The sequence below is a fragment of the Momordica charantia genome (assembly GCF_013281855.1).
Source record: "Momordica charantia cultivar OHB3-1 chromosome 2 unlocalized genomic scaffold, Mcharantia_2.0 BLBB01000002.1, whole genome shotgun sequence".
NCBI lineage: Eukaryota > Viridiplantae > Streptophyta > Magnoliopsida > Cucurbitales > Cucurbitaceae > Momordica > Momordica charantia.
In genome coordinates, this window is record NW_028275160.1 from 10533591 (window position 1) to 10654588 (window position 120998).

The 120998-nt window shown below is 36.2% G+C and overlaps 10 protein-coding genes, 1 long non-coding RNA gene, 1 other non-coding gene and 1 pseudogene across 23 annotated transcripts; 11 read left to right on the top strand and 2 right to left on the bottom strand.

Annotated features, from left to right (window-relative positions):
- Nucleotides 1-17574: 17574 nt before the first annotated feature.
- On the top strand, nt 17575-20872 carry LOC111022615 (Ribosomal protein L25/Gln-tRNA synthetase, anti-codon-binding domain-containing protein). 2 transcript variants are annotated; one of them, XM_022299793.2, is made up of 3 exons: nt 17575-18023; nt 18120-18249; nt 20277-20872. In XM_022299793.2, exons 1-3 carry the CDS (start codon nt 17628-17630, stop codon nt 20510-20512), a joined length of 762 nt encoding a protein of 253 aa, XP_022155485.1. In that variant the 5' UTR covers nt 17575-17627; the 3' UTR covers nt 20513-20872. The 2 variants fall into 2 exon arrangements, with proteins under 2 accessions (XP_022155485.1, XP_022155486.1); XM_022299794.2 differs by having other exon boundaries at nt 17579-18023; nt 20292-20872.
- A 1840-nt stretch (nt 20873-22712) lies between these two features.
- Nucleotides 22713-26890, bottom strand: LOC111022614 (patatin-like protein 2). Of its 2 annotated transcripts, none has more exons than XM_022299792.2 (6): nt 26724-26890; nt 26449-26630; nt 25455-25641; nt 24436-24597; nt 23429-23734; nt 22713-23075 (listed from the first exon to the last, which is right to left on the bottom strand). In XM_022299792.2, exons 1-6 carry the CDS (start codon nt 26835-26837, stop codon nt 22851-22853), a joined length of 1176 nt encoding a protein of 391 aa, XP_022155484.1. In that variant the 5' UTR covers nt 26838-26890; the 3' UTR covers nt 22713-22850. The 2 variants fall into 2 exon arrangements, with proteins under 2 accessions (XP_022155484.1, XP_022155483.1); XM_022299791.2 differs by having other exon boundaries at nt 25455-25662.
- Nucleotides 26891-43570: 16680 nt separating this feature from the next.
- Nucleotides 43571-53446, top strand: LOC111022598 (uncharacterized). Of its 5 annotated transcripts, none has more exons than XM_088120464.1 (6): nt 43571-43710; nt 47720-47850; nt 47925-47989; nt 49164-51819; nt 51926-51994; nt 52660-53446. In XM_088120464.1, the coding sequence occupies exon 4, from the start codon at nt 49187-49189 to the stop codon at nt 51764-51766; it is 2580 nt and encodes an 859-aa protein (XP_087976590.1). In that variant the 5' UTR covers nt 43571-43710; nt 47720-47850; nt 47925-47989; nt 49164-49186; the 3' UTR covers nt 51767-51819; nt 51926-51994; nt 52660-53446. The 5 variants fall into 5 exon arrangements, with proteins under 5 accessions (XP_087976590.1, XP_022155460.2, XP_022155461.2 ...); XM_022299768.2 differs by having other exon boundaries at nt 47720-47832; XM_022299769.2 differs by having other exon boundaries at nt 43577-43710; nt 47695-47850.
- LOC148212792 (Tetratricopeptide repeat (TPR)-like superfamily protein) lies at nt 43573-46895 on the top strand. Of its 2 annotated transcripts, none has more exons than XM_088120465.1 (2): nt 43573-43710; nt 43991-46895. In XM_088120465.1, the coding sequence occupies exon 2, from the start codon at nt 44298-44300 to the stop codon at nt 46830-46832; it is 2535 nt and encodes an 844-aa protein (XP_087976591.1). In that variant the 5' UTR covers nt 43573-43710; nt 43991-44297; the 3' UTR covers nt 46833-46895. The 2 variants fall into 2 exon arrangements, with proteins under 2 accessions (XP_087976591.1, XP_087976592.1); XM_088120466.1 differs by having other exon boundaries at nt 43582-43710; nt 43859-46895.
- Nucleotides 53447-54555: 1109 nt separating the features above from the next.
- On the top strand, nt 54556-56252 carry LOC148212793 (uncharacterized). Of its 2 annotated transcripts, none has more exons than XM_088120467.1 (4): nt 54556-55393; nt 55472-55618; nt 55692-56009; nt 56085-56252. In XM_088120467.1, the coding sequence occupies exons 1-4, from the start codon at nt 54689-54691 to the stop codon at nt 56250-56252; spliced, it is 1338 nt and encodes a 445-aa protein (XP_087976593.1). In that variant the 5' UTR covers nt 54556-54688. The 2 variants fall into 2 exon arrangements, with proteins under 2 accessions (XP_087976593.1, XP_087976594.1); XM_088120468.1 differs by having other exon boundaries at nt 55692-55977; nt 56085-56221.
- On the top strand, nt 56244-57927 carry LOC111022607 (uncharacterized). Its single transcript, XM_022299784.2, has 6 exons — nt 56244-56384; nt 56454-56534; nt 56611-56718; nt 56785-57084; nt 57167-57262; nt 57346-57927. The coding sequence occupies exons 1-6, from the start codon at nt 56268-56270 to the stop codon at nt 57535-57537; spliced, it is 894 nt and encodes a 297-aa protein (XP_022155476.2). The 5' UTR covers nt 56244-56267; the 3' UTR covers nt 57538-57927.
- Nucleotides 57928-60942: 3015 nt separating this feature from the next.
- On the top strand, nt 60943-62701 carry LOC111022595 (geranylgeranyl pyrophosphate synthase, chloroplastic). The gene has a single exon (XM_022299764.2). It carries the CDS (start codon nt 61296-61298, stop codon nt 62391-62393), a length of 1098 nt encoding a protein of 365 aa, XP_022155456.2. The 5' UTR covers nt 60943-61295; the 3' UTR covers nt 62394-62701.
- A 7603-nt stretch (nt 62702-70304) lies between these two features.
- LOC148212794 (uncharacterized) lies at nt 70305-74710 on the top strand. The gene is made up of 2 exons (XR_015789181.1): nt 70305-72481; nt 72657-74710. It is a non-coding gene; the product is annotated as an uncharacterized LOC148212794 (long non-coding RNA).
- Nucleotides 74711-77744: 3034 nt separating this feature from the next.
- Nucleotides 77745-79327, top strand: LOC111022601 (geranylgeranyl pyrophosphate synthase, chloroplastic). Its single transcript, XM_022299775.2, has one exon. It carries the CDS (start codon nt 78148-78150, stop codon nt 79243-79245), a length of 1098 nt encoding a protein of 365 aa, XP_022155467.2. The 5' UTR covers nt 77745-78147; the 3' UTR covers nt 79246-79327.
- Nucleotides 79328-80277: 950 nt separating this feature from the next.
- On the top strand, nt 80278-88805 carry LOC111022606 (pentatricopeptide repeat-containing protein At3g54980, mitochondrial-like; annotated as a pseudogene).
- A 13731-nt stretch (nt 88806-102536) lies between these two features.
- On the top strand, nt 102537-102617 carry TRNAL-AAG (transfer RNA leucine (anticodon AAG)). Its single transcript has one exon. It is a non-coding gene; the product is annotated as a tRNA-Leu (tRNA).
- An 81-nt stretch (nt 102618-102698) lies between these two features.
- On the top strand, nt 102699-106483 carry LOC111021464 (uncharacterized). Of its 3 annotated transcripts, none has more exons than XM_022298444.2 (11): nt 102699-102970; nt 103146-103241; nt 103421-103495; nt 103925-103993; nt 104351-104427; nt 104501-104589; nt 104680-104809; nt 105393-105483; nt 105571-105636; nt 105785-105907; nt 106131-106483. In XM_022298444.2, exons 1-10 carry the CDS (start codon nt 102803-102805, stop codon nt 105902-105904), a joined length of 981 nt encoding a protein of 326 aa, XP_022154136.1. In that variant the 5' UTR covers nt 102699-102802; the 3' UTR covers nt 105905-105907; nt 106131-106483. The 3 variants fall into 3 exon arrangements, with proteins under 3 accessions (XP_022154136.1, XP_087976492.1, XP_022154135.1); XM_022298443.2 differs by having other exon boundaries at nt 102700-102970; nt 106136-106483; XM_088120366.1 differs by lacking the exon at nt 103421-103495 and having other exon boundaries at nt 106136-106483.
- Nucleotides 106484-107307: 824 nt separating this feature from the next.
- Nucleotides 107308-118750, bottom strand: DPE1 (disproportionating enzyme). 2 transcript variants are annotated; one of them, XM_022298472.2, is made up of 16 exons: nt 118271-118750; nt 117768-117830; nt 115926-116014; nt 115754-115814; nt 114312-114390; nt 113916-114052; nt 113667-113825; nt 113497-113573; nt 111141-111280; nt 111022-111053; nt 110864-110938; nt 110356-110428; nt 110183-110271; nt 109956-110048; nt 108337-108489; nt 107308-107599 (listed from the first exon to the last, which is right to left on the bottom strand). In XM_022298472.2, the coding sequence occupies exons 1-16, from the start codon at nt 118640-118642 to the stop codon at nt 107495-107497; spliced, it is 1797 nt and encodes a 598-aa protein (XP_022154164.1). In that variant the 5' UTR covers nt 118643-118750; the 3' UTR covers nt 107308-107494. The 2 variants fall into 2 exon arrangements, with proteins under 2 accessions (XP_022154164.1, XP_022154165.1); XM_022298473.2 differs by having other exon boundaries at nt 110004-110048; nt 118271-118749.
- Nucleotides 118751-120998: the final 2248 nt, after the last annotated feature.

Here is a 120998-nt window from a genome sequence, read left to right on the forward strand (position 1 = left end):
TGCTAACCGTAATGGACACGTACTCTTTTTTTAGATCGGTGATCCGATTTCCCATGTTCCCAACCTACTTAAAAGTGTGTGTATATAGGCAATTGAAGTGTTTACCTCAAAAATAATAATAGTAATAAAGGCTGGATCAGATTAAAGACTATTAGTCTTGCTAACTTTGTTGTTGGCTTTTTGGTAACTTTGTTCATTATTAAATAATAAAAATGCGTATATTATGCATAGTGAGCAAATTATATGTATACATATTTGTTTTTATTTGCAAAATATAATCTCGTGGAAGTAGAGATTATTGACTTATTTGCATTTCAGTTTCAAATGACTCGTGAATCATGATCTTCTAGCAATACAAGTGTGAATGATATTAAATTTTTATTGATATGTAGATATTACTATTGACATTTTCATATGTATTCATGAGTGTGATATTGATGAGTCGATATTTCTAATATTGTATAGTAAAAAAGTTGACCAAGAACTAGATAATTTCAACAAAAAGAGTCATTAATATATACACAACATTAATATGACAAAAATTTTTAATTTGTTTAAAAGGTAAAATTCTTATGTGTTAATTTAAATATTATTTTACTTTTTTATTTTTATATTCTTTTAGAAATATCGATACAACATCTTCAATACTTCTATAAAATTAAAAATATCGACATTTAAAAACCTTCCACGGGTGTGAATTTTTATTCACGATTGTGATGTAATATTTTTTTTAAAATTTTGATTAAATCTTATTTTAGTGTACTTATAATTATAATCCTTCTATGAACTTTTAAATTTAAGTTGGGTAAAATAGTTAAATTTGGTTCTGGATTTCATCCTTTATTTCATTTTTTATTTTATTTTTTTGTTAAATCTATTTGGCAATGGTAGCTAAATGGGGTTTTTTTTTTTTTTTTGTGATTCTTATAACTGATAGAATTTTTTTTCCTGATATATATCATTTAAAAGGAAAAAATTTTAGGCAACAAGACACTATATTCTCTTCCTACAGAACAGTTTAAATTTTAGTTAAATCTTATTTTGATTATTAGTATTTTTTTAATATAAAAGATTTCGAACCATGACTTTTGGACACAAATATATGCATTAACCATCCATACCCTATAATATTATATAAAATCAAGAAAGATTTAAAAAATATGTGGTAAAGTATTTTTCTTTATATACTCTCCGATTATTTTATTTGTTTTTATCATTTTTTCCGTAATTACATTGATTTTATAGTGTATAGAATTTAGTATTTAAAGTATTAAGTATTTTTTTTTCATATGTGTGTGTTTAAAATCTATTAGATTTTATAGGATTTAAGGTTTATGATTATTTATGGGTTTTTTTTATGACACGAAATCGATGTCATGCGACTTACACCATACGTTCACTATAATCGAGAGTGTCGACGGCCACCCACTACTGTAACCGACGTTACAAGACTCGTTTCTGAATGTGGGAAAAAATTTCGACTATACATCCTGTTGGCTCGAACCAGAGGCAACGGAGAGAGATATCGGCATACGGCCACAAGCCCACTATGCCACTGACCACCCACCGATAGCATTTATGACTTTCCTTTTCATATTTGTATTTTAAAATCTATTAAAATTTTATAAAGTGGTATCTTATCCGGAAGGGAAAAAAATATAAAGTGTTATACCTTTCTCACACTTTTTCAATAAAGTGGTATCTTATCTAAAAAAAGAAATAATATATCAGATTGTATAGGGTTTGTGTTTTAGGGGCCTTTTCCTTCATTTTTTTTATTTATTTAAAATCTGGTTTAGAATTTAGGATTTTCTTTGCCATATTTGTATTTAGCAATCTATCAGATTTTATATATGGTTTAGGATTTTAGATGGTTGCTTCGGATTTTAGTTTTTCTTTTCCATATTTATATTTCAAATTTATTATATTTTATAGGCAAGTTGTTTTATTGGTCAAATGGGTCATTTGTGATCGTTTCTCTATCCTTTGGAACAATTATTTTCGTTCGTGGATTGTGATAGTAATGCATTACCACTCTTCTGATGTAACCTTAGTAGTCCTACTTTTATTTTCAATGCAGTGTTTCTTTGTTGGGAAAAAAAAAAGAGTTTGTAAACCAGATTCCACACCAAGGGTACATGTCTAATAAATCTATATGGCAATAAAATTTTTAAAAGTTAACTAATCTATTCGACATTAAATTGAATTTTGTGTCTATAGATATGTGAATTTTACAAAATTTTGAATAAGTCAAGAACGTATTAGACATAAATTAAATTGAAAGTTCATGGACATATACCAAAATTGGAATTTTAGTCAAGAATACCAACAGAAAAAAAAAAAAAAAAGTCCAAAATTACTCGAGAAATTTCTTATATTTGAGGGTGAAAATTGTCTTTCTCGATTAGCTAGTCAATGATTTTTGTCTTTGTTGTTTTCTTAGCTTCCACGGACCCACGTGTTTTCCAAACCAACCATAACTCTCATTATTTTCTCTCATACATTGCCTTTCCATAGTCAATAGAGGCTATTAATTTTTGTCGGTGCGTGACTTCCTTCGTAAATAAATATGCTTCTCGTTAATCAACATAATTTCAAATGTGACTAAAACCGTTCAATTTCTTTTAACACAAATGTAACTTATTTTTCATGTCACAGGTACTGTTATATTTATTTGAATAGAAAAACTAATGGAATAGTTGCCTTCAAACCATTTTAAAAATTAAGGATTAAAAAAGAAACGACTCCAACAAACACCATAAATGTCAGCGTTATCCAATGTCTCCCGATGAAACGAGAGATATAGAATCTGCTTCGTCCATTCAATGAAAACGGGCGGCATCGTCGTATGCTTGACATTTGTTGCCCTGGTTTATATCCCGGTAGTTCAAAACTAGAATTGGCACAATATCGCGAAGTGGCCGCCTTTGCTCAATTTGGGTCAGACCTTGATGCTGCCCAAGCGAAGATCGGCACTCGAAGGCTTGAGGAGCAACCTGCAAAAGGGAAAGCCCCCCGGCTGGGAGGAAGTGAGTTGTGGCTTATAAATAGGAAGATGAGGAGATAACGAGCGAAGGCTTTACCTGTCCCCGACGTGGACGCGGGCTTCTATAAGAGAATGAGAAGCTCTCAATACAAGAAAACGCGAACCGCGCGGAGCCTACCCGAGTTCGTGAAGTGGTTGGATTTTGCGAGCTATTCCAACCACGGTTGGATGTGATTCCAAGAGCCGAATGAGAATGGGTTGGTCCAACCAAGAAAGGCATGAGAGTCTTTGGGCATTGCATGGGTCGAGTTAAGTAAAGATTGGTCATCCTGCCTTCGCCCTTTTGTTAGCTACTCTTCGGATTGGGAAAGAGCGGGCACCGATCCTCTCTTTTAACCCTTGAAAGAGCGATTGCTGGGAATAGCAGGACAAAAACTCTCTTTTTCATATGTTGTGAAAATCGGACTCTGGCACGACCAAACATCATCCCAAAAGCGAATCAGCTTACGCAAACACCGAGGAATCCGCTCCCTACGAGGGATAGAAGTGCATAATTATTACTTATTTTTAACAAGTACCAACCATATGTAACCTCTATTTTTATAACTCAATTGTCACGCACTATATTTTCACCTTCACTTTAATAAAGATGTTAATAAAATGTTGTTTTGAGACACTTTTAGAAATTAAAAGGTTACACAAAAATTCTTGAAATAATAAGCACATAATAGAAGTTTATGGAATATTGTTTTATTTCATCTAGATTTTTTTAATGTTTTTTTAGCAATTTAACTAGCAAATTTTTAATTGTATGAACCAAATAGTATCTCACCCAAAGACCAAAAATATAATTTATCCTAAATCTTATAAATTAGCACTGTTGAAAATTTTTGCCCAAAATATTATTTTAATTATAACTATCTGTGGTTTAACTATAGGAGGATCGAGATCATTCCAACTTCTAATTTTTTTTATCAAAATATATGCTTTAACTAGATGGGTCATGATTAGATTGTATATGTAGTTTAATTATTGAGTTAGTGAAACTACTTTAAACATTTAATTTTAACAAGCATGTTTAGTTTAATTATTGAATTAGCAAAAATTGCTATAAATTAGTTAAAATGGTCGCTTTATGTGATGGAACTTTTTTTAAAAAAAGGTGATTTATGGTTTCTAAAACAGGGAATATTCTACCATTCATATTAAAAATAGAAAAAAAAAATTTAATCATATTTTTAGTCCATAAATTTTTAGGTTCATTTGATGAATATATTTTTTCAAAATATCTATTATAATCTTAAATTTCTTTCTAAAAAATATCCTTTTGGTCGTCAAACTTTGAGATATCTATTTCTAATAAAAAAAATAAAAAAAATTAACATTTAGATTCATATTATTATTTTAACTGACTCTAAAATACAGTCAAATCAACAACGTTTGAAACCAGGTTTCATGTATTAAATAATTAACGGTAATGACAACATTAAGAATCAAAAGGACAATTTTTTTTCTTAAAGTCCAAAGATTAAAATATAATGTCAATTTGTGAGTTCGAATCGAGGAAAAAAAAATTCAAAATGAAACAATTTCAAATATATAGAGATCAAAATATCTCTTTTTTTATTAAAAAAAATCAAATCTTCACTACACAAACGTCTTTTTTCAAAATATAAATCCCAGGTTACTTTGACTTTTTTTGACTTTTTTTTTTTAATATTATCCTGGCGTACAGCCTTTTTTACTGGTGTGGATTAAAAAGCAAATTCCAGAGATTCAATAAATGCCAAAAGGACGTTTCCGTCATTTCGCGACAAGGAAAAAAAAAACCAGCCCCTGGAAGGAGTCTCTCGGTTGCGCGCCAAATGGTCCGAATTATTTGACAGTTGTCCGAAGGGGCATTTTGGTAAAACCACCTCACTACAGCACATCGTTTCTCGATTCGCTCATTAATACTCTCTTCAACCTTCCTCGATTCAGCGCGCACGATTCACGAGATACAGCCAGAGAGAGAAATTTGATATTAGAATAACAAACAAATTTTTTTAAAAATAATAATAATAAAATTGAGGGAAATTTTATTAATTTCAGGGACTCCACAATTAATTTCATTCAATTAAATTTGAGTGAAATGATGAAATCAATGCCTCCTTATGTATTAAATAAAGACACTCCCAGACGTCGATCAACTAAAATCACACTGTTGGGAGTAAGAACCAGCCACGCCACGTGGCCATCTTGCTAAAACACGTGTTCAAGTCTTAGTTTGGAGACGTCAAGGACGATAAGAGGTTGGTCTAAATTTCTCTACTTGCAAAGTGGGAGCGTTGCTCGATCTGATCTGGGACGTGGATATACCATCTAGAAGATGTATGCTGACTATCGACAAAAAATTCAAGAAAGGTACGTAACGTTGAAGTGGCAGGACAACACTTCTCAACATTTCTTGTAAAAGGTGGAGTTCGTTCTTCACAAAGGTGCATAATTTTATGCAACCTTACTAAGCTCGACTCGGCATCAGTTTAGATTAAGTGACAAGTATTAATTTAAGTTTCGGAGTGTACGTGATTGAAAACACCATTAGCTCATCACGAATCTAGAGCACACACTTCAATTCGCACGATGACAGGTCATTATTTCGTCTAGAATAATGCATCACACCATAAGATAACTTACCTAAAAATACTCAAAATCATACGCATCATAAAGTAGTGGGTTCAAATTCTACTTTACAATTATATATACAAATTGTTAAAATTATATTCAACCCAATTCAAAAAACAGGTATTTACAAAAATCTAGTCTAAGCATATCTCAAGTTATATATTTTCAATTAAAAAATTTGTAGATTCAAATCTATACCCAACATATTGTTGTATTAAAAAAAAAAACTTAACAAGAATATTCTTGAAATAACACAAATCTTTAATATATATATATATATATATATATATATATATATATATCATTTTAGTGGTAATTTAAGTTCATGGATCAATTTAATAGTATTAAGATTTTTGAAGTCAAATTTGACGCAGCCAACTAAATTCAAAAATTGCTTTATTTAATTTTTAAGAATTAGTATTTAATTTAAGCCGTATGTAACTATGTAAGTACTTGTTTCAATATTAAAAGTTAAAAGTTAAAATCAAATTTATATTTAAATCATATTTTCATAACTTTCAGTTCTAATTGTACTTTTGGTTCTTAGTTTTAAAATATTGTATTTTATTCTCAAATGGCATAAAAATTTATTTTGTTTTATTGTCATTAAATTTATGAGGACCAGATCTCCGCAAGTACCACAATAAAACTAGAGATTTTCCGACCCCATCGAAATGGGTACTCGGGTACGAGGTCAAATTGGAGATTTTAAATTGGTCTCCGATAGGGACCGGGGAGTGTATCTCCACCCTATGTCCATCCCTGACCCCACCCTATTTAATATTTTAATAATTAATAATTATTATATATATACAGTAATATTAATAATATGTTTAATATTAATAATATATTAATTTTAATAAAATATTTTTATCAAACTTCTTTCCTTTTCCCTCCTAACCTTGATTGTAATTTTTATAACTTTTTTAACAATTAAAGATTTATTTGGTTGAAAAAACCAACATAAAATTATATTTAATTATACTCATTTATCTTATATTCTAAAAAAATTATTTTGTAACACATTAAAATATTTTTAATGAAAAAAAAATATATTTTAAAAAAATATTGCAAATCCCAAATATACCTGGACTGGTCCCTGCAAGCAACTCACCCCTATCATCGCCTCAAAATTTTGGGGATAGAGGCGAGGATGGGAAAAGTCTCGAGCGGGATCCACCTTCGGTCCCACCCTGTCCCGTTGCCATCCTTAACTGAAATCACTTGAAACCTATATGCTTAGGTGAGTTTAATATTTTTTACGTGAGTGAAAGTATTGCTTTTATAGGTATTTTTGGGAGGAAAAAATACTTTTAAATTTTTAATTAACCAAATATTATAAAATTTTTGAAAAGTACTTTTACAGGCTTAAAAACATTTATTACCTTTTTAAAAGTCATCTCAAGTTGATCTAAGTCACATAAGTTCAATCATTTATCACATTTAAAAGATAGATAGTATTTAAGCTAAATTAAAATTTACAAAAAAAAAAACTAAATTCAAAATGAGAAGTTAAAAGAAAATGAATTTATTTGGTAACAAAATTGCTTATATATAGAGATTTTAGATGAGCACTGTTGTTTAACTAATTGGTATTAAAAAAACCAAAATTCAAATAAAATTATTAGACGGATTTCATCATTAAATTAAGATTTAACCCAAACACTTAAACTTAAAAAATAAGAAAAAATTAATAGAAAAATTGGTTTTCTTAGAATATAACCTCACAAATTTAAAAATGAAGGTTTCAACCATAAAATTACAATAACTTATACTTACAAATTACTTAAACCAATTGAATTATTTCTTAAAGAAAAAGGTTGTAAATTATTGTGGAATACAAAACAAAATCTATATGCCAATTCAACACAAGTTCAACGAACAATTTATGAAACTTTTCCTATACGTCTACCAATAGATAATATATCAAAAGCATTGAGACAATCTCTTAGCCCCTATGAAGTGGAGACGACGGAGTCAATCCATGGATATATTTCTTCCTTTTGCCGCATCTCATTCAAAAGGATTGAAGAGCTAATCATGAAGTTGTTCTTAAGGACCAACTTGATCGTGATCTTCTCCAACGATCCTAGATAAGAGAATCCTAAAAACGAGTCAGTGACTCCAACTACTATCCATATACGATCTATAATAAATCAACTATCTATCCATTTTATATACTTCCCCTGCGACAATCAATCTTTGTCTCAGTAAGATCTTTCAGTTTCAATGACATGTTTGGATCCTCCGAGCCACCAATTTAAGTGTAAAATATTAATTGATAGTGGGTAGATAATTAGAGATATACTTGAGAGAAGGGAGGCCACGTGGAAATGAGGTGGCATACAGGGTGGGAGAAGCCGTACGCACACACAAAGTGGAACAACAGTGCACACAGTCGTTTTGATTGACCACATAAAAAACGTACGGTTTTTGTTGGTATATATAAATAAATTAAATTCTAATTTTATTATTTCAAAATTTTCATTTCATTTTGGAAGTGACAAATCCTTAAGTTTCCGTCTCATGACTGACGGGTTCGATTCTTCTCAGCCTCTGCCCACTGCCCCCACTCTCCAATCTCGCTCCAATCGATACAATTTTTCAAACCCCCCGGTCAACGCTCAATTACTTTTTTTTCTTTTATTTTACTTTTTTTTTTGTCCGGAGTGTTCGGATCAACTTACGTATACCTCGATTAATTTTAAAGTAGGTGGCCATCATGAAATTTGAACTCATTCCGTTTCATTTTATTCCCTTAGGGAGTGCTGCTCAAGCGCTGACTCCGTTCCTAACTTCTTTGGACTAATGAACTATCTATGATGGTTAACGCTCAATTACCCGTCTACTTTTTTCAAGAGTATGGTACTCCGTAGTTCTATAATTTGTCACAAACGATACATAGTAAATGAAAAAATATCTTCTTTTTTGCATTTCTCTCGTTTATTTGTCTAAAATTTAATAGTAGTCAGCAAGAGATAAATGTTGATCGATTCAAATATTTATATGTTAGGTTTACTTAAACATTTTGATGGAATATATTAGTCTATATCTTTTATAAAGATTATAAAATATTCTCTCATTTTCAACTTTTTGCCTAATAGGATCGTTAACGTACATTTCGTTAGTTTAATGCTTACACCACTAAAAATTTATATTTGCTCAAATAAACCTACTATATAATACTTGAATAATAGAATTAACATGTCTATATGTTAAACTGACGTTATTTTTTCAAAAAAAAAAAAAAAAAAAAAACTGATGCAGTTAAGAGTATGACCTATTTGAACATAGTTCAGTGGATAAAATATATTAACATCCCAAAGATCGTGGGTTTAATTCCTCACTTTTATAATGATTGAACTGAAAAATATAGTTAAGAGTTAAAGAGTATGATACCCATTAAATATAATATTGAATGTTTATGAACTTATTATTAGAAGTTTTTTAATATATTGACACAACATTCAAAGTTTAGAGATCTATTTATATACTTTAAAATAATAAAATGGACTAAATAAAATCTTACATTTCATCAAACTTATTATTTAACTCAAATATTAATATTTGTTGTAATAGTATATTAATATTTTTCATTACCTAGGGTAGAATCTTCATTCTCTCAGGTGTAATTATATATATAACTCAAATTCAGCATTTTATTATATGCTAAAGTATAGCTTTCTTTCTAATCTAAATGCTCAATTGTCAATTTTATCTTAAAATATTTTAAATATTTTTAACATAATAATTTTTATATAAATTGCTTTCGAATTGTTACTTTTAGTAAAATGTTACAGATTGACGTGAGAATTTTAAAATAAGATACATATTTTAAGGAAGTGGAAATTTTGTTGATATGATAAACCTAGCTTGATAATTAAGATATCCTCATTTTTTTTTAAAGAAAAGTTCAAATCTCGATTCCAATATTTATAGTGTGATATTCTAAAGAAAATTGGCAATTGGTTCAGCAAAATTAATGTTTTTAAAGGTTGGGCAAATTATTATGTGTGATGTGAGTCAATAGAGTTATTGAATTAAACATAGAGCAATTTTCATTTTAATATCTCATTGTTATTATTCTTTTATCAACTACAAGATGAAATTAAAGTTTTTAAAATATTATGAACGAAATTTAATAATATTAACGTTGGGACTAAATTATAGAGTTGGAATTTTATTCTATTAATTTATTTTTACTAATTTTTTAAAAGTTGAAAATAACAAATATATATTCACTCCATTACCATTTGAGCAATTCACCTCCCACAAAGCAATTAAACTCTACCATTGTGACTTTATTAGTGGTTAGAGTTTAAAAATTAAAAATTACCACTGTGAATTTTGTTCAAATAACGCCAACTTTTAAAAGTAGTGATTTAGTTGTAACGATTTAGTGTTTTTTAAATTTTAATAATGTTCGGTATTTATTTATAATAGGTCTTATGTTTTAGAGGTCGTTTGCACATTTTTGAAGTATACCACATAAATCATAAGGAACAATACTTAATTGACCCACATAAGGAACAATAAAACAATATTTAGCAACTAGAGTGGACAAAAATCTTGATGGTGACTATCATTAAAAAAGTTTGATAGTTATTTATTTTTTGAAAAATAAAATAAATTATCTATCTTCTCTCTTACTTTTTCATGAATCCCTTTTTTCTCATTGTCCAGAACTATATTTTTGATTTTCAGTTGACACATTGACATTTCTATATGTTCATGGATTTGAAATCGACATGATAGGTGAATCGAAATTTTCATAATATCATAAAACTATCATAGAGGTCAACGATAGACAATAACTCCCCCCAACACCGCTTGCAACATTCGACAAAATATAAACAAAATATCATAGTATTAATAATTTTTAACTTATTTAAAATGGTGAATTATTTATTTATTAATTTAAACATTTGTTATGAATTTTTATTTTTACATTTTTTTAGAAATATCTATTGACATCAACATTTGCGTCGACATCGACATTTAAAATCGTGTCTATAACTTAACAGTCATAAATAATAAATTCTTATGCATGAATCAGTAAAATTAAGACTTTGTTTGATAACCATTTTGTTTTTAGAAATTAAGCTTACAACTACTCACCCTATCACCATATATTTTATCTAACCTTTTTAAAAACATTTTCAAAATCGATGTCTTTTAAAAATTCAAACATGTTATGGAGAAAGGAGAAAAAAATAAACATAATTTTTTAAAATAAAAAAAAAAAATCTTTATCAAATTGGTTACAAGTATTTTAACAAGGAAAAAGTAGAAAAGAAAATTGGAATGAAAAGTAAAAAAGAAAATTGGAATGAAGAGGATGATGAGGGGTAATTTGGGAATAAAAAGAGAAGTGGGCAGCGGGAAGGGAAGAAAAGGCCGCGGTGGGAGGGAGTTTCTGAATCGCTTTCCATGGGGGCTTTGGCTTTTGGTATGTAGTGAGAGAATGAAAGAAAGAGAGAGAGAGGTGGGACCCACACAATGGGACGATAGCGAAAGAAAAGTGAATTTTGAAATTTATTCACATATACGTGGTCGTGAATGTTATGTTATCAAGTCTTTATTTCATCGGTGTCAAAATGAGTGTAGCTAAACGATAATTGACATATATTTTCAATCGAGAAATTGTGAATTTAATCCTCCATCCCATATATATTCTAAAAAAAAAAATCTCCATCACACGTGTTGTACTAAAAAAATCTTTATTTTATTGGTCGTTTTTGTGATAAAGTTATACATTTGTAAGAACAAATATATGTTTAAGTTATTTTAAATAGGGAATTTTTTTGCTTAAAAGTTGAAGTTAATTCGTGGGAGGAGTTTCATGTGTGTACAATTAATTATATACGGTTGTTGCTTTCTTCGTTATTGACATTTGAGTTTCTCCTCCTCTTACAAGAATTATTTTTTCTTTTATCTTATTTCCGTCACAACCTATCTCGTTCTAATCATCATTGAATGTATGATTGACAATCCAAATTATGTTTTTTGTTTTCAAATTGACTAAATCAAATTAATAATATGTGTTTGATAAAGTTTCACACATTTATTTTTTAAAACTATTTTCAAATTCCGAAATTCTAAAAACAAAATTTTTATGTTTTCAATATTTCTAGATTTTGAAACTTTAAAAGGCATAATTACCTTAAAAAGAAGATAAAAATTTAAACTCGTTTGATTTTTGTTAAAATTAAAACATGTATAATATAATATATTATAAATTATACAACATTGTAAAATAACAAATATACAAAATTTATAACAAACATGATAATAAAGGGTAACTATTATTAGTTTATATATTGCTAAATTCAATTTTTCAAATATGCTGGAAAACACATATTTGAAAATATCGAAAAAAAACAACTCTATTTTTCCTAGAATCCCTTGTTTTCAGATTTATGTTTTTTTATCACCAAACAAACCCATCCTAAATTCTTTTAAAATCATAATTAACTATCAAAGAGTTAATAAAGAGTTAAAATATTTTTGACTGTGAGAGAGAGGGTGGGAATAAAGTAGTGAACAGAACAACACTTTTTATTCTGAATCTGAGCAAAGTGTGTGTGGGAAATGCAGACTTCACAAAAAAATAAAATAAAATAATAATAATAATAAATAAAAATGGTGACAGTGTGTTGGTGAGCAATTGCGTGCAGAGTTATTCATTCCATTTATTGTGTAATATCCTTCTCCTCTTTCTCTCTCTCTCTCCCTTTATTTTCTTCAATTATTATTATTCTTTTTGCCCCTTTCCCATTTTCTGATTTTTTTCTTTTTCTATTTTTTCTTTTGTCTCTTTCTTTTCCTTTTTCCTCCCATCATTTTCCAAACTAATGTTTCAAATTTTCAACAAACTTCTTTTTTCTGCATTTATTTCTATTTATTAAATCTCTTCTCTTTCATTGCATTTTTCAAAATAATAATAATAATAACCAACAAAATTAGTGCCACTTCAAATTTTTTTTTTTATAATTTCTCTTTCCAATTAAATTGTAAATTTTTTCTCATATTCTTACTTCTGTTTTTAGTTATCAGTTTCCTTGTAAACTTTAAAACACTGTATAGCAAGTTTTCAAGGGTGCGTTTGAGGGTACGTTCTTGTTTTTTGTTTTTTGTTTTTCAATTAAGATAAAGTTTATAATTGTTTCTTATTTATTGCTCTTTTTTATTATTACAAAAATAAAATAAAAAAAGCATAGACATGTTTGATTTTGAAATCTTTTCTGGTTTCTTGTTTTTTAAAATTTTAAATTAACGAAAAGGTAAAATTTTTCTATAAATATTAAAAAATTTTATGATATATTTATTTTTAATATTTATTATACCTTTTATAAGTAAAAAGATTGATAGAATAAGGCTTTTATCTATGTTTCGAAAAAAAAAAAAACTAAAAACACTTTTTTTTTTTTTAATTTTGTTGTTTTCATTTGAGAATTTGTTGGGATTTATACCCCAACCTTATGATATGATATTGGATAAATTCTTTAGATATATATAGTATAAACTCAAAACTTAATGTTTATATTGATGTGGAAATTAACTACAATGCTTAAACTACCATGATTCGTTCTTAAACTAAAGTATATATGTAATGGACATATGAAATGATCTAACTTAAGAGAGAGTGGCTTAAATAGTCTGCATTAATGGATAGGATTGGACTCTTTTTATCTTGGTAATATTTTATTGACATAGTCTATTTTGTAACTGTTGCAAATGGTCTGATTTGAATTTGTTTCTCTCATAACATGTGAGTGGAAATATTGTCTGCAATGAGATTTGCATAAGACTAGACTGCGATGTGTCATGAAGCTGTTTGTTGGAAAACTGTTAAAAAAAATGCAAGCACATCGTAAGGATCATAAACCCATTCGATTTTAATCTTAAGTGTGTTATAAACTCCTACCTGTACAATGTATGTTTTTGATTCATATGAGTGACGAATGTGATATGATCATATGAATATTTGCGCAATAAACCTTTTGTCTTGGGAACGCATTCAAGTAGGAAGTTGAAAACATTTCTACACAAGATGAAATTTATAGCCTCTCTATGGTAAGAAGTATAAAATGTGCATTCTCTTTAATTATTGGTTTGAGTCTTGGATAACAAGTTACTGGCCTTCTTGATACTCCAAGAAGAATTTTGTTATGATGTGATCATGGAAGAATATCTATTATAGAATTAGTAGAATTTAACGAGTACACAGGATGAGACCAGGGTCAAAACGGTAATTTCGTCCAACTTGGACCATGAATCATTTTATGAGAGATTAGATGAGTGGTTGTAGTTATATCTACGGACATAATTCAACTACAGTGCATGAGAGTACTACAATTATTGGTTTACGATGAAATCCCCTTGAGTTAATGGGAAAAATTGATTAATTAAATAATTTAATTGATCAATTGTTGATCAATTCTTGACCATTAGAACTCAAAAGTTGTAGGTCCATAACCCACTAGCTTGTTGACCTCTATAGTAAACGCTTGGTTTGGAAGAAAATTAAATAACGTTGGTTATTTAATTTATAATAAATTGTTAATTTTTTACTCTTAATGATAAATTATATTTAATATTAATTTAATACAAAACGGGTCAATTGAACTTTGAAAGCCCGATTTAATATTTGGGTCAACTTTAGGCCCAATTAAATAGAAAATGGCCCATTGAATTTTGGAAGGTCCAATGTGGGCATGACTTGGTGCTATGGTTCATGGAGGAGACCATAATCCAAAATTGGGGTTTCCACTAAGCAATTATTGGAAAGTAAGAGAATCTTTTCCATAATTAATTGAGTGAACGAACGCATTAAAGTTTTTGACCCAAAATATATATATAAAGGGACTTCTAGGTCAAATCTTAAATAATCGTGAGAACATATTTTTTAGAAATTACAAAGACTCTCTGACTCTCCTCCTTAGTAACCCTTGGCTCAAAGAGTTATTTCTTTACTTTTTTCAAGATGTCAACTATTGATGCGTGAATTATGCTCTTTCGGTTCCCTTCGAGATTCGCACCAAACCTGATAAGAAGGAGATAGAGAATCTGCAAAACCAATCAAACCTAAACTGGTGTGACTCCGGTCACACGGGCTCCGATGCCTAAGTTAGCAAGGAGATTGGAAGGATCTAGAATTTGAGTCTCAAGAGTCAGATCCCTTACCTCTAGGGTTCCGTCCATCTTATAGCAGTCCCCTGTGAATCCTCGTCGATTTTAGACCCGTTGCGGGTGTAATTGCAAAACGGGAGGTATCACGAAACGGTCGGGTGAGTCGTTACAATTCTAGATCGGGGGCCGAGAACTGCTCGATGTCGAGGCGCCTGGTTGACTGAGGTCGACCCGAATTGGCCCGAGTCGACATTTTTTGACGCTCACTTGGCCCGTGCGCTTCTTTCCCGGTCTGATCATTGCTTTTATTCCCTATAACACCACACACCAATTCATTGTAGATCGAGAATAGGAAGAAAGGTCTTGTGAACTCCATTCAATCTAAGGTAAGGATCTTTGATCCTAGTCTTTTTTAGGATGATAAAAAAGAAAGGTCTCCCTTCCTTCATAGATGAATTCGTTTGATTTGTTATACTCTCCTAGCTTCTACAGGCTCATATTTTCCACAATTTTTTTTCATAAGCTTATACTTTTATGGTGAAACTTTCAACTTTTTTAGTAAGGATGAATGAAATTGTATATTTTTACAAATTATCTCCACATCATATTTTCGTCTTCGGTTTATCGAGAAAGCAAATAGAACTACTGTTTGATACAATTGTTAAGATAAGGGTTAAAATATATTTTTTTAAACAATAAGGACCGACATAATTAAAATCTACTCCACAATCTTATACTTTAAAAAATCTCAACTAACTTCTTCAATTAAAAACTTGTCAAAGTTTATTTTCAAAAAATTATGTCATTAAATTATTATTTTATTAACATATTTGGACACGTGAATATAATACTTAAATATTACTTGACATATGAGACAGAGTCTCCTCAATTTGTAAAATTCGACCTCATCCATCAATAAGATATATTCTTTCTAAGTGGCAGTTGTCCATATAATCAAATGTGTTAATAAAACAACTAACAACACACCACGAACAAGAGTTAACCAATTTTATTGAAAATTTTAAAAGATTACATATCAAAGTTACCTAAAAGATTAGGAACATTACTAAATTTTTTATTTCTTTTTTAAAGAAAAGAAAAAAAAAAGAAGAAAAGGGAAAAAGTTGGGGTTGATTTGATTGGTGTATTGTGGATGTCAAATCCATGCACGTGACAGAAGAATAAAGGTGTTCCATCCTTTTTAACCATGAAAACTCATTCTTATTTATTTATTATTATTATTTTTTTTAGGAGTATGAAAAGTCAAACAGCAAAAACGGCACGAAAGAAAGAATTTATTTTATTTTTTTGTAATTAAAATTCGAAAATTTATGGCCAACCAAAAGCATGCATGCACGCACTGCGCCATCTCGTCCTTTCCTGCCACACTTCCAAAATGTTCTCCAAAATTATTATCTTTTAATTAAAAACAATAAATGAATAAAGGAAAAAGAAAAAAGAATAAAAAAGAAAAGAAATCAATTTATAACCTTAGAGTTTATAGCATGAGTTAATTAAAATTCCAAACCTAAAATTTTCGTGTTAAATTCTATTAAATTTTTTTTAGTTAAACTGGAAATGCATGTAGAAAGACTGTCATTTTATATTTTGTATTAAAAAAGGGAATACTCACACTTTGTATGTTGTTTTCAATCAATATAGAAAATTATCATAAGAAATTTAAGAAATCGAATCTCATAAGTGAAACGGTCGTATATGATGTAACTCTTGTAGTGACTCCATGAACGGAGCTAGATGAAGCCTCGCCGGCAAGGACATGAAATTGTCGTCGCTGCAAAATTGTTTGTTTCGCATCCTTGTATCTCTTGGTGCTAATAACAATTGAGGTTTCGTTATTGACATGACAATGAAGATCTCTTTAGGTTGCAGGGCGTTTAGAATAGATGTGGTGGTTGGGACGATAGTGAGATTGTTCTTGTTGATGACATATATGTGCTAGGGGAGTTTGCTCGAGCAACGAGCATGTCGTATATATAGTTTGTAAGCATTTGTTGCATTTTAAGATTTTGATAGATGATGTGACAAGTGGATTTTTTTGTTCTTGCTAGAAGTAAAAGGCTTTGGTTGTTGCTTTATATGCAGTAACACGATATGAGGGATCGAACCTCTGATCTTGAAGGAAGAAGCACATACTAATTACCGCTGAGCTATATGTTGGCAAATTAATGGGTTTTTAAACTTTCAAAGTCACGTCTTTGTATTTTCACAAGTTTCTAAATGTAGGTTTTTTTTTAAAAAAAGATTTTATTTTAACAAGTTTCTAAATAGATGTTGCGACTTTCATATTTGTGTTCAATAGATCTTCATTCGGTTTCAACTTTCATATTTGTGTCTAATTGTTAAAAGTATATTGATATATACACACATGCACGACCTTTTCAAATGTTTTATGGAAAGACTATACTTTTTTTCGAGTTCAACGACATGTGGACATAAAGATTTAAATATTCGACGACGAAGATATATGTCTTAACCAATTAAATTATGTTATTAAATTCAAGTCAAAATAATATATATAGTTACAACACCAACATAGGTCGCCAACATGAGTATAGTTGAACGGTTAAGATATCTTGTTCATTTTTCTAGACGCTGAACATTCAATCTGTATACCCATATTTGTTGCCGAACTTTTTTTTTCCCGAAAATTTCAAAACCTTTTATAAATATTTTGGGAAGTGGCCCAAAAAGTTGTCCAAAACACAAATGGGCCAAACTGTAGGCCGAAAGGCCCAGACTCTAAACCCCATTGTGAGTGCATAAACCCTCATACAACTTGGAGCTGCCATTCCGGCTGTCCCATTGCTGAGACCTCCCTCCGATCATGGCCAAGTGGTGGCGCTCCGCCGGAATAAACCCTAGGCTGGCGGCGCTTTCAAGAGCTACATCAGAGCCGTTTTCGTCTCCATCATTTCGAGCTGCTCTGTACCATACGATCCAAGCAATCCCCAGAGAGTGCAGCGGCAGCAGAATTTCGAACAGGGATAGAGCTCAGGGAAGAATCCCCGCCGTCGTTTTCAGCCAACAACTCCTTGAGAAAAACTCCGTTCACGGATCATCGTCGCGGAAGCATCTGCTTACTACGGAGCGGAAGCAAATCCACTCCATTCTCAAATCTGTTGAGCTGCCTTTCTTCTGCTCGACTAGGTTACAGCTCCAGATCCGCGCTGGTTCCGGATCTTCTGTCCTACTTGAATCCGGATCCATTCTTCCAATCAAAGTAAGCTATTAGATTGTTTCTACCGGTTCGTTCATGTTTTAATTCAAATTGAAATTCTTTTTCCTGTTCGTATAATAATTGCTTGGTATTCTTCAGATTCACAGGGACGAAGAGACCGGAAAGATCTTGAATATGGTGTTTGTGTGGGCTGATGAAGGCTCGGAGTTGAAGGTTGATGTGCCAATTGTTTTTAAGGGAGAAGAGGCTTGCCCTGGTCTTCTGAAAGGTAACCGACGTAGAAATTTTTCTTCATTTCCCAAGCTGAAATATTCGTATTCATGGTTTTTGCAAATGTGGGATTTGAGCGATTGCAAGACATTGGGGGTATAAGTTTATTGAACTTCATTCATGTCTGGGATTCAAATTGGTAATTTCTACTTATGCTTCTTGAAAAAGGGGGGAGAACCAGGAAATACATGTAGCCCCTTTTGCACTTCTCACTGTTGCCAAGATGATACCAAACTTTTATCTTCATGTCCTCAAAGGGGATCGATACATATCCATTTTTATCAAGAGAAACAAAACTGTTGTTGTAATAGGTTTACAATTCTCTCCTATAACTCCGAATTTCTGATTTTCCCTTACTATACATGTAAAGCACACCCCACCCACCATACAGCATTACAAGAAACTTTAAGACAAGATATCTTAACCCAAAATTGTTTAGGATGAATAAACTACCACTCAACTCAAAAGTTTAAGCTAGTGGGTTGGGCAAATTTAATTCATATATTGGATATCTAACTTGCGGCTTGGATAATTGGACAAGGCCTAACAAGTGGAAATCATTATAAATGGGGAGGAAACAACAATGCAGGGGTTTGAACATAGGACCTCCTGCTCTTATACCATGTTAAGGATGAATAAACCACTACTCAACCCAAAAACTTAAGCTAATGAGTTGGGTAAATTTAATTCATATATTGAATATCTAATAAAAATTAGTTTAAGAAAGCTTTCCAACAAAAGTTAATACAAGAAGATGAATAATTCTTAAATTCGCTAGGTATAGCACACCAAGAAGCCGCACAATAGTTGATTGTGTCAAATCTTTCTTCCGACAAGGATTGCTTTTCATCAAAGATTCTCTGATTTCGTTGGGGACAAAGACTCCATGAAACAGCTTTAGCCATGTTGATCCTAAGAACTTAGCTTTCCTTTTCATTCCATTGCTGCAAAGCAACATAAAAATGTTGTTTTTAGATAATAAATCAAATATTCAAGCCAAGCAATCCTGAAGCCTTGAAATAAAGACCCCCGCATTTTCCTGTTATAAGAAGAATGTAAAGCAGATGATTAATGCTTTTCTTTTCTTTTCCTTGGAAACAAAGAGTTCACCAACTTGGGCTGAATAGTATCATGGCCCCGTTTTTGTAGCCTTTAGCAGAATTTAACCCTTTCATAAAGTCTATAACCAAACCAATATATTTACTTTTCTAGGACATTTTACTTTTCATATGACTGATACAGAACAGTTTCCATGGAGAACCGTTTGCTTCTTCCTTGAATATATAATTAACGAAAAATATAGCCCCCTATCCAAAAAAAGTGATATGTGATGGATACACATTTGCAAGGTTGCAATTTGTTAGCATCAGAGAATGCTGTGAACGTAGCATAGGCATGAAATATGGTAGTTCCTACATCCTGGGTGATTGTAGAGTTCATTAAAGATTTGCAATTTGGATAAACCGCATTCTTTAGTTTTTACCATAATCTTTTTTGTATGACTTTGTGAGCTATGTTTAATACTTGTTAGTTATTACTGATAAGCAATGACCTTGAGATGTATTGGCTGAAGTTGTATCATGAAGCATTGATGTCTTTTTTGAAATATATGGCATTTCCTTCAGTTCAAAGTATGAGCTATGGTCTCTGTCTGTCGAACTTAGATAGTCGATATGCCATTAGCTTGAAATCTGAGGTTTATTTATTTAGTTGGATTCCTTTTTCAACTTTTGTTGTATAAGTAATGGTACCCTCTGGTGTCTTGAGGTTTTTGCATCAATGGTGTTTGTCAAATTCGATAGTCATGGTTTGGTTCATCATTTGTGAGTATGCTGTTAAAACTTGGTAAATGACAGAGTAAAAGGTTATGGTTGCTATTTGATCACGGTTAGGATGATAAAGGATTGGAAATGGATACTCTATACTCATGCAAAACTTATATTGTACTACATTTTCCATTAGTAATTTTGCTAGCTGAATCTTTCGTGTGCTTGTCAATCGTTCTTCTGAAATTTGATATCATAGTTTTGTGGAAGACAGGAGGTCAACTGAACAGGATAAGAACTAGCCTCAGATATCTTTGCCCAGCCGAGCATATTCCTTCCAAAATTGAAGTGGATGTAAGTAAACTGGATATCGGGGAGAGAATTTTCATTCGCGACGTAGACGTCCATCCTTCTCTGAAGCTTCTTAGCAAGAACGAAGTCATGCCTATTTGTAAGATAGTTGCAACTAATACAGAAAGTGCAGAACCTTCATAACTATGGATTCGTTGAAGCACATTCGCATTCGGGACTTATGGTCAAAGCAGCCGAAGAATAACAACTGATCAGCAACAAGTTAATGTGCAATTTGGAAGATGGTATGTGTTTGATGATCCAAATTTGTCATGTTCATTGTATAAATTCGGAATGTTTTCTCTGTTTCAATTCGTCTCTTTACCGACTTTTAATGTGGTAGCTGAGAATTTTGATGAAAAGCTCAGGTCCATTTTAGCTGCTGAGGATAAATTCCTTGCTGGATAAAAAATGTATCAGCTAAGATGAATGGTTGTTAAAGACATTATTGGCTCAATCATTGTTGTAGGAAGGAAGAGGAATATGGATATGAAATTCCGTTTTGCAGCGTTTTTTATTATTATTATTTTTTTAATAAAAAGTAGGGGTGTAATCGGTTCGGGTCAGAACCGACCGACCCGACTGTTTTCAGGGCAAAACCAACCCGCAACTTCAAGGTATCCGATTCCTGTAGTGTATCGTCGTCGGTAGAAAGTGTTGCTTGTCGTCGGGGTTCGTTCAGAGAGATAGGGAGGGAGTGAGAGGAAGGGAGGGAGGTGGCGTGGGTTGTGAAGTGAGGGAGGGAGAGAGAAGAGGTTATAAATATGACTTAATTTGGTTAAAATCGAATAACTTCGGTTATGTTCATATTTTGTTCAAATCGAACCGGCCCGAATTGGTTCGATTTTTCGGGTTAGTTCGGTTTCTTTCACCCCTAATAAAAAGAATAGAATGGCTAAATATTTTTTTTTGTTCTTTTACTTTCTTTTTATTGAAAAGGAAAGACAACACTCTAGGACAAAGTTTTAAAATAATGTAGTTTTAAAAATAAATTACAAAAATAAAGTTAGTTTAAAAACAACTACAAAATAAATGTAATTTAAATAAATAAAATCAAATATAGGTTAAGTTTTCAAAACTATTGACAAAAATAGGTTAGGTCAAAATAAAAGTCAAAACTCGCGTACAATATCTGCGATTTCTGTGCAAACGTGTATATTTGACATGGTAAGTGACTAGGCGGGAGTTGCGTACAATGTACGCGACTTCCCCTTATTTATTTATTTAATTTTATTTATATTTTAATTTATATATTGTTATTTTATTAATATTACGAAATTTAATTAAGATGTGATTAAATTTTTTATTTTTTTTGTTAATATATTTTAAATTTTGATTAAAATGTTAAAGTCTGAAAGTTTAAAATTAGATCAAAATCAATTCGATGATTAAAATGTCATTTAGCTTCTTGTGTTTCATCTTCGTTATGTTCTATAATATCATTTAAATTTAATATAAATTAAATCGATAAAAAAATATTAAATTAATAAAAACATAAAAGTCAAGGTAGACATGAATTTGGGGTATGGATAATTAGGGTTTTGTTTGTTTTAAATTATTGCATAAGATGTCCATCATGTTATAGCTAATTCATAATCTATTTTTCGAATATGGAGAAAATTCATATTATACAATTTAGTCTTCTTAAATTGTGATTTTTTAAATAAAATTTAAAATAAATAAATAAATAAAAAGAACAAGAGGATATTGATGGGAAGTGGGGCTGCCACTTCTAAATTAAAAAAAATATATATTAAAAAAAAAAAGAAGAACAAAGGAAGTGCCTGACTTCAAAATTCAATATAATAAAAGATAATAAAAGAGGGAAAACAAATAAAGGGAACTTCCAAATAAAAAAAAAAATTCCAAACGGAGTGGCTGCACTTCCAAATTCCGGAAAAACAAAAGGAAACTCAAAATAAAAAAAAAGAACAAAAGACCCGTCAGCAAAGCCGTGGTTCCAGTTAGGGAGAAGTCGCAGCCAGTGAAATCGCGGTCAATGACCGCGATTTCGCCAGGCTGCGACTTTAGTCAAATCGCAGGCCACCCTTGCAATTTATGTACCCTATTTATGTAATTACTTTGAAACCTACCATAGTTTTGTCATTTATTTTTAAAAAATAATTATTTAAGAAAAAATTCCCAACACTTTCTTTCTTTTGTTAAATACAAAAAGTAAGAATTTTTATAAAAATTTAATTTTTTAAAATTAAATATGCAATTTTAATATAGCCGAATTATTTATTATTTTGTTTTACAACCTGTAGTCGGTTTTTTTTAAATGTATTTTAATATACCATATAATAATATTAAAAAAATTAACACATTCCAAATAAAAATATGTTTATATAAAAGATTGCATTACCACACCAGACACAAAAAGAAAAGAAACATTTGGGATTTTTTTTTTTAAATTTAAATTAATAGAAAGCAAGTGAAGCTATCAAAGTCAAAAGTGGTGCAATATAAAGTGAGAATTTTTCTAAGTGCTTAGCCTTAGCTTTCTCTCTTCGGAGAGCATCTTGGCAAATTCTGCAACAGCTTCTTCATTGCTACCTTCTCCTTCAACTGGTTCGAATTTTCCCGTCTCTAAATTCACTCTCGAAACTGGTTTCTTCAATAGGGCCTCTCCGGTCTCTATCAGCCTTTGTAAATTCTCTTGCGTCGCAACATCAACGGAGGCTACATCCCCAGTCAATGTGTCATCCTGCTCAAAATTAAATTTTAAAATTACCCACAGAGTCAATATTTTTCGAAAGAATATTAATTATATATATGACTTAATTACACGACTTATCTAAAAGTATAGAACCAAACATCAAATAGACTTCTATATAATCAAATTACTTTTGCTTGGCCGAGTGCTTAAAAGTACTTTTTGGAGGTATGGGTACAGACATTAAAATTTTACGAATGTTTGACAATTAAATTAAATGAAGTAGGGTCCAGTGGGTTGATGGTTCTATAAAATTAATTTAGGTAAACGTAGATATTACTCATAATATAACAAAAAAAGATATAAACATTATACGTTTAATTAGGAGGTATGAACAAACATACCTGAATTCGAAGGTAATTTTCTTTACTATTCAAGGATTGAAAGAGCGTAGAAACATGATAGTCGACCATATCGGCACTGGCATCGCCGAAGAAGTCGATGATGGGAGTGGCACCATCATCAAACATCCAATTGAAGAGGCCCCATTTGGAGGCTTGGGGTGCGCTGTACTTCTCATCATTTTTGGGTGAACCTGTCCCTAAGGATAGAACCAGCATCCTCCTTGTGTCCATTGGCTTTATCTTTATGTATTCTGAATTCCCCATCACACTAATCTCTTTTGTAATGTGAGATATGGCTGTGAGTGTCTGCAATTTTGTAGGTTTTTGTTACAAAATGAAAAATAAACATCCGCTTAAAACATATATATTTTCGATCTCTCATTTCAGAGTTTTCATGTTCGTTGGTCTCTGAACCTTCAAATGGCCCCAAGGCTTGGACACGAGAGACATCAAAGAATTTTTAACATTAATTAGTTCACCTGAAGGTTCGAGCACAAGACCTCATGATTGGTGATACCACAAGACTCCAAGCTCTTACCAACGAAGTCGTCCCTTCGGGAGTAAATTGATATTTTAATTACAATAACTACACCTGTTTGGAAACTCAACACTTAATCTATTCTCTGGAGACATCTATTATGCTAGTCATTTCAATAAATAAAAGCTAAGATGAGCTTATGTCAAATAATTTATTTAAAAAAATTAATTGAGAGGACTAAAGTGACTATTTATGCAAATTTGAAGGACTAAAATAAAATATTTGAATAAGGTTGGGAACTATGGTAAAATAGGCATGAAAGTTTTAGGGACTAGAATAATATTTAAACTTAGAAAGAGCTGCCATCTATTTTTCACGGTACAAGTTGATACTAAGTTATTTTTCTGACTAACAAATTTGCAAATATAACAACCAATTTTGCTATCGTACGAGCCCAGTAATCAAAACGAGCAGTGTTTAGTATTAATAGAAGCCAAGTTTGTGGAAAAGAAAAATTAGTGTTACTTACAGGATTGTTTGCTGCAACCCCACCATCAACTAGATGAAACGCACGAGTGGTACCATTCGAATCCTTTGTCTCGAAATAGTGTGCGGGTAGATATGTTGGAGCTGCAGAAGTGCTTATGCAAACATCTGCCAGCCTTGGATTCTTCGACTCATTCAACTTTGCCTACAAATTCATACATATATCATCCCAACCACAACTTTGGAACTTTTTTTTTTGTTAGTACTTTTAAATGAAAAGTACTTTTTCTGTAAGTACTTGTGGAAGAAGTATTAGTGTGTGTATGTTATACCTTTTAAAAGTATTTATGGAGGAGGTGTGTTTTTTTGAAAATTTGTAGTATTTGTATTTAATCAGTTAAAAGTGCACTGTTTAAAATATTTTATAATCAAAATTTGTTTGAGAAGTTCTAAAAACAAATAAAAAGTACTTAAAAAATTATTCTAAATAAAAAAATTCTCTTTAAAGTGCTTATGGAAGCCTAGGTTTTTTGTTTTTTTCAAATTGATAGTGTTTTTGGTTAAAATTTTAAAGAAAGTTTTTGATATGAAAAATCAACTTGAGAAATTCTAAAAACAAATAAAAAAAACATTTAAAGAACTTTTAGAGCATGTGATTAGTTTGATTTCTAAGTGATTACACAATAAATGTTCGAATATATTTTTAACTATTTTTCTAAAATATTTCACCGACAATCCAAACATAACTTAATTAATTAAGACATATATTATTAACCAAAAGTTTGAGGTTCAAATTCTTAGAACTCAAAAATAAATAAATAAATAAATATTTCACTTAAAAATAACATTTTCTTAAAATAACAATTTTAATGAACATTTTCTATTATCTTACCAATTACAATAAATAATTTGCTTTAAGTACTTCTAGAGATTAAAAATATTTTTCACCATTTCAAACTTCAAAATAAAGAGATACTTTTAGAGATTAAAAGTATTTTTCACCATTTTAAAAGTCTAACTCAAGCTTCAAAATAAAGAGAGACAAGAGTTAAGAGTTCATACATCGTTGGTAGTAAAAATGACTGGTTGGAGAAGTTTGATATCAAAAGCAGGAATCACTACGTAAGCCAAAGTTTGACTGAGAGTGAGATCTCCGAGCAGGTCGTTGGTGAGTGACCTTAAATATTTTCCATCGTATTTTGGTCCCATAACTTGGCCAAACAAATTGGTCACCTGGCTAAATAAGTGGCTGATTCCAGAACATTTATCCCTTTTAGAAAATATATTTCCACATTAAAATCAAATTAGCTCATGCCAACATTTTATGTTTCTTAGTTTTATCCTTTTTTTTCTCTAATGATTTTATTTGTTTAGTTTTTCACTTTTTAAAATGTGTTTTTCTTAAATATTAGTTAAAAGGCATAAACCAAAAAATAAATAGATCGCAAAATAAAATTGATAATTGATAATTGTTTTCTTTTTTTCCTTTTCAAGTTCTTGATAATATTTTCTACGTCGAATTTGATTTGTTATCTAATTTATTTTCATTCATAAATATGTATAAAAATTATGTACATGTGAATTTTTTTTCTTTTTTTGCAACTTTTCTTTTTATTTTTTTTAAACCAACTGCAACAACAAAAGAATAAGAATGATTTTGGTTTTCCATTTCTCAAAATTTGAGCTTATTTACTAACCATCTGTATGATTTTTTTAAATGAAAATATCTTTAAAATCTTAGACAAAAAAAAGGAAAATAGGTAGTAAATTGAAATAACTTTCTTTTTTTTTAAGAAAGAAAAAGAGAAAAAAAAAAGAAAATTAAGTTAAGTTATGATTCTAGTCTTTATAATTTTTAAAGTTGATTATAGTCCTTGTGATGTTGGTTAAATTTCTTGACCATCCTCGCTTATTTCTCAAAACTTAATATAATCATCTCAGAGTCGTTACTTCTTTATAATTATCTATATCTAACAGAAAATGTGACATCTATAATGTTATACTGAACTCAAATCTTATAAAGTAAAATGGTAATTAATTAATTAAGAGTGCGAACTTTTTTTGAGGGAAGATGTGAGGAGTGTGATCCAAGTAGAACTTGACGATATCTTTGGCTGCATACAAAGGCCTATTGTCTTTATTCGGAGCCGTGATCATGGTGGTGACCAAACCGCCGGTGCTCGTTCCGGCCATCACATCAAAATAATCCGCCACTCTAGCATCTGGACCGTCCAATTCCTGATTAAGACACAAGAAAATTACTTGAGAACTAAAAAAAGTTAAAAAATTAAATTCCCGAAATACCCCCGCCGGCTGGGTTCTCTAATTTACCTGAAGCTTGGCCTCTAAAAAGGTGAGCATGGTGGCCGGAATAATCCCTCTGATTCCGCCGCCGTCGATGCTCAGCACCGTTATCATCTTCCCCTTCGCAAAGTTTGCTTCCATCGTCGTTTCTCTTATTCCGATGCTCTCCCTCTCCCGATCTCGATATGTCGTTTTGGTGTAATAATTGGGTCCTAAAACTGATATATATATATATATTATATTAATAATTTATTGCATCATATCCTAAACAAGCAGGATATTAGGATATTGAGAGAGAATAATAAGAAAACCAGTATGCTTTGGAATAGGTCAGGATATTGAGTTAAATAATTTGGTTGGAATGTTACTTTCTTCTCTAAATTTTATTTTTTGTGTTTATTTTCTTGGGGTTGTTAACAGGGTGAAATGTACTTGTTAAGTTCATCTAAAGTGAGGCTAAATAAGTAGGGTGAAATTTTATTTTTTGTTAGATTGACGAGCCGATTTGTAAAAAAGAATGATTTTCTTTCTGTTATAGTAATATATATATAGAATTAATCTTACATAGATATTATGGATTAGAATGATATAATTTGTCTGATAACGAAAATGATCAAGCTTGGTTGTGAAGCTCGGACTTCAGATACCGACGTACGAAGGACCTACAAAACAGAGTTAGCACTCCCGTGCTCAAGTTAGTACATAATCCGATCTATACTCGAGAGAGAATATAGTTTCATGTACCTTGTGTGAGAGACGGAGATCTCTATTTATAGAGGTGGGCTCCCGACGAGGCTTCCAACAATGTTCTAACGGCTCTTCGATCACCTGAGAATCACAACGTCTTCTTGGAGAATATGTCTGTTGTCTTTGTGCCGGCACGTGCTCGACTCATCCTTGATGAAGGTTGATCGGAATGTGAAACATAGCTTGGCTTTGCTTGTACTGTCGAGCTACTTAAAGTTGTCCAAATGAAAAGATTCATTTAATTCTAATGATCATCATGGTGATTGATGATTATCTCTGATGTCGACACGTGGCAAGTGATAATTTGTCTCCAACATAATTTAAGCAAGTAGTCCTTTCTGCAACTTAAAATGTCGGTACGCTTTTCACCTCATAATTGTTAAGAAACATAACAAAGATTTATAATAATAGGTGGGTGCTACTCCTCTCATCTCATTGTAAATTAATTTTGAGATGGAACTCCGTGAATATTGATATGGTATCAAAGTCTAAAAGCTTAAACTAGTATCCGATCGAAAAATGGGATTCGGCCAGGATTTGTAAACTCAAAGGAGGCAACATCTTGAGAGAGCATGTTAAAGATCTCACATTGAAAAAATATAGGAAATTTGGCAAGATTTTATAATCTATGTGAGTTACTTCTCTCGTTATCAATTATATTGATAGGAACGACCAAATCAAATAGGTAGAGACTCTCTATTTACTTGTAAAGTTGGTTGTTTGCCTTTCCTTAAAAATATAGAAGTAAGTGCACCATTTCTCCACACTAAAGAGATCTATTATATACCACCATACTTTTTGGTACTAACCATTTATTTGACCTAGGTATCCGAGCGTAGTTGGAGTTTAACACCACATTAGTGTGCAGATGTTCATCGAAACTTCTTAGTATTCTATTTCTAATCCAAATCTTGCATCAACAAAGGTGAGTGCAAATTTAACATAGTTAAAGAAATAATGGTAAATATAACAAAATTAATTAGAATAACACACTTAGATTATGATTAGATTAATCAAATATGTAGATTGATTAATCACTATTAAAAGTACAAATATAGTCTCAAATTCCTAGTATATAAATAAGAATAATATTCTCAACATCAGCATAGAAAGAATACTTTTGAAATTATTTGTAAAACTAAGGTAGTTTTTGTCCATACATGAAATCAATCTTTTAAATACAATTTGAAACTTATTTTTACGACATAGACACTTTCGAGTGAAAAATTAACAAAAGAAAAAAAAAAAACTATCATTTTCTACTAAGTACTTAAAAAATATACTTTCTCTTTTTGGAATTATTTTAAAAAATAAAAAATATTTTTTTAATAAAATACTATTTTTTGCTCTCTATACTTTCACCTTTTGTTCATTTTAATTCGATTACTTTCGAAACGTCTATTTTAGTTGTTGTACTTTTAAAAGTGACAATTTTAGTTCATTCATTTTAATTTTCATCTCATTTTGACACAAAATAATTTTAGTATGACATTTCACCCACCTAATATATCATATACTAATTTCGAGACAGTTTAATTAAAAAAAAGTGTAATAAAACCCAAAAAGAAACTATATGATAATATTAAATATGACAATTTGCAATTGCAAGAACATAGGAAATGTACTTTACAATCTTGTCTTATTTGAACAATTTTTTTTTCTTTTTAAATTGGCTTGGCGTATAGTGATGGTGAGTTGACTTGAGCCAACAGCTTAAGTTGCTTAATTAAATTAATTAGATGGCAGCTAATTTGTTGAAATGTTCTTATTATCTTTCATTAATCATATTAATTAGGTGAAGCATAAGCTTCTCTTCTGTAATTATAGGGATGCACGATAGATTAGATTATGAAGTCAAACCAAATCTGCCAACCAAAATCCAACAAATTAATTAATGATGCAATCCATATACTTTATTAATGATATAATAAGAAATTATAGCAAATACTAAAATTTGGTGTTATCGCACCTCAAGATATTTTATTTTTATTTTTTTCATTAAATAAATTATAAATTTAGTTCTCAAGATAGATGACTTTGATATCTCATCTCTACCATTGTTGAGATAAAAAAAACAATTATAAATTTAGTCCGAAAATTTAGTCCATTTTTTTCTCATCGGAGTTATTTCACAGAAAACTTACTATGGTAAGGAACAAGAACACTCGAATAGATGTCGGTCACTTGACCGTCATTGTGCCTATCATGAAAAATCAAATTTGTTGTAGTATTTGAACAGCGTAGTACAACAGAGAGCTATATGCTGTGTTCAGGAATGATGAATCGCTCCTGAACAGGAATCTATTGATTCCCTCCCAATTGATACGGGATTGACCTCTACTATCGCACGAGGAAAAAGACCCCATTTTCCCTTCCCTCAATATATGGCACGCTTGACTAATAATTTCAAAAGTTGACGACTTCTACTCGTTGTCTAGAGCTGTCGACTTGAGCACAAACTTGTGTTTATTTTTTGTTTTTTGCTTTTTAAAAATTAAATTACAGAATATTACTTCCACCTATCCATTTCTTTCTTTGTTTTGTTATCTAGTTTTTTAAAACGTTTTCAAAATCTAACTCAAAATTTGGAAACTAAAATGAATATTTTAGCTATGTCGTGTCATTGATTAAAAAATAGAAAATAAAATGATTATCAAATGAATTTTTATTATTTTAATTTTAATAATATAGAAAAATCGAGCAATATCTAAATATTTTGATTGGTCAATGGGTATGGAAAGTGAGGGTTAAGTAACATATCAAGTTGAATTTCTCAAAATTGCAACAAATTGGATTCAGAAATAATTTTTTGACATTGAAAAAGATAAATATTATCCCTTAATCTTGAATGACAAGTCAAGCAAGCATTAAAAAAAAAATAGAACACAAATTTCATTTTTTTTTCTTATTTTTTCACATTAAAGACAACTCATAATTAGATAGTATCTTACGGCTAAATCTATGTTCTTTTTAAGAATAAAAGAGAGATTTTATTGAGAATAAATCACCACATGGATTATATATGATGGCTGAAACTTTAAGAACCTAATTGTCAATAGCTTTGCATGCAGAGAGATATAGCCAACATCATAAAAAATAGCCATAGCATAAGGAATGGATTGTTTATCCTTGAGAATTATGATTCCAATTCTAGCATGATACGAGGAGAAGAAAAATGTTAGGGTGAATCACAATTGAGAGTTACCCACTTAAGATGCTTCCCCTAACTCTGGTTTAGAAATCCCCCATTGACGTTTCTTTCGATCGAAGTTCACCCTGCATTTGCTCGTTTATAGTGTTGAGTTTTGGCAAAATATATTAGAAGTGCAAATTGTCGCACATTGGAAAAGTATAAGGAGGGAATGGGCCCCAAGTGTTATAAAAGAAGCCCATGACTTTTTGGTTTTATTCATTCTAGTTAGCTGAGTGGTATTTGCTTTGACAGAATGTTTTAGAGATAATATCTTCGGAGGGCTGTATTAGAAACTTATTTACATAAATGTCTAAATTTTTAAAAATTTACACTTTTAGATTTATGCAGTTAGGATTTTAATTTAATTCCATATTTACCCCTATTGATTGCATTTTCATTTATTAATGAATTTGGATTTTTTGAAATATAAAATTGTTATTTCCATAAATTAATATCACAATCATTTAATAAATGTGGGCCCCATAGATATTATCTCAATTCAAATTCCTTAATTCTCTCCGAATCCCTCAAAAAGATTTATTTCATCTTTCCTCAATTGTTTCCGATTTTCTTCTTCGTTCACTTCAAAGTTTTCTCGTTTTTTCTTCCGTTTTTTCTTCTTCGTTCACTGCCCAGCACGTCCTTGTATAAAGTATAACATTTTGAATATATAATATACCCGATATAATATAGACTAAACCTTATGAGATATAAAATTTATCTGATGTAAATCCTTAACGGTATATATCCAATAGATTTTTAATTTTGAATCACCATCAGTATATATCGACATACATAAATCTTGAGATATAATATATATCCTTATCTAAACACTATATATGACCACACATACGTTACTCATAACAAACGAATAAAGAAAAATATACTCGTATATACCAATGTAATACCAAAAGTCCTATGTAAACTTGAGATATATTATATATCCAAATACATTTTCCATGGAAATTGTTTCACCGTTATATATGGAAATATTTTAATCTAGATATATATTATATATCCTAATCAGTATGACTATATTATATATATTGAAATATACACTGTTATAAAGGATAATAGCAGATAGAAAGAGATAATGGGAACCAAAGAGTAGTAGATTCTGTCAAAAAAAGAAACCTAAATTGAGCATATACAATAAGAAATATATACCTCGATTCTGTACAAAATTGAAACGATGTTGCCCTATAAATGCGACGGAGGCCGCCGGAGATGAGAAACTTGGGTACGTAACTGGTGACAAAGAAGTAGCCGGTGACAATAAAAAAGGAAGATGTTGCCCTATAAATGCGACGGAGACGTAGCCGGTTCCGATGTTGCCATATAAATGCGATGGAGGACGCCGAAGTAATCTTCTGAAAGAATGGAGATTGGAAGCTTGAAGATGAGAAGTTTTCTGAAGCAACCGCCGGAGATGCGAACCTTGGGTTTTAGTCGAAGCGGTGAGGAGGGAGATGAAGTGGTTACGAAAAATGGGTTTCTAAAAATAGTGGGTTACCAAATTCGTGGGTTGTAAAAATCTCAATTAGCTTAATTTTAGGGATTTTGGTATATTTTAATAAATATTAACCAATTTCATATTTTATTAATGATTTAATATTGAGATTGATATATTAGTAATTTCTATTATGGGTACCATCTATTTTGGAAATTATGTTAGACAAAAGTGTAAATTCTTTAACTTTCAATCATTTTATGTAATTAGGTCTCTTAAATAGACCATGTATGTACTAATCCCAATGTTTTATGTAATTGGGGGTCCGGGAGAGAAATTTGTGTGATTGTAATTATTTTTCACATAGTAGATTTTTCCTTGTGGGTCATAGTTTTTTCTCCGATTTGGAGTTTTCTTCGGTAATTCTTGTGTTTCTTTATTTTCTTGTTTCCTTTAAATTTCTCAATTGTTTTATGATTATTCATGCGATAGAAATATGAGTATTTTTTTCCCATTAGGTGTCGTCACAGCATTGGGTTTGTAGTTTCTTGAATTTTTTAGTATGCTCTTGTAGTATTGTCTAAACTTTCACATCAGAAAATATTTCTTGAAACGAGCTACGGTTATGTGAATAGTGTGTGTTGTTCACTATTTGCATATTCACTAGGAGCAGATATGTCATTCTTTATGTATGTCATTCTTTATGAGTCTAGTGAAGATTGACGTGGAGAAATTTGACGGAATGATCAACTTCGGCTTGTGCAAGTGTAAGTCAAGGATGTACTGATACAATCTGGGTTATATAAGGCGTTGAAGGGAAGACCAGGCGATGATGTTTCTGAAAAACTAAGCAGTGATGGTGGTCCAATGGAGTCCAGCGATGATTCCGCTAGAGGTTCTAAGAAGTCCAATATGAGTGATGAAGATTGAGATGAAATGGATTTGAGGGTTGCAAGCGCGATACAAACTGGTTTGACTAAAAATATTCTTGCGAAAATGGAACTTTGACAGCCAAAGAACTTTGGGAGAAACTCAAAGCGTTATATTAGACAAAAGACATCTCAAATCCACTGTACATGAAGGACAACCTTTACATGTTGCAAATGGAGGAAGGTAGGAAAATTTCAAATCATCTAAGTAATCTCAATAGCATCATCTTTGTGCTAGAGGCAATCGAAGTGAAGATAGATGACAAAGATAAGGCACTCAGTGAGCTCATATTGTCACTTCCACCTTCTTATTAACACATGAAGCTGATCTTGATGTACGGAAGGATACTTTGAATTTTGCCGAGGTTACTAGTAAACTGATGTTAGAAAAAAGGTTAAATAGTGAAGGGCGTACTTCACATGAAGATTCAACACTTGTAGCTAACTAGAAGAAGAAGAAAGACTTTGTGCAAAATAAATGTCGTTGCTGGGGATGCGAACATTCTAGGGCACATGAAGAAATATTGTCCTAACAGAGTAGCTTTCATCAAAGGGCTCTGAGCCGGATGCTAACATTATTTCTCATCAAGGGAGATGATGATCTCTTCCTCTGAAGAGAGATAGAATTCATCCTCATCGTATATCGTCTTTACCATGATATAGGATGTGATGTTAGCAGTTCCACAAGTTTACATACGGGCATTGACTTGGTGATTATGTAGGGTGTGTGTGAAGTGGAAGTTATGTCGATGACGGAAGAACTTTCAAGTGAGCCAAGTAGTTGAAGTTGAACCATAAATTTTAGCAAGATTTATCGACATGTGACGAGAAAGAAAAATCTTGGAAGGCGACGTTCCAAGTGGTCTACCTTTATGGTGGAGTAAGTTATAGTTTTCTGAATTAAGAATTAGGTGAAGACAATGAGTGCAATGGAGATGCGAATTCTTCATTATCTTGCCAAGGTGGAATTTGTTGGGTTTTGGCAAAATATATTAGAAAGTGCAATTGTCCAACATTGGAAAAGTACAAAGAGGTAGCGTGCTTCAAGTGCTATAAAAGAAGCCTATGACTTTGAGTTTTATTCATCCCAATTGGAACAGTTTGAGTCTGGTATATTAGTGCTAGTTAACTGAGTGATATTTTCTTCGAGAGAGTGTTTTGTGTAATTGGGGCATGTGAGAGAAATCTGTGTGATTGTAATAATTTTCACATAGCGGATTTTTCCTTGTGGGTCGTGGTTTTTTCTTCGGTTTGAAGATTTCAACGTTAATTCTTACGTATCTTTATTTTCTTGCTTTATTTAAACTTCTCAATTATATTCTGCTTATTCCAGCTGTAGAAATGAAAAGTTTTTTTTCTTTTTTTTTCCTATGCATTTGCTCGTTTATAGTTCTCTAAATACAAACCAATCCAACTCGTTTTTGAAATGACATCAGGAATAAGGCAGTAACTGAACCGGTTGTTCCTATCATTCCAAATTGCCCACAATATCACTACCGCAATCCAGCTCATCTAAAGACAAATAAACCCACCATTTTCTCCCAACAATTCATAATGTTTTTGTCTGTAGTAAACTCGCAGGGATAGGGAGGCTTACAGAGCTGTCAAAGTTGTTGTGCTCTCGAACAATCCAACAAGGTGTAAACCATCGTCTCTAGTTTTTTAGAACATACAGGGCACGAAGGTATGACCTCTATTCCTTTACTTCTCATATTGCACCTAGTTGAGATAAATTATGGAGAGTTTTTCATAAAGTGTTTAATCTTAGATGGAATAGATAGTTTCTATATGGAATTCCACAACTTGTTGCTCTTGTTTTCGCTTGTACTTGCTAAATTATATTTGCTGTTCATGAATTTTATAGCCGCTTTTCACCTTGTATCTACCTATTTTTTGTCAAATTGTCAAAGCCAAGAATCCAACTTATTATACCAACTAACAGGAATTTTCCTTATCTTTTCTACATTCTTCGAACACAACAAAGCATTTAGCTTCACAACATCCCATTCCCCTTCTGTATTGAAAAGTTCTGCTACCATAAAATCACAATTGAGCATAGGTTGAGAAATTGAAAGGTGGAAGTACGAGGAATTCACCTATCATTGAACACTTGGATGTACTACCTGTTACGAAGCGCAAGTCGACAACCAACTTCATAATCTTCTCAAAGTCAAGTTGATATTGTTAATATTTGTTTAACTAATATAATACAAAATCTTCAATTAGTTTTATTCTAAATTTAGTTCTCTCACCCCTCTATTTAAATGTGAGAACTTACAGTGTTCATTCACACAGAAATTCAATTAAAAGCTCTTTCTTGGGTTACTTTTTTCTTCTGTTAATTGCTTTCTTATCTTAGTATCAGAGTAGGTCATGACGATTCCAACTTACCCAGTCCAACCGTGACTCCACCGGCAGTAGTAAGTCGTGTTGTCTTCACCAGTCCGCCATTGAATCAACTACTAAATCAAATCACCTCTATCAAATGGATAGAGGGAACTTTCTACTGTGGTAGAATTTGAGCTTACCGATCTTGCGAAGCTACAAGCTATTTGACTACCTAACAGGAGATAAGTCATGCCTGTTGGGTGTGTTGCCCTAAACTCGTAGTTTGTATTTTGTAAAAACAAATGTCTATTTAATAAAGTTTTATTCAATAAATTTGTTGTTGAATCATAGCTTTGCATTGTCCAAAATCCAATAAACTAAACATCCAAGGTTATTTTTGATATAATCGGGACAGTATATATACTGGGTATATAGTTGATATACGGGGTATATATTTGATATACCCCTGATATATGAATGGATAATGTCTCGTGAATAACCTAAAGGGTCTATAGTATATGGATAAGGCTGGGAACCTTACCTTGGCATCACTATGGATACGACCCGCCCTGTAAAGGTTACAAACGACTCGATCCAGGTCGTTCATGTGGAGACATGCGAGTGGGGGTAAATCCTATACAATGAGTTTGTATAAGACCGAACTGCGAAATAGGCAATCTTTAGATGTAACACCGTTAACTAATAGATTGCCATTTCTTAGGATGACCAGGCAACACATTCTCAATCCTGAGTGAGTTATGGACTCCTGCCCGTGAGGGCTCGTTCTTTGATCTGTATGGGTGAGAGTGGCCCGAGTCGCCGACTCAACATTCCTACCATTTTGGGGACGAGACCGAGTGGAGAGCTGGGAACATAACTTCACAAGATGGAATTCACTCATCCCCGACTTTAGGGAAGTAGGTGAGTGTTCCCTTAAATGCTGACTCCGGGTACTTGAACAAGAGTCCCCACCCTCTCATTGGCTGAGAGGGACTTCCGGTTATTGGTTGGATCATAACCGGGTTGTTCATTAGAGGAGCAGTGGTGTTTAAGGAGTAAGATGTAACTAAGGGGTAAAACGGTAATTTGACCCAACTTGAGTTACGAACACTCGTGAAGATTAACTCGTCATTAATGGTCATATATCCATGGACACGAAAACATTATGCAGTGAGAAAGAGTGCAACTGCGGGTCTTTAGTGGAATGACCCGTAGTTAACGAATCTAGATTAACTCGGTCGATGAGTTTGACCGATTAATCTTGCATCGTTGGAGCTTCAGATCTGTAGGTCCATTAGGTCCCCTTGCTAGCTCATAACGGGTAAAACGAAGATCAAATTTTTGGAAGAATTTGAATTGTTCAAATTACTTAAGGGATTATATGTATATTGATACATTATAATATATATATAGTTAATTGTAAATTAAAACTATATATTATGAGAGATATTATTTGAATGAGATTCAAATAAAATTAATATGAATGAGATTCATATTAAAACTATAGGTTAAAAATAATGTGCATAAGATGTACATTAAAACTATAGGTTATACGAGAGAAATGTTTTAGAATATGATTCTAATTTTATGATAAGTAATTAAGTGTTAATTATTTATGTATATATATTAATTATTAATTGGATTAATAATTAATTATATTAATTAATTTGATTAATTAATTTGATTAATTAATTTTATATATATTAATTATTATATATATATTATTATATATATATTTTAATTATTATTATATATTATATACATATATATTAATATTAATATTAATTTGGGAGGTTTTGTGACGTGAGGAGTTACCCCACGTCACCCTTCTTCTTCTTCTCCAAGTGTTGGAGAATTAGACATAAGGGGTTACAGTACAGAACATAACAAGAAAAAACTCCCAGATCTCTCTCAAAAATTCTCTCGATCTCTCCCTCTCTTCTATCAAGGTGCTACCACAAGCACGATCCCGAGACCCAAGAGATAGCGAGGAAGATCCGATGGTGGTGTTCGAGGGGAATTCACTGAAGAAAAGTTCTTCAAATGTTTGTTTTTCCCCTGTATTTTTCTTCTGTAAAATTCGATTTTGTATCCCGAAAATCAGTAACGAAAATCCGCTTCCGCTCCGGGATTCTCATCCCTTCAATGCCCTCCCATGCATCTTGTTCCAATAGACACGCCTATTAATGCAGAAGGCAGTACCTTGTCACAACCTTCCCCCACTTTAAACCTCGCGTACAAGGTCGCAGTAGATCAATTACTATTGGGTTGGCTTTATAACTCGATTACAGCGGACGTAGCTGTTGCGTCCACACAACCGTGTTGACAATACGTGCAAGTATACACGAAATTGTCGATTGTAGCAAGAAACGAGGTCAAAATCCACAGAGACTTTAGATAATACTCTAAACAATGTTTGCAGATACTGAAATGTAAAACCAAAGAAATATAGATGTTTGTGTCGTAACTAAATGAAATATAATAACAAAATAGTAAAAGATATCAGTAGCAGACACACTTCGCAGAGCTGACAACAGGAGGAGAGAATAACACAGAACACAGAAATGAGGAGTTAACAGATATGGAAAAATGGGGGAGATTCAACATGCTTTCACATACCTCTCAACCTATCCTCTAGCTTACAAACATTCATTAATGCCCAACTCGACTTGGTTCCCTCCTGAGACACCTAAACATGGATACCCACAACTCCCATTGCTAAGTTTCCAAGCAATAAAAACAAGTTCTAGGCATGATTAGGGGACCCCATTCCTGAGCATCCACAAAATAATATAAAAAAGTACTAATCACAAATAAAGCAAGTTGGCAATCCGTAAGCCCTCCTGGTCAATATAGAAGCTAGCATACAGAACAAAGCGGCCAACAATGTTCAATAAGATAAAGCAAATAAACACATCTTTATTTAAAAACAAATGGAGTAGCTAGAGGTTCGGTTGTTCATCAGTTACAATATACGAATCTCCCCCAAAATGAGGTTTAACTCATGGATAAAGAAGAAAATACAATTGGTTGAAGAGGAAGACAACTCATCTCAAGGAAATAGCAGAAAAACCAAAGAAGAAGATGACAGCTCAATATAGAGGAATATCCCTTCTGTCGTTAGCTTTTTGCCCCCGAAAATGGAGAGAATCCTTTTCCTTGTCGTTTCAACTCTAAAAAATGTGTTTCTATTTGGATCTCTGTGTGGCGGCTAGGGTTAAGTGTCTCTTTATATTAGGTTATATTTTTAGGGCACCCAGTTGAAGTTTGTACGAACGTAGTAATTCTCGTGTCTGGGCTGTTATTGCGTAGTGAAGCCATGCTCCAGTGCTGTTTCGCTCCAGCTTTTAGCTGCTCTGTCTTGAAGATGCTTTGCTTACTCTTCTCTAGGCTCAACACTTTTCTTCATGCTTTGTCTTCTGCTTTCAGACATGTGCATTTACACTATAAATAAGAGCATCTAGCACAATATTTAGCCAAAGCATTCAAGACCTGAGACTTTTAGCTCGGATTCCATTTTCTAATCTTATATAGGCTATTAAAGAGCTAAAAACCGACACGCTTTGACAATTATTTGCATAAAAATACCCAAATATACATTAGAATAATTCTCTTTTGGAGAGTCATCAGTAGCCATGCAAGTTATGGGTTTTTGTACCTCGTGAATTATGGACGGTAGTTCAAGAACTTTTTGTCGTCCAATCCAGAGCGGAAGTAGACTACATAGAACAAGTATTTCAATAAACCTGCAAGGGCTCGTTACAAATGATCGAATATTTAAAACTTATAAAAAGTCATGTTGATAATTTGGCCCTAGCAAGTATTCTGGTCTCTGTTCAAGACTTGGTTTCACAAGTATTGACAAGCTTAGATGAAGAGTACAATCCCATCGTAGTCGTCTTTCAAGGCAAAGTAAATCCATCATGGTCAGAAACGCACGTGGAGCTCTTAACATATGAGAAGTAGTTGGAATACCAAAACTCCCTCAAAAGTGGCGTCCTGATCAACCAGACACAAACACTCTCAGTGAACTATGTTGATGGGTAAAACTTCTAAACCAACCCACGAACCAATAATGGAAACAACAACCATAGATCAAATACTTATCGTGGTGGTGGTTATCAATGGGGAATTTTGGGTCAATGGAATCATGGTATAGGTCGATGGGGAGGTAATAACAACAACAATGGGAGTAGTGGAAATAGGCTCATCTGTCAGGTATGTAATCGCATAGGACATCTTGCTGCAGTTTGTCACTATCGTTTTGATCAAAACACAGGACCCTAATCCACCCAGCACAAAAATTTCACCCCCTCAAATTCTGGACCAAATGTGTTTGTTGCCCATCACGCCTCTGCCATGATCACTACCCCTAAGACTGTCATTTGTCCTAGTTGGTATGCCGACAGTGGAGCTACAAGTCATTTGATGACCAACTCGAACAATCATAGCAAAGAGTTGATTACTCAGGTAATGTTAGTGTAATTGTCGCAAACGGCAGTAAGTTATCTATCTCTCACATTGGTAGCCCTAATCTCTATTCCTCATGCGGTTCTTTAAAATTGAAAGATGTTCTCTGTGTTCCTGATATAGGTAAAAACCTTGTTAGTATCTCATGACTAGCTAAAGATAATGACATCTTTGTCGAATTCCATACTGACTTTTGCTTAGTTAAGGACAAGGCTTCAAGAAGAACTTTGTTGAAAGAAATACTTAAAGATGTCCTATATCGTCTCGATAGAAGTAACTGATCACACATTGGCTGCACCATTGTTTGCTCACGCTGCTGTGTCTCTGTCGAATAATACTCTCAGTTCAGAGAAAGCAACTCCTTCTTTCCCATTTGTGAAAACATCAATGTAGTGGTGTTAAAAACCGTGTGGCATAACGACATGGAGATCCTTCCATTAAAGTCTTAGATCATATCATTTGGACTTGTAATCTTCCCTATAATACTAATGAACCAATAAGTTTTTGAGATGCATGCCAGTTTGGAAAATCTATTGCCTTACCATTTCATGACTCTCACGCTCATGCTATAGGAATGTTTGAACTAGTTCATATAGATCTCTGGGGACCGACACCTCACCTCTCTTCAAACGGGTTTCGATATTATGTCCATTTTTTAGATGATTACAGTCGGTTCACATGGATCTTTCCTTTACGCGAGAAAAGTAATACAATTGTTGCTTTTAAACAGTTTTTATCTTTAGTACAGAATCAGTTTAAGACCTAGGTGATGACACTCCAGTCCGATGGTGGGGGCAAATATCAAACAACTAATTCTCTGTGCCGCAATTTTGTGATTCAGATCCGAGTCTCTTATCCATACACTTCAGCACAAAATGGGCAGGCAGAATGAAAGCATCAACACATAGTCGAGATGGTCTCACACTTCTAGCCCAAGCATCTATGCATTGAACTATTGGTGGAATGCATTTCTTACTGCCACCCTCTTGATAAATCGCATGCTTATTTGATAACGCTCAAAAAGAGAGTTAGTATAGTAATTATTTGTGTAAATATGTTCAAGATAGTGAGGTTGTGTGTCTAAATGAAAAGTGAAAGAGTAAGCTTTAACTCCTTGATTTAATTATTTGGTATAAGTTCCTCCTTATTTCTCCTATTTTGGTTTTTGTGTGCAAGAAGCAAAACTGAAAGACTGAATCGAGAGGAGCACAGCGGAAATAGAGGAGAGTGTAGGAGCATTATCGTGTCGGAGCATATAAAATGGGAGCATCCGTGTGCGGCATGAGATCACAATGCAGTAACTAACCCACGATGGGATTTTTACCACTCCCGACCAGTTGGGAGCCCTAAAATTAGGACCTGATATAAAAAGAAAAGTATACTCCAGTTGACACGCACAAATCCCAAAAGAGACATATTCCTTACATGGTGTTGAAGACAAGAGAGGAATCACCCATTTTTGGGGAAGGAGTTGACGACAGGAGTTGGAATAGTTGGTTTTGTGCTTACTGGGAACCTTTTGGAACTTGCTTTGATTTCTTTTTGAAATGGGTTGTTTCTTTTTATTACCAACTCTACTTCTTTCCTCACCCATGAACTAAACCCTATTTTCGGGGGAGGTTCCATGTTGTATTCATGAACAGTAACAGTCTAGTTGGTTTTGCATGTTGTTAAATAGAGGTTGTGATAATTTTTCCATCTTACTGATTTTAGCTGGCCATTTCTCTCAGTTTGCTAACTCTTGTATCATTCGGAAGGATATATAGGTAGCGTGAATAGCTTTATTTGTGGATTAGCTACTTTTCTTTAGTAGGTTTGTGGATGCTCAGGAATGAAGTCCTATAACCATGCTTAGAACTTGTTTTTATTGCTTCGGTATTTAGCAACGAGAGTCGTAGATATTCATGTTTGGGTCTCTTCGACGAGAACCATGTCGAGTTGAGCATCGTAATATTATGCTAGAGTGTAGGTTGAGAGTGAATGAAGATTAAGGAATCTCCCCTGTCTTAAATCTATCTCTCCTTTTCCCACCTCTTGTGTGCGGGGATGTTACAAAGTACAAGTTAGTAGGCCAACAACCAACTCCATAATCTTCTCAAAGTCGGGTTGATATTGTTAATATTTGTGTAATTAATATAATACAAAATCTTCAATTAGTTTTATTTCTAAATTTAGTTCTCTCACCCCCTCTATTTAAAGGTGAGAACTTAAAGTGTTCATGCACACACAAATTAAATCAAAAACCTCTTTCTTGAGTTACTTTTTTTTTTGTTAATTACTTTATTATCTCTACCATCGCCAACCCTTTCCCTCGAGCCTTTTAAAAGCAGAGCTCAACCCCATAACTTTTCCAAAAGTACGAAGCCTTCTTATCCACATTCACTTCCAGCATGTTATCGCAAGAAAAATATCTCCCCTTCAGGACCTTTGCAACATGAAGATTCAAAGAAACTAATAATCTCCATACTTGCTTAGCTAAAAGTTAATGGATTGAATCCTTCCAATTGGAAGGACTTGCAGGTCCTTAGAGTTTTGCGCACCTAATTCCTTAGGCAGACACAATTTATCCCATCTCATCCAATGCATTCTTTGTGTGACTTAGTTGTTCCTTACCAAGAAAATGCCGAAATTTTCGACTAAAAGCTCTCTAAATACACTTATAGTATATTAGGATAACTTGACTCACAGTTTTTAATGAGAATCTCTTTACCTAAAGAGAAAAATTGTCTCTTTCAGCCGTGCAAGACTCTCCAAATTTTGTCTCTCACAACCCTACCCATATGACTGGAAATGTTAGCTCTTCCGCCTGGGGTTAACAATCGAAGAGAAACTTCTAATGGATTATGGGAAGGATAAATCTATGTTTCAAATCCATGTTGCTAGGTGGTCTTTTTAACTTTAGTCTCACTTTTAAATTATATTCTTTTTGTTAGTGAATGTTAAATGTGGCTTAGGGTAAGTTTTAACTTTCCATTTCAAACAAATCAATTCTACACTTAGAAATGTTATAAGTTTTACCTTGTATTCAATTTTTGAATATTTTAAAAAACTCCCTAATTTTAATGAAACCAAAGTTTTTTTACCAAATTAATTTTGACCCATAAAAATAATGGATCATTTATAACTGCCAAAACTCACCAATTTCAAAAAAGAAAAAATTCTAAATATATATTTCCGTCCCAATGCTGGAGGGGTTTTTTTTTTAAAAAGAATTTATTAGCACTCTTGATGAATGTTAAAATTGACTAATGATTAGGTTATAGCATAATCCGACAAAAATGGAGGATATTTAGAGGAGAAAAAATGCTATCAAAATAAGAAAACTCGAAATTTATGACCGTTTTTTTTAAGTTTGGAGGAGGAATTAGAAACCCTACTCTCTTAGATGACATTTTTTCTTTTATAAATCTGGGTGATGGTGACCTTTATCGGAGAGGTGAAAGGAAAGAGACTTAATTATTAAAACAAAATCCAGTCATGCAAAAAAATATTAAATTAATATATTTAACAAAATACAGTCCGCAATTTAAGTGACGCGTCATTTTAACATTAGTTGACTAACGGTCAAAATATAGTTAGGATAAAAAATGTTTATTTTCAAACTTCAAGATATCTGTTTTGAAATTTCAAGGACTAAAGACACGTATATGAATGACGTATTTTTCCTTAATTATTTCATATTTATTTTAAAAATTACACAAAATTGAAATTTTGTAAATATCACTTCACTTTTTTGCCCTTGGGTGTCATCTTCATTCTTCAACCTCACCATTCCCAGCCGCACAGTCCTTCGCCCCCCGCCGCCCGCCGCCCGCCCCTACCCCACCGCACCCTCTGTTCTCCAGCCGCGTTGGTAGCCCGAAACCGACAAACCCAACCTTCAATATCACTCACAAGGTCTGTATCCGATTATCAATCTTCGCCCTTTACTTTGTGCTCCTTTCTCTCTCTTCTCTCTCTAAAACAATTGAGTTTCTATCAGAGAATTAGTATTGATGATTTGGTTATAATCGCTGTTTTGGTTGTTACTGACCTGCATTTGTAGGATTTAGCAATCTTGGTGTTTTTCTGAGCATAGTGTTCTTGGCAAATAGCTGTTTCAAATTAAAAAAAAAAAAAGAAACTGTTTCTGACATTCTGGGCATTCTCTTTATCCTGAATGGTTATACTGTTGAAGGTTAATGTTCTGCTGAATGGAGGGAGCCGAAACTAAGTCCACTTGTTCCTCTGCTTCAAAAATAGTGGCTATTAAGTCTATTAAATTTTAGTGCAGAGGAGTTGGGAAATCATATACCAAGCACATGGCTACAAGCTCTTCTAACCAATGTTTGCTTGTGAAGCAATACTTCATATTTTACCTACAAGATATTAAATCGGTCATTTGATGAGATAGTGGTGGAGAGGAAGAGTGAATAGTTGGATTTTATCGTCTGGGTGGAATATAATTGTCTCTATGCCCATGAGTTGCCTAATTCATATCAAGTATGGGGCGTCATTTTTTCTTCAACATACACTGGTCTTTTCTTCCAATTACTCAAGTGAAGAATTGCAAATTCTTCAGTTCTACGTTGTCGCATGTTCAACCGATGCTTCCTTCAGTCTCATTCCAAAATGTGCGAGTGAAAAGGAAGGCGCTTTCCAACTTGTTGCTTGTACCTGTTTCAAACAAATCAATTTTATACTGCAGGAAAATTCATGGTCAAGTTGTCTTGTGGGGCTTACAATTTGATGTGTTTTTATCAAACCTTCTCCTGCATTCATACTTCCAAATTGGCAGTGTTTCTGATGCTGGAACATTGTTTGACAAAATGCCTAGGAACCTAGTATCTTGGTCGTCGGTGGTTTCTATGTATACCCAACTAGGCTATAATAAAAAAGCATTGCTTTATTTCCTGGAGTTCCGGAGGACTTGTGATGATAATCTGAATGAGTATATTTTAGCTAGCATAATCAGAGCTTGTGTTCAACGGGAAGGCGGTGAACCAGGTTCTCAGGTCCATACTTATGTTATTAAAGCAGGTTTTGATAAGGATGTTTATGTGGGAACCTCTTTGGTGGATTTGTATGCTAAACATGGTGATATAGATAAAGCAAGATTGGTCTTTGATGGTTTAGCTGTAAAGACTGCTGTGACATGGACTACTATTATTACGGGGTACACGAAAAGTGGAAGAAGTGAGGTTTCATTGCAATTGTTTTATCAAATGAGAGAAAGCAATGTTATGCCTGATAAATATGTACTATCTAGTATTTTGAATGCATGTTCAATGCTCGGTTTTCTGGAAGGTGGTAAGCAAATTCATGATTATGTTTTGAGGAGGGAAACAAAAATGGATGTTTCAACATATAATGTTCTTATAGACTTCTATACGAAATGTGGTAGAGTAAAAGCTGGGAAAGTGCTTTTTGATAAAATGGGTGTTAGGAATATTATTTCTTGGACCACCATGATTTCTGGGTACATGCAAAATTCTTATGATTGGGAAGCTGTGGAACTAGTTGCTGAAATGTTCATAGAGGGATGGAAGCCAGATGAATATGCTTGTTCAAGCGTTCTCACTTCATGTGGTTCAATTAATGCTTTACAACACGGAAGACAAGTACATGCTTATATTGTCAAGGTTTGTCTTGAACATGATACTTTTGTGATAAATGCTTTAATTGATATGTATTCGAAATGCAATTCTTTGGATGATGCAAAAAGAATCTTTGATGTCATGACTTGTCACAATGTGGTCTCTTACAATGCAATGATTGAAGGATATTCGAGACAAGAGTACTTATGCAAAGCGTTGGAGGTTTTTCGTGAGATGAGGCTAAGACATATTTCACCAAGTTTTCTAACATTTGTAAGCCTTCTAGGTTTATCAGCTGCATTATTCTGCTTGCAACTGAGCAAGCAAATCCATGGCCTTACCATCAAATATGGAGTCTCTTTAGATAAGTTCACTAGTAGTGCTCTTATAGATGTTTATGCTAAATGCTCATGCATTAGAGATGCAAGATATGTGTTTGAAGGGACAACTAATAAAGATATAGTTGTTTGGAATGCATTATTTTCTGGATATAGCCTACAATTCAAAAGTGAAGAGGCTTTCAAACTATACTCAGCTTTACAATTTTCTAGAGAAAGGCCAAATGAGTTCACTTTTGCAGCTTTGATTGCAGCAGCCAGCAACCTGGCAAGTCTCCGGCATGGCCAACAGTTCCATAATCAAGTCATGAAGATGGGTTTAGGACTAGACCCTTTCATCACTAATGCCCTTGTGGATATGTATGCCAAGTGTGGGAGCATGGAAGAAGCAGAAAAAATGTTTTACTCCTCAGTGTGGAAAGATAAGGCATGCTGGAACTCCATGATTTCAATGTATGCAGCACATGGAAAAGCAGAAAAAGCTCTTAAGGTGTTTGAAACAATGATGAGAAATGACATAAATCCCAATTATGTCACTTTTGTGAGTGTGCTATCAGCTTGTAGTCATGTAGGGCTTGTTGAAGATGGACTAAAACATTTTAACTCAATGGCCAGATATAAAATTGAACCAGGAATGGAACATTATGCTTCAATAGTTTCTCTTTTGGGTAGATCTGGTCGGTTATCCGAAGCTCGTGAGTTCATCGAGAAGATGACAATAAAACCAGCAGCATTAGTATGGAGGAGCTTGCTCAGTGCATGTCGATTTTTTGGTAATGTCGAGTTAGCAAAACATGCTGCAGAGATGGCAATGTCGATCGAGCCCATGGACAGCGGATCGTATATTATGCTTTCAAATATTTTTGCATCTAAAGGTATGTGGGGAGATGTTAAACAGTTGAGGCAGAAAATGGATGTTGGCGGTGTAGTTAAAGAACCTGGAAAGAGCTGGATTGAGGTGAACGGTGAAGTTCATGTGTTTGTTTCAAGGGACCGAGTCCACAATGAAACTAATTTAATTTATTTAGCTTTGGATGAAATAATTATGCAGATGAAAGCTGCAGGTTATGTACTTGATACCACAATTCTTGAATTTAATGATTAAGATGTGAAATTGCAAGCAAAACATTCCCGTAATGAAAGGTTCCTAAGAACCATAATTCATCGAGCCTTGAGATACTCTTGACTACATTGTTTTTGTGCATCTAAATGGAGATTTTTGGCAAAGGGTTTTCATGACTATTCTTCTCTTCTATTGATGTTAATTGGAAAGCCTTTTATAGTTTCCTTGGCTGCTGTGTGTACAAGGATTGGACACATGCTTTGAGGATTGTATCTTTTAAGTTCTCATATTTTCAAAAGTTTCTAATTAGTTACTGACTTTTTTGATGATGTTGTTGGGGATGAGGGTTAATAAGTTACCGACTTTCAAAGTTATATATATCTTGTCTCTATATTTCAAAAAGCTACTAATAAGTTCTTGATTTTTTAATTTTTATGTCTAATAGGCTCCAATAGTTTTGATCACAGGTCTTCATAACAAAGGACAATTAGGAAATAGCTCATTTATGATTAAGGAAGGCTTGCATAAAATTGAAAAAATAGTGTTGGTTATGTAAGATTTGATTTAAATGTATTTTGTTGTTTTGAGTGGTTGTGTAGGTAAAGTCATTCCATATTCGAATATGTTCGTATCAACATTTTAGATGGTCATTTATATATATATGAACTAAAAACAAATATATTTATAACTTGCATGATAAATTGTAAAGTACACTAATTTTGTCTTCATGTAGTCTTTTTTTAAACTAGACGAATACTTCTCATCAAAATCACTTGAAGTTTTTATCTTTTTCTGTACATATCGATCATTTAGTGATACTAGTTTTTCATTTAAAAAAAACATTTGAAGGTCATTGTTGGACAGATCCTCCTATTTTTACCTTAACTTCCATAATGTATTGCAGTATTTTGAAAAAGAATTCCATGCAGAAATTCTTTGAAGGAATAGGAGGACTTGAAGAGTTGGAACGGATACATTTAGGATACAACTTCCGTGGACCACTACCAGCTGACATATGCTGTAATCTCTCACTTGGAATTCTGTATGTTGGCTCCAACAGGTTGCAGTTATGTTCTCCCTTAACCTTTTTCTCTCCCATCTTTTTAAACAAGTGCCTTATTATTACAATTTCAGGCTGCTGTTGAGGTTGATTTGTTAAGCTTGGTTTCATAGCAATTCTCCGACAAGGGAACTTCCTCGTAAGTGTTGAATAATTTCCTTTTCATTATTTATCTGCATTAAAATAAATCCTATGAAATATTCATGCAATACCATTTTATGTACGAACTGATTGTTGTTGGCTTGTTGATTAACCTGCACCACATCAACAAGCACCACATCAACTTTTATGCACTTGACTATTTCATTTTTTTTACGCCTCTTCTTCCTTCTAGCCTAAACATTCTTAATAGTTGGGTGTCTATGAGTGTATAACAAAAAGACAAACTTATCCTCGTACGTAGCACAAGAATATTGGCAGTCCTTTTCTTTTTGCTCTTGTTTATATAGAGATAGAATTTAGAGATAGATTTTTGTGAGAGAGAGTTGAGAGATCGATATGTTAGAGAGAGAAATTTTAGGAAGAGAAATTTATAGGGGGAAAATAAGTTATAAAGAGGAAAGTATGAGTTATAGAGAGAAATTTCAAAGCGAGGAAGATAGTTACAAAAGAAAGATAATAGAGAGAGTACGTGAGAGAGAATATGTTAAAGCAAGAGAGTAAGGCAAGTTAGGGAGAGATATGTTAGAGAGAGACTAAATGTTGGGAGATGACTGTCTGGAGGTGTACATAGAGGGTCAAGAAAGAAAAATGAGGATTTGAAAAAGAAACAACTTTGTCTTCTAAAAAATTAAAAATAGAAATCAAAATGGTTATCTCATGGTGTCTAAATAACTTAATTTTCAATCCCAATTTGTGATCACTTCCCATCAGTTTCCTATATGGAAATATTGTTCTTTCCTATTGTCCTTTACTAGTAGTTGTTATATGGAATTGTTACACTGTAGGACTCTACTACTTCGTTTTGTTGTAGAGACTTCAACCAGAAGTTTAGTCTTTACCTGATTGAGTAATAGGATTAAAAGGTTTGAAGTTCTCTTCCCAAGATTATATTCTACTGCAGCAACAAAAATGTTGTATTCTATTTTCTTGGTTGGTTGTCTTAAATCCTCCTTTAAAGTGTTTTAAGTCTAAACTTTTATTCACCCGAAGGAGATTTGTCTCGTCTTCAACCATCAAAATTAATGCATTTTTTTCTTAAACTAAGAAAATCTCAACTCTCCTTCATCTAGTTAATTTTTCACATTTCTTCCCATTTTAAACTCATGGTTTTTCAATTTTCTCATTCTAAGTATTTCCTTTTGTTCTTTTAGGTACTTTTTTCAAGAAAGAGACAATGAGAAATCAATCTTTACCAAATTCTTCATTCCTTCTCCGCTCCCTCTTTAAAAGCAAACCTTTTGGTTCACAATCAAAAATTCCGGGAAAGACTATCTTACCATCATCATCTTCTGAGCATATCAAGCAAAGCATTGATGCTTCCGTGGAAACCTCTTCTGAAGTGGTATGTCAGAGCAACTTGATTTTTTCAGAGTCCAGTAATGTGAAATGCGATTTGTCGCTTACAACAGCTTTAACTGAAAATCATGTGATCGACACTCTCTTGGGAAACAAAAGCGATCCAAAATCAGCATTGGAGTACTTCAAAAGGATTGACCATAAGAGAAGTTTCGTCAAGAGCACTAATTCTGTTTGTGTCTTGCTTCTCATTCTAATGAATTCGGCAGAGACCCATAGAATAGCTCAGAATTTTCTTAACCAATTTGCTACAGGAAATTCAGTTCCCTCTGGTAGTTGTCTAGTGGACCATTTAGTGGAAAGCATGCAACTATACAGATTTCCTTTAGACGTTCAGGTTTTTAATTATTTGTTGAATAGTTACGTTAGAGCTAACAAAATTGAAGAAGCTCTTCACAATTTTAATAAAATGGTAGAATTCGATATAACGCCATCAGTTCAGTATATGAATATTCTTTTGACTGCTATGGTTAGGAAAAATATGATCTATGGAGCACGGGAGTTACATAACAAAATGTTGCTTAAAGGAGTTGCATGTGATTGTTTTACATTGCATGTTATGATGCGTGCTTGTTTGAAGGAAGGGAATATTTTGGAGGCAGAGCAATATTTTGTAGAAGCGAAAGCAAGAGGAGTTAAACTTGATGCAGAAGCATATAATACTTTTATCCATGTAATTTGTATGAAACCGAATTCTGGATATGCTTCGTCTGTGGTGAGAGAGATGAGAGCAACAGGTTGGGTTCCTTCAGAGGGCACATTTACAAGTGTTATTACTGCTTGTGTGAAGGAAGGGAATATGATAGAGGCTTTACGGCTGAAAGATGAGATGGTTAATTGTGGGAAGTCTATGAATTTGGCTGTTGCAACAAGTTTAATGAAGGGTTATTGCATGCAAAGAGACCTGAGCAGTGCTTTAGATCTTGTGAATGAGATTACAAAGAATGGTCTGGTGCCCAACAAAGTTACATACGCTGTTATGATTGATGGTTGCTGTAAGAATGGGAATATGGAGAAGGCACATGAGTTTTACACTGAGATGAAAACTAAGAGTATTCGGCCCAGTGTTTATTCTTTGAATTCTATGATACAAGGGTATTTGAAATGTCAGTCTTTGCAAAATGCATTCAAGATGTTTGATGATGCAGTCGAGTGTGGTCTTGCAAATGTTTTCACGTTTAATAATTTATTGTCATGGCTTTGTAAGGAGGGTAGGGTTAATGAAGCTTGCAATTTATGGGATGAGATGATTGTTAAGGGCATTAGTCCTAATGCGGTTTCTTACAACAACATGATACTCGGTCATTGTAAAAAAGGAGATATTAATTCAGCATGTAAGATGTACAAGGAGATGCTAGATAATGGTTTTACACCGAATGTAGTTACCTTTTCTATTCTCATGGACGGCTATTTCACGAAAGGTGATATTGAGAATGCCTTTGGTATATTTCACATGATGATGGATGCTAATATTCTCCCCACAGACATCACATTAGGCATTATTATCAAAGGCTTGTGCAAAGCTGGTCGTACTTCTGAGGGAAGGGATATGTTCAATAAGTTTGTTTCTCAAGGTTTTGTTCCATCGTGTTTGGCTTACAATATTATAATTGATGGTTTCATCAAGGAAGGTGACATTAACTTGGCCTTGAATGTTTATAGGGAAATGTGTGAGATTGGCATTTCTCCTAGTATCGTTACCTACACGTCCTTGATTGATGGCCTTTGTAAAAGTAATAATATAGATCTTGCTTTAAAGTTGCGGAACATTATGATAAGGAAAGGTCTTGAAATGGACATCACTGCATACGGCATGCTCATTGACAGTTTTTGCAAAAGAAGAGACATGAGAAGTGCAAGCGAACTTTTTAATGAACTTCTTCAAGCTGGTTTATCTCCAAATGTTATCATTTACAATAGCATGATTGCTGGGTTTAAGAATCTGAATAACATGGAAGCAGCTATTAACTTGTATAAGACTATGGTAGATGAGGGGATTCCATGTGATTTGCAAACGTATACCTCATTGATTGACGGACTGCTGAAAGAAGGTAGACTTCTCCATGCATCAGATCTCTACTCTGAAATGCTTTCCAAGGGTATTTTGCCAGATGATCACACACATACGGTTCTAATCAACTGTCTCTGTAACAAAGGACAATTAGAGAATGCACGCAAGATTTTGGAAGAGATGAATGGAAGAAACATGATTCCTAGTGTTCTTATTTACAACACATTAATAGCTGGACACTTTAAGGAAGGGAATTTGCAAGAGGCTTTTAGGTTGCATGATGAGATGCTTGCTAGAGGTCTTGTTCCTGATAACACTACCTATGATATTCTTGTCAATGGGAAGTTCAAAGGAGAATGTACTTTTAGTAGAGATTTGAGTTTCTAAGTAGGCAGACTCACACTCCTGTATTGCCCCCAAAAGAAAGCATTTATTATGAGGTATTTTGTCTCACTTCTATTTTTCCTGCATGATAAATTCCTTAAGAAATAATATTGAGTGTGAACTGTGAAGATAATTAGTTAATGACTGACCATAATTTTGTAGGTGTGTTTTCTCTTTCATTTTGGAAGTGGTTAAAGGTTTCATGTCCCCCGCTCATCGTCAGTTTCAAAGGTACATCTCAAAAGTAAAGATATTTTAGTTGTTGCCTTATTTTTATTGGCTTTGAAATTTTAATAGACATTGTCTTTTATGAAAAGATCCCTATATCAGTTAATATGTTTCTAGTATACCTACTAATTGTTGAAATGGTTCAAACATAATGAGCAGCTGATGGAATTTTTCATGCCCACCTAGTAAATTTGCATTATTTATCATAAATTTGTGTATTTTGTGTTGTCTCGTTCTCACATTATTCTCCGAGCCTTATCAATGCTAATTGGGGAGTGTTGGCTTAATTCCCAGTAGTTATGTTTTCAGTCTTATGTTTTACGTTTTTCTGTTTATTGTAGTTTTTCACCCTCTTAGGAGTTTGTTTCATTGAACAATTGTATTATCTTTTCATTAATTCAATGAGAAGTTGTTTCTTGTTAAAAAAAAATTCATGATTGTATCGTTTTACTTTTGAATAGACGTATTCATCACAATATGCTCATTCAGTTTTCTTTTTCATCCAACATGATTGTGGTGACTGATTTATAGTTAATCAATCTCTAATTGATTGTGGTCACAATATGATTGATAGTTTAGATTGGTTACATTCATCACTAAGCCAAAGATTTTTATTATTTTTCAACTAGAATAAAACCACAACTTCTTATTTCTATGCTTGCTTCCAGGAAATCCAACATACTGATGGAATCCTCCACAATTATCTCCCATTGCTTCAAAAATTCCCTCTACAATGTCTCTGAGTTTGATCCATCCCTTTTTCTTGCATAGAAGAAGATTGCTTTTCTTCTTATTACTTATTAGAATCTCGACGAAGCTTTACGTAGAAAGGATTCAGCATACCATCTTTCATCCCACCTTTAATGGGGGCCTTGGGGTGGCATCTCTGAAGCAAAGAAACAACAGCTCTTCTCCTCGAATGGCAGTGGAGGTTTGCACGAAAAGAAAACGCCCTCCAGAGGAAAGTTCGGGGATGGAAGGCAACGAATGGGCTACCTCCCCTCCGAGGAAGAAGTTAGGAAACATAATTTGGCCACAAATTATGAGGGACATGGAGTTATTTTAGAGATCTGTGAACTTTACAGCAGGGAATGGCAAGAAAATTCGCTTCTGGGAAGATCCTTGGCTCAAGTCCGAACATTCGACACAGGTTTTTCCTGATATCTTCAAGCATAACACTATGCTCATGGGTGGTAGAATTATAAGACTTCACCTCTAATGATCTTTGAATTCATTGATAAAAATTTGGAGTTCATTTGCAACATGTTGATCATGAACATGAAGGTTCCAAAAGATCAAGGAATCAACATCAACACTTCACCGATGAGATCAATTTCATGCGCTTTATTAATACCTTCTACCAAAATTATCATTTTCGTGAGCTCCGACGAGCATGTGACACTATATATGTGTGTGTGGTTTCTAGAAAAAGTAAAAATATCTTCTAATCCTTTAGGTGGATGCGTCCCTTCTTCTCACCAGGCACCATAAAGGAGAATGGGGATAAAGGAAATTGGGGGATGTAACGTTAAACCCAATGAGATTGGCACTAACATTCATATTCAGAAAATTGCGAAAGCAACTTCAATTTTTGGAGTATAAATGAGATATGACCGTCTTTTAAAAAACTTGTTATTTTAACCTTTACTGAGACATCAAAATTAAGTTTTTGTCCCTCATTTATTTCTCGTACACCTTTCTTCTTTTGGTTACTTTTCTTCTTCATCTTTATTCTGCATTGACTAATGGTGGCATGGAAGCTTGCAATAAAGGCTTGATTGTAGAGTTGTGCCAGATTATAATTTGGGAAATTTGAATTTGTGACCCCTCCAATAACTGAAACTGGATAAATGACCCCATTTTAAAAAAACCTAATTTATGACCCCTCCTTCTATTAATTATAACCCCTTTCAAAATATGACATAATGAAATTACCATTGTACCCCTGTTTTAAAAAAATTCATCCCCCTCCCCATCCTTCGTCTCGGACGTTTCGTGGCACTCCCATCCCATCCCAAGTAAAACCCTAAACCCCCATCTCGGAGAATTCTCGTCTCGGAGAATCCATTTCGCACTCATCCATTTTTTCTGAAGATCATTCTTTTGCACTCATTTGTAAGCGTCGGATTCATCTCGGAGGCTGCAAGGTTAGTTTATATCTTTTACAATGTAAAAAAGTTGTTGTTCTTTGTTGTATTAGCATGACCAGCGTTATCTGAAGCGACCGTATAGATTTAGGTTTAGTTTGACGTTGTCGTTGTAAGAGAAAAAAAAATCCCTCGAAGGCTTCAATCTCGGACTCTATCTCGTATTCAATCCCGGACCTCAGTGGTCCGGGATTGAATACTGATCGCGTCCGAGATTGAAGCCTTTGAGGTCCGGGACTGACTTTCATCTCGGACTTGTCCCGGTCCGGTTCGGTCCGGGATGAAGGTCGATCCCGGACACGTCCCGGTCTTGTTCGGATTCGAGATGAGATGCAGATTGAATCCAAGATTTAATCTACCTCTCATTTCTGACCCGAACAGGACCAGAACGTGTCCGGGATCGACCTTTCATCCCGGACCGAACCGGACCGGGACAAGTCCGAGATGAAAGGCAGAATGTTGTTTTGTTTAGTTTTTTTTTTAAGTTCCTTGTCACTTTAGCTTAGTCTGTATCTAATATGTTTTATTTCAACTTTGTTATGAACCTAGAATGGATTTGAGACTCATCATAGATCGTAATGACTGGTTTCCGGCCACGTTGACGAACCTTGCCCATGTTGATAAAACCAGTACTAGGATTAAGGCCAGGCTAACCCCAACCCAGTTAGACATGTTTAGGCAAACATGTTTCGGTCCTATTTTGGACACGGACGTTGTTTTCAACGGTCCATTGATCCATCACCTGTTGTTGAGAGAGGTTGAAGAGCCTAGACAGGACGTCATTAGCTTTGACTTGTTTGGGAAGAGGGTGTCTTTTGGTAAGCGAGAGTTCGACCTAATCATCGGGCTCAGTCATAGGATGAATAGGGTAGATAATCATATTCCTGGACGAAGACTAAGAACACGTTACTTTAAAGACAGTGTTAGGGTTAAGTGTAGTGAGCTGGAGAAGATTTGTTTGGATGACGTTTTTGACAACGATGAGGATGTTGTGAAGGTTGGCATAGTTTACTTCATAGAACTTGCCATGATGGGGAAGGAGAGGAAGCAGTTCATAGATACGGCCCTGTTAGGTGTTGTGGATCGGTGGGAGGTGTTCTGCAACTATGACTGGAGTTCGATGATTTTTGATAAGACGATTTGGAGTCTCAAGAACGCCCTGAAGGATAAATTGTCGGCGTACCAACAGAAGGCAACAGCGGACCCCTCACACGTTGAGACTTATAGTCTGTACGGATTTCCGTACGCATTTCAGGTTAGCGAGGTTTAAGTCAATTGTATAATTTTATACATTATTCAACTGCATAATTTATTTGCCTTTCATCGATTCCAGGTATCGGCGTATGAGACGATCTCGACGTTGAGCCTGCGAGTAGCCACGAGGTTGAGCGATGACGCCATTCCTCGACTTCTCAGGTGGTCGTGCACTTATTCGCGCGGGTTTCGTGTGCTGGCGAGTGAGGTTTTCGATAACACGCGGGTAAGTAATTCTCTTTTGGCCGTATGATTCATATTTGGTTTTTCATTTCGATCTAATCATAGGTTTTTTGCAGTCCAAGGTTAAGGAACACTTGTTGGCGACGGATGCTGAGGAACAACACATGGTTCGTGTCATTCTTCCACCAGAAGTTCGTGTTATATCTGGTCCTCTAGAGGATCCGGTAGTAGATGCACATGCGGTAGACGAGGCTAGACCCAGTGCAAACGACGGTGAAGGGTTAGAGAAGAGGTCGAAGAAGAATAAATTCAAGAAGAGGATCAGCAGACGGTTGAAGAGGCTGGATAACCGTGTCGGTGCTATCGAGGACAAACTGGGTGACTTTGGAGTCGCCCTGAAAGGTATTCAGAGATACCTAAAGAAACTGGCGAAGGTACTAATTTAATATGTATACAAATTTGTTTTTAATTATTACAATAATGCTCATGGGCCAGTGTTTTGGGTGCAGGGTAAATTCCCTGATTCGAGCAAGTATTTCGGAGGTAGGGGTGGGCCCGATGATGACGGTCCATCGGATCAAAGGCCTGATGAGTCCCCGAAGCCAGATAGAGGTCGGAAGAGTATGGACGAGGACCAGAGGCCTGATGAGGACCAAAGGACGGATGAAGACCTCTAGACTGAAAAGGAACCGATGTCGGGACATGGTCCGAATAGTGTCGACGAGGATCCGAAGAGAAGGGACAATGATCCTATGATAATGGAGGAGGATGATGGTATGATAACGGATGGTGACGAGGATCCCAATCAGGTAACTCGTACTTATTTTCCTCGTCGGATTATTTATGACCTTGTCTTACATCATGTTATGGAATTTCAGGACATTACGATCGGGAGACGGCCTGATGGCTCGGAAGTGGATCATACAGATGACCATGTACCTCAGGTGGCCGTAATTCAGGTAACCACCTTCTGTAATGCTAGTATACATCCCTGATTCACATATTGTAATGTGATTAATATTTCTTGTGCATTAGGATCTCACCGTTGGCAGGCAAGAGCCGGATGCTCAGCCAGATACACAGCCCACGAGACGACGAGTTAGGCGTCCATATAAGGACTGGGCACCCGACGCGATCGTTAAGGTAAACTTAATGTCATGCATTTCGTCAATTGCCATTACTCCACCTTACGTGTTTATTGTGGTTTAGGTTGAACCGTATCTTGACCAGGACGAAACTGACCTTCAGCATGCCCCAACTGGCCGGGGGCTACGCAAGCACCATTATTCGTGGAAACTGAAGGGTATATACACACCAACCGGCCGGCGTAGGATCACCGTGGACGCATATGACCCAGCATGTCCCATTCCTCCACAACTGGACGGTCAGTTCCAGACATGGATGGATGACCTAGACATCGATGGACGAACTCGGTCTACTGCAGCTGGCTTACAAGGGAAGGAATGGTATCGCGATCTACTAGACCCTACTGTCCAATTGAAGGACGAGGTAAGTACCTCTTATTCCACTATTTAGTACTACATTTGTCAATAATATTCCAATATCAACTTGTATTTCTTAAATGCAATAGGTAGTTGATGCTCTCGTCCTATTTACGGCCAAAAAGTTGGAGAAGTGTATACATCTGTGTCGCAAAAAGTTTGCGATAGGCGACGTGCTACTTTCGGTACAGACTTTTTACTATTTTGTACTAAAAAATACTATTTTAATTATCTGTGTAAGTAATATCATTTTGTACTTCTTGTACAGACTCTGCTGAACCGAACAGACGGTCCGTATGCGGCCATGAAACCAGGGGTCCTGTCCACGAGAATCGAATACCCCTGTAGCCAAGAGAATACAATCTTTCGGTATGTGTTCGGTAGGCAGTCGGACCAGAATGTGGCTTGGACTGATGCAGACATTGTGTACACCCCGATCAACATAGGTGGAAACCACTAGGTGATGCTCAGAATTGATCTTGTGGAAGGTGACTTAACCGTATGGGATTCACTCCAATCGGCCACTCCACTAGATTCACTCGAGAAGGAGTTGAAGCCCATTTGTACGATCCTACCTGCGGTACTACATCACGGCGGGATATTTGCATCACGACCGGACCTGCCAGTGGTGCCATGGAGGGTGCGTCGGGTTCGCACACCCCAACAGAGTAACGCCACAGATTGCGGAATTTTCTGTGTACGCTTCTTCGAGTACGATGTTATCGGGTCAAAGCTGGACACTTTGACCCAAGATAATATTGTATTTTTTAGGCGTCAGTACGCTGTACAGATGTGGGCGCGCCGTCCCATTTTTTGAATATTTATGGAATTTCGATATTGTCTTTTCTAATTCGTATTTCATTCTCGAAGCATGATACATGAAACACACAATAATAATACAATCCAATCCCCATAATAATAATAGTAGTAGTATAACACATAGAGTTGCAAATGCATGCATGCATGGTTGGTTTCTTGAGATACAAGTTACCTTCCCAATATCGTCTAGATATTCCCGTACACCGGGGTATGCACGAAGTTGGGCCCAGATCGAGTTGAAATATGACTCGCGATACGCCTTTGCAGCCTTTAAAAATAGTTCCTCGACTGCCTTCGCATCGTTTTTAAATTTTGCTATCAAGTTAACCTTGATATGCTGTATACAAAAGCAATGAAATGCAGCAGGAAATACCTTGCAAATGGTTTGATGTCTATCAGAAACGAAAACCAAATTATCAACTCCAGCGAGCCACGTTTTATTTGAGTCATAAACCACACCCATGATGCTACCGTCTCACCGTCGACAATCGCAAATGCTACCGAGTAAATCTGGTTATTCGCATCGACACCAGAAGCTGATAACAATACCCCTCTGAACTTCCCCTTTAGGTGGGCCGCGTCAACAACCAACACTGGTCTAATACAACCCACAAAACCTCGAATCGATTGACCCAATGTCATAAATACATATTTGAAATATTTGCTACCTTCTAGTTCTAATTCGAAAATAGTACCTGGGTTCATGATTTTCAAAGCTTCACCATAAGCTGGAAGTAGACCATATGACGATGCTGGATCACCTCTAATAAGCCGGAGTGCTTCTTCACTAGAACGCCATGCTCTATCATAACTTAAATTGACATCATACTCCTTCCTCATGTCTTGTATAATGTCCTTCGGTCTATACGTGCGGGAGACGTCTGTGAACTTCTCTTGCACTAGATGTCTTACCACCCAACTTTTTGCTTGCCTATGATCATGTTTTAAAGCTCCACCACAGCACGTATGGGCAGCACAATATTTTTTTATCTTGAACAAAGTGCATTCCTTTAGCTTGGTAGCTCGAAGTCTCCACGTGCAATCAGCGCACCGCAGTATATATAGCTCCGGCGTCGACTTCTTTACTTTAAACTGAAAATTCTTCCGCATTGCAACTAAATGCATTTTCAAACTCAACTCCTTCTTATTATCAAATACATCGCCCTCATTAACATCATTTGTCCCAGAAGACTGTACTATGAGTTGCAATTTCTCATCATTAGGGTCTCCGGTGAGACCATTACATCCTGGTGGCCGGACCGCTTCTTCATCCCTGCGAATCTCAGTGTGCACTTGTTCGACATCAGGCTCAAGCTCATCATCAAGCGCATCGTCATGCTCTTCGTTCCCATATTCTACTTCAGAGTGTCCTTCTTCAGACTCTGCCAACGGGTCATATGATTCACCACTTTCATCTTCGTTATCATTCCATACTCCCGGCACATCCCAATCACACACTCTATCATCTCCTAGATTACATGGAACAACATCTGACCCCAATGTTGTTAAACCCTCTACATCATGACCTATATGCCCGTAGGAGGGTGTGGCTGTCGGGAAGAAGAGGGGTTCGATGATGAGGAAGGAAATGAGGGTATAGGATATGTGGGTCTCTGGAATGGGGGAATACAAGCTGCGGACATAAGAATCGAGGACACATTTAGGCCTAAATAATATGGGAAATAAGGCATGTACGTTTCATTCCCATGTACCTGTTTCGGCACATTAGATATATATATAGGCAATTCAGATACATCCTCACCAGTAAAAAAAACGCAAGTCATCGTCATCAGTTATTTCCATCACACAAACTTTAGTTTTAAAATGATACACACGTCTAATTATAATATCAAACTGTAGGGGGTTAATGTTACTCAATCTATACACGTGACCTAGAAATTCTCTGTACGTGATTGTACTATCCACTGTCAATCCCCTCGTACGACCGCCGACATAATCTTTTTCACTATCATTCCATTCTCCACCGAATGTTATGAAAACACGAGGCATCCTGCAAATAGATAAAACTAAGTGAGATAGGAAAATCGATCATTCAAAAATAAAATATTAAAAATTAAGAAAATAAAAAAAGTCTCGGATGAATCTTGGACCAGTCTTGGTCCGAGATATGTCCCGGACAAATCTCGAAGCAAGACTGGTCCAAGACATGTCCCAGACTAAATATGCTTCGAGATTAGTCCAGGACATGTCTCGGACCAAGACTGGTCCGAGATACATCCGAGACAGTCCCGATACGTGATGCACCGGGATTTTTTACATTCAATCCCGGACTAGGTATAGATCCGGGATTGAAGTAATTGCAACAATCTAATTTTTTTTTTGTCAACAGCCAAATCTAGTAGTTGAACCTATTAATGAGAAAATATTTCAAAAAAATTCAACAATTATAGAGTACAAAAGTTTGTGTAAAGGTAACATACCTCAAGTGAAATTGTGGGGACAATGATTTTGGATAGTGTGGGGACAAAAAAATATCAAACACGTACGTAGTTGAGCGGATTTTGAAAACGTGATCTGTGAGTTATACATAATCTATAATATTAACAAGTTCAAACATATGTAAAATATGAGTTTACAGTTCGGTGAAATGGTTAGATGGAAATCATAAATGCACATTTATTAACAATGAGTGTAAATTGGTCTTTTCCCATGAATAAAATATTTAAGGGATCATAAATAAGGGGTGGAGGGGTCACAAATTAGGTTTTTTAAAAATGGGGTCATTTATCCAGTTTCAGTTATTGAAAGGTCACAAATTCAAATTTCCCCTATAATTTAGGGAGATGATTTATTTATTTTATTTAAGAAGAGGATTTATTATTTCTCTTTAGAGTGTTATTTAAAAAAAATAGGAAAATATCATCATGACCTAATAGTTAATAAGAATCATTGTAGCAAAAACGACCATAGCTCACGGTAATCGGCATATACTCCGATTGGGAGCAAATGTTGTGTGACGATTAGAATAACAAATTTCTGAATAGAAACAAGACAAATCTGATTGACGTGTTGAAATTTATGTGCAAGTACTCATCCATATGACCATATCCATTCAATCCTAGAGTTCCCAAATCCCAAATCAAATCCAATCTTCTCGTTTGATTTCCAGCTGTGTTCATACAAAAATCCTCCTTCCTTTAGTCCATTGTTCGTCGGTTGGTGATCCTTGTAGTGCTTGCGCTTCAACCACCATTTCTCCACTTTCTGAGTTTTATGGGTCAAATCCCCACTGTCTCTCCGGCGAAGTGGACTTCATTGACTTAATCCTCACTGCGGAGTGGACTTCATTCACTTTTCACTCTGCTTCTGAATTCCGATCACAAGCAGCATCCAGGAGTTTGAAATTTGCTGCGTTCTTCTCTTCTCAAGGTGAGGACGATGAGTGCTATTGGCTTGGGTACGTCCCTTCAATCTTGCTCCATTTTCAATCAAGCTGCTAGATCCAGTAGTTATCCTTTGAGAATAGCGGCTACTTCTTCTTTTGTATTTCCTAAGCGGAGACTCCCCAGTTCCTCCGTTTCGTCTCTCTCCATCTCCGCGGTGCTCACCAAGGAGGACACTCTCACCGAGGAGGAAGAGGGAAAACCCACTTTCAATTTCAAGGAATATATGGTTCAGAAGGGGAATTCGGTGAATCACGCCTTGGGCGCCGCGGTTTTCCTCCGAGAACCGCTTAAGATTCACGAGGCCATGCGCTATTCTCTCCTGGCCGGCGGCAAGCGCGTCCGTCCTGTGCTCTGTGTCGCGGCCTGCGAGATTGTCGGTGGTGTTGAATCTATGGCTATGCCGGCGGCGTGCGCCGTCGAGATGATTCACACTATGTCCTTGATCCACGACGATCTTCCGTGTATGGATAACGACGATTTGCGCCGAGGAAAACCTACGAATCACAAGGTCTTCGGTGAGGATGTGGCTGTTCTAGCCGGAGATGCGCTTTTGGCCTTCGCTTTTGAGCACATCGCTGTGTCGACGATCGGCGTGCCGCCGGCGCGGATTGTACGGGCGATTGGAGAGCTTGCGAAGTCGATTGGAGCTGAGGGCCTCGTCGCCGGCCAAGTAGTCGACATAAATTCTGAGGGCGCTGCCGATGCCAGCCTTCAGCGGCTTGAATTCATCCATTTGCACAAAACCGCCGCACTGTTGGAAGCGGCGGTAGTTCTTGGCGCCATCCTCGGTGGCGGCTCCAATGAGGATGTTGAGAAACTGAGAAATTTCGCGAGGTACATCGGATTGCTATTCCAAGTTGTGGATGACATTCTGGACGTAACAAAATCTTCAAACGAATTGGGGAAGACGGCAGGGAAGGATTTGGTTGCTGATAAAGTTACTTATCCTAAACTCATGGGGATTGAGAAGTCGAGGGAATTTGCTCAAAAATTGAACAAAGATGCTCAAGATCAGCTCTCAGGGTTTGATCCAGATAAGGCTGCTCCATTGATTGCTTTAGCTAATTATATTGCTTATAGGCAGAATTAGTACCATTGATCTGCTAAAATTGCATTCATAGTGAATATTGAGGCTTCTTAATTTGAGTTTGATGCAATTTCTTCTTGAAATATAGATTCTGGAGTTGGTGCCCTGTAGTTTTGGTTTTAAGTTCAACCCATTTGTATCATCTAGTGTTGTATGAATATTGATAAAAGCTGCCAAAATTCTCTATTCTTGTATTAAAACGGTCCCTCAGACACATCATCAATGATCTTATGTTAAGTAATAGCAACATTATAGATTTCAAACCTTTTTTACCATATATAGAATATAAAACATTCTGAAATTTGTCTCAAGTTTGTGTCCAAAACTTTTCTGCAGTTTTGGCAAATGATGTTTGCAGATGGTTCTTTTTGTTAGGGAAATGCAAACATCCTTACCTTGTTATGATTAAATGCTGAATGGTTAAAATATTTTTGAGCTATCTTCGCTCTTCTTGTTATCACCTGAAATTCTTAAGCTAACAATATAAGGTTTCTGCTCTTGTTTGTTATAGTATAGTGCTCAGAGAAATATTTTATTATCTACAAATTCAATTTTTTGTGCATAGAAGTACAGAAAGCAAGCCACGGGAGGATCGCTCGGTTGGAGGGAAGTCTTATTGTAAATGAAATACTATTTGAGTTGTCGCTCTCTGAAGAGCTCAAGTTTGCATTCTGTGTTATATGTAGTTTAGGTGATGGTTGCAGGAGTTTAGTGATTGAATCATATACTGAATACAATTACTTTGAATTGTCTGAATAATGGGTATGTATGTTCTTTTCCTTATCTTGTTATGAATGGAGCTCATTTTATTATTGATCGAACTAATGTTGATTGAGAAATCTCTAGATCAGATAATGAGGAAATGTGTTCCGCTCATCAAATGATAAAGCTGGATAAAAGGCAAGTTTGGGTTTGATTTTGTAAGAATGAAAGTGAATAATGGATGTTCTAAACAGTACTTTTCTTCCGGAGTCTCGACATATCAATGTTTATACGCACACATATATATGTCGATGAAGTAAGGAACGTCTATTTGGGAAGTAGATACCTTTGAGTCTTTGACACATCTTCATCTTTGAATTTGTATTATCAACTTGTTGCCTACAATGTGGATGGTTTGTATGGTTTGCCATTGCTGTCCTTTTACAGAATACATGAAACACTGGTTGCCGATTTCTTATTTTCTTTCTCAAATCTAAGTTTTTATGTATTGTTATTTGGCATCCTTTATAGAATGATTTTTGCAGCAATTTTCTAAGTTGAACGTGAAGTATTAGTTTGTAAATTAATGTTGAATCAAGATCCATATTTGACTTGATGGGTGGCTCAAATCAAATCCAACAATCAGTCTAACTTCAGTCGAAGGCATCAGGTATTACTACTACTTGAATTTTCTCACTGTTTATTGTCTGGTTTACTCATGTCCTTCTACAACCTTAAAATTGCCGAAACTGGCTCGATAACTCATAGATGTAAAAGGTGGGGGGAATTTGAAAGTTAATTATTTTGGATAAAAGTTAAATTATAACAGAAGTGAAGCTTGCCTAAAGCCTACAATGGTGACAGGTCCCATGGCCATGGCTCCCACCCTGTCCTTCCCCTCTAACTCCATCCTTATAAGTTCAAGATGCCATAGATGTCCCATTAATTATCTGTAGAACTAACTGCCGGGCCATAAACTATACTCAGATTTACAATTTTCTAGAGTAAAGCCAAATGAGTTCACTTTTGCAGCTTTGATTACAAGCGGCAGCAACCTAGAAAGTCTCCAGCATGGCCAACAGTTCCATAATCAAGTCATGAAGATGGGTTTAGGACTAGACCCTTTCATCACTAATGCCCTTGTGGATATGTATGCCAAGTGTGGGAGCATGGGAGAAGCTGAAAATATGTTTTACTCCTCGGTATGGAAAGATACGGCATGCTGGAACTCCATGATTTCGATGTATGCAGCACACGGAAAAGCAGAAGAAGCTCTTAAGATGTTTGAAACAATGATGAGAAATGACATAAATCCCAATTATGTCACTTTTGTGAGTGTGTGCTATCAGCTTGTAGTCATGTAGGGCTTGTTGAAGATGGACTAAAACATTTTAACTCAATGGCCAGATATGAAATTGAATCAGGAATGGAAAATTATGCTTCAATGCCAAAAGTCTTGTTCAGGGCTATTTGGAAAACTAAAAGTCCAAAGAAGGTAAGCTTCTTTTGTTGGATTCTTATTTAAGGGAAAGTAAACACGATCGCATGTTCTACAAAAGAAGCTCCCTTGTTCCAGCCTATTGCCATCTGTTTGTGCCTTCTGTCAGTCCAATTCTTGTATGTAGTTTTCACTTCAATTATCTTTCTCATCCAACATGAGTTGTGGTCACTGATTGATAGCTAACTTATCTTGGTTACATTCATCACTAAGCAATAGATTTTATTATTTTTAAATAAATTTAAATCCATTTAAAGAATTGGGTTGTATCCAAAATTATTCAAACCCAAATGTTCACACAAAATTAAACAGAGAAAGAATCAGAAGATAAAGACTAGAGATTGAATAACTATACAACATATACAAAGAGTCAATTATGGACCAAATTCTATCAAGACTACAATATACATTGAAACATCACAAACTACGAATAACTCTAAATATCCTAAACTTTTTAATCCCTCCTCTATCAAAACAAAAACAAGGAAGCAAGTCATTGAGTCTATTCTCAATCAAATTCTACCAAACCTACAATAGGTAAGTAATATCCCAAAATACAAATAACTCAAAATATCCTAAACTTTTTAACACTCCCTCCTACCACTGAAACAAAAAGAAGAAAACAAGTGTTTCAGTCAATTCTCAACAAAATTCTACCAAGGCTACAATATGGATGGAAATATCAAAAACTACAAATAACTATAAATATCCTCAACTTTTTAACCGTTCCCCTCCTTGAAACAAAAACAAAAAGCAAATCCTACGATATATGCATAATGACATCATAAAAATTCAAGTAACTCCGAATCTCCTAAACTTTTAACCCGTGCACACAAAAAAACAAGAAAGCATGTCTAAATTTGTAATCAACCAAGTTTACGATACATTTACAACATCATAACAACGAGAGAAATCTAACTCTTCTCAATGAAAAAGGTTTATTGAATTCAAGTTTACTATTTTGACAACTTCGGAATTCACTGGTTGTCCATTCACAAAGTAAGCAGATATATTCTCTAACTATAGTTGCAGTTAAAAGAATTCATAGAGTAATTTCCAACAAGATCATCATTGCGTTGTCAAAATACAAAGCTCAACAAGTTTTCCAAATAAAGACTAACACAATTATTTATATCTTATTAAATTTTCAAATGTATTATTTTATTGATCGGTCGGGAAAGAAAAACTAAAAGAGAAAAAAAAATGATAAAAATGATAGCTGAGTTCTAACCTATCAAACAATCAATTTTTCTTAACACTTCGTTAGCAGCACCAACAATCTAAATGCAATGACACATATTATCTTACCAAATACAAAAAACATTCGAACCACAATATATTTTTTTAAGTCTCCTTATCGAAACAAAACTCATTACCAAAAACCCTTGCAAAAGTCTCAATAATCAAGAGAAACTCAATACAAATAGCTTCCCTATCAAATCATGTTGTCTTATTGAAGTTTAAGAAAATTAAGAAAATCAGTTCAATATCTCTAAGCATCACTATTCAAAAATTAAGTTACATAAAAAGAGTTATAGACTTATGCGTGAAGGATGACAGAGCCAAGTCAAATCATATCATTTTATAAACGACAAACATCAAAAAAACTAATAAAGAAAGAGGAAAATAAACAAATAATAAATGAAACAAGAAATGAGATTTGAGATTTGAACATTACCAACTATGTTTGGGAGTGAACTTCAAAGAGCAGCCACACTTAGAGCCTACAACGAAGTACTGCCTAAGTTTCTTAAGGTAGGGATGCTTCTCGAGCTAAAAGAAGAAAAAGAGAATTATGGTATGTTTTCTTATCATTAATAATGATGATTTTGGAAAATCAAATTCTCTTTTTTCAAAATCGTTCATTCTATCATGACTCCCGGACAGATCCTTTATCTGTATGCATAGTTGATTTTACTGGAAACGCTATACTTTACACCTTGAATTGAGGATCGTGAAAGATTTGGAACATTTCTTTAATATTCAAACCAGTAGTGCCCAACATTTTAAACATGACTTTGAATATTCATAATATTTCTCTTTAAATAATAATATAATAAGGTTGTGATTTGTACACGTGTCACGCATTTGTTTTTTTAACTTCCCTGGAAAGGCGGTCCACATGGTTTAGCTTTTGAAATTAGAAAATTGGGAAATCCTATTCTTAAAAAATATAAGGATACCTTTGAATTCATTTCTTTTTTTTTTCGTTTAATTGTTTAATTTAATCTTTTATTTTCTGCTTTATAAAAACGTTTATGAGATTCTAAGTAAATTAAAAAATATAGTATCTAAAAATAGATTTATGTTTCAAAATCTCATTGTATTTTTTAGCTCAACTACTTTTTCTTTATATATTTCTCTAATAAATTTCTATCTAGTTCTAAAATTTTTTCCTACCTAAATTTCTCTCTCTAAAAAAATAGTTCAAAAGTAATGTAATAATAATGTGATAATATATTAAATATTCTATCCCACAACTTAAAATTATCTAAGTAACATTTTTCTTATCCCAAAATCCTACCAAAAGCAAGAAATATTAATAAAGAAAAAAACAACAAGAAATATTGTCAGCTAAACCTCGCTGAATAAGTAGAGAAAAATAGAGGAGAAGAGAATATGAAAAACAGCCTATCTCGATGATGAACAACTACCACCCACTTGATTCCAACATTTCCTTCTAACATTTTGTTAATGTTTTTGTCTAGACGATTGAGAAGTCATACACATTAACGATTTTGTGTAATGTAGGATGTAAATTGATTCTTTTAATTAATACAATTATTAAACCCAATTTTGGATCCCTTTTACTTTTCAAATTGTTCCATTTTACTATTAAAATAGCAGCCTTTGTCAAGTTTTATGACATTGAAAACAACTAGGTACTGCCTTTTCTTTTTCTCCAACCTTATTCTTTGCATTTTTCCACTTGTTGTTTTGTTTCCCTTTACAAATAATCCCTTGGCATTGGAACTCTCCCTTTTCTTGGAGAGAATTTCCAATTCTTTACTTCTTGTGGCAGAAATTATCGCATGATATCATCTCCCTCCCACATTTGACAGCAACTTTTATTTCTTTATACGCATTTGGAAGTGAATTTAACATGATCACAATTTCATTGTCTGCGCCAATCTTTGGCACGTCCTGATTAGAGGAGAAAGATGTACGTGGCTTTGGTTGATAAAGCCAACCAAGTTTCCTTGAGTCCCGTTCCCATTCTTTGGTTGAACCGACCTGGACATCTTAAGCTCAACTCTATTGATTGGTGGTCAATATCAGATTACATAATCATCTACTCAGCTTAGAGAAATCAAAGGGTAGGAAGGACATCTGTAGTACTCACCAACCTAATCCGAGTCAAGCTGATTCAACGAAAGGTATCGACCGACCTGAGGAATCCGACCTCAGGTCCGACTATAATGGCTTTGTTTCCTCCGCCTACCTATAAAAGGGACACTCCGCCCCATCATTAGGTATGCAATTCCTCCGAGAACAACTTAATACAGCTCGAGCTTACTCTAACTTGGGCGTCAGAGTATCTATTCCTTGTGCAGGTTTCACTGAGATCGCGCCTCGGAGCTCGTCCTCGTTAGCTTGTGACCCGATCTATGAGCTCGGTGGAAAACAACATCAACACCATTCTATATGATAGATTCCACGACAGCATGTCATGATTCACGCTTATCTTAAAGAGCCGTTGAGGCCCTGTCGGGAACATTGTCAGGGAAATCGCCTATAAATAGAAGTCATTTGTCTCTATTCAATGTATGCGAACACTGAATTTTGTCTCAATATAGCTCGGATACTTTCTGATTTGGGCATCGGAGTGTCTTCTGTTTTGCAGGCTCCCTGCTCGAAGTACTTTCAACTCATCTTCCACGTCTTCTTCCAACCGAGCCGAGGTTCGCAGCTTGGTCATTAATTTCTTTTATCAAACCATTATATAGTAAATGATACAATTATTTTATTTGATGTGATAGTTATTGATTAAAATAAATTACCAATTTAGTGAGGCAATCTCGATGCACCTATTGATTTTTGTCATCACCAATAACTTTAACTTTTTTTTTTTTGTAACATATTTTGTTAGCTCTCAAAATATATATTATTTAAGAGTTCATTCCAAAATATATTATCTTAGGTAGACGTGTGAATGGATCTGTTAGGAAATTTGCCAAATTCCAAAGTAATTTCTATTTTCTCAAGTATTCAATGGAAAAAGAGAAAAAGGAGAGTCCAAAACGTGGAGTAGCACTGAGGTTATGTCTATTTTTGAGATTGATGAACAACACACCTCTCTGATTACAACAGTGGATTTTTTCCATTCTCACGCTCCACTGCACGTTAACGCTTTGCTTACTTAACGGGAATCGGAATGAAAATGAATCGGAATCAAATCAAATTAATCGAAATGTGAATGTTATTACTTTGATGCTATTTACCAGAATTTTTTGAAATCGGAATCAAAATTCATTTCATGTTCATTTATTAAAACTATCTGGAATCAGATCGGATATAATACTATTATAACTATTTTTTCTTTATAGCTAATTATAAATACATTATTGTGCTAATATTTTTTTAATTACAATAATAATAAATTTTAAATTTATTTTATTACTATATTAAACATTTTTTTATTATAACTATTTATTTAATATTAATAAATAATGAATAATTAAAATAAAATTACATCAACTAAAATACTTTTTTATTAGAACTCTTGTCATTTAATATAAAATATTGTTAAATTTTATTATTATAATATTTAATAATACTGAATTCTATTTAAAAAAAATATTGATATTAATTAATAACAACAAAGTAGAATAAAAAAATTAAATATAAATTCATGATATTTTATAATAAAATCACATCCACTAATAAAAGTGGTATAAATTTTTATTAGAACAAAAATTTTTAGTTAGTACAACTGAAAAAGAAATAATAAAAGTATAAAATAATTGCAATAAATGTGTGGACCCACAAAATAAGAAATGAGAATTGGATTGATGATGGTGTAGGAAAGGAATGTGATTGCTCCTAGGGAATAAGAATGAAAAGATTATGTGGGTCCTAGCATTTGATTCTCATTGTTGCATGCTGGTAAACACATGAAAGAGGATGAAAAAATTGATTGGCTATGTTTACTTACTAAAAATCAAAATAGGAATGAAATGAAAATCCATCGAAATAGAAATGTTATTTCTTTGACTATTTATCAAAAGAAATTTAATTTTGTTAGTGTAGTGATCTTTTTGTACCTGTTATCAAAACTAGGATCGTTTGTTCTTCGAAAATGTAGATGTCTGACATCTTCAAATATCTGTAATTTTAGATGCCCAAAATTTTAGATATCCGGCATCTTCAGATAGTTATATTTATTTTGTAGGAAAATTTATAAGAATGTCCGATAATATTTGGATAGCCACGTTTATTTTGGAGAATTTATTATTGGAATGTTGTAAATTTACGTAATGTTAAAAAAAATGTCCCTATCAATTATTGAAGGAATGATTCAAATTGGTGCCACTAATTAGAAAGTGAGATAATGGATAGTGGTATAAATTATGGTGGCACTAAGTTAGTGGGATGATGGATTCTAAGTTTAGGGAACATTACATTAGTGGAGTTAGTGACATGCTATTTTTGTTATGGTTGTAAACCTATATAAAGGTACAACATCATCCTTTTTTTCATATGAATCAAACTAAGCATTTGCTATTCTCATCATATTAGTTTGCCTTTGTTTTTATTTTGTGCATAGTTGTTCCATTCTTTGTTCACAACAAATTTGGTATCAGAGCACGGTTTGAGAGAGTGAGTCGAGTGTAAACACGTTAGTTAAAGTGTAAACACAAAGAGAGATCATGAGCAGCAACGTCAATGCGATGAGTGCAGCACAATCACTCATTCTCATCTTCAAACGAGAAGGATACGAATTCTAGAGCATTCTTATGAAGACTCTACTCAAATCTCAAGACTTATGGGAGTTGGTGGAACAAGGCTATGCAGATCTCGACGACGATCAAGGCAGGTTGCGGGAGAATAGGAAGAAGGATTCTAAGGCGTTGGTCATCATTCAATAGGCGGTCCATGATAGCGTCTTCTCAAGAATCGCAGCGGCAACGACGTCGAAACAGGCATGGTCTATTTTGCAGAAGGAGTTTCAAGGCAATTCGAAGGTCCTTGTGGTGAGATTGCAATCACTCAGGCGTGAATTTGAGACCTTGATGATGAAGAATGAAGAATTAGTAGTTGATTTTTTGTCAAGAGCAATGGCAATAGTCAGTCAAATGCGGTCCTATGGCGAGACGATTACCGACCGAACCATTGTTGAAAAGGTACTTAGAAGTTTGACTCCAAAACTTGATCATAGATGCGATAGAAGAATCAAAGGATTTGTCGGTTTTTACATTTGATGAACTAATGGGGTCTCTTCAAGCTCATGAGTGGAGGATTAACATATCGCTCGAAAAAAACCGAAGAAAAAGCATTTGAGGTGAAAGAGACAGCCTCCAAATTCGGAGAAGGTGATCATTCGGTGAATCGAGGTCGCGGAAGAGGAGGATTTCGTGGTCGATTCGTGGTTTCGGAAGAGGCAGAGGAAGATTCGAAGGACAAAGGCAGTCCTACGAGCAAACAAGCAACGAGAATGTAGTTCGGTGTTACCACTGCAAAAGATATGGGCACATAAAGGCAGACTGTTGGTACAATAATCAAAGAGCCAATTTTGCAGAGAATGAAGTATCGACGAATACTGGAGATAGTAAGTTTTTTATGACTCATGTAGAAACTAACCAAAAGGCAAGTGATATCTGGTTTGTAGATAATGGTTGCTCAAATCACATGACATGCACAAAATCCATCTTCAGAGAACTTGATGAGGCAGAAAAAATGAAGGTGCAACTCAGAAATGGCAAGGACTTACAAGTTGAAGGCAAAGGTATGGTTGGTATTGAAACTAGCCATGGTAAACTCAAGCTCCTTCAATTTGTTCAATTTGTACTCGATTTAGGATACAATTTATTGAGTATTGGACAACTGATGACTAGTGGATATTTCATAATATTTGATGATGATGATGCCTGTGTAATCAAAGATAAGCAGACAGGTCAAGAGATGGTTCGTGTTAAGATGACCCAAAGCAAAATGTTTCCATTGGAAGTCTCAAATGTGGGAAGTTTTGTTCTTTATGCTAAAGGAAAAGATGACTCGAAGTTGTGGCACTTGCGATATGGACATCTCAACATCAAGGGTTTGCCATTGCTAAATTATAGAGGTATGGTTCTTGGGCTACTGAAAATTGTCTCTATTGATTTATGTGAAGGGTGCATTTATGGAAAACAAATTGGAAGTCGTTTTCTAGTGGGAAGACTTGGAGAGCCTCTAAGTGTCTTGAATAGGTTCATGCCGATTTATGTGGGCCTATGCAAACTAAGTCTCTTGGTAGGAGTCGTTATTTCTTGCTTTTTACTGATGATTATAGTCGCATGAGTTGGATATATTTTTTTGGAAAACAAGTCAGAGACTTTTGAGAAATTCAGGCACTACAAGACTAAGGTAGAAAAGCAAAGTGGAAGATTCATCAAATCACTTCGTAGTGGAAGAGGAGGAGAATTCTTGTCCAATGAGTTCAAGCTTTATTGTGAAAGAAAATGGCATTCATAGGGAGCTCACAACTCCTTACACTCCAGAACAAAACGGTGTCGTCGAGAGAAAGAATCGAACCGTTGTGGAGATGGCGAGAAGCATGTTACACACAAAGGGGATTCCGAATCAATTTTGGACAGAGGCAGTAGCGACATTTATCTATTTATTGAATATATCTCCAACAAGGACAGTCATGAATCAAACCCCATATGAAGCTTGGCATGGAAAAAAACCAGCTGTAAGTCATTTAAGAGTTTTTAGTTGTTTTTCTTATGTTGTGGTACATTCTCAAGTTCGTCAAAAACTTGATGAAAATTCTGAAAAGTGTATTTTCATTGGTTATTGTACTCAGTCCAGAGCATATAGATTATATAACCCTCTTAATGACAAAATTCTAACAAGAAGTGATATAGTATTTGATGAGAATGCGAGCTGGGATTGGAAGAAAAATGAAGAAAAGTTGGAGCAACAAGTTCCTTTGGTAAATGAAGAATCAGCAAATGAAGATCCACAACCGACTTCATCAAGCTCCGATGGATCCTCTACCAGTTCACCAAATTCAACACCTTCAACAAGTCCCCCATCGTCACCTCAAAGTTTAAACTCTACAGGATCATCGGACGAATCACCGTCAAGCAAGTTTAGATCCTTGTCTGACATGTATGAATCTTGTCAGTTTGCTTTGATTATTTCAGATCTAATGTGCTATGAAGCAACAGCAGAAAAGAAAGAATGACAGAAAGCGATGGTGGAATAATTGGCATCGATTAAAAAGAATGCAACTTGGGAGATGGTATACTTACCGGAAGGCAAAAATGCAATTGGTTTGAAGTGGGTGTTCAAGACAAAGTTCGCCGCAGATGGAAGCATCCAGAAGCACAAAGCACGACTTGTGGCGAAAGGATATGCACAGAAACACGGTATTGATTTTGAAGAAACATTTTCTCTGGTAGCTCGTTTTGAAACTGTGAGAATAGTTATGGCATTGGCAGCACAACTGCAGTGGCCGGTTTATCAGTTTGATGTGAAGTCGGCATTCCTCAATGGAGATTTACAAGAAGATGTCTATGTAGCACAATTGGAAGGTTTCATAAAAGAAGGCAAAGAAGAGAAGGTGTACAAGTTGAAGAAGGCATTGTACGAGTTGAAGCAAGCTCCTCGGGTGTGGTATAGCAGGATTGATGGCTATTTCAACAAAATGGATTAATAAGAAGTGCAAACGAGCCCACCTTGTATGTGAAAAAGGGAGGTAAAAATAATTTCATCATTGTTTGTCTTTACGTTGATGATATCATTTATACTAGTTCCTCTGAATCCCTTAACGCTGAGTTTAAGTCAGATATGAAGAATGAGTTCAAGATGTCAGATATGGGTTTATTGCATTTCTTTCTTGGACTTGAAGTTCATCAAGTTGAAGGAGGAATTTTCATCTCGCAAAGAAAGTATGCCAAGGATATTCTCAACAAGTTCGTCATGCTTAATTGCAAGCCTGCAACTACACCGATGAATATGAATGAGAAATTGCAGCAGGAAGATGTAGCTGAGATGACAGATGCTACAAAATTCAGGAGTCTTGTTGTAGGCTTAATTTATCTTATCCACACTCGACCCGATATTGCATTTTCTGTTGGTTTCCAGGTTTATGCAACACCCATCAAAGAATCACTTTGGAGCAGCGAAGCGGGTTCTTCGATACATTGCTAGAACAATGGAGTATGGAATTTGGTACTCTAAAGTATCCAATTTCAAGCTATACGGATTCACGGACAGCGACTGGACGAGTTCGTTGGATGACAGGCGGAGCGTATCAGCAAATGTGTTTACTCTAGGATCACGAGTAATCACCTGGAGTTCAAAGAAACAAGCCACGGCGGCATTGTCGTCTTCGGAAGCAGAGTACGTCGCAGCAACTTCAGCCGCGTGTCAAGCAATTTGGCTAAGAAGAATATTAGCGAAGCTTCAACAGGAGCAAGAGGGAGCAACAGAGATATTTTGCAACAACAAAGCAACGATCTCAATGACAAAGAATTCAACAATCCATAGCAGGACGAAGCACATTGATATTCGTTTCCATTTCATCCGTGATTTGGTTACGAAGGGAGACATTGCTCTGAAGTATTGTAGCACGCACGAACAATGGGCCGACATACTTACTAAGTCTTTGTCAAAGGAGAAATTATGTTACTTTTAGAGTGTTGCTTGGAGTTTGCAAATTTAAATCAAGAAGGAGTATTGAAGGAATGATTCAAATTTAATTAGTGAGACCAATTATGGTGGCACTAATTAGAAAGAAAGTGAGATAATGGATAGTGGCACAAAGTTAGTAGGACGATGGATTCTAAGTTTAGGGAACACTACATCAGTGGAGTTAGTGGCATACTATTTTTGTTATGGTTGTAAACCTATATAAAGGCACAACATCATCCTTTTTCATATGAATCAAACTAAGCATTTGATGTTCTCATCATATTAGTTGTCTCTGTTTTTATTTTGTGCATAGTTGTTCCATTCTTTGTTCCCAACATATATTCATATAATTTATATATTAATTTAATATAATATATTTATATAATACACTTGTTTTTATTAATTTAATATTTTGTTTTTTAATATTAATTTCACATATATTAACTTTTTATGTTATTATCTAGAATTGATATTAATATAAGAATTTTTTTTTTAAAAAAGTTATTAGTATTAAATATAAATTTCATTATAACTTTAATATTTTTTTTCAAAAACAATTATATAATAAATGTTATATGAAGTAAAATTTATTCATCATATTATCGAATTATATTTTTTACAAAAAAAAAAATATCAAATGCAGGTTGGTTACTAAAAAAAATCGTTGCTTTAAAATTATATATTTTAGATAATAACTTTTATTGATAATAATTCCTTCCAAATATTACTGTAAAAACAAAATTGTCCACCCGTTTTTTTTTTAGTTTGTCCCCTTTTTTTTAAGTTCTTTTCATAACTTATTTCTACAAATGCTATCTCACAAAGCTATAAATAACTATATATATATATATATTTTTTTTTTTGTAGTGCTACATTATCTATCGAGTAATAATCCTCTTTTTTAGGATATTTGAGAATTGTATCTATATAACTATGGGGTATGACTCTACTAATAAGTCCCACATGTATATTTCCATAATTTGATATACATTATCTACTTTAGCTTAAGCCTGCAAAGTTTTATTCTTAAAATCTACCGAGGAAGAAATTTCATATAAAAAATGCAGGTTTAAGGTTTGAATTATTTTGATCTCTGTACTTCCAACCAAATAATTAGATAAGTTTCATATCTAAAAAGAGGATTTGATGGATGACGTTTTGCCAAACCACCATTGGATTAGGTTACATCTCTCAATCTCCTTTGCTGTGCCTCCACAAAAAAAGGGAGGCAACAATCTAATCCATTTGGATTATACTTTCGTACTTTGCCAAAAGAAAATTAGAATATCCTTTATATATTATATTATATTATATGATGGATCGGATAAAATGGGATGAAATATAGAAAATATTAAAGAAAATATTGTTTATATGAATACAAATGTTTTATTCTAGTAATATGTACATTGAGGATACGTTCAACCTCTAACCTTTAAGAAAGGAGCAAGATGAGTGGGATGTCTTGACCATTATAAGCTACCCTAATATAAATTTGGATCAAAATGTCAATATTATAAATATTTATATATCATTTTATATGGTTGTGTTTAAGTTAGAAATGAGAAATATGAAACTTTTTATTCGAAAAAACAAAAGATAAGATCATGTGAACGATATTTTATTGATATTTTCATTAATTTTATCTCATCCATTAATATAAATAAGTTAAACATATGTTTTAGCCCCTAATGTTTGTATGATTATTCTAATTCAATATTTATTGTTTAAAAAGTTTCAATTTAGTCTATTATGTTTCAATATTTTTTAATTTAATCTTTCATTATTGGTAAATGTTAAAATTAGATGATAATAAACTTATATGATATGATACCTAATTTATGGATGGAAATTTAAAAGTGGAAAATTTCTACTTCCTCCGCCAAATTTTTAAGAAATTAGTAGAAGTTATGAATTGTTTTCTTTTTTAATGACTTTTTTCTCTAAATTTTTATTAATGCACTAAGTATCATAGACCAAATTTAACATTCTCCGTTAGTTAGAGAATTGACAAATGTTAAAACATAAGGTCTTGAATGGGAAGTTTTTAAACAATAAGAGCTATTATTATAACAATAATAATAATAATTATTATTATTATTATTTTGTGTACAAATAGAAAAGGCATAACAAAAAAATAAATAAATAAAAAATGCATCTTTAGTGACAACATCATTATCCATGAAAGTTGCTTAATTCTTTTTAGTCTAAAAGTACTCAATTGATAGGATTTCATTCTTGGGAGGGGGTGTACTGGATCCATTTGAATAACTGCCAGACATTCTGTTATGGAATCCGAAGATTATCCGCTCAAGATCACCTTCTTTGAATAGTTGGAATGTTTATCTAAACTAGCCAATATTTAGGAAAATCAAGCTTTACGAAAAGGTGAAAAGGTCACTGATAGTTAAGTCACATGTAATGATTTCACCCATAGATTGGTGTCGTCCTCTTACCAAATTTGCAAAGGTCTATTTCTTCAAGTGCAACACTCTAGCTCATGACGAATTACGAGACTTCGCCTTTGATGGCATTGTGTTGGAATTTTCAATAATATGGGGGCTACACATGTATTAATTTAATGTGTTTTTGCTATTTAATTAGATCGAGATAAGTGATATAATTATGTGTAAGTTTTGGTTTAACGGAGTAATTATAAAATGACTATGGGCAAAATGTATAGATACCATGAAATAATTTCCAATTTGATGAGGGGCCAAATTGGAAATATCAAAATGTTGTAATCGACCAGTGGTTTTGGGTTGATTACATAGGGGTTATGGTCCCCAAGTCAAATATATTTCACGTTAGTTTTCTCCAATCCCTTCATAGAGAATCTTCTCCCTTTTCTACGAATATACAAAAGTAAAATTAGAGGAAAACGTGATTCATCTACACTTGGAAGATCAAACTTGTCAATCAACTATGGATCAAGGTACGCTTCCGCTTCTTAAGTGTAAATTCTCTTGAATTGAAATGGGAAATCGATCTATGGCTTTTAAGTGTTGGGTTTCATTTTTCCCAACACTTTGAGTTCATTGATAAAAATTTGGAGTTTGTTTGTCACATGTTCATCACGAACAAGAAGGTTCCATATGACACTAGAATATATATATATATATCTCGTGGATTTTACAAGCTCCACTCAACATGTGACATTAGAGAAATATCTCCTAATACCTATCTCGAACAAAAATTATGAGTTCCATCTCCACGCCAGCCCACCCGTACTTGGAGAAAAAAAAAAAAAACTTCTAATCCATTAGGTGGATGCGTCCTTCTTTGGGCGAGGCAGCATAAAGGAAATTGGGGAATGTAACGTGTGAAACCCAATGGGGATTGGCAACGGCATCCATATCTATCCAATCCCAGGGTTCCCAAATCCCAAATCAAATCCAATCTTCTTGTTCTCTCTCCAGCTGTGTTCATACCAAAATCCTCCTTCTCTTCCCTCAATCTCGTTGGTTGGTGATCCTTGTAAGTGCTTCAACCATCATCAAACCCAATCCCCATTTCTCCACTTTTTACTTTTTATGGGTCAAATCCCCACTTTGTCTCTCCGTTCTCCTGTTCATCGACTGCGAAGTGGACTTCATTGACTTCATCCTCCACTTGGGTAGTGGACTTCATTCACTCTTCACTCTGCTTCTGAATTTCGATCACAAGCAGCATCCAGGAGTTTGAAATTTGCTGTGTTCTTCTCTTCTCAAGGTGAGGACGATGAGTGCTTTCGGCTTGGGGACGTCCCTTCAATCCTGCTCCATCTTCAATCAAGCCGGTAGATCCAGTAGTTATCCCTTGAAAACAGGGGCTGCGTCTTCTTTTGTATTTCCTAAGCGGAGACTGCCCACTTCCTCCGTTTCGTCTCTCTCCATCTCCGCGGTGCTCGCCAAGGAGGACACTCTCACCGAGGAGGAAGAGGGAAAACCCACTTTCAATTTCAAGCAGTATATGGTTCAGAAGGGGAATTCGGTGAATCACGCCTTGGACGCCGCGGTTTTCCTTCGAGAACCGCTTAAGATTCATGAGGCGATGCGGTACTCTCTCATGGCCGGTGGCAAGCGCGTCCGTCCGGTGCTCTGTGTCGCGGCCTGCGAGCTTGTTGGTGGTGTTGAATCCATGGCTATGCCGGCGGCGTGCGCTGTCGAGATGATTCACACTATGTCCTTGATCCATGACGATCTTCCGTGTATGGATAACGACGATTTGCGCCGAGGAAAACCTACGAATCACAAGGTTTTCGGAGAGGATGTCGCTGTTCTCGCCGGAGATGCGCTTTTGGCTTTCGCTTTTGAGCACATCGCTGTGTCGACGATTGGCGTGCCGCCGGCGCGGATCGTCCGGGCGATTGGAGAGCTTGCGAAATCGATTGGAGCTGAGGGCCTCGTTGCCGGCCAAGTAGTCGACATAAATTCCGAGGGCGCGGCTGATGCCGGCCTTCAGCGGCTCGAATTCATCCATTTGCACAAAACTGCTGCACTGTTGGAAGCGGCGGTAGTTCTTGGCGCTATCCTCGGCGGCGGCTTGAACGAAGATGTTGAGAAACTGAGAAACTTTGCAAGGTACATCGGATTGCTATTTCAAGTTGTTGATGATATTCTGGACGTAACAAAATCTTCAAACGAGTTGGGGAAGACAGCGGGGAAGGATTTGATTGCTGATAAAGTTACTTATCCAAAACTCATAGGAATTGAACAGTCGAGGGAATTTGCTAAAAAATTGAACATAGATGCTCAGGATCAGCTCTCAGGGTTTGATCCAGATAAGGCTGCTCCATTGATTGCTTTAGCAAATTATATTGCTTATAGGCAAAACTAATATTATTTATGTGCTAAAATTGCATTCATAGTGAATCTTGATGCTTCTTAATTTGAGTTTAATGCAATTTCTTCTTGAAATATGGATTCTGGAGTCATTCCTGTGCCATCTAGTTTTGTATGAATACTCATAAAAGCTCTCAAAATTCTCTAATTCTTGTATTAAAATAGTCCCTCAGATTCATATCTTAATGTTAAGTGATAGCAACATTATAGATTTCTAAATTTTTTTTTACCATATATAGAATATAAGACATTCTGAAATTTGTCTCAAGTTTGGGTTCCAAACTTTTCTGCAATTGTGGTGAATGTTGTCTGATCTTCTTCAATGTGGCTGTTTGCTGAGGGTTCTTTCTGTAATGGAAATGCAAACATCCTTACCTTGTTACAATTGAATGTTTAATGGTTAAAATATTTTGAGTTATCTTTGCTCCTGTTGTTATCACCTGAACTTCTTGAGCTAACAATATAAGATTTCTGCTCTTGTTTGTTATAGTATAGTCTTCAGAGAAATGTATTTCTTTATCTAGAAATTCAATTTTTTGTGCTTAGAAGTACAGATAGCAAGCTGTGTAGGAGGTTGAATTGTCACTCTCTTAAGAGCTCAAGTTTGCAGTTTAGGTTATATGTAGCGTAGCTGATGGTTGCAGGAGTTTAATGAATGAATCATATACTGAATACAGTTATTTTGGATTGTTTGAATAATGAGTGTGTTCTTTTCCTTATCTTGTTATGAATAGAGCTCATTTTATTATTGATCGAAGTACGGTAAATTGAGAAAACTCTGGATCTGAGGAAATGTGTTCCACTGATCAAATGATAAAGCTGGAGAAACAGGCAAATTCCGGTTGATTTTGTAAGAAGGAAAGTGAATAATGGATGTTATAAAGAGTGCTTTTCTTCCGGAGTCTCGACATATCAATGTTTATATATATATATATATCGATGAAGTAAGGAATATCTATTTGGGAAATAGGTTGCTCCTTTGACACAGTTTCATCTTTGAATTTGTATTATCAATTTGTTGCCTACAATGTGGATGGTTTGTATTGTTTGCCATTGTTGTGCTTTTACAGAATATACGAGACACTGGTTGGCGATTTTTTTTCCCCTCAAATCTAAGGTTTTTTTATTGTTATTTGGCATCTGTATAGAATTGATTTGTGAGATTTTTGCAGCAATTTTCTAAGTTGAACGTGAAGCATTAGTTTGTAAGCTAATGTTGAATCCAGATAGCTATTTAACTTGATGGGTGGCTCAAATCGAATCCAACAATCAGTCTAACTTCACTCGAAGGCATCAGGTATTACTCTTACTTGAACTTTTTACTGTTGATTGTCTAGTTTACTATGTCCTTCTACAACCTTAGAATTGGTGAAACTGGTTCAAACATTCATCGATGTAAAAAAGGCGAGGGGTTTTGAAAGTTATTATAAAAAACATATTTTGAATAAAAGTTAGATTATAACAAAAGTGAAGCTTGCCTAAAGCCTGCAATGGTCACTAACAGGTCTCCCATTGCCATGGATCCCACCTTGTCCTTCCCCTCTAACTCCACCCTTCTAAGTACAATGTGTCATAGATGTCGCTTTAATTCTCTGTAGAACTTACTGCTGGGCCATAAACTATTCTCAGATTTACAATTTTCTAGAGAAAGGCCAAACGAGTTCACTTTTGCAGCTTTGATTACAGCGGCCTCCAGCTAGCAACCTGGCATCCAGCATGTTCAGGTTTCTAATTATTTGTTGAATAGTTACGTTAGAGCTAACAAAATTGAAGAAGCTATTCACAATCTTAATAAAATGGTAGAATTTGATATAACGCCATCAGTTCAGTATATGAATATTCTTTTGACTGCTATGGTTAGAAAAAGCATGATCTGTGCAGCACGGGAGTTACGTAACAAAATGTTGATGAAAGGAGTTCGTGATTGTTTTACATTGCATGATGCGTGCTTGTTTGAAGGAAATGAATATTTTTGAGGCAGAGCAATATTTTGTAGAAGAGAAAGCAAGAGGTGTTAAACTTGATGCAGAAGCATATAATACTTTTACCCATGTAATTTGTATGAAACCGCATTCTGGATATGCTTCGTCTTTGTTGAGAGAGATGAGAGCAACAGGTTGGGTTCCTTCATTTACAAATTACAAGTGTTATTACTGCTTGTGTGAAGGAAGGGAATATGAGAGGCTCTATGGCTGAAAGATGAGATGGTTAATTGTGGGAAGTCTATGAATTTGGCTGTTGCAACAAGTTTAACGGTTACTGCATGCAAGGAGACATGAGCAGTGCTTTAGATCTTGTGAATGAGATTATAAAAAATGGTCTGGTGCCCAACAAAGTTACGTACGCCGTTATGATTGATGGTTGCTGTAAGAATGGGAATATGGAGAAGGCACATGAATTTTACACACAGATGAAAACTAAAAGCATTCGGCCAAGTGTGTATCCTTCAAATTCTACGATACAAGGGTATTTGAAATGTCTGTGTGAGGTATCTTCCTCACAATAACTTTTGGAATTCAAGGAAACAAGCCCGAAGGCGATTACAAACAACACCCCACCAATTCGAGAGGGTGGGTATCTCTCCTAGCCTCGCTAAGCACAGCCAAAATCTTTCTTCCCTTCCTCCCCCTTTCTCCAACTATTTCTATCCCCAAACGATCTCCCAAAACCGTTTCCCTGGGCCCACATTTTCTCTCTCTAAGCCGTTACACGCACTATGATAATTATTCCTCACTACCCAGCACAATTTCCATTCTACCCCTCCTAGAATAAGTTTTAGTTACCGGTGGCCTAACAACATCCCCCCAATCAGATCCACCTTGTCCTCAAGGTGAAATTCGGGAAACTGCTGCCCCATGTCCGCGTAGGTCTCCCAGGTCGCTTCTTCCGGTGGAAGGCCTTTCCAGCTGATGAGCGCTTCCTTGGCTCCGGTTACCTCATTCACGCCTGTAGCATAAACCTCCTCAGGTACTGCTAGCCATTCTAATTCGTCAGTCACATAAGGGGGAATAGGCTGCTCCTTAAAATTGGTCCCTTCCACTGGTTTCAACTGGGATACATGGAATACTGGGTGAATGGTGGTAGCTTCGGGTAGCTTGAGTCGATAGGCCACCTTTCCAACCCGTTGTAGGATTTCGAATGGGCCAAAAAACTTGGCGGACAGCTTCTCATTTCTCCTTTTCGCCAATGTCTTCTATCGGTATGGTCGAATTTTCAAAAAGACAAACTCGCCTACTGAAAACTCCCATTCAGTGCGTTTGAGGTCGGCGTATTTCTTCATCCTTCCTTGTGCCGTAGCTAGATTCTCCTTAAGCAAACTCAAGGCTTGATCCCTATTTTGCAGTTGCTCATCAAGGGTATCATTGGCTGTTCTGTAAGAACCATAGCTTAGGAGAGGTGGTGGAGTTCGTCCATACACCACTTGGAAGGGGGTGGTTCCCAAAGAGGTGTGGAAGGTAGTATTGTACCAATACTCCGCCCAAGATAACCATTGCCCCCATGTTTTTGGTGACTCACTGCAAAAGTACCTTAGGTAAGTCTCCAGACACCTATTGACGATCTCCGTTTGACCATCCGTTTGAAGATGATAAGCGGTGCTGCGTTTCAACTTAGTCCCCTGGATTTTGAACAACTCGGTCCAAAAGTGGCTGAGAAATATCTTATCCCTATCCGAAATAATAGATTGAGGGAATCCATGGAGCCGTGCCACATCTTTAACAAAGGCCGCTGCTACAGTCTTCGCAGTGAAGGGATGACTCAGGGGAATAAAATGGGCATATTTGCTCAGGCGATCCACAACTACAAAGATGGAGTCCTGCCCTTGGGATTTAGGTAGCCCTTCAATGAAATCCATGGTTATATCATCCCATATCCGATCTGGAATAGGCAACGGCTGTAGTAATCCTGCTGGGGCAGTAGCCATTGTCTTGTTCCTCTGGCATACACAGCACTCCTCCACAAACTTCTTGGTATCTGCCTTCATCCCTTGCCAGTAAAGTTCCCTGCATAGACGTTTATAAGTGCGTAAGAACCTTGAGTGTCCCCCCAGAACAGAATTATGAAACAGATGCAAAATGGCTGGTATAAGAGTAGATGTCTTAGATAGTACCATTCGTCCCTTATACCTCAAGCTACCTTGCCAAAGTGAGTACTTTGGGTTGCTGTCCGGATCTTGATTGAGTTCTGCTATGATTTTGGTCAGCTGGGGATCACTTTGTACTTCTGTCTTGATCAGAGACACATCCAACAACGTAGGAGCAGACATCACAGCCAAGTAGGGGCCTGCAGGCATTCTAGAAAGCGCGTCTGCTGCTTTGTTTTCAAGGCCAGGCTTATAGTGTATCTCAAAGTCGTACCCCAGCAATTTTGATACCCAACGCTGATATTCGGGCTGTATTATCCGTTGCTCCAACAGAAACTTCAATGCTTGTTGGTCTGTTCGCACAATAAAGCGCTGCCCCAGCAGATATGGCCGCCATCTTTGAATGCCCAACACTACGACCATGAGCTCCCTTTCATAAACCGATTTTGCTTGACTTTGACGTGATAAAGTATGGCTAAAGTAAGCTATGGGACGGTGGTCTTGCATTAAAACTGCTCCAAGTCCCGTTCCGAAAGCGTCTGTCTCGATTATGAACGGACGATTGAAGTCTGGTAGCGCCAATACTGGGAGAGAGCACATCGCCTTTTTGAGCTTTTCAAAAGCTCCAGTCGCCGTCTCATTCCACTCAAAAGAGTCTTTCTTTAAAAGTTGAGTAAGCGGGGCTGCTATTACTCCATAGTTCCTCACGAATTTGCGATAGTACCCTGTCAAGCCTAGGAATCCCCTCAATTCCCTTATTGTGGTAAGCATAGGCCATTGCAACATAGCTTGGATTTTTGCTTGGTCTGCTTCCACTCCGTTAGCTGAAATCCAGTGCCCCAAGTATTCAATCCGGGTCTGACTGAAGTGGCATTTCTTAAAGTTTGCACAAAGAGAGTGATCTCGCAACATGTTAAAGACCACAATAAGATGGTTTACATGGGAATCCAAATCAGGGCTGTAAACCAGAATATCATCAAAGAAAACAAGGACAAACTTACATAGGAACGGTCGGAAAATATGATTCATCAGTGACTGGAACGTGGCTGGGGCGTTGGTTAGCCCGAAGGGCATGACAAGAAACTCATAATGTCCCTCGTGCGTGCAAAATGCGATCTTAGCCACGTCGCCCGGGGCCATGCGGATCTGGTGATAAACTGATTTCAAGTCGATTTTGGAGTATATTTGAGATCCATGCAACTCATCCAACAACTCTTCAATCACTGGAATTGGAAACTTGTCGGGCACAGTGGCTTGATTCAGGGCGCGGTAATCCACACAAAACCGCCAACTCCCGTCCTTCTTCTTTACCAAAATAACCGGGCTTGAGTAGGGACTGGTGCTTGGTTGAATGGTCCCTTTTTGAAGCATTTCCGAAATCATGTTCTCAATCTCTGTCTTCTGAACCTGAGCATATCTATAAGGCCTAACATTTACAAGGGGTTCCCCTGTTTTAAGTTGGATACGATGGTCAATTGCTCGCTGGGGAGGCAGCCCGTCGGTTCCCTGGAAGACATCAGTATATTCCTCCAAAAGTGCTTCGACTTCTCTCGGCCTTTCCTGTGTTAGCACGCTCTGTTCAAGGTTCAGGAGATCGTCTTGAGCTGTCAGTGCCTGTAACTCCACAAGAAACCCTTGATCCGTGTCCTCCCAAGCTCGTGTAAATCTTTTGAGCGTGATTTCCATCCTTGCTAGGGTAGGATCGCCCTTCAACACGATCCATTTGTCTCCACGAGTAAAAGTCATAGTTAAAGTCGGCCAATCGGTCTCCATCTTCCCCATGGCTTGCAGCCACTTCATTCCCAGTATGACATCCAGATCATTGAGTTCAATGGGGAGAAAATCCTCCACCACCGTAACCTCAGGCAACTCCATCACAACTCCACAGCAAATTCCTTTCCCTTTCATAGTTGCCCCTGTTCCCGCGATAATCCCATAATTGAAGGTCTCTGATTGAGGGATTTTTAGTTCATCCACAAGCTGCTGTGAGATAAAATTGTGGGTAGCCCCGCAATCAAGGAGAACTACCACTTCTTTCCCTTGCAATACTCCCTTTATCTTGATCATGCCCGGCGTAGTTAACCCTACCATAGTGTTCAACCGGCACTTTACTGCCTTGCCTGTCTCTTCCGTAACCTCCCCTGTTCCCTCATACTCTTCCTCTTCTTCGAGCATCATCAGTTCCTCGTCATGTACCATGAACACCCGAAGTTGCTGATTTTTGCATCGATGTCCCACTGTATATTTTTCCTCGCACCTAAAACATAGCCCTTTCTCTCTCTGTTTCCGGTACTCCTCCTCTGTTAACCGCTTGTACGCCGTCTCTCTTTTCGCTGTCGGCGCTATCGCTGGTGGTGTTGTCGTCGCGGTCCCAGGTTTATTTGCCATGGTAACGGTACGCGTGGGCGTAGTTTCTGGTAGTTTGGTTGTCGCTTTAGCACCTCCCGTGCTCACTTTCGTGTTTTTTTCGTTTCCTTCCTGAGCGGCTGTGGCGATGTCCTCAATCAGTTGAGCATGCCGCATGATTTGATCCAACCCGGTAGGTTCTGTTGCTAGTACCTCGGCTCTCAAGACCGGATCCAACCCATTCAGATACGCCGATTCCAGAACCTCCTCGTCCAGGTGAGGTAACGTGGTTGACAAGGCTTCAAATGCTTCTTGGTACTCTTCGACACTGCCCTCCTGCTTGATGGATAAGAGTTTTGCGCATTGTCGTCCTTCCTTCGTCCTTCGAAACCGAACAATCAATCTGGCCCTCAAATTCTCCCAGTCGGTGAACCTAATCCTGTTCTCATGATAGCGAAACCAAGCCAAAGCCACCCCATCAAAACTAATCACAGAGACGATTAGTTTATCCTCGTTAGTTAGTTTATGAATTTCAAAGTAACGCTCAGCGCGAAAAAGCCAGGAATCAAGGTCCTTACCAAGGAAAATTGGCATCTCGACCTTTTTAAACTTACTTCGATCGTATCCATGTTCGTTGATCTGGACAACCCACGTAAGTTCTTCCGGTTGCTTATCCTAGCGCGTCGATGACTCTCCTAACTGTGTGAGAGAGGAAGTTTTCCCTCCGATAACATCGGCCATAAACCCGTCGAGCGTCGCCTGAATCCTACTGGAGGCTAGCCGCTGTTCTTCAACCTTGCTGCACAAGGTAAGAATCGCAAAAATGTCTAATATTTCCTTCTCTGTTGCCTCGCATCTCACTTCCAGATCCTTTACTGTCATCGTCGATAGTCTCCCAAGGTTCGAACGGCTCTGATACCAACTTGTGAAGTATCTTCCTCACAATAACTTTTGGAATTCAAGGAAACAAGCCCGAAGGCGATTACAAACAACACCCCACCAATTCGAGAGGGTGGGTATCTCTCCTAGCCTCGCTAAGCACAGCCAAAATCTTTCTTCCCTTCCTCCCCCTTTCTCCAACTATTTCTATCCCCAAACGATCTCCCAAAACCGTTTCCCTGGGCCCACATTTTCTCTCTCTAATCCGTTACACGCACTATGATAATTATTTCTCACTACCCAGCACAATTCCCATTCTACCCCTCCTAGAATAAGTTTTAGTTACCGGTGGCCTAACAGTCTGTCTTTGAAAAATGCATTCAAGATGTTTGATGATGCAGTAGAGTGGTTTTGTAAATTTTTTCACGTTTAATTTTACTGTCATGGCTCTGTAAGGAGGGTAGGGTTAACGAAGCTGGCAATTTATGGGACGAGATGATTGTCAAGGGTATTAGTCCTAATGCGATTTCTTACAACAACATGATACTCGATCATTGTAAAAAAGGAGATATTAAAGCAGCATGTAAGGTGTACAAGGAGATGCTAGATAATGATTTTACACCGAATGTAGTTACATTTTATATTCTAATGGACGGCTATTTCAAGAAAGGTGATATTGACAATGCCTTGGGTATATTTCACATGATGATGGATGCTAATATTCTCCCCACAGACATCACATTAGGCATTATTATCAAAGGCTTGTGCAAAGCTGGTCGTACTTCTGAGGGAAGGGATATGTTCAATAAGTTTGTTTTTCTCAAGGTTTTGTTCCATCGTGTATGGCTTACAATATTATAATTGATTGGTTTCATCAAGGAAGGTGACATTAACTTGGCCTTGAAAGTTTATAGGGAAATGTGTGGGATTGGTATTTCTCCTAGTATCGTTACCTACACGTCCTTGATTGATGGGCTTTGTAAAAGTAATAATATAGATCTTGCTTTAAAGTTGCAGAACGTTATGAACAGGAAAGGTCTTGAAATGGACATCACTACACACGAGATGGTACTTTTAGTAGAGATTTTAGTTTCTAAGTAGGCAGACTCATACTCGTGTATTGGCCCCAAAAGAAAGCATTATTATGAGGTATTTTGTCTCACTTCTATTTTTCCTGCATGATACGTTCGTTAAGAAATAGTATTTAGTTTGAAGACAATTAGTTAATGACTGACCATAAGTTTCTAGGTGTGTTTTCCTTTTCATTTTGGAAGCTCTGAAAGGTTTCATGTCTCCGCTCATCGTTAATTTCAAAGGTATGTCTTTAAAGTAAATATTTTTTAGTTATCGCCTTGTTTTTATTGGCTTTGAAATTTTAACAGACATTGTCTTCATGAAAAGATCCCTATATCAGTTAATATGTTTCTGGCATGCCTATTAATTGTTGAAATGGTTCAAACATCATGAGCAGCTGACGGAATTTTGCATGCCCACCTGGTAAATTTGCATTATTTATCATAAATTTGTGTAATGCTTGGCTTCTTTGCCAGTGTATTTTGTTATAGTCATGGTTGTTTCGTTCTACTTTTGAATTCTTGGATGTATTTATCACAATATGCTCATTCAATTCAATTATCTTTTTCATCCAACATGATTGTGGTCACTGATTGATAGCTAACGTATCTTGATTCATCACTAAGCAATAGGTTTTATCATTTTTCAACCAGAATAAATCCACAACTTCTTATTTCTATACTTGCTTCAAAAATTCTCTCTACAATGTCTCTGAGTTTGATCCATCCCTTTTTCTTGCGTAGAGGATTGGCTTTCTTATTATAATCTCAACGAAGTTTTATATATAAAGGATTCAGCATACTATCTTTCATAAGTTTTATGATTGGCTTCTTGAAATTCTAGGAGGGTGGCAATTGAAATGCGAGGCAGAAATTTTATGAAACTGTGCAGTAAGAGGATTTTTGCATTTTTGTGGCATATTTAGAAGGAAATTATAGGATTTTTTAAAGATATATATATATATATATGTATTTTTTTTATAGGGAGTAGAGACAAAATGTATTCCAAGAGCCAAAGAGGCCGAGGGAGAACAGTCTGGAGGGTCACTATACAATCTCAGCTTTCCAGTCATTTTCTATCACATGTAAACTATAATTACAAAATAATTTTTTGTGGTTCTATATGCAATAAATTCATACAAAAAGAATCCAATGGAGACAATTTATCTTAGAAAAGCCTACTATTCCATTCTTTTCAAAGGAGTCGAAGAACAGCCGAGCCACTCAATTTCAAAGGACAAAAGCTTTACCTTTATTTTAGATATCTTCGTTCTTTTGATTCCTTTTTAATAGTTTTAAGCTTACAGCATCTTGGTGATGCTCAAATCAGACGAAAATCTTTGTAATTATAGCCAAGGCATTTATGGTTTAGTTCTTTTTTTCCTTAATATTGAGCTAGCTTCTAATAGAAAGAAGCCTGTTTTCAGATTCACAAATAATGACCATTCATGGGAATTTTTTTTTTAATTTAAAACTTATTTCAAATATATATTAACTCTCAAATTATTTCTAAAAATAATGTTTGAAAAATTATGGGTCGTCTGTTCAGACAAAGAGATTTCGTCACTTTACAATTTTCAGGTTGTATGGTGCTTTGTTGGCACCATATTTTTTATTATTATTATTTTATTAATAATTTTGGCATGTTGTCTCTTCAAGAGATGACATATGCCTAAATTCTAGGACATAATCAAGTTACTATGGTGGTATACCTACTTTTTAAGTTAGAGATCTTGTGTTCAAGTCTCCATTGTTATCTTTTTTTTTTTTTTTTTTACATTCAATAGAATGTATATATAAAATTATTTTATCAAACAAATTTAAATAAATGTTACCTATTAAAATTTATATTCTTTTCTAAAATAAAATAACTACTCATTCCAAAATAAAATTACTATTAAAAATATATTATTTTTGAAGAAAAGATAGAATTTATTTTTGCCTACATGAGCATAGTTCAACGGTAATTAGTACTTATTCGTACTACAAAAATAAATAAAATAAATTATATTGCAATTATTTCTCTTTTAAACAAATTTAAATAAATGTTACTTATTACAATTTTATTTTCTAGAATAAAACAATTACTAATTATATAAAAATAAAGTAATTGCTGCTTAAAAAAAATATTATTGAAAGAAGGGCTCATTCTACAAAAAAAAATAATCACTATTAAAAATATATTGTTTAAAAAATATTTTAGAATAAAAGATAGATTTTATTTTACTATTAAAGTAAATAAAATGAATTATATGAATGTAATAATTATAGAATTTAGTAAAAACACCTAATTATATTTTTTTAATAATACCTTTTTTAGAATGAGTAGTTATTTTATTTTAGAAGAGAATATAAATTTTAACTGGTAACATTTATTTAAATTTGTTTAAAAGAGAAAATAATTTTAATATTACATTTGTACTAAAAAAAATCAATATAAAATTTTATAATGGAGATTTGAATCAGAACCTCTAGATTAAAAAGCAGCATATCACCCACCTATAATTTTCCAAGTATTATTCTTGAAAATAGTTTGGAGTTGATATTTATTTGGAATAAATTTGAATTAAAGCATTATTACATAAAAGAAAATCCTTATTCATGGAATCCAACACCCAATTTTAAATTAAAAATGAAAATTTTTATATGAAAGTTATATTTTTAATTAAATGTTCAATTTTTTTTTGTTTTTCCTTGTGTGTTGTATTTATGTTTTTTTAATATTTATTATGTACTTATGAGTCGAATATTTTTTATTTATGTTTTCTTTTAAAGTTGAAATAAAAACAAAAAATTAGATTTTATCATTTTAAAAATATTTATGAAAAATGAGAAACAAAAAACAGAGACATTACCAAATGAGTCTAAAATGTTTGTCCGGTTAAATTACAAGTTATTTTCATAAGTGACGAATTAGGAAGAGGGCAGGAGAAAATAAATTTTGTGGAAAGATATATAATATATAATTTTTAATGTGTAATAAAATTTGATGCAACAAGATGTTCCAATCTCATCCACTCATGTAAGGAAGATCAATTCTGGACCGTAGACTGTGAGATAAATCTAATTAAAATAGACACAACATATTGATTCAAATAAAATTACTGACATGTGCATGGCATATTAGTTATGTTTAGTTCAAATTCCACATCCTTGTTGGACTAAAAAAGTTGTTCTTTCTTCTTTTCATTTTTATTTGGTGTTCTAATTAATTATCCTCCACTGTAACAAATAAATACTAAAATTAGAGTCAACACGATTACGAACATAGCTCAGAAACATATATTCATTTCTTCAAGGTCGGAGGTTCGATCCCATAACAGAAGTGAAGCTTGCCTATAGTCTGCAATGGTGAAGTTCATGTGTTTGTTGTTTCAATAGACTGGGTCCATGATGAAAATAATTAGAATTTATTTAGCTTTGGATGATATAACTATATGCAGATGAGAGCTGCAGCTTGTTCATAAAAACCATAATTTTACATTATTTTTGTGCATCTTGTTTGGGGAAGAGAATACCCTGGACACGTGGAGGATCCCTATTGGTGCTCCAAGATGACTCATGAGTCATGCCCAGCTCGGACCGCCGAGATCACCACCACTAGCGTTGACAGATGCTAAGTATGAGGGCCGAGGTGAACCTGGCCGAGGTCCGACCTACCAGGAAGCTCGGTAGAGGCCGATGTGAGCTACTGTCAGCGGCGTGATTATCGGGTGTAACCGTCGGTCCCGAGATTGCCGGGTGTAACCGTCGCGAGATTAGCGGGACTACCACCCATAAGTAGAGGACCTCACTCCACGATCAGGTACGATGATTTCTGACCTCGAACTAAACTGGGAATCCGACCTATACTGACTTGATCGTCGGAGTGCTCACCTTTTTGTGCAGGTCCGCCCAAGTATTCAGATCGGTCCGGAGGCCGAGTTCGAGTTGCAATCCGAAATACACTGTTGTGCATATCCTTGCATAAACATTTGGCGCCGTCTGTGGGAAACGACAATCTAAGTCATCCAAATTCTTTTAAATCAACACGCAAGCGAAAATGGTTCAACCCGCAAACTCGACCAATACGGCAGATCGAAGGACCTTAGCTGCCAACGATGCCCACCAGAGGGAAGTCGGAGCAACAGTGGTAGAGGGGCAAGGTCACGACGGCCTAGCAACAGAACCCCTCCGCAGGTCGGCACGAATCACCGCGTCTATTCTACCACCTACGCACCCCCCAAGAACATCCAAGGCCACCCGTGGCCGAGGTGGAACCTCTAAGAAGGGTGCCCGGGGTCCAGCCCCGGCCCCGACAAGTGAGAACCGAGTGACGCGCGTTGGCATACACGAGCAAAGGGGTTCCCACCTCGGCCCAGTCGAGGAGGAACATCCCGAAGACAACGAGAGCGAGGGACACACTCGCCAGAGAGGAGACCTCCGTGAACACCTCAACAGAAAGAGAGGCCCATCTCTCCGAAAAGGACAGTCACCATCCCGCTCACACAGGAGCTCCAACCAGCAGGCTGAATCCTCTCGCAACCCAGCAACTCCTGCAGGAGTGATTACAAGGGAGGAGTTCGACCAGCTGAGGGGTCAGCTCGACGCTCAGGTGGAGGCCTTAAAGGCCAAATGTGAGCAGAAAGAAGGTCCACTGAACGATGGCGACTTGGGAAAATCGCCATTCACCTCGAACGTTTTGGAAGCACCGATCCCTCCGAAGTTCAAAGCTCCTACCGTGAAGCCTTATGATGGGTCGAAGGACCCCAAGGATTATGTTGAGGTCTTCGAAGGCCTCATGGATTCCCAAGCGGCATCAGACGCAATCAAATGCCGCGCCTTTCAGATCGCGCTTACTGACAGCGCGCGATTGTGGTATCGGAGACTGCCAGCCAGGACGATCTCGACCTACTCTCAACTGAGAAGAGAGTTCCTCGCCCAGTTCTCTTCTCGGCATTATGACAAAAAGACAGCGACCCATCTCGCCACCATCAGACAGAAGGAGGGTGAGTCGCTGCGAGAATATGTCACCAGATTCCAGGATGAGCAATTGAAGGTCGCACACTGCTCCGATGACTCGGCCATGTGCTATTTTCTCACCGGTCTAGCCGACGAAGCCCTCACGGTGAAACTTGGAGAGGAGGCCCCGGCCACCTTCGCCGAGGTGCTTCAGAAGGCGAAGAAAGTCATCGATCGACAAGAGCTCCTCCCAACCAAAACCGGCCGGCCAAAACGAAAGATCGGCCGGGGCAGAAGTGGAAAAGATATAGAAAAGGCATCTCCAAGTCCAAAGACAAGGGATCCTTTTCCAGCGGCCGAGCTGAGTATCGAAGGGCGGAGAACGGACCTACCAGGAGCCGACCTTACGAACGCTTCACCCCGACCACGATTCCAATTTTCGAGATCCTAACGAACATCGAGGAGTCTGGAATGGAAAAATTACTCAAGCGTCCTGAGAAGCTTCGAGGAGCCTCGGAGAGGCGCAGCAAGGACAAGTATTGCCGCTTCCTCGGGAGCACGGCCATAACACGTCGGACTGCTGGGAGTTGAAGCGCCAAATTGAGGATCTAATTCAAGATGGCTACTTCAAGAAATTTGTGGGAAAGCCCAGGACCAGCTCGGTAGAGAAAAAGGAAGAGCGGAAGCGTTCGAGGACGCCGCCTCGGCGCACCGACCGACCTGCGGTCATCAATACTATTTTCGAAGGGCCAAGCGGGGGTCAGTCCGGACATAAAAGAAAGGAGTTAGCTCGTGCAGCCAGGCGCGAGGTGTGCATCATAAGGGAGCAGAGGCCGACCTGCCCAATCACCTTCAACGATGCAGACTTGGAGGAGGTCCACCTGCCCCACAATGATGCACTTGTGATCGCTCCCTTGATTGATCATGTGGTGGTCAGGAGGGTGCTGGTAGACGGAGGCGCATCTGCTAACATCCTGTCCTTACCGACCTACCTCGCCCTGGGATGGACGAGGTCGCAATTGAAGAAAAGCCCGACACCGCTGGTTGGGTTCTCTGGAGAATTGGTCATCCCAGAGGGTTGCATCGACTTGCCGGTCACGCTTGGGCAGGACCAAACTCAGGTCACCCAAATGGCCGAGTTCGTGGTAATTGACGGTAGATCGGCCTATAACGCCATCTTTGGGAGACCCATCATCCACTCATTTCGGGCCCTTCCCTCGACACTTCATCAAGTTTTGAAGTATTCCACCCCCAATGGCGTGGGCACGGTCCGAGGAGAACATACCGCTTCGAGGGAGTGCTATGCCTCCGCACTCAGAGGCTCATCGGTCTGCGCCCTTGAAACTCTCGCCAGTAGGGATGGGACGCTCGAGTTCAAGGCCGACCTGCCGAGGAGGGAGTTTGCCGCACCCACTGAGGAGCTCGAGCTTGTTCCTCTGCTTAGTCCCGAGAAGCAAGTAAGCATAGGAACCAAGCTGGGGGCCACCGACAGAGAGAAGCTAATCCACTTCCTCAGATCCAACTCGAACGTCTTTGCGTGGTCCCATGAGGACATGCCTGGCATTGACCCGCAAATTATGACGCATCGCCTCAGCATAGATCCGTCATTCCGACCTGTAAAACAAAAAAGAAGACCTATAAACAAGGAAAGGAGTGATGTAATTGTTGAGGAAGTTAGCAAACTTTTGAAAGCTAAATACATAAGAGAAATTTCGTATCCCGAGTGGCTCTCCAATGTTGTATTAGTTAAAAAATCTAACGAAAAGTGGAGAATGTGCGTAGACTTTACGAATTTAAATAAGGCATGCCCGAAAGATTGCTTTCTACTGCCGAGGATTGATCAGCTCGTGGACGCCACAGCCGGGCACGAACTGCTCACTTTCATGGATGCCTACTCTAGGTACAACCAAATCAAGATGCATGTCCCGGATCAAGATCATACCGCATTCAAACGGACCAAGGTCTGTACTGTTACAAGGTCATGCCCTTCGGTTTAAAGAACGCAGGAGCGACCTACCAGAGAATGGTGAACAAAATGTTCGCCAAGCAGATCGGCCGAAATATGGAAGTGTATGTGGACGACATGCTTGTCAAGAGCAAGCAGTCTAAGTCGCATCTCTCCGATATGATCGAAGCCTTCGAGGTTCTGAGGACATATCAAATGAAGCTCAACCCAGCTAAATGTGCCTTTGGAGTCTCTTCGGGAAAATTCCTTGGCTTCATGGTGAACAACCGGGGGATCGAGGCCAACCTCGAAAAGATTACAGCCGTGCTCGAGATGGAGGCACCTAAGACGCTGAAGCAGCTTCAGTGCCTCAATGGCAGGATTGCGCCCTGAACCGGTTTGTTTCAAGATCGACAAATAAGTTCTTCAAAGTCCTACGAAAGAAAGGGTTGTTTGAATGGACAGCAGAGTGCGAACAAGCATTTCAGCAATTGAAGAGCTACCTCTGTTCGGCACCTTTGCTCGCCAAGCCCCTGCCAGGGGACAAGCTCCAATTGTACTTAGTAGTGTCTGACAGTGCCGTCAGCTCGGCCCTAATCAGGCAAGAGGAAACGCGGCAAAACCCGGTCTACTACACAAGCAAGGCTATGACCGAAGCCGAGACTAGATACCCTCAGATGAAAAAGTTGGCTCTCGCTTTAGTCACCTCGGCCCGACGGCTTAGACCATACTTCCAAGCCCATACTGTGGTGGTGCTCACTAACTTGCCCCTAAAAAACATCTTCCATAAGCCAGAAGCTTCTGGACGCCTGATGAAGTGGGCAATGGAGTTAAGTGAGTACGACATCCAGTTCGAACCCAGAACTGCGTTGAAAGGACAAGCAGCGGCAGACTTCATAGCCGAGCTCACACCACCTTCCGAGCCTGGCGAGTCCGACCTACCGTGGAGAATCTATGTCGACGGATCCTCCAATGAGAAGGGGTGCGGGGCCAGGGTCCTCTTGCTCGGACCAGGAGGCGAGCGATTTGAGTATGCCTTGAGGTTCGGCTTCCGAACTTCCAATAACGAGGCTGAGTATGAAGCATTTATTGCCGGTCTACGAATCGCCAGAGCATTGGGGGCCTCTTGTGTTAAGATCTTCAGCGACTCCCAGCTGGTTGTGAGCCAGATCACGGAAGAGTACCAAGCCAGGGAACCCCGAATGGAGAAGTATTTGGGCAAAGTCAGATCGTACCTCGCCCAATTTCGAACTTACGAGGTAAGTCGGGTTCCCCGAGCAAAAATTCTAATGCCGACGCCTTGGCCAGGTTAGCATCAGTGTACGAGACCGACCTGGTCAGGTCGGTCCCCGTTGAGATCTTAGATAATCCCTCGATCTCGGAGCCAGATCTGATGGAGATCGACGCTCCAGAGCCCTCATGGATGGACCCGATTGTGGACTTCATTAGGGGCAATTCACCACAAGACCCCAAGGAGCGCAGGAAGTTGGCAAGGCAAGCAGCTCGGTTCGTGGTCCGAGGAGGAGCATTGTACCGACGCGGCTTTTCCCTGCCTCTATTGAGATGCCTAACCCCTGAAGAGGGCCTATACGTCCTCAGAGAAATCCACGAAGGAGTGTGCGGCAATCACTCAGGCGCCCGGTCGCTGTCAGCCAAAGTGATCCGACAAGGGTACTATTGGCCGACCCTCAGCTAGGACGCCAAGAAGTTCGTTAGAACATGCGACAATTGCCAACGCTACGGAAACGTAATCCACCAACCTCTCGAGCTGCTTACCCCCATCACGGCCCCATGGCCATTTGCGCAGTGGGGGTAGATATTATTGGTCTTTTCCCTCTGGGCAAAGGCCAGACAAAGTTCGCTGTAGCGGCTGTGGATTACTTCACAAAGTGGGCCGAGGCCAAGGCGCTCTCCCACATAACGGAATCCAGAGTCACGTCCTTCGTATGGACAAATATCATATGCCGCTTTGGTATACCGCAGGCCATTGTGACAGACAATGGGAAGCAGTTTGACAACGTCAAGTTCAAAGACTTTTGCAGCAAGCTTGGCATAAGTCACCTTAGCTCGTCCCCCGCACATCCACAAGCAAATGGGCAGGTGGAGGCGGTCAACAAGATCATCAAGCGGGGCATCAAACTTAGACTGGACTCCAAGAAAGGCAGGTGAGCCGAGGAGCTACCAGAGGTTCTATGGTCGTACCGGACCACCCAAAGAGAATCGACGGGTGAGACCCCGTTCTCCCTGGCCTTCGGCTCCGAAGCTGTAGTCCCGGTTGAGATCGGCATGCCATCTGACAGAGTAGAGCATTACGAGCCTATATCAAATGAGGAAGAGCTGCTCCTCAACCTCGACTTGTTGGAAGAAAGAAGAGCAATGGCCCAGCTACGCCTTGGCGGAATATCAGGGCAGAATGGCCAGACACTACAACGCCTGCGTTCGACCTCGGACCTTCCAAGTCGGACATCTGGTCTTAAGGAGGGTCCAAACCCATGTGGGTGCCCTTGACCCGACCTGGGAGGGGCCGTTTGAGGTCAAGGGAATAGTCCGACCTGGGACGTACATATTAGCCGATCTGAAAGGAGACGTCCTCGCGCACCCATGGAACGTGGAGCACCTGAAGCGTTATTATCCCTGAAATGCCAAAAGGGTTTTCAATAGATCTGTAAAAACTGTTTCAAAAGAATTATGATCGGAGTAAATGTGATGATTTAATTTCGTGATTCCGAGTTCGACCAGAAATTAAATGGGTGCCACGGACTCCCACACGATCACATTCCAGCAGTCGGTTAAAATCCAATCGTCCAAAACCTAAGGGTACGAGGTGTGACGCCAAAACCACTGACGAACTTAAAATTCAAACCTTCAAGGTAAAGGGGCGACGTGAAAAGTTCAAAATGATCAAGCCTCCAAACTTGAGGGTACGAGGTGCGATATGAAGAACAGCTACGGACTTAGGATTTTAGCCTTTTAACGTTTTTTAAGTTAAGGGTGCGATATTAAAAAATTCAGAGTTTGTGCAATGCATTGAATACTAGACAGAGATTCGAATTCAAAATTTCAAGTATTTTTGAAGGCGCGACCTCAAAAGTATGAAGTGCGAGGTGCATTGGCTTTAGCTTAAAGAAAAAGCAAAGAAAGGAAGGCAACAAAGTAAAAACAAACGAGAAGCCTCTTTATTGAATGAAAAGCAAAGCCAAGGCTTATAGACCTTGCAGCTCTTCCCTAACACTTACAAAAGAAGAGAAGAAAGACAGAGAAAGGCCTCATGAAAGGTGATCGCCTAAGAGCCTGCTTGAGGAGCGCCCTCTTGAGTGGTGCCGACCCGATCCTCTTCGAGGTCGGAGTAGTCAGAGTCCAGATCTCTGACGTACTTATCCACCAACGCTTGGGGCCAGGGGTGCCGCTAGGCCCAGACGCCCACTGCTCAGCATACCTCTTCTTCAGACCACCGAGATCGATCTGGAGGTCAGACATGTCGGAAGCAATGCCCTTCATGAGAAACTTGAAGCCCGCGTCAGAGAAGTCTTTGGCAAATCCATCGAAGTCAGGATGTTGCCTGAACGATTCCTCCAATAGGACTTCATTACTGAGACGCTCCTTCACCGTCTCCAGCTCGACAGTCGCATGCTTCAGCTCCTCCTCCTTCGCTTCAAGCGCCTGGAGCATGTCGTCCTTCTCCTTGAGGAGTTGGAACTTCTCCTTCTCCAAGCCCTTGGTGATAGCATGGGCAGCTCGGAGCTGGGCCTTGCGTCTGTCCTCTTCTTTCTTCAGCAGCTCGGTCTTGGCCTCTACCTCAGCCTTCAAAATTTCCACCTCAGAGTGAGCTTTTAGCAGCTCATCCTTCATGGTGGAAGAGGCAGCCTCCAAGGCAGTAGAGAACTCCTCTTTCTCCCTCGCTGCCAGAGCTTCCCTCCCATCCAGCTCGGCCTTCACGGCCAGAGCCGATTGAATGGAAGCAACAAACGCCTGAGAAAAGGTACAAAGAAGAAAGTTAGACCAAGCTACCTGTTAGGTAAATTGAGCAAAAAATGAAGACACCAATTTTACCTCAGCGGCGTAGTCAATGGTCCTCTGCAGGACGGACCCCGGGTCACTTACAAATTTGGACGCTCTTCTGAGGCAGCGGTCCAAACTTGCAGCCGAGATGCGGGACACCTGATCCCTCATCCCAGAACTTGACGGCTCGACTCTGAACCGTGCTGTCACGTCGGACGTCCCGCCCATCCTGGCCTCAGGATCGTCCACCCGATCTGCGAAGCTCGTAGGCAGGGCCCCACGAGCTCTGACCTCCAAGGGGGAGGTGGTCTTCTTCTTCTTCCTCCTTCGCTTCAGAGGGACTTCCTCCCTCACCTTCTCGCCCAAGGGCGAGATGTCCACCGCCTCGGTCTGATCCCTGGGGCGCTTCTCCCTCGAAGGACCCTCAGAAGACTCCAGCTCGATCACTGGGGCTGGATCTTCCGAGGCTGGCCCTACCACGACAGGAGTGGCAGGTTTCGAACTTTGGGCGGCCTCAAGAGCATGGGCTCGGCCCTTGGACTTGCGCTTCACGTTGCTTGCAAATCCGCAAACCATGGCTTCAAAACAAAAACAGGAGTCAACACAACGTTGGAGGAAAAAAGGGGGGGAGCAAGCTCGGCATACCAAGTTCGGAGTTCGGCCTTGAGGATTCAATGAGACGAACTGCAGGGTTGTAATCTAGCAGCCCAGACTCAAGCAGCAGCTTGTCGGTCACCAAGGTTCCGACCTTCCTACCCCTCGGAAAATGCTCCTTGTAATATTTCAACGTGTCAAAGGAGGCTTGCGTGAGCTCGGGGACTGGTCGGATTGATACTGCACAAAGACAAAGTCCGAGTTAGACCTAAATGACAGGAAAGAAAATCACAAAAAGTAAGAACTACTCCGTACCTAGGTTCCCAAACCTAGTGGGAACGTCAAAGAAGGAACGACCTGACTCGTCCTTTGCAAGCCATTCCCCAGAAGCGTAGAACCACTTCCTCACCCATCCCTTGATGGAGGTCGGCCCCTTAACTATACCGCCTGCGCCTTTCCTTGCACACATATAGAACCGACCAGGCTTCTTAGCTATCCTTTTCGCTTCGAAGCACGCGAGGAGCTGGTCTACATCCAACAGCTCGACCTCTTCACTATCCCGAGCTCGTAGCCAAAAAAGGATGGCCAAAGCGAAGATGACACCCCACCCATTGGGGGCCACTTGAGCGGGAGCCAACCCAGTTCGGAAGAGAAATTCTTGGACAAAAGGGTGAAGGGGAAGTCTGAGGCCGTACTCAAACATTTTGAAGTAGAGAGTGACCCACCCCTTTGAGGATTGTCAGCTCTCTCCCCCTCCTCCGGAATCCTAAGGAGGATGTTCTCAGGGATAGCGAACCCCCGAAGGGATCCGAGGTAGTGCTCAGGTATCCTAGAAGGGTATTCCAAACCCTGACCCGAGGTGGAGGCATCACTATCCTCCCGTCATCGGAGAACCTAAAGTTTTCTATCTCCTCGAGCTCGGACTCTAACCTACGAGCTAAATCCTCATCGGACCCTAAGTCGCTGTTAAAAGAGGACGACATGGCAACTACGTTCGAAAAAGAAAATGAGGGAAGAGACCGACCTACCAAGGGTTCGAGCTGTCTTCAGATCGAACTCCAAGAATTCAGGAAACGTAAGGTATGACTTGAAGGATTGGGGGTATTTATAGCTCGTCGGAAAAATTTCCCCACCGTACATGTATAAATCAACGAGCGGCTAGGATCCTCTCGAAGATCCGAAGCGTCGGAATATTTGAATATTCCGACGATAAATCCACCGCAACGGTTATATTTTTCCATGAATAGGAAGTCGCCACGCGTCCAAAGCAAGTCGAATGAACTTCTCTACCAGGTCGAGATCGGACCAACAGAGAGGGGGCCAATGTTTGGGGAAGAGAATACTCTGGACACGTGGAAGACCCCTATTGGTGCTCCAAGATGACTCATGAGTCATGCCCAGCTCGGACCGCCGAGATCACCACCACTAGCGTTGACAGATGCTAAGTATGAGGGCCGAGGTGAACCTGGCCGAGGTCCGACCTGCCAGGAAGCTCGGTAGAGGCCGATGTGAGCTACTGTCAGCGGCGTGATTACCGGGTGTAACCGTCGGTCCCGAGATTACCGGGTGTAACCAACGGTCCCGAGATTGCCAGGTATAACCGTCGCGAGATTAGCGGGACTACCACCCATAAGTAAAGGACCTCACTCCACGATCAGGTACGATGATTTCTGACCTCGAACTAAACTGGGAATCCGACCTATACTGACTTGATCGTCGGAGTGCTCACCTTTTTGTGCAGGTCCGCCCAAGTATTCAGATTGGTCCGGAGGCCGAGTTCGAGTTGCAATCTGAAATACACTGTTGTGCATATCCTTGCATAAACACATCTAAATGGAGATATTTGGTGAAGGGCTTTCATGACTATTATTCTCTTATATATTGATGTTAATTGGAAAGCCTTTCGTGGTTTTCTTGGCTCCCGCAAGGACAATGATCGAATATCTTTAAGTTATATTATACTTTAAAATTTTTTTAGTAGATTCTTGAACTTTCAAGTTAATGTTTAATGGACTCCCATGATCTTGATCATGAATCCTTGCAGCGGAGGACAATTAGCAAATCCATTGAATGAAAGAAACATAATTACTAGTACTGTTACTCGTGACACATTAATAGCTTTGTATAATGAGATGTTAGTAAGAGGTATTGTAACGGATAACAGTACCTCATGAATTTGCATAACGAAGATACATAGTTTTAATTTTTGTCTATATGGTTTTACAAGTTTCAATTTAGTCCTATGATAGAATCATCTATATGGTTTTAAAAGTTTCAATTTAGTCCTATGATAGAATCATCAAATTTCACATATGTGTGTAATTTGATCAAACTAAGTTATGATAATTTGAACTTTTTTACATCCTGCATGTTCCATTTGCCTTCGATTATAAAAATTTGTCTGTGTGTTCATATATATATAGATATATAGATTCTATATTCGTGAGTGCTTGCACGCATATTTTCAATTAATCTAACGAGATAATTGTCTGACCCTACTAAGTTTGATGATGATTGTTTGTTGTTTTCAAGGTTTTTTTTAAGCTTAAATTATATATATATATAATATTAATATAATTTTTAAGTCAGTACCCTCAATTAGCAAGTAGCTGGCACATCATTTTTTTTTGTTAGCTGATCAAATGATTTCACACGTCATTTAGAATCATTTTCCAAATCCAAAGTAAAATTGTACTTTTGAAACTTAAGAGATTAAATGGACACTAAACTCAAACCTTAAGATCGAAAATTTGCCTTATATTCAATTACTAATTTGAATAATTGGTTAAAGAGTTAGAAACTAAGATTTAGAGGTTGAAATCTTCCTCCCTCAATTTGAATGATTAATCCTTGCCTTTTGGTTCAAACAATAAAGATAATTTATTACTTAATTGTACATTCTAATTTTGATATTTGCATTCATATAATTGTCATTTTAAACATCATGTCAATTACTCCCCAAAAAGTCAATGATTCATCTCTTTGAACTCAAAGAACAAACAAAGAAAACCATTCACATAATTATTTTTAAAATTAATTATGTATTATAATTTTTTTTAAGTAACGGTAAATACAACAACTTTTAAAAAGTAATTACAAATGAATTATTATAAAAAACAATTATTGAGTAACTTGTTTTTTTAACTCAAATAAAAATTTATTGATTTAACTTAATAATGCTATAATTTTGATAGTTATTAATCTATAAATTGATTAGATGTAATGATGGCTTATTTTGACAATTATAATACTAAGTTGTTAACTTCAAATTTGCTTAATTAGTTAAGATAAATATCTCCGACCAAAAGATCTTGAATTGGATTCCACGATCCCACTCTTTGTACTAAAAAAATCATAATATGAAGTTAGAAAACTAGATTTGTACAATAATTATCTAACATATTTAGTGAGCAAAATTAAATATCAATGTTGAGATGGCCGAGTTGGTCTAAGGCGCCAGATTAAGGTTCTGGTCCGAAAGGGCGTGGGTTCAAATCCCACTCTCAACATATTTAAAATGTTCTTTTTACCTATTTTTATGTTTTCATAATAATACCACGTGTCTCGTAACTAGTGGTCAATCTACTCCAACATTCTGGCGCCAAAAAACCCTTATCCGTCGCCCCCCAACTGGAACTGAAACCGGCGGAACCCTAAGATTCAGCGGCCGAAATTCAAGCTCTGAATCTGAACCATGCTCGACGTAGCCACCATTTCAACGAATCCTGCCTCTTCTTATGCTGCTATCGCCTTTCAATTTCGCCGTCCAAAATGCTCCAACATCCGCCATCAATGGCGGATCACAGCTTCCTCTGCCGCCTCCACCGTTGATCTCACCACTCTTCAATCCGCCGTCGACAAGGTCCGTTCTCGCCATTCTGCTTCTTTCAATTCCCGATTAGTTTCTTTTCAAAATTAAAACATTCGATTGGACGATATTGATATTGACTCCGTCTTTTACTTGAGTGTTGATCTGATTCACGCATAATTTCAATTTGTGTATATTTTGTATTTTGATTGTGAATTTTTTAGTGTAGAAAGATAGTAACGCAGTTAAGGAGGCGCTGGATCAGCTGAGGGAAGTTGGTTGGGCGAAGAAATGGGGTTCTCAGCCGTATGTATCCCGCCGTACGGTCAGTGTCCATTTCCAAGTGTGAAGTTCTTCTGGGAAAGTGCTATCCGAAACCCTAAAATTTGCCAAATCTACTTCACTATTTATACATGTACATCACATTGATGCCTATTTTGCTTTTGGAATCTTTTAGAATTTTAGTTGGAAAGTTGACGTCTTGCATACCTCTCTTTACACCAGACTTCTCTTCGAGAGCTGACAACACTTGGAATTAAAAATGCAGAGAATCTTGCTATTCCTAGCGTCAGAAATGATGTGAGTTACTTATAGTCCGTCTGGTAACGTTCTAGTTTCCAAATATTATTAAAAAACCTATCCTCAAAGTTGTATAGAAAAATTCTTGAAACAATCAAAACAAGTTCTTGTTTTCGTTTCCAATTTGTTGCAAAACATAAATATAAATATTGTTTGATAATCCTTGAATTCATGGGTGTTTGAGTCATGCAATTCTATATATATTTTTTTTATTAAAAGTGAAGAAACAGAAACAAGGACCTTACCAAACAGGCCCTTATTAACCATCCCTAGATTTTTTGTTTATCTTTGACCATTTTTGGTCTTGTAGCTCCAATATATACTGTTGGATTGGAGTGTTATCAATGTTATGTTTCAATTGTTTGTTTGCCCTGTTTTCATTTCTGATTTCGCGAAACTTATATGCATTTGATGCCTTTGAACACGCAGGCAGCTTTCCTTTTCACAGTGGTGGGAACGACTGGATTTTTGGGCGTCCTTGCTGGGCAGCTTCCTGGGGTAACATAAACTATGTATTATGTTTTCTAACCTGTTTGTTCCTGCACATTAATTTCTCATTCAACCACTTTTTAGCTAATGAACTGTATATTTATTTGTTTGTTAATATTGAGTTTGGGATGCTTTTTCAAGGAAAACAAAAAGTTTTTGAGTGAAGCAGTTTTTGTGTAACTTGCAAGTACTTTTAAAATTTTAACTAAACACTATCAATTTTTACAAAAATACTTTTAGTCATGGGTAAGCTTATTGATTTTAATTTTAATTTTGAAACAAAATACTTATCCAACCTTCCGGGGGCGCAAGCTTATTGTGAAGGCAAACTCTTATTCGAACTTTGGATTCATGTTATTGGAATAGGATTGGGGCTTCTTTGTGCCATACTTGATTGGGAGCATTTCGCTAGTGGTTTTGGCTGTGGGAAGCATTTCTCCTGGGTAAAATTACACTATTTCTTCAGTTGTTAGCTTTTCCTCCATGAGATTTTTCTTTTAATGTTTTCTCTCTTAGGCTCCTTCAAGCTGCCATAGATGGCTTTTCATCATTTTTTCCTGATTATCAAGAAAGAATTGCTGGACATGAAGCTGCACACTTCTTGGGTATTTGTTTCGTTTGAAAAGTAATAGCTAACCATCATCAGATGTGCCTGTTTCAATTGGATCTAAATGATGAACTCCTTTAAATTTCAGTTGCTTACTTGCTTGGACTTCCTATTCTGGATTATTCACTGGACATCGGAAAGGAGCATGTCAATCTCATTGATCAAAGATTAGAAAAGTTGATATATAGTGGGCAGCTTGATGATAAGGAACTTGACAGGTAACTGACTATTTCCTAATATTCTGAAGAATTGCAGAGCTCCCTTCTCTCTAAGATCCAATCTAATATGTGATATTGATGCTAGAAGCAAATAGTTCTGTAGATTTATGGTGAGTTTGGTATGACTTTGAGAATGGTGAAAAGTATTTTTAGTGAATTTTCATATTTTTCATAGTGTTTGGTTACATAGTTAAAAATGTTTCAAAAAATTTTAAAAATACTTGAGGTGAGTTTGAGATGACGGTAAAAAGTACTTTTAGCTCGTTAAAATAACATTTTAAATATTTGTAATGTTTGGTTAGATAATTAAAAACGAATTTGAAATTTCTAAAAATACTAAAAGAACACTTAAATGCTTTTTAGGGAAAACACTTGCTTAATGGTTCTTCTAAAAAATGTTGATAGAAGAAGGTTCTACCTTCAATCTCAAAAGTCATCCCAAACTCAACTGAAAGCACTTCTACAAAAAGAGAAAAACAAGGTTTATTAAAGAACGTTACACTTAAAAAACTTTCAAAAGTCATCTAAAACTCACTCTTCTTCGATGGCATAAATTGTAAAGTTGGATAGCGTTTGTTTTCAGGTTGGCAGTGGTGGCTATGGCCGGACTTGCAGCAGAAGGTTTAAAATATGACAAAGTAGTTGGTCAATCTGCTGATCTCTTCACTCTACAGGTCTCACATAGCTATGTAATTCATGAGACAGACCCCTACCCTTCTCCCTTCAACAATCTAACGGATACATTAATTTTGTTCTATCAGAGGTTTATCAACAGATCGAAACCGAAACTTGGTAATGATCAGCAACAGAACCTGACCAGATGGGCTGTAAGTAATCAACTATCAACAACTCTGGATAGTTTCTTGAAATCTTCCTTCACATTCACTTGGATAATTTCCAAGTAGTACATTAAAAAGGTTCAAGAAAATCTCTTATTCGCGATTGATTCAAATTTCTGTGGATACTTGGCTGTAGGTTTTGTTTTCTGGTTCCCTTCTGAAGAATAACAAATCCATGCATGAAGCCCTCATCAAAGCAATGACAGAGAAAGCATCTGTAATAGAATGCTTTGAGGCTATTGAGAAAGCTGCCTAGCTGGTTCAAACCTTTTTCTGTTTTCTTTTTTGTTCTCAACCTGTAAAGATTACCATTCTTTATTATATATATAAACAATAATAATGAATAGTGGGCCATGTCACAATTCTTTTGAGTCTCTAGCATGTTTAAAGATGATCATTGGAGATAATTTATCTTAGATTTTTGGTCGTACTTCTCTTAATAATTGATATAAGAACTATAACATATCTCAATCTCTTTGAAGGGCAGGTTAACCAGTTGGAGCAAAATCAAGCTCAACCATGCTTTCTCCCTCCTTTTGGCTCCTCCTCTTTCACTTCCCAACAATGCCTTCTCTGGCGTCGATGGCTTCGTCCTTGTCGGTCTGGGACTATGAGGATCACCCTATCTCCATTTAAAAGGAAGGGTAATTGTAGATGTTTTTTCAAGGGTGGCAGTTTAATCTATCTATAAGGGGAGGAGAAAATTATTTTTGGCTCTAGCTTCACTGTAATGTGGTTCTTTATCCTATTTCCTTATGAATTAAAAAGTATTTCAATTGGTTAAGAAACCTTAGCGGTGATTGGCGAGAAGATAAGAAAAATTTCTTCCATACAAGTCCAATTTATCTTCAACTGTTGCAGTATAACTTGTTTTGACGATCAATTTCCAAGAGAAAAGTCAAAAGTGTATCCATAGATCAAACTTGAGTTTATGGGCATGGAATTAGATGAGTCATAAACAAAGTAAAACTTTAATTGATATGACATTTTCATCTAAAAAGAGTGAATGCCAAAATATGAAATCAGATTTCCTTTGCTATATGCACTTAGACTTGACTTTATCATCACTTAGACTTGACTTTATCACCTAACGGAAGGACATTATTTTCAAGATGTCATAAAATTTGTCAAAATACCAATAAATAAAAAGGGTTTCAAAAATACTTTTGAACCATGTTATTTAGTATTAATTTGTAATTTAGTTCTTGAACTTTACTCTACAACCATTTTTAATCTTGATAGTTTTAATATACAACAATTTAATTTTTGCCGTTAAAGTTTATAACAATTTAATTCCTGTTGTGAAATTGTTGTTAAAGCTTAATAAGTTTTTTATTTACGTAAATCAATAAACTAGGGAGGAACTAAATGTGTTCGTAAATTACAAAGACTCAATCGTTATACAATAAAAAGCGATACTTAAATTTGATGGTATTTTTCTTGGTAGGAACTAAATTATTGCATATTAAAACTGTATAGATTAAATTGTTACATATTAAAGTTCAGGACTAAATTATTACCGGAGGCTCAATTGCTATTTCAATTCAATAGAAGTCCAGGGAACCCAAAATTTTCATTAAAAAAAAGAAAGACCTTTATGATATGCATACGATCCACGCCAATCAAGATAATTTATAACTCATTGATAAAGATGGTACATAACTAAATAAATTAGTCTTTATTTATCACTTCAAATAATGCTTGTGAATTTTCTTCACAAACTGGCAATCTTTCCTCCACATCCAGAGAAAGTCCTAAAAAGCTCAGACAACTCTATACTTTTATGAGATTTAAAGGTATAATTCTTACACAACAATTTATGATTACAAAGCCCAGCATTTTGCACTTACAGCCTCCCATACAATGAAAGCAAATCCTTCAATTTAGTAGCTTCTGTCTCCAAACTCTCAAAGCTTAAGGAATTAGGTATTCTCCATCTCCAGTTTCCAAACTGTGACAAAAACAAACATATCTTAAAACAATGAACCATCATAACAATCAAATCAAAAGATAACAATTGAATGCATCGTCATTTTTGGTGCATTAAAAGACTCAGATTGTACAAACTAAAACCAAAAGGCCAGGGCGATCTTAATATCTTATCTTCTGGTTCATACCCAAACACCAGTAAGGTCAACCATGAAATTAATTGTGAATCGCTCAAGTTTTTGTTTAATCTGAATAGGCAGAAATCGACTAAAACGCTACTTAATGTTGAGCTTAAGATAGGTAACTGAGTAATTGGAGATTTTAGTAGGACGGTTCATCTAAAAAGCACAAATACTTCAATTTGGGTAACATGTCCATGTCAAACACTCCGACACTTATTGGACGTGTATCCGAACACTTGTCTCAAATGTGTGTCACACACTTGTTGAACAAAATGAATATAGATCTAATACTTGTTAAGCACATATCCAACACTTAAAGGAAGAAAATAATAGTAACACTAGATAAAATAATAAAATTTGTAAGTAAAATACATCCAACTCATTTTTCTTAAGCATAAAAATGCATCAACTTGTTGACTTTGAATTTCCTTTTAGCATAAAAATGATATATATTGAAAAAAGAATGGTATATTTTAATAAAAGTGACATTGCCGTGTCTTTGTCCTAGATTTTTAGAAAATGAAATGTTACCGTATCTGTTTCGTGTAATATCCATGCTTCTTAGGTTATCACTTACTTGGGTTGCTGGAATGTTCATCCTTGCCGAACTCCCTAACCCAAGAACATCTTGCAAAGGTATTATGGCAGTTTGAGCCACGGAAGACAATCCTGTCCGGACGAGAGCCCAAGGGATATCATCTTCCTCAGTAATTGAAAGATACTTCAAAACCTGAAACAACAGCGGCATGTCAATACCATCTCTTATTATTTTGTTGTTTTCTTTTTTTTTTAATGATTGATTACATTTAGTAGTGAAAAGTTGTTGAAAGACAAAAATCTATACAACTCCCACTAGGAGTTCAAATAAAAGTAAATTAATCTTAAATGTAAATCAGAAGTACGGTGATGAAAGAAACTTGAAAGTGTGAATAAGATGTATTTTGATAAATGGACCATTTTCTCCCCACCTAGATTCTTTCAGAAAATCTCAGGTTTCTTTTACACCATATTCACAAAATGGGTTGCCTTTCTATCATTAGTCTATAGCGTTTTAGCCCTACTCTTGACCATATAACAGTGGAGAAACGTTATCATTGACCGACGGATCAAAGGCTCAAGAACAACCAAAGCATTAAAACTGAGAATCCCAGAATTTCCAACGAACAGTGAAAGACAGGTGTGCTTGGTCCTCCTCTGCTTTAAACATAATATAGAGCAATTTGGGCTTAGGACAGTTCAGGGGAATTCTCTTCGCAGCCATTTTGTAGTACTAAAATAAAACCTTCATGACAAAGAGAATCCAAACGAGATCTTCACCTTCAGAGGATCATAACATCTTCCAACAAGGCCTCAACAATTCTCTATTTTATTAGGGAGCGTGAGATTGTGAGCTTCTAATACAAAGGTTTTACTGAAAATACACGTGAGAAATACATGAAATTCTTGTCCTTCCCTCCTTCCAGTGTGTACCTCATTAATTGCTCCTTTAACTCTTCCATCTTCTCATGTAAGAGTTTCCTTGTAGTAATTCTGCACATAGTACTTCCTCCCAAACTTGGATACAAAATACCATTTTCCTGCCCTTGATTGCGTAAATCTGGGAACCTGTACGATAGTGGCTGATCTCCCACCCATTTATCATATTCCAAAACGAAGTCCTTCCATTCCCATTCTTGGTAGATACGTGGCTACAAAAAGGAAGAGGAGCTGTCTTCTCCTTTGCTCCAAATCCCCTTTTCGATCTTTTAAAATGCTCAGGCTCTCCAATTAGATTAGCCACCAACACATTCTCCCCGGACTCCTTCATGTTCTCCTCAAAGTGGTTATGTAAGTTGCCCAGCATAGTACCATCATCTTCTTCTCTTCGATGTTGTAGTTGTAGCTGGACTGCTTAAACTCACTTTCAGGTTGTCACATTTTTGAGGCCCCGATGGCCCATTTTCTCCTTACTTGGGGATATGGCCTATGGACTTCATTTGACCTTCCATTAAGGTGGTTTACATTAGCCTTGCCCGTGAAGCTTTATCCTTTATGGGGCCTTCCTCCGGATTTCTCCAAATCTTCATTTTATTCTATTCCTATTGTTACTACTATTAATATAATATCTTTTCATGTTTGTTCAAACCTATACAAAAGTTAGTAGTTTTGAAACAATATTCAGAAGCTATTATAGTTTTTGCTTGTGTGGATGTGAACCGTTTTTGCTTGTGTGGATGTGTTAGGTTCAGAGAAGGTTTCACGAACATTGGACTTTTCTCCTTCATTCAAATTGTCCCACCAGCCACGAATCTGCATTAAAACACAAAAATTAACAGAATGACACTAGGAGAGAAGAATCTACACTCATGATTGCCAACATCAGATTTTGTAACGTATTGTAAGGCAAGTTGAGAAAAGATACAAGCAAACATGAAAATTTTTACTGTGTCATTATCATGAGTTCCCGTGTAGACAACTTGGTTAGGTTCTTGATTGTGGGGCAAATGAGGATTAGTAGAATCGCTTCCAAAACCTGGTTCAACAAAATATATCAATCACAAAGAATAAACTTCAAGACAATCTCTTCAAAACAGGAACAACATATAACAGTTTTTACCAAACTGGAGGACAGCCATTCCAGGTGCCCCAATAGATTTTCTGAGCCGAACTACATCCTCAGTAATAACTCCCTGTCATGAGATGGTATTATAAAGCTTAAACCAATGCAAAATGTAGCTAAAACCAAAACAAAATGGATTCAATTGCAAGGGGGGTAAGGTAATGATAGAACTTATCAAATAATCTACAAAAGATGTGCCCATGAGTACAAAACAAAATGGAACCATGTTATTTCACTTTCCAAAAGACGAAATGCATATCACTTAATTCAGGAGTGATATCTAAGCCATCAAACAGAGTGTTTTGATGAGTTGGTGGAAAGTTTAACCTCCGAAGATTATGATTCAAAAGATAAATTCAGAAACCCGAAGCTCTTAATCTGAAATTTTTTTAAAAGAAAGATATTGTAACAAATACAAGTTGTCCACATCCACGATGTAATGAGCATTCAATATGTAGTTCTACGATTCCGTTACATTTTTATCCATGATTCCACAAAAACATACCAAATCTTCTGCAATTATGTTGATCTTCCCAACCGCTCTGGATATGGAATCAAATAAAGATTTTCCAGGCCCTGCCTACTGTCATCAAAAACATTTTTAAAGAAGATAATATGATATCAAAGTACAATCTTAAAAGATCTGCAAATTATAAGTCTGACCTTCCATCGTCCATTCATTGCAATTTTTGCCTCTGTAAATGTGCAATGTATTAGCACAATGAACAAACAAAAGAAACAAAACATGTGAAGTAAGCTGACAATTTATTTCAAAGGCCTACCAGAAGGAACTGCCCAGTACCCAGCAAATCCTCTAAAATGATCTATCCTGAATTCATCATATAGATTCTGTGCACGTTTAATGCGGCGAATCCACCATGAAAAACCATCTTTCTCCATTGCTTTCCAATCATATAAAGGACTTTCAAGTCCCAAGTAAACAAAAATTTGTTAAAAAGCTATTTCGTAGCAAGTTGGTCCAAAATAAAATTTACAAACAAGAATGAACACAAATACTGGAATAAGTACAATGAATATTAGATAAAAGAAAGTAACAGGTCACCATGTCGTATGATGAAATATTGAAAAGGTTTGTTAATCTACCGTTAAACTCAAATGCTTAAGATAGTAGGTTAAAGTGTATTTTAATGCTTTATATATTCTTACACTCTACTCACATGTAAGCTCAAATATTAATTTGATTCATGAAACCTGAAAGATGAACAACTAATATCAATTGAGGATTTGAACAAAGAACCTCCTACTCGAATACAATATTAAAAAACTAAACTTAAAATTTTAAGCTAATAAGTTAAGATATATTTTATTATTTTATATATATTCAAATGTTGGACTATTCTTCTTTGCCAGGTCAATGTCAATTGGGTTTTTGATCTAAAGGCAGTAGATAATGTGTACCAGCTTTTTTGTGGAGCAATTCATCTCCTTCAGCAGTTCGGTTCTTATGGATTGAGTTATGGTTTCAGGGGAATTCGTGGATATTTGAGGGCAAGAGCATGTCCTTCATTGAGAGTTTCTCTTCAGCTAAGTTTAAAGTCTCCCATCGGTGTTCTCTTGTTGATTCTTTTTCACATTATTCTCCTAATCTCATTAACGCTTATTGGGGAGTGTTTATTAACTCTTTGTAATTTTGTATCCTTGTCCTTTGTAATTTTGTTTTTCTTCGTTTTGGTTTTTCCCTCGCTCTTTTGAGAGTTTGTATCCTTGAACATTTGTATTATCTTTTCGTTCATTCAATGAGAAGTTGTATCTTATCAAAAAAAAATATTTTATATATTCTTAACAACATTTATCCAAGATTGCCACTTTTAATGCGTGTGATGGCCTAATATTTATTGGACCAAGTGAAAAAAAGTAAAGTAATTTTGGGACCATGGGTTCGAATTTCATAGTTCTTATGACTCTGAAATGTAGTAGGGCAACAATGACGATGAAGAATGTTTTCAGTGTAGCTCTTATATCGTATATAACATGCAGAGTTAATTTGCTGGGCAGGAAAAAACAATCTGATCTGCCGCCAGTTTATTTTACTACTTTGTTGATCGGATAGAAGTTGTTAGTTCATTACTTTGTATATTTAGTTAAATTTAGTTACCCTTTTAATCATTTTTAGTTAGTTAGTAACTGGTAAAATGATTGACAACCATAAAATGAGTGGCTAAGTCTCGTAACTTGATTTTTTAAAATTTTACTTAATTTAAGCTCGAGTAATCTTGGAGATTCAGATGCTAGATGCGTCATTATGAAAGTTTCACATTTGCTAGAGGAGAAAAGGTTATGCAAGGAGCAAATATGAGTTGAGTTGCAAGGCTGGGCTAATTAATAGTCATAGTAGGTTGCAGGTTAGTTAATAGTCACTTACACTAACTATAACTAGACTGTTAGTTAATTAGGAAGGAATGAGTACGCTGGTCGAAGGGATGGAAAGGTATGGGCATTCTGATGTAACAGGAGAGGGAAGTCTCTTAAATACACTGGGGAATGTTCGTAATTCTAGTAATGCAATGATGGACATTTATTTGTCAAAGTTGAAGGAGCAATGCCACAAGGACAAAAGATGGAATGAAGAATCAACTTAATGAAGGCAACTGGGCTTAATGGCAAGAGAGGTGAAGAAATGATTCAATTCTGCCCGAGAGGAGAATTACAAAAGATAGTAGCCTTGGGGTGAGATAACAGAGTGATGCTTGAGAATATGGAACAGATTTTTCAATGTTTAGCAAGTTCTTTAAATGTAGGGTCATTCCTTCGGTGCATCAAAGTAGGATGGCTTGGCTATATTGTTACTGCTTAAAAACGCTGGCTGCGGCCTTTTTGCATGAAAAGAAAATTGATCGTCTGGAATTTAATTAGATAGAAATAGGTTTAACGCTTTAGGTAAATATTTTTGTATGTGCTTGTGCCATGAGTTGTGGGAGAAATTTTACTTCACTGTTTCTTTTGAAAAGATGTTGGCCTCATAGTTTACTGTTTCTCAAGTCCAGAAAAAAGTAATTCTATGATGCTAGACAGGGAACTATGACCTTATGTAATAACTACGGAGAAAACAGAAAACATATTTCTTAAGAAAACAGAATGTACAATCAACCATCTGAATGAGACAAGTACAGTACACACCTGCCCCATAGTTGACCAGTTTCACTGAATGCGTCTGGAGGCACACCACTCACTAATACAGGAAAGCCCTTCTTGTTCTGCCAGTTATGATTAGCGTTAGCAGTCAGCATTATGAGAACATTGCACAGAATATTTCCATCTATCTCTACACATACAGAAACAACATATACCAGCAAAAATTGCTTCTTATTAGCCCAAACATCTGCACTCTGATAGCCAACATATATAGGCATGTCTCCCATTATAGTAATACCCTTCATATTTGCATAGCTGCGAACTCTTTGCCATTGTCTCTGGAATAAAAACTGTTGAGCAATGAATATATTTATCTGCAAAAATAGAAGTATGTGTGAGCAATTAGGCTACAGACTACAGAATCTATAAGCTCAAAAGTCAAACTGAAGATTCCCAAATCTTACGAAATCTCTTTCCCTTTGGTAAACATCTTCTAAAGCTGAAAGATGCCGATTTTTTAAGGGTTCTGGCCATTCGTACCAACTGAAACAATTTAACCTGTTATCAATAGCAGCAAAATAAGCTGCATCTTCAAGCCAGCCTGCAAAATTGAACAAGGACAAGAGAGACAGATGGTGAAACAACTCAAGTAAAAGTGATTTATTGTCTTACAAACTTTTGCCAAAGCCCTAGCAAGTTGGTAGAAAGGATGAAGAGGTGGCTAAGCTAGTGCACTATGTACAATTTTTAACGATCAATAAGATGATCTAAATATAACTACAAAGTAAAAGGTATTCTGCATAATATTAAAGATAAACCATGAGAATAATATACTCAGTTCAATTATATTAAAAACTCACTTGATATATCAGGGTCTCTACAAAATTCTTCAAGCTGACATTTAAGTTCACCGTCACTTTGAATTAACCTTTCCGCAGCCTAAGACAGAACCATAGAAAACAATTCGCCCGACCTTAAAAATACACTGAATATATACAAAAGAAAAAAAAAAGAAAAAAAGAACACAAAATAGGAATTTATCTGTGTCCTTGCAAGTCTGTATTGAGATCATGTAGCAATACGCTGAAATGTCAACATAAGGTTGCTCCTTCTCCATCTAACACACTATGTGTTTTACTTCTTATCATTTTGCATTTATAGCACATCGTTTCCTCCAATGAAAGAATTTGGCACATCAGCAACAAGTTTCTTTTGTCCCGTTTTTATAGGTTTAATAATTAGGAGTCTGTTTGGTTTTATTCCCGTTTCTTGTTTCTGTTTCCTCTTTCTTAATAAAGAATAATAGAATTATATGGCACCTAACATCCACAGATTCAATAATGATAAAACAAAATTTTTATTTATGTTGAAACAAATTATAAACGGGAACAAGAAACAAGAAACTTATTTTAATTGTTTCCAAAATTCCTATAAAATTTTGAGAATATCTATAAAAAATGATAAATACGAAACTGTAAAATAGTTGGATTTATTAATAAAATTATAAATTAGAAACAAGAAACAAGAACAGTTACCAAATGGGGCCCTATGAAACCAAATTTGTGCCATCATTTCAATGATATTTGTTTGTTATGAAAAAATAATAATAATAACTATGAAACCAAAACAACCACACTAACAACTATATCATCGACACTTTAACAATTGTTTAAAACTTTAAAGATGGGCTTTATAATTCTGAATCCCTTAACCATCTCTTCTCACACTGTCCCTTTACTTTTACAGGAGGGTCTTCTAATGAACACCTTCAATTCACTGCTCCCCTAGAGAAGATAGACATTTGACTTCACGAAGCTTTAATGAATTGGTGGCTCAAAGACAAAGCTAAAGTGCTTAGGAAGTGTGCACTTAGAGCTTTTTTATGGATTCTATGGCTTGAAAGATACCATAGGATCTTCCAAGATAAAGAGTCTTCTTTTGATGCTCCTTGGTGAGCTTGTATACTATACGCCCTGTTGTTGAAGTGCCTTCACAAATGCTTCTCTGCAATCACAACATTTTTTACAGCTAATTTGGATTGGAGAGATTTTTTGTTACAGTTGGTCTCTCAGAGAGGGTTCACTCTAGGCCCAGCCAGGAAATCGTTTCTATAGATATCCCCATTTCTTGTCCCCAAAAAATAAAAAAAGATAAGTAAATAACTTTCAACAATGGAGGAAGTTTATGAGACAGATTCCAAGTCGATATTCATTTTCAAGTCACTACACATATAAGCAATCCTGAAATTTTGACATGCAGCCATTCATGAGGGTGGGGAAGGGAAGAATTAATTACTGCATACCTTTGCTATCAATGGATCCTTTATATCAGCAACAGCAGAAAAGTTCACGTGGTCATGGTTGCTGCAAAAGTAACCATTCAAGGGAAGGATTACTCCACAGTGTCCATTCATAAAAGATGATAAAGAGATACTAACAATTAATCTCAATATGTCCAAATACAAAGTTTCTTACACTGGTTTTGGCAACTCGTCTTTTGTGAGCAAGCCATCTTTGACAAGCTCATCAAGAGATATCAAGAGAGTGTTTCCACAATTTGCATCCTGGAAGTTTTCACCAGATACAACAGAGAAAACAATGCACATCAGGTAAACAGATCAATAACATTGTTGAAATGGTTCGTGTAAGCAAGCATTTTTTTTTAATGTAAAATCAAGCTTTCATATGAAAAATGAAATAATATATATATATAAACAGGCAATCCAAAAAAAAAATAAAAAATAAAAAAATTATTATTATTAAATTTTTTTCAAAAAAAAGGCCAACAAAAGGAACCTAGGAGCCTGTACAAAGTGAACAACGTAATCATTACAAAAAGTGCTCCAATTGATCAGAACAAGAGACAGATGATAGTTACAAAATTCTTAGAAACTAACACCAAAAAGAGCCAAGAAACCTAGCCACAAACCAGCCATCTTCCAAGGGCCCTCTAAAATTTCTCGTATCTCTCAAGTAGGTATTCCTTTTTTTTTATATCCGTGTGTCCATACTAGCTTGCGCGCACCTCGACTAATCACGGGCCAACCGCTTGACCCTACTACATTTGGTTGACAAGGAAACTTACAGGATATTAAATCTTAGGTAGGTAGTCACCATGGTTTGAACTCATTCCCTCTAAACTCATTCCCTTAAGCAGGATATTCCATAGAATAGCAAAAAGAAAGTTTCACGCCATAGATCCCCTCCCTTGTCTTGAAATGGCAGGTGATACGATACCTCAAGCATACCCATTATCAAAGAAGTAGATGTCACTTTTGAACACGTGCAGATAGCCACCTTATCGAAGGGGCTAAAAGTCAGTCAAAATAGCTCAAACTCTTTGTTTTAGTTCCCTCAGCTCCTCCACCGTTTAGTGGCATAATCTATTACAACCAGACACGCAAAAGTCTCATAAAAATAAACATCATTGTGATTGTAATGGTCCAGACAACATAACAAGCACAAAAAGCCAGCTTAATGAGGGAGTCGTTTGATCATTTGTTTCTTCATTAACCTTTGGCTACCAAGGGCTGGCAGTTTTTTGTTTCAGTGTTTTGATATATATATGTGTGTGCCCAGAGACGTGGATGGCTGGATTTTAGAATGCTTTCACAGGTGGCACCTCAAAGGGAAGGCTACAGTTTTGTGGAGATGTGCTTTTACAGCGTTTCCATGGAATGTTTGGCTGGAAAGGAATGCCTGCTCCTTTGAGGACAAAGCCAAGTCTTGGGATTCATTTTTTGTAATAGTGTTCAAGTTTTAGCATCTTGGTGTTGCCTTAGAAATACGAAATTCTTTTGTAATTATAGCCTCTCTTTGATTATGCAAGATTGGAGAGCTTTTCTGTGATAGTTTTTTGGGAGGGGGCCGCCTCGTCCCTCGTCCGTAGGCTGTTCTTTTGTTCTTTATCAATGAATCGTTCTTATCCAAAAAAAAAAAAAAAAAAAAACAACCATGCCACCTCAAACCAATACCAAGGGATAATACTGAGTCTTGCTACACCTTCCTCTCAGTATGCTGATAATAAGTGTCTACCTCAAGCCAATACAGAATTGGAATGTGAATAACCAAATGCAATAACCAGTTCCCAACTGGCCAAACCTATTTAATGGTATTCATTGAGATAGCATCCAAGTAAATTATTTCCAAATATGTATTCTATATTCACCACATTGTGATAAACTACTCTATTTCCTCATCAGTCGCACTGTCTCCTCCCCATCCCCCACCCCAAACATAGGAAAGATAAAGAAACAGAAGATAGAGAAAGAAGGGAGAAGGAGAATTAAAAGATTGATTGATCAGAAAAGTCATCACCTGGCCTGAGTATGGTGATCCCTCTTCGTTAGCCTTTCTCCCAGGAGGAACAAGAGGAAGAACCTGCATATTTGCAGCAGTCAGCCAAAATTGATCAAATTCCAAAATTTCCACATCTTTTTGCTATCCTGTAAACAAAAAATATATAAATGAAAGTTCCTTGTTCATTTTCCCCTCACCTTCTCAAAATACATCCGCGTTGAACTATACTTTTTTTAAGTCCTACACTTAAACAAAAAGTTACTTATTGACAATGGAACCCATTAAGTCTCAGCTTCTTTATTTTAAAAGCTCTCCTCCTTGAGCGACTGGTCGTGTACAGGGAATTCAATCAGGTGTAAATATAATTCTTTACAAATCACTGATTCATTAATTCAAGGATTACAGTACTTACGCATTGCAAAAATTGCTTAAAAATCCCCATTAATCTAATACAGTAAGCATAGAACTTAAAAATCTTTCCCACTTCCAAGGCAACCAAGAGACGCGGGTGAGAATCAAACCTGCCAAACAGAGAATCCCGCTTCATGAAGCCAATCAACAAACCTAAACGCCTCGTCTCCCAGATCACCAATGCCATAAGGCCCACGAAACGAAGTAGGATGAAGCAGAACGCCTGCTCTTCGCCGAACGTCAGGATTCGTCTCCGGAAACCATTCCCCATAGTGGGGCGGAAAATCCTCCCCCACACCAACTGAATCGAAAATGGCGTGGACTGTCAGATTGTGAGTGGAGGAAGAAGATGACAGAGGCCCGAATCTCCTGGTGGACAGAGTAGCAGTAGAAGCGTTGAGAGGTAATGGCGGTGGCGACAATGGGGGATTCCGGAGCTTGGGAGTGAGAGGAAAAGGGAAGAGTGAGGTTGAGATCGCCATTGTTGCGGAATTGAGCTCGGGAACAGAGAATTTGAATGGGAAGTGAGGGAGCAATCTGTTGGGCAAAGTAACATGTGACGATCGAGGTGGCGCCGTGTGGAGACGGCCAAATAAATTTCTTTTAATTTGAATTGAGTAGGTAGAGGAAATAAATAGATATTTTCTAAAAGTAATCATAAATATAGTATTTCCCAAAAACAAAAATAATAAAAATAATAATAGGGTCCTAAAGTTTCAATACTGTGTCTACTAGGTTTCAAATTTAAATTTAGTTTTGTTAGAGATCTACTAAATGCAAGCTAAGAATCGTATTAAGTCTTTTTTTAAGTTTAAGATCGGTTAGACACAACATTCAAAGTTTAATTAAAAATTTATTTAATATTTAAAAGATAAATTTAATAGATACAACAGTAGAAGTTTTTGGACTTAATAGATATATTTTAAAAGTTTAGAGACCGAAATTATAATTTAACCAAAAAATAATTAAGGAAAAGTGGTGGTGTGTAATTTTGGCCGAGGTGCACGACGTGGGCTACCGAGCTTCCTGCAAACAAAACTTTATACCGACGTGGTGTTCGTCCATGTACAGTCTGAAACTTAAATTAGAACTAAGTTCGAGCATGTGCCTTTAGAAGGTGGAACTTTACATTTTATTAAAGGAAACGTTGGAAATCATTGGCTTTGCCAGTGCGACGATCATGGTACCTGTCATGTCATAGGTTTTGTCCAACTATAACATGTCTATAGCTAATCACAACTCTTCAAAAAATAATTTATAAAATAAAATATTAGTTGCACCACTTATTCAAAAATACAGTGTTTTAATTTTTTTTTAAGTATTATAAAGATAGAGGATTGAGCATCAAACTCCTAGAAAATGAATAAAGTGTTTAACTGTTTAACTAAGTCCATATCCATAAGTGTAGGATCTTTTCAAATTAATGACGTCAAATATACTCTTCTTAGTTAACCGATATATTGAACGTAGTCAATTCAATTGATTGACAAAATTTTAACTAAAATCCATGATAATTGTAAATCGCTATAAAAATAATCATATTTTAAAAGTACAATATAGAAGAAAAAATAACTACCAATGACTCGTTTGGTAAACTTCATGTTTCTCCTTTCTTCATTTTTTAATAAATAAAAATAAGAAACTTGATTTTGTTGTGTTTAAAATTTCTATATAATTTTAGAAACCTTTTAAAAACGAGAAACGAAGAAAAAAAATTATCCAACGTTTATATTTCTCAAAAATTAAAAGTGAATGCTAAAAAGAAATGATATCGAAGGATCCTAAATGCATCAATTTTACTGCCCAAATATCTTCCAAATTCACCTTTACTCCATTGGTTGTTTGTGGAAATTGGATATTAGGTGGGTGAAGAGATGGGAGAGGAGAATAAAACACATGCAATTTTACACTAAAAATATGTCAAGTATGAAGTGTGCTAATACTATATCTTGTCTATATTTTCCTTTTGTCAAAACATCGTCTCATTAGCTAAAAAGGGCTAGTGTCATGGGAAATATGGGATCAAACTTGGCTCAAAAGCTTTTTGTCATTATGCCAGTATTAGGTTTACGGTATTAAATTTATGTCGATATGTCGATATTTTTACATGTCTATACATTCGACGTCAACATGAAAGATAAATCAACATTTCTATTATATCGTAAAAGATTTAATAAAACATGAAAAGTAACTGGCAGGAAACAAAATATTAATGATAAGAATTATGATTTAATCTAAGTATTTTTTAATGATTTTCTTCAAAAATATCTATCAATATTTACATATTTGCATCAACATTTTTCATTAAATTAGGACATCGTATTTTCGTAGACATTAATATTTTAGACCTTGATTAAACTTGTTTGTCCATAGGCATCATAGAATAACACATGGGCCTGGTGCCCATTTGTGTTAGCATTGTAAGGAGAGAGAGGAGTATAGAACTAGAACGTCCACGTTTTATTATTAGTGCCAGGTTTGTTAAAGCAACTATAATGATCAAGTCAAAAGACTATTGTCAAAAACGAGCATAGCTCAGCGATAATTGACATATATATCTCAAACTAAGAGATTGTGAATTCGAATCCCCTCCTCGACTGTGTTGTACGTAAGGGAAAAAAAGTCAAAGAGACTACGATGACAAGTGGGAGGACAATGAGTTTAGAAATGTCTTTTCATCTGTTATCAAACACGGTATATTGTTTAGAAAAATACTAATAACTGCATATTTAATATTTGTTATTTCGTCATTTCCTACCAATAAGCGTGCCTATAACATTTGTGACCTTTTGTTCAGTCATAGAATCCCAAAACTGTTGTAGTGGAAAATACGTAAAT

Bases quoted from the DNA above. Each gene is read 5' to 3' on its own strand.
- LOC111022615 (XM_022299793.2), top strand. From the start codon at position 17,628: ATGGCCAAGTGGTGGCGCTCCGCCGGAATAAACCCTAGGCTGGCGGCG. The intron at 18,024-18,119 runs GTAAGCTATTAG...GGTATTCTTCAG, and splicing joins GATCCATTCTTCCAATCAAA to ATTCACAGGGACGAAGAGAC. The intron at 18,250-20,276 runs GTAACCGACGTA...TTGATATCATAG, and splicing joins TTGCCCTGGTCTTCTGAAAG to TTTTGTGGAAGACAGGAGGT.
- LOC111022614 (XM_022299791.2), bottom strand. From the start codon at position 26,837: ATGGAAGCAAACTTTGCGAAGGGGAAGATGATAACGGTGCTGAGCATC. The intron at 26,631-26,723 runs GTAAATTAGAGA...TGTCTTAATCAG, and splicing joins TTTTAGAGGCCAAGCTTCAG to GAATTGGACGGTCCAGATGC. The intron at 23,735-24,435 runs GTAAGTAACACT...ACAAAATTGCAG, and splicing joins GGGTTGCAGCAAACAATCCT to ACACTCACAGCCATATCTCA.
- LOC148212792 (XM_088120465.1), top strand. From the start codon at position 44,298: ATGGGGCGTCATTTTTTCTTCAACATACACTGGTCTTTTCTTCCAATT.
- LOC111022598 (XM_088120464.1), top strand. From the start codon at position 49,187: ATGAGAAATCAATCTTTACCAAATTCTTCATTCCTTCTCCGCTCCCTC.
- LOC148212793 (XM_088120467.1), top strand. From the start codon at position 54,689: ATGGATTTGAGACTCATCATAGATCGTAATGACTGGTTTCCGGCCACG. The intron at 55,619-55,691 runs GTAAGTAATTCT...GGTTTTTTGCAG, and splicing joins AGGTTTTCGATAACACGCGG to TCCAAGGTTAAGGAACACTT. The intron at 56,010-56,084 runs GTACTAATTTAA...TTTTGGGTGCAG, and splicing joins ACCTAAAGAAACTGGCGAAG to GGTAAATTCCCTGATTCGAG.
- LOC111022607 (XM_022299784.2), top strand. From the start codon at position 56,268: ATGTCGGGACATGGTCCGAATAGTGTCGACGAGGATCCGAAGAGAAGG. The intron at 56,385-56,453 runs GTAACTCGTACT...ATGGAATTTCAG, and splicing joins GTGACGAGGATCCCAATCAG to GACATTACGATCGGGAGACG. The intron at 56,719-56,784 runs GTAAACTTAATG...ATTGTGGTTTAG, and splicing joins CACCCGACGCGATCGTTAAG to GTTGAACCGTATCTTGACCA.
- LOC111022595 (XM_022299764.2), top strand. From the start codon at position 61,296: ATGAGTGCTATTGGCTTGGGTACGTCCCTTCAATCTTGCTCCATTTTC.
- LOC111022601 (XM_022299775.2), top strand. From the start codon at position 78,148: ATGAGTGCTTTCGGCTTGGGGACGTCCCTTCAATCCTGCTCCATCTTC.
- LOC111021464 (XM_022298444.2), top strand. From the start codon at position 102,803: ATGCTCGACGTAGCCACCATTTCAACGAATCCTGCCTCTTCTTATGCT. The intron at 103,242-103,420 runs GTCAGTGTCCAT...TCTTTACACCAG, and splicing joins CGTATGTATCCCGCCGTACG to ACTTCTCTTCGAGAGCTGAC. The intron at 105,484-105,570 runs GTCTCACATAGC...TTGTTCTATCAG, and splicing joins CTGATCTCTTCACTCTACAG to AGGTTTATCAACAGATCGAA.
- DPE1 (XM_022298472.2), bottom strand. From the start codon at position 118,642: ATGGCGATCTCAACCTCACTCTTCCCTTTTCCTCTCACTCCCAAGCTC. The intron at 116,015-117,767 runs GTGATGACTTTT...GAAAACTTCCAG, and splicing joins GATCACCATACTCAGGCCAG to GATGCAAATTGTGGAAACAC. The intron at 111,054-111,140 runs GTAGGCCTTTGA...GCACATTTACAG, and splicing joins GTACTGGGCAGTTCCTTCTG to AGGCAAAAATTGCAATGAAT.